Raw genomic sequence first — 116,226 nt, 5'->3', positions numbered from 1 at the left:
TGTATCTCACATTGTAGTAAAGCCCCTATGGTTTCGACAAACCAAAAGAGAGTAAGGCCATCTCAGGAGGTTGCAGGGGTTAGGGTATGGACATATCTTTATGATTGTACATGTTAATCAAATATATTGAAATATTTCTAATTCTGTTGGTAACTAGGGTTACTCCGGGGTGCTACTGCTACCCCAGCTCCTACCTGGGGACTCTCCTGACCTTCTCATGATCTCTTATCACAGCATGGCTCCAGAACCCCACTTATATGCCACAGTCAGCTTCTACTCTGATGGATCAGTGCTTGTGCACCCACTACCATGTTAAATAGTTTTACCGCCTCCCCTGTCTAAATCCATTCTATTATTCAAGACTCAGCTCAAAAGCCACTTCTTCCAGGAAGTCTTTCTTGACTAACTTTGTACCATAGGAAGAGATTTCTGGTGCCTCAGTACTTTGTCTGCCCTCACTGATAACCTTGCCCACCATCTAATGCATTTTAGGATGATTTATGACATTTTTATCTGTTCTAATAGCCTTGAGCTCCATAAGGGCAGGGTCCAGTATTTGATTGATTGAGTCATTATTTTATTCAACACCCATTATTAAGCATTGTCTCTCTGCAGATCTCCTTGCCTGAACCTGAGAAAAACCAAATTGACTAAGCTGACTTCCTTGCCCTGAAGGAGCTCATTGTCAATCACCTGTGCATGTTGAATCACAACTGTTCCAGGTGCATGATATCACATTTTTATGGCATCCCAGAATATCTGCCTTGTCAGAGTGACTGCCATACTGTATACCAAAAGCTTATGTGGCCAAACAACAGCTGTCCTCAAAATAGTCATTTTAGAAGGTAATTAGCCTAACCATCTAGGTTGCCATTTCTGGACCAAATTAAGAGCCATCCATTCATGGCAATCTGATCCAGTGTGCACTCTGGACGGTCAGCTCATGGTCTTGGTCAGCTATGTTGTCAGCACCTTAACACATGGAAGGTCCATGGTGATATCTAAATTGGATGGAGCTGGAAAAGATGGAATGTGGTAACAAGTGATCTAGTTGAGGTGGAAGAGGTTATGGGAAGCACAGGAGACAGAAACACCATACTAACTGGAGTCTGGCGTTCTTATATCTTGACATCTTTTCCAACACCAATCCCAGCTTTATTTCATTTTCCCTTTTTCCAAATATTCTGAATGTTACCATCGTTTTGCTTTTTAGGTCTCTGTCAGGATCTCTTTGTATACTTCTCGTTGCTACTCTGTATGTTCACACATCTCCCTGCCTTCTCTGCTGCTTTCTCTCAGTACTTCAGAGTCCAGATCTGTGTCTAGGTGCAGATCTGTCTTTGTTACAGCTCCATAATTTTCCAAATGCCATTCTGCATGGTGCTGCCTCTTTCTCGAATTCTCTGTTTCTTTGTGTGACTGTGTCTTTGGGCTGGGTGGGGAATGTGGACTCTGACCTGGTATCATACCTTGGCAGCTGGGAGTCTGCCAACCCCCAAAACAGGTTTGAACTTCCAGAGTCTTGTTCCCTGAGCCTCCTTCCCCAGGTTGGGACAGAGTGTACTCAGGACTAATTGACTGGGGCACCCCCCCCTCCACACACACACCTGGCACACAACCTTAAAGCCAAGTCTCTGGTCATTAGGATCTGTTTCTATCCCAGGATTGCAGAGGAGGGCACTATTCCCTGGTGGGTAGGAGGAGAAAAAGCCTCCTACTCCCCAGCCATGGACTGGAAGCAAAGACAGATGGAAGCCCTTCTGGGGCCTTGAAGCTGACCTGTAGTTCTGGCCTACCTCCTCATCTATGTTTGTTTCATAGGACTTCTGTGGCAAACTACCACAAACTGGGTGGCTTAAAACAACAGAATCTTTTTTTCTTTCACAGTTCTGGAAGCTAGAAATCTGCAATCCAGGTGTTGGCAGGGCCCTGCTCCTTCTAAAGGCTTTAGAGCCTCTTCTAGCTTCTGGCGGCTCCAAGCATTCCATGGCTTGTGGCTGCATAACTCTAATCTCTGCCTCCAGCTTCACATGGGCTTCTCCTCTTGCCCCTGTCTCTCCACTGGGTGTCTCTTTTAGGAACATGTCATTGGATAGGGCCCACCAGGATAACCCAGAATCTTATTTCAAGATTTTTAACTTAATTACATCTGCAAAGACCCTTTTTCCAAATAAGTTCATATTCACAGGTTGCAGGGGTTAGGGTATGGACGTATCTTTATGGGGACCACCAATTAGCCCACTATGACATTAGCCATCTTAGAACTGAAGTGGATGCACAGGGTGAGAAGAAATGGGTTTGTTTTGGCGACTCTCATACCTTCTGCCCTCATCCCTCTTCATATGTTTTGTAGGCAATTTCACCCACTTCCAGGTTTCTACAAATTCATGACAGCCAAGTATCCCTATGTTGGCCTCTCTTCTCCATGTCAGATCCATAACCACCTGCCTAATCAACATCCCCACACCCTTGGTGATATGATTGAGTTGCTGGATTGAGCTAACCCTATGGCCTACCTGCATCTGGACTTTTCAGTAACATAAGCCAATAAAATCTCTTACTGTTTAACCACTTTGAGTTTACTATTACCTATGACATAGTCTTACTGGTATAAATTCCTCCCATGGCTTGGCCTCTGTCTGTCTCTCCAGTCTCCTTTTTCATCACTCTTCCCTTTGCAATTTATGCTCTAGTCTTATTGAACTTCTAGCAGTTCCTCAAATGCACTGTGTGCGTGCATGTGTGTGTGTGTGTGTGTGTGTGTGTGTGTGTGTTATTTCCAAGTTCACTTTCTCACCTCTACTCCACTGTCAACCCTGCCCCACCAGGTTTTGCTCATCCTTCAGGTATCAATTGATATTGTTACTTCCTCCAAGAAGCCTTCCCTGACTCCTAGATGAGGTCACTCCTGCCTGCATAGAAGCCTATACATCCTTTGTAATGTTTATCTCACTTTATGGCGACTCCTTCCCATGTCAGCCTTGCTGGACTATAAGCATCCAAACAGCAGAGGCCATATTTCATTATCCACCATTTCATCTCCATGCCTAGCACAGGATGTGGCGTATAAGAGGCATTTAATTTTTGTAGAATAACTGATAATTGTTGCTGAAAACATCCCTAGGGCTCCTCTGGCATCCAGTGAGTTGAAAGCAGAGGTTGAAGGTAATTAAAGGATAGAGAAGCTGTTGACTGCCTTCTGACCCTCTCCCACTGGTCCCTCCTTCCTTTGGCTTTGGGAGTAGAGTTGGAAGTAGAGAGTCTGTTTCAGGTAGACTATGGGGTGTGTCTGACTTGCTCTGTGGGAGACTTGGTCCCCAGGAAATCAGTTGTCTCTAATTATCTTAAGTGTGTCTTCTTAGTGTTTCCCTCTTCTTCCTCCACATTTGGATGATTCCCCCATCTGAGCTCACAGTAAGCTCTATAAAGCACACTCACATACTGGCAGCACGCCTAAACACACCCATCACCACTACACCCGAGGTGCTCTGCTCTGTTCTCATCAACTGAGCCCAAGGTGATACCGATTACTATGAGATTATCTGTCCCCTTCCTCACTTGAGATCTTAGTGTAAACTGTCCCACATTCTCTTGAGAATGTAACCAGTCTTCCAACTATATGGTTTCACCAGTTTCCTTGTGACCTGAGTTCAAGGTATAATCTGACCCAAACTCTCTCTTTCCTCCACCAAGCCCTTCAAGTTTTTTCTCCCTGATCTAAGTCCAGCATTTCTCCTTTCTCAGAATTCTTAGAATGTCAGAGAGCTAGAGGGGACCTCAGATCCCCAAAAGTACCTTGGTTCTTGGCGACGGGCCTAGATTCCTAGGAGTCCAGAGTGGTAGGAATGGGGTCTAAAGTCTATCTAAAACTTTAGTTTTTAATATCATTTTTTAGTTACAAAGTAATGCACACATGCTCAAGCAGAAAACTTAGGAAAGGCAGAAAAGTATAAGGGAATTTAAAAAATCACCCTTTTTGTCCTATTCACTGCTTTAACCTCAACGATCTAGTGCCTGGCACTGATTAGGTGCTTAATAAATATTTGCTGAATAAAGTATTCTCAGTCTAACCTCCCAGAGACAAAAACTACTGTTTTATCCTTCTAGTCATATATATTATACATAAATTGGATCATATTGTACAAACAGCTATGTGGTCTGCTTTCTTTTTCTCAGCAATACACTATGTACCTTTTCCCACATTGATAGCTTTTTAACATCATTTCAATGCTTTCATATTATGCCTTCAAATGGCTGTACCACATTTTCCCAGCCAATTTACTACCTTTGGGCAATTAGGTGTTTTTCAGTTTTCTATTGTTACAAACAATGTTGTGGAGCACATCCTGGCACATATATTTTTGTCCACATATCTGTTTCTTTAGAATGCATTCCTAGAAGTGGAATTGCTAGGTCATAAGAGTAGGCACACTTTAAGATTTCTCATACCTACCAACAAAACGGCACTTCCAATTAATTGACCCTCCAGGGCTACTGCCAATTTTTCAAAAGAACTAAATTAGGAAAATCTGGTACATATTGTCTTTCACAGACTAATCAACTGCAAGATTTTGCCTTTGGTCATAATTAAGCAATTCTGAACCACTGTGTTAGTTATTGACACCTGCTGACCAGAAGCTAATTGGCTGTCAGATTTTGGAACAAGAAAACGAGTTAGTAACTTAAAACCTATAAGCTTTTGTCCAGGGGCCAAAATATTTCAAACTTTGTGACCCGTGGGAGCTCCTAAGTGTAAAGAAGCATTGGGGAAGACCGAACCCCAGCGTCTGGCATGGGCCCCGTACGGAATACGTACTGCAACTATTGCACCATTCCCAGCTCTACAGCTGGGACACTGAGGCCCTGCCAGTGTCTGCACTCCCAAGTCTAGGCCGCTGCCCCAACTTAGCGCCGCGCAGGAGGGCCTTTCACCTGCCCCACTCCGCCCTGTCCCGGCGGCCGCAAGCACCTGCAGCGCCGCCCTGGCGGTGGGGCGAGGCGGTAGCGGGGACCAGACAGGCCGGCAGCCGCTCCCGCTCCGTCCCGCGCAGCCTCCCGGCGCCAGGGGGCGCGCCCCTCTCGCTGCCCCGCCCCCGGAGCGGTTAGCATTTGAATCTCCGGCGGGCTGTGGCCGGAAGTGTCGACCGGTCAGCTAGGCATGGAGACCCCGGGCCCCAGGGCTCGGTGCCCGGTGCGAGAGCAGCGTGACCGCTGGGAGCGCAAACGCGCCTGCACCGCCCGGGAGCTGCTGGAGACCGAGCGGCGCTACCAGGAACAGCTGGGGCTGGTGGCCACGGTGGGGACCCTGCACGCTGTCTCGTACGGGGCAGGGACCCCAGGGTGTGGGAGGGTCTCCTTGAGGTCGGTGATCCCGAGTACGGGGGACTGCCCGGTGCTGCATGGGGGGCTGGGCAGACTTCTACAGGTTCTAGCTACGCCTTGGCGTCGGCCTCGGCCTGCAGACTGTACACAGGTGTTCTCTCCTCCCGCAGTACTTCGTGGGGATTCTGAGAGCCAAGGGCACCCTGCGACCAGCAGAGCGCCAGGCCCTCTTTGGGCCCTGGGAGCACATTTACGTTGCCAGCCAGTGAGTGGAAGGGGCGTGGGGAGAGGGAAGGAGGGAGAGCCCTGGCTTCGGGCAGTGCGCGGAACTCGGAGTCAGCCAATGACCTCACCTGTGGTCTTGGCCCAGTGCCCCAGTTCACCATCTGTAAAATGGGGTAACAGCACTACCTGTGGGGCAGAGTTGAAAGAATTAAATGTGGTGCTTGAGCATTTCTTTGGCAGCTCTTTGATTGTCCTCACTCACGCAGAGAGCTGCTTCCCTATCTGGAAGAAGGGCACTGGGGACAGGGGCTGGAGGGCTTCTGCCCCCACCTGCAGCTCTACACCCAATTTGCTGCCAATGCAGAGAGGTCCCGGACCACCCTGCAGGTAACTTGAAGATGACCTCAAGTCCTTCCTCTTGCCCCATACATTTCCTCTTCATCTGGAGACCCAAACCTCATTGATACCATTTTGCATTTATAGAGCACTTCAGGTGCCCAGTTCTTTGCTAAGTTCCCTGTAGGGAGACAGGGGTTCTCTCAGGAGCACACAGCTTACTGAGGGCTGGGGATGTGTACACAGGTGAATACAATGTAAGGAGTGCCTTCTCCCTCTGCTGCCCCCCCTTTCTCCTCACACCAGGAACAACTAAAGAAAAGCAAACGTTTCCGGAGGTTTGTGAGGCTTCAGGAAGGCCGCCCTGAGTTTGGGGGCCTTCAGCTGCAGGACCTGCTCCCTTTGCCTCTGCAGAGGCTTCAGCAGTGAGTGAACTCACCCTGACTCAGCCAACTTCTCTTTTCTGAGTCCCTCAGCTTTGTGGAGTCTGTCCCAATGCCTCTCTCTTGGGACAAATTGCTCCTAAAATCCGTTGGCAAGAGTAAATGTGAACCTACTGGAGTACCTGGAGTCTGCAGCCTCAGGCCCTTAGCTGGGACTGTGGAACTCTACATTGAAGTGAGGCTTGTAATAGGGCCAGTGACGTGGTATTTGGAAGAGTTTGCTGAGATGAGAGGCTGGTCCGGCTTAGAATTTCTGAAGCATCTACCCCTGACTCTTCAGTGTGGGATGGGAAGGGGCCATGTGGTGTCAGCTCAGGTTTTGAAAGAGGGATACAATAGCCAGAAGCTGATTTTTCCTGGCTTTGCAATGGAAGTATGTGTAGGGGGTTATGTGTGTGTCAGGCGGAGGGAATTTTCCCCAGCTCTACTTCCCCTCATAGACTTCCAACTGTCTAATTCTAGGTATGAGAATCTTGTTGTCGCTTTGGCTGAAAACACAAGTCCCAACAGCCCTGACCACCCACAGCTCACACGTATGTTCTTACTCTGCCAAAACTCAGGCAGAAGGCTGCCTTTCTTGTATCCCTTCCCGGTTGTGACCTCCAATAATGTCTGGTATGACCCTACCTTCAACATGTACATGATGTCTCTATTGTTCTGCCTACTCTTCAAGAAGTTAGACCCTAACCCTGGTCCCCTCAGGAATAGCCTTTCTTTCTCCACCGCCAGTACCCAAAGTCAAAGATGTGCTGGGAATGGGGTTGGGGATGTTATTCCAGGGTCTGCTCGGCTGATAAGTGAGACCGCCCAGAGAGTCCACACCATTGGTCAGCAACAGAAGAATGACCAGCACCTCCGGCGGGTCCAGGCTCTTCTCAGTGGACGCCAGGCAAAGGGGCTTACCTCAGGTAGTCTGCGTACTTCCCCCTCACCCCTCTTCTTCTGTATTGTCAGCACAGACCCTGTTTCCTCAGCCTCCCTTTCCTTCTATTTCCATGGATCTTGGTTCTGGAGCTGCATCAGAATAACAGCTCTCCCATCCCCCAGGTCGCTGGTTCCTACGCCAGGGCTGGCTGTTGGTGGTGCCTCCCCGTGGGGAACCTCGGCCCCGCATGTTCTTCCTGTTCTCTGATGTGCTTCTCATGGCCAAGCCTCGACCCCCATTGCACCTGCTGCAGAGTGGCACCTTTGTCTGCCGGGCCCTCTACCCCATGGACCAGTGTCAACTCCACAGGGTCTTTGGTCATTCGGGAGGCCCTTGTGGTGGACTGCTCAGTGTAAGTAATAAGATGCGAATCCTAGGTAAGGTAGGAGAGGCCCAACATGTAACTGTTTATCTCCTTGGCCTGGGCCCCTTTCAGAGGAAATGAGCCATGTACATTGAGAGAGGATAACTGAGTCTTTGGGGTTCATACTTAGTTCTCAACTCAGTCCTGAATGACACCCATGGGAGCAGCAAGGCCTTCAGCTTTAGCCTGGACTTTTCTGAGCCATGCACTAAGAGGTGGTCTCTCCCTAGCTGTCGTTTCCCCAGGAGAAGCTACTGCTTATGTCCACAGACCAAGAGGAACTGTTGCACTGGTATCACAGTCTAACTTTGGCCATCAGGTAAGTTGTGTGTTTCCTTGGTAAGAGTGTTTGATGAGGCCTAGGAGCTGGAGATGAACAGTTCTGATCCTATCTTATGTCCCACGTCTGTCTGGGACACCTCCCTAACCCCACCCCTACCCTGTAGGTGATTTTTGTCTGAATAGAGTGCCAATGCCTGAACGGACTATCTTCTCTCCACAGCAGCCAGAAGAACTAGAAGAATCTTACAAATTCCAGAACCCAGGATACTTCAGGGATAGGTCAGGGTCAAGAGTACTAAACTAAGCAAAACACAGTCCTTCATGGTTTGAGAAGGGTCATTTTGTGTTTGCTTGGGACTGGGTTATTTGACCAGCTCTTAATTAAGAATCAGGAAACTAAGTCTGACCCATTTGAACTTCTGCTGGACCAGCCCCTCTAGCACAGATGGAGGGGTTTGGGGCTGATAAGTCTGGTGCTGTGTCAATGGCCTGTTGTTCAAGGCTGTGGCTTTGCAAACTTGGCTATTTTTATAGTTTATTTTCCCACTGGATTTAAGTAAAGGTTTTTTTTTGTTTGCTTTTTTGGAAAGGTCTTTCTGTCTCAGCTATGTGATATGAGAAAAGGGATTTCTGTGCCCAGAAGGCATGATAGTCGCCTCAGGAATACAAGGAAAAGAACCAGAGCTCCCTCTATCTTCTCAGCTCTCACACTGGGAGGCAGCATCTTTTTGTCCTAATAAGGAAAGCTTTTCAAGAAGGGCCAGTTGTTCTTAGGCACCTAGTATGGGTGTGTGTGACCAGCTGGAATGAAAAAGCACGCAGGAGCATCCAGTCACAAGAACAGAATTTGTTTTACTAAACCTTCAGCTGTTGTCCCTCCTTCCCAGAGGGGGCTGTGACTGGGGTCCTTTGCTGCATCTTCTCCTTAGCCCCTGCTCCACTCCCCAAGGAGGAGCTGGGTTCCTTGTCTCTGTGCTCCAGTTTAGGGGCTCTTCCCCGGCCTGACAGCCACCAGCCTCCTCATCTTCCTCCTTTATACACAAGTCCTCAGGAAACGGTATGCTGGCCTCTGTGAGGGGAAGATCAGGCATGTTCCGGTTTCAGATACTTTGTTTCTACCTCCACCAGACTCTCATCCCCAGCCTGTTACCTGGTTCTGGAACCTCCAAGCCCTTGTTTGGCATATTCTTTTGTAGCAGCTGGTGGATGGTGTGTAACTTCATGTTCAGAAGCTCCTGCTGTGCTCCAGCCAGGGTAGTCACACTGTGGATATATCCACTCAGAGGCTGCCCAATCTATGTCCCCACTTCTCACCTGCCACACATTGCTCTCCTTACCGCTCAAAAAGGGGGTCCAGCTGGGCCATCAGATTGTTCAGGTGTTGTTCTGTCTGGGCCAGCTGTTGTGTCAACTGGGCAAGCTGGTGCTCTGGAGGCGAGGGAGAAAAGGAGAGCAAGGGTTACTTACCTTCTGCTGTCCCCTAATTCCCCACCAAGTACAGACTTCTGCAAAACCCACCTGACTGCAATGATTCCTTCTTGCCTGCCTCCTCTTGGAGAATGGCAGCCTCATCTTTCCCCTGCTACGGAAGAAGGAAAGGGTGATACTGCAGCAACAAGGTTCCCCATCACTTGTCTCCAAAGCCAGTAAGAGGAGGCGGAAGAGGAGGAGGAGAATTTGAGGTAGAGAAAACTACTGGATTTTTACCTCAGAGAATCACAATCACATCTAGCCCAGCTCCTCACTCAGGACATGAAGCAGCCTGTCAGTGCATCCTCACAAGCGGTCATTCAGTCTACAGTAACGCCTCCAGGGAAAGAGCAGCTCCCTCCAGTCTGATAAAGCTCTGGCTGGTAGTTTATATACAAAGCCCAAAATTGTCCATGTATCTTTTTTTCATTGTGCTGATTAGAGCCTTCCAAAATCATGTATTTTCAACATGACAGCCACTCAGGAATTTGAAAACAATGGTCATTCCCCCCTCCCCACCCCTTCCCCATGTCTTCTCTGGTTTAATACCATCAATCTTTTTCAGTCAGTGCTCATTTGACACGACTTTCAATGGTTGCTTTACTGAGCTTGTGCTCTTAAAGCAGTGCCATGAAGAGAATAAAATTCTCCAGGAGTGTTCTGATCAGAAGATAAAGCACAATACTTATTTGGGAGGTGGGTTGTCACATCACACAAATGAACTTTATTAGCCAACTAATAAACTGCTGCTGTTATGTCCAAGAATAGAATTTATCTATCCTTGTTAAACTTCATCATTAAATTCAGTCCTTTATCCTAGCCCGTCAAGTCTATTTGGGGTCATGATCAGCTATCCCTTCTAGTTTTACATCATCTCCAAATTGGTTCAGCCCTCTATTTCCCAATGCAACTGAGTGACAGGGCCAGGGCTGCAGATACAGCCCTGGGAGGTACTACTTTCCATTTCAACAGTTTCAGTCCACCAACATGTACTGTCAGTTCATATTTCAGGGCCTCCTTCCCAAGAACATGAGCCTGCTTGGTACCATGAACTCAAAAAACACTGACTACAGTAATCAACCTCTTGCGCCAAGGTAGGAATCTCACTGGAACTCCACACTTCCTGGGTTCAAATCCCAGCTCCACCAGTTACTAGCTCTGACCTTGAGTCAATCACTTCATTGGCTTGTTGGGAGGACTAAACGTGATGCTCATTATTTACAACTGACTACGCGCCCTTCACAGCCATTACCTCGCTGGAGGCAATGGATGCTCAAAATAACTCCATAATGTCGGGAAGCCAAGGAACTGCTGTTCGTTTCACAGACCGGAAGATGTCTCCGGTTCTTGGCACCATAACGCCCCCATGGGAAATTCAGGCCCGGGGCTTCCCCACCCCTGGCCTTCCCGCACCTGCAAGCACTTATATAGCACAAAAGCCACCACAGCCGCCGTGTACAGCGCCCCCAAAGGCAACGCCTGAGCCGGCTCGTGCTGGTCCTTGGGCGGCGCCCGCCGCCGGGGTTCCGTGGCCTTAGGGCCGACTTGGGTGGGGTCCCCTGCGGAGGAGGGCAGAGGAGGGTCAACAGAGCTGCGACCTGGGACCCCTGGGCAGTCCCAGCCTCCCCCCAGCAGCCCTCGCTGGTACCTGGGTGTGCCCGGAGGTCGAGGCTGGGGTGGTCTCCGAGGACCCCGGGCAGCGCAGACATAAGTAGCAACCCCAGTACACCAGCGGGCGAGGCCGCGCTCGCCATTGTGGGCCGACAGACTAAGGCCCGGCGCCGCCGGAGGCCGCAGGGCGCACCAGTGCTCATGCGTAGGTGTGCGGGTCTGGTTCTGCCCTCCCAGAAAACCACGCCCACCTCACTGTGTGGGCGGGGCATGTAGATTTGCATAGGACTATTGGCCCAGCTTTCCTATATTACTTCATTTCTTATCTACTTAGGTATTCTATATTAGCAAGAATGCCTCCAGAAGTCTTAGGAGATTATGCCAGAAAGTAATTTTTATTTCTTAAACCACCAATCTTCTCGCCCTAAACAAAAGATAAATTTGCTGATGGAGGTATAAAAGGTCGGAGTAAGAAAGTTGCTTAGTACAGCTCGTGCTGAAGGCCTGTTACCTAGGCTACAGACGGAGGACTCAGTTCCTTATTTGCGCCTAGGGGAAAGTCCCCGGACCCGCCGGCAGAGAGTGCCGCGCGCGCGTGCGCGTAGACTTCCCTGCCTCTTGCTCTTAAGCCCGCCAAGAAGCGAACCCGCCCCGGCGGGGGAGCCGAGCGGCGTGTTGGCCGGGCGTCGTCCGTCAGCTTGTCTAGTTACGCAGGCAGTGCGCCCCCGCGCACCAACCTCACGGGGCTCATTCTCAGCGCGGCTGCATTTTGGAAAGCAGCCAACCGGCTCAGTTTGTATCAAAATCCTTTCTCCGCTGATGTTTTTAACGTGAGCTGCTGTGAACCAGGCCATTCCCCTTTTGCAACAGCTAACGTCCACACAATACACAACGTTAAGATCCCAGTTCAAACCCTTCATTCAGAATAAACTTTAAGTTTATTAATGACTGCAGCTATTGTACCACATCAATTATATCACAATAAAGCTGGAAAAATCCATTTTGATTCATTAAAATCAATTCATTAAAAATCAATTAGTCAATTAACTACCGCTAGACTAAATGCCACGAAAGCGGAGGCCATATCTCTTTTTCGTTAAGATTTTATTCTTATAGCCTAGCTGGCTCTATCAAGCACTCAAGGAATCCTTGTTGAATTAAATTAATATTTTCAAAATGACCCAACAGTTAAATATAATTAAGGTAGTTCAGGAGGCAGCTCACATGATGTTTCTCTGTCTCTGTCTCTCTTCCTCCTTCCCTTCCTCTCTCCTTTCCTCCCTCTCTCCCTCTCTCTAAAAATCAATAAAAAGTGTCTTTCATATTAAGCAACAGACATACAAATAGGAAAAGTCTTAACCATAAGGATGTTTGGCAAAGACTTATAAAAATTTCATTTCACAATAAATTCCAGAAATTTTCAATATAAAAACTCTGAGGTCACCTAGAATGACATAAAGTAATTCAAGTTTAATTTCTTTGACTTTATAATCATTGTGCTATCCTCGTTTATTATAAATCCATGGGTTAAATATGGGAATATGTACTATCATAGGAGTTGAAGACAGAGATCGTATCCAAAGAGAACTTGAACAACTCCAAAATGTTAAGAACTAATTCTAGATATAAACACACTTAGATGAATCTGCTTATGTCACTGGCCAATTGTATAATTGGGAGTTCTCTAGATTAACTTCCATGTAGATTACAATGTTTTTTTAAAGGATAAGTAATACAAATGTGCTAATTTGAAGCTTGTATATTATGAAAGCTCATCAGTTACCACAACAATTTAGAACTTAGATCTACAACAGATTTTTCAGAGAGGAGTACTTTATCACTGACATTTTTTAAAATTGCTGGAACATGGTAATAAAAAGGAGACTGATTTTTAGTTGGTTTTATTTTAAAATTCTCTACAGATGATACCCTCTTATTGCCTGCAACCGGAGGATCAGGACTTCTCCTTCCATTCCCATCCTTGGCACACCACTGCAATCATTTAAAATTAAAACACACACACAAAACACAATATATTGTATGGACCAGACAAAACATATCTTTGACCTCTGGTCTATAGTTCAGATTTGGAACTTAAACTCCCTCTTCCCACATCAGTGGCCTCCCACTGATTGGGCTGTCTCTGGGCATGGCAGGTACTCCATTCCCTGTAGTGAACAAGTGCAAAGACAGGTTCAGTGTCCCAGGATTTCTTTACAGCGGCAGAGGTTTCTTTAATTCAGCTCACTTTTGAGATTGATAGTTCTTAGGGACAGTTTGAAGTGGGTCAGGAGGGAGTAATCTAGCTTTCTCTATCCCCAAACTGTTATACCAGTAATAACAACGGCAGCGGTCATCTTAACATTCACTGTGGATCAGCCTTAGGTGCAGTGAGACGGTACATACCGGGAGATCTCCCAGGCCCATCCCACTTTACAGCATGCTCATCGAGGACCGCATTCTCAGACTTGGAGAGCAAAATCAGGCACCCTGTGGCATAAGGGACTCTCATAAAGCCTGGCTTCCTTGTCTTGGGGGTCCTACCTCGTGCTATTTCTGCCCTCCTTGGAGTCTTCATGGGCTCACCTACACAGTGGCACAAGTTTGCCTCTCTCTTCTTGGCCAAAGTGGGTACAGGGCAAAGGGGAGGGGGTGTGGGGTGGGGTGGTGCGGAAGTTTAGGAGCTGCTGGGTGGCGCAGGTGCAGGCACTGGGCGGTGTCTGTTCTTTTGCTCATCCCTCCCCTCCCCCTTCCTCCCCGGAAACCAGCAACTTTGCCATCACCAGTATTGAGGATGATGAGCTGTGGGGGCCTGGCCCAGGGAGGGGTGGGAGTAAGGGGGGCTGCTGCAGCTGTCAGACCATAAACGAGGCCTAGACCTAGGCTCAGGGCAGGATGCCTGCACACTCATCAGCAGTCATGAACAGAGGTGGCAACTGCACGGATCCAGACACGCTAGTGCCCGGTAAGCGGGGCGGGGCAGGGACAGGGGGAGGGGTCACGTGGCCCCCGGTCCCATCTGCTGGGATCTGGAGGGTTGGGCTGGGCAGTAACACCCACCCCTCTATTCTCTCACATCCACAGGAATCCCCTCCTTTACCCAGGCCTGGGGATTGTGGGCCCTCTTAGGGGCTGTGATGCTGCTGCTTCTCATCTCACTGGCTGCACACTTGTCCCGATGGACTAGTGGCTGGAGCAGGAACCATCCAGGACAGGGACAGTGAGTGGGGGAAAACAGAAATGGGATCATTGAGAATTTCTCCTTACCAAGAAGTCCCCACTTATCCCCTAAACTTTGTATTGCAGTTCTGGAGGGTCTGTGGAAGAGGTCCCCCTGTATGGAAACCTGCATTATCTGAAGACAGGTAGGAAGCTGGTAGAGGGGAGAGGCGCAGAGGTCAGGTCCTGGGTGGATGGGATGAAGGGCTGTGAGAGGAGGAACAAGAAGTGATGGTCACTTCCTGTTACCTGTCCCAGGACGACTGTCTCAAGAACCAGGGCCAGACCAGCAGGATCCAACACCTGGAGGCCCCACCAGGGTGAGTCAGTTGTGGCTGAGGAAGAGGGGAGGAAGGAAGTGGGGGGCTCTTTTTCAAGGGTCCAGTGAACTTCTAACAGCCTTGCTGTCTCCAGGCTGCAGAGGAGGTGATGTGCTATACTAGCCTGCAGCTGCGGCCTCCTCAGGGCCGGATCCCGAGTCCTGGAACCCCCATCAAGTACTCGGAGGTGGTGCTGGACTCTGAGCCAAAGTCCCAAGCCTCAGGCCCTGAACCGGAGCTCTATGCCTCAGTGTGTGCCCAGACCCGCAGAGCCCGGGCTTCCTTCCCAGACCAGGCCTATGCCAACAGCCAGACTGCACCCAGCTGAGATGTAGGGCCTCCCACGGTGAGGCATGCATCGCCCCAGCCTCGTCTGTTGCAGGGGTTACTGCTACCCTGGTCCGGGGCATGACTATTTCCCAACAAATCCCCAAAGACAGTCAGCCAGTGCCCAGTCACAGGAGGTGATGTTCCTCAAACCTCCTATCTGACCTGTGGGGGAGGTATCTCAGGGGAAAAGCAGGTCCCCGGTTTCTTGAGGATGAAGGAAACAGAGGCAGTGGCCCCCTCTCCACTTCCTCCTCCTTCCGGAGTTTTACCAGATCCTCCCCACTATTGCTCTCTTACAGTGTACCCCTGACACCTTAGTGTCTCCTCAGACACAGGAAGTGGGCAGTGGGGGAGGGGGTAAGAGCCTAAGAGGACCTGGGTGGGTATACCCCTAGGGAGTCCACAGCTGGGGGTGGGGCGTGGTCCTGGAACCAAGCAACCTGAGGAACCCAAGCCTGGCTTCTGATCTGAGATCTGAGAACCCTGGCAGGAGAATACCAGTCTGCATCCTAATGCCTCTGTTGTGTTCCCAAGTTTTTAAATAAAATTTCTCAAAGTGTTTGGATTTTACCTACTGGGCTACAAACCTGCAATAGACCACACATGATGGGAATGTGAGTTTTGCTGTCTGCACAGAGCACTTCCCAGGGGAGTCTAGCTGGGGAAAAGGGCCCAAGAGGAGCTGCCTCATCAGCACTGCGGGGGTGGGTGCCAGGGGTGGAGGCCAGAGCCCAGCTCCTCAGATGCTGGTGTGCTGCTAGAACGTCCTCAGAATTTACACTCAGAGTCTCTCTAGTCCCATCACCTGGAGTCTGCAAACTCACCAGCCCCTGACCTACTCTCTCCATGAACTCTGTAACTGTGCTGCACCCCTCCCTCCCCCAAGCTGTGGTCTACGCCATCTCCCCTTAGTGCCTCTGTAGACGCAGGTGCGGCTTGACAGGCATGAGGTTAGAGGGATAGAAGAAAGAGGAAACTGAGGCTTTTACTTAGAAACTTCTCTCCTTCCCACTTAGACTCCCAGAGAAGCCAGTGCAGGGAAGCCTGCGCCTGAGACCGGCCAGGTGGTCCCAATAAGAAAGGGGACCTCCCCTGCTCTCTCTCTCTCTCTCTCTCTCTCTCTCTCTCTCTCTCTCTCTCTCTCTCACATCCAAATGCCCTGGGGTTCTTGGATCTGAGGACCCCAACCTGTGCCTCTCCACAAGAGGCCAGGGTCGAGGTTAAGAGCAGGCAGTGGGGCTGTGTGGGAGGACTGTGACTGCGGGGGCGGGCACCGGATGCGCGGAACCACTGGCAGCGGGATGTGGGGTTCTGAGGCTGCTGTGCTGAAGACGGCTCAACGTGCCCACGGCCTGAAGAACTGAGGGCTTGACTCCTGGGGCCCGCCAGGAACCGCAGCTGAGGCCGCAAACGTCCCCAACCCAGACCAGCTCTCCCCGCGGGGCTCTGCGGCACCCGCTGCCTGCCGCCGATTCAGGACCAAGCTCCGAGCGCCCCCTCGTGGCGTGGTGCGGCCTCGCCACCACCTCTGCGCAGGCGTGACGCTGCCTAGTCCGCGGCATGCTGGGAGATGAAGTCCAGAGGTTTCGGGCCCGCCCGGGAGTCTAGCCGGGGATGGCGCTGAGCAGGGCGCTGCGGCGGCCAGAGTTCGCAGAACGTAGAGGACTCTCTGTGGAGCTGGGTATGACTAGGACTTTTTCCTTCCAGTCTCCGAAGCCTGGATCCTCTGCCTTCTCTTTCGCCTGCAGCCCTTTGATTTTTCTTACCTTCTTATCCGGCCTGTCACTGAGGCTCAGCCCTAGCCTAGGAGCTCATGACTGCGCGCCGGGTCTGTGCAACTTCCTACCCGATCCCCGCGTCTGGGCAGCGGGATGCCCCCCAGACGCCCTCTGAGGGCCCCCTGCCACATCCCCCCAGCTGGTTTAGTTGTCTCTTTACCAAATACCTGGGAGTCCTCTCCCTTTCCATAGCTCCGGGCGCTTCCCCAGTGGCCTCCCTGGTCCCACCGGCGTTTGTTTACAGGCAGGAGGAATGCGCGTCCCAAGCAGACTCCCAGGAGCGCGTCCTTAGGGGGAGCCACGAGGGCCTTTTGGGGCCCCGCTTCCCCCCTGTTCCTGAGACCCCAGCTGGGAGGACAGGGATAAGCCCAAGACGCAAAGAAGAAGGGTCTTTGGGATGGTCAAAGGTTCAATGATAGGAAGTTCTTAACGAATTATTTATAGGTGGGGAGGGGCCCCCGAAGCCATCCGAGCCATCCAACCCAGGCTCCTCCGTCTTGGGTCTTTCGCTGCACTCTGTCAAGTGGAGTCTAAACTTTCAAAATGGTTTTGGCTACAAGGAGGGTAACATATCAGGGACATGGAGAGAGGCCAAGCCTTAATGACTTCATTTGAAACCTTGGATCCAGCCATGCCCAGAACTAGATCTGCCTCCTGAACTTTTTGGTTATGTAAGCTAATAAATTCCTTTTTTGCTTAGTCAGTCTAAGATTTTTTTATCTCTTGCAACTTTGAGTTCTGACCTTCTAATAATGGCTTGTTTTTAAGTCTTCTGGTGATTATCACTTTATCTTTCAATGATACTTAGACTCGTCAGAGAGAGGAGATTCTGTGCATCCAGCCACCCTAAGAAGACCTCCCTTACACCCCCCCTCTGATCACTCTCAGCTATAGGTGGGGAACTTTAAGTGGGCTCTACTGAGGTCTTGGCAGAGAATTTGAGGACAAATTTCTGGAAAAGAGCCTCAGAGCCAAGAGCAAGGCAACAAGTCCCAGAAACAGCCTGCTTCCCAGGAACAATCAATGGCTTTGCCGAGTCTCCCCTACTCTCCAAAAAAACTAATGAAGGATTGAATTTCTCAGCCCTCGAGTCTAGGAAATGCAGGCAAAACAGAGGGCAGAGGTCTGCTGGAGGAAACAGATGAATCTCTGACTGAAAAAATGTGTGAAGCTCAAACACAGATTTCCCTGAACTAGAAAATGTGGTATCAGAACTAAGAATTTCCATGGATAAATTAAAGGAGAGGATGTCACTGTTAAAACCCCAAAACAGGTCTAGAAAATTAAAGATGAAGCATCTCAAAATGTAACAAAAATATGGAGATGCAAATCATGTGGTTAAAGATGGGAGACTGGAACAGACCCAGGAGACTTAACTCAATTTCTATGAGTTCCTGGTGAATAAAGGAACAGGAGAGGAGAGGTCATCATTAAATAATATATTAAATTTCCCTGAGCTAAGATTTAAGTTCCAGACTGGACTAGATAGGAAAAGACACACACTTAGCCATATACAGGTTAAAATTCCTAAGTTCTAAGGATATGGGAAATCTTAGAGCACATTTTCAGGCAGAAAGTTCTTTCTTCTTACCTGCTACCCTAGAAGTTAAAAGGCCACAAAACTGAACGTGAAATAATGAAAGAAAAGGCCTGTAACCCAGACCCAGCCAAGGAGGAAAGAAAGATATTAAAGATTTGCAAAAGGCACCAAGTATCTCATCTGAGAAATACTTTTAAAACTCTAATGAGCCCTGGCCTGGGGCGGGGGGCTAAGTTGGTTGGAGCCTCACCCCATACACCAAAAGGTTTCAGGTCTGATTCCCAGTCAGAGCACATACCTGGATAGGCTCAATCCCTGGTTGGGGCTTGTAGAGGAGGCAACCAATTGATGTGTCTTTCCCACGTAGATCTTTCTGTCTCTCTCTTCCTTCCACTCTCTCTGAAAAGCAATGGAAAAACATCTTCAGGTGAGGATTAAAAAAAATATATATAAAATTAATGAAAACATCCTCAGGTGAGTATTAAAAAACGCACGAATGAAGCAACAAATGGATCAGAGCAGAGACTTCAAAATAGGGGAAGATGAAGAGGAAAGCAAGCAGTGAGGAGCAATGAACCATGGTCTATATTTTTCTATCTATAGCTCTATATATTTATAACATGTAATATAAATGCTAAATAAGGTCTCTTGGAACAGACAGAACACACTGTAAGGGAAACTCTAATAAGTATTAAGTTATCGCAATGAAACTCTGGAATCAGCTGGTGGGTATCAGGGGAAGGTAAGTGTTCCAGGACCTAAGGCAGGGAGAGTGAGAAGGGTGGGGGAAGGGTAGTGAAAGTAATTTAAGACCATATATATTAGGGTGGGGAGGAAGTAGAAGATAAGTGGAGTATGATGGAAATAGTTGTTCTGTAAAATAGTTGTTTCACATACTAGAACAGCCATGTGTCCAAGAGAGCAGGGCAAGGGACGGTAACTATTAATAAAATGACAAACTCCAAATTAACAAGGGGGAACTCTTCTTTCCCTTTCCTAGCAAAGGAAAAGAGTTCACAACAATGTTTAAACATTTAAAACCAAGTAAGATGGAACTAATAAATCATATACATCACTCATTACAGTAAATATGAGTGGACAGAATTCTTCTATTAAAAGACTGTCAGATTTTGTTATAAATTAAATTCTGGCCCATATTACGGAAAATAAAGACACTTAAAGCAAAGTGATAAAGATGCAAAATAAAGATGCAGGAAAGGTATACGAGGCAGTGAAACAGAAAGCGGAGATAATACTGATATTCAGCAAGGGCAGTGAGTTACAGGTTGAAAGCAGTGTGAGGGTTGCCTGCAAAGAAGTAGAAGGGAACTTTAGGGGTGATGGACATTTTCTGTATCTTGATTCTGGTGGTGGTACATGACTGAATATCTTTGTCAAAACTCATAAGATTGTACACTTAAAATTGATGAAATTTACTGCATGTAAATTATAATACAGTAAAGCTGGTTTTAAAAAAGAACAAAATTATCATGTTCACAAAATATAAATGCTGACTGAAAAAAACAGTGTAATACCAGAAACCCTCTCAATTACCCTGTATTATATATCCCTGAAATGCCATAAAGATAGCAAGCTTTAAAAAAAGGAAAAATAGTAGTACTTATTTCAATAAATTATAAAAAGAACAAAAAAAGAAACCAAAAGTAATAGGGATATAACAAAAACTGACATAAATGAAATGAAATGAAATGCAAATGAAAGTACACTTAAATTATGATCTTTATTAAAGAGCATAAATTAAAAAAAAGTTCTTAAATGGGCTAGTAAAATAAACTCGCAAGTCTAAGTAAGGAGGGGAAGAGAGTAAAAACAGGATTAATTATGAGAAAGAAAACATCATTACAAATATGGGAAAGAAAGAATTATAAAGAAGTGAAACTTAAAATTTCTTTTTTTTTTTTAAACATATCTTTATTGATTGCAAAGAGAGGAAAGGAGGGTGAGAGAGATAGAAACATCAATGATGAGAGAGTCATTGATCGGCTGCAGACCACAACCCGGGCATGTGCCCTGACCGGGAATCGAACCCCGATTGCCTGGATCCTAGGTCAACGCTCAACCGCTGAGCCACACCTGGCTGGGCAAAATTTCTTAACTAATATAAAAATTTAGAGGAAATGGATATATTTCAGGAAAAATATAAATTACCAAAATTGACCCAAGAGAAATAGGAAAGCTTGAAGAGTTCAACTTATCCTAGAAAAGACTAAAATAGAAAAATGATTAAAGATCTACTTTTTGAAAAGACTGCATTCAAATGGCACCACAACTGAGTTTTATCTAACCTTAAATAATAATACTTTTTATGCCATTTAAACTATTTAAGACTATTGTAAAAGAAGGAAAGCGCCCATACTTAATACGCAGAGCCAACATAATTTAATATCATTTCTAACAAAAACTCGAAGTAAAAAAAAAAAAAAGAGGGCCCTGGCTAGTTTGGCTCAGTGGTTAGAGTGTCAAGCCCAAGGATTGAAGGGTCCTGGGTTCGATTTCAGCCGAGGGCAGGTACGTCGGTTGCAGGCTCGATCCCCACTCTGGTCAGGGCGCATGTGGGAGGCAACCAATCCATGTGTCTCTCTCACATAGATGTTTCTCTCTCTCTCCCTTCCGCTCTCTCTGAAAAGCAACGGAAAAAATATCCTTGGGTGAGGATTAGAAAAAAAGAGGAAGCCGGGCCGGGCTGGCTCAGCAGTTGAGCGCCGACCCAGGATCCAGGCGATGGGGGTTCTATTCCCGGTCAGGGCACATGCCCGGGTTGCGGGCTCGATCCCCAGTCGGGGGCGTGCAGGAGGAAGCTGATCAATGACTCTCTCATCACTGATGTTTCTATCTCTCTCTCTCCCTCTCCCTTCCTCTCTCTGAAATCAATAAAGATATATTTAAAAAAACAAAAAGAGGAAAACTGCTTAAACATAATAAAGACTTTACTAAACCCTAACAGTAAATATTGTTTTTAGTGGTGAAACACTAAAACAACTTAAATTAAAATTAAAATTTAGACAGAGATGCCTATCACCCTTATTATTTAACATATCTTAGAAGTTTTACCAAATGCAGTAAGACAAGAAAATAAATTGTTATGATCATCTGAATAATTATAACACTATTTTTTTTTTTTTTTTTTTTGCTGATATGATTGTACTATCAGAAAATTCAAAAGAATATTGTAAAAAGTCTAGTATGAAAAACTAGTAAAAAGTATAACTTGGAAAGTTGACTGGATACAAGGTAAATATAACAAACATAAACTGCTCTTTCCCTACTCTAGTAGTAATCAGAAAAGTATTCAATTTACAGCTACAGAATTATAAAGTCTTAGGATAATAACAATTATAGTCACCATAATGCCATACACTATTGTAAGCACTTGGAATTAAATCAATCAATCCCCACAACACCCGCTTGAGATATATTACTATTATTATTGTTATTTTACAGACGAGAACACTGAAGAACAAAGAGATTAAGTGATTTACCCCAGATCACTAGCTGGTAATGTGTTAGAATTAGGGTTTGAATTCTTGCAGTTTGGCATTGAGATGATCCTTGTAATCACTGTGTTATAGTATGTAAAAATTTAAAAAATTGAGATATAATTGACATATAACATTAGTTTCAGGAGTACAACATGATTCAATATTTGTATATATTACAAAATGATCACAACGATAAGTCTAGTTAACATCCATCACCATAGTAGTTACACTTTTTTTTCTTGTGATGAGAACTTTTAAGATCTACACTCTTAGCAACTTTCAAATGTAAAATACAGTATTAGGAACTATAGTCATTATGTTGTACAATACATCCCTCTGACTTATTTTATAACTGTAAGTTTTATAGTATGTGAATTTAATCAAGAAACATGTAGTACTCATTGAAGAAAGTTATACAATATTAAAAGACATAAAGCAAGATTGGGACAAACAGAAAATCGACCATTTCCTTGGATAGGAAGATATCATCAAAAAATGCCAACTCTCCAAAAATTGAAGTACATATGCAGTTAAAATGATTACAATTAATACCTCAAAGAATATTCAAGAAAAATATTTTAAGAAGAAAGTGAGATAAATTTGCCTTACCAAATATCAGAACATACTATAAGGCCACTTGATCAAATCAATCGGTAAAAGGAAAAAAATTGATCCATGGACTAAAACAGGAATCCAAAACTAGGTGTTCGTATATATGAGAACATGGCAATTCAACTCATTGGGAAAAGGAAGGCTAACATCGTAAGTGGTCCTGGAACAATGGGCTGTCCTGACTGAGTGCCTACTCTGTGCTAAGGCTGTGTACTAGTAGGGCTTGCATTCCAGGGGAGCAATGGAGCCTGGTGGGTGAAAGCTCAGCCTCTCTTGCAGAACATTCATATCATTAAGGTTGGAGGTAGCGTGAGTCTGTCCTCATAGGTCCTGGCCTATCCCTGCTCCCCTACTTTTCATCTGCCTTCCCTTCCTGACTTCCTGCCCTGCAGACTCCAAGCTCCAGTATCAGAAGCAAAGACAATGGCCTTTCACAGATTGTTTAACCAGCTCTTACAATTGGATAATTATAGGAGGGCAATTCCCTGCAACAAATCTCCTAACTGAAAAAAATAATGTGTGTGTATGTGTTTGTGTATGTATGTGCATATCCTAATGGTCTGCTTCTCTGAGTGAGCCATTTATTATTGAGATATAATTGACATGTAACATTGTATAAGTTTAAGGTGTACAACATGTTGATTCGATACAGTTATAATGCAATATGATTACCACCATAGTTAGCTAACACCTCTATCATGTCACATAATTGTCATTTCTTTTATGTGGTGAGAACAGCTTGACTGAGCCTAGACTGACAAACTAGATGAAGGACATACAAATAATCATTGTTATTCTTTCAACTTTCCTTTAGGCTTGAAATGTTTCAAAATAAGATTGTGGGGGGAGAAAAATATGTATAAAGGATCTAATATTAATAGAAGAGTAAATCCAATGGGCTAACAAACGAAGATATGTTCGAATTCACTAGGAGCCAGGGACATGCAATTTAATGTAATAATGAGATACCACTTTACATTCATGGTGGAAACCGGGGGCTCAAAACCACTGGGGACTCTGAGAGCCAGTGTATCATGTGCCCTTAGAGTTATCCCCACCCTCCCACCAGGGTCAAGGTTACTGGTGTGTTTATGCCAGTTCCCACCAGTCACTGGTTGAGAGCTACTCTGGAGGGAGGCACTCTGGGCCGGCCATGTGTTGGGGCCGAGCCTCTGGCCAAAGGAAAGCTGCAGGCAAAGCTGCTGGGACTTGGAGGTCAGGCTGGTGCGTACCGATGGGTAAGGCCTGAGGGGACAGGGTGGCGGAGGCACTGAGTGCTCCTGCATTGCTCAGACCCACTCATGTCCCTCATCGAGTTCAGGCTGTCACTGATTCTTTAAGGTCACAGTTTCTTAAGAGAGGAGGAGGAGTGGGGAGAGGAATAAAACGCTACGAGGGCTAGCGGGACAAGCTACAATCCCCACTGCTGTGGTTGGTTCTAAGGCTGCAACCGAGATTCTTCGTTTTCCCTGTCTACCAAACACTCACTCTCAAGCAGCACTAGGTGCTGGTCTAGGTGGCTTGCCTGGTGGGTGACCGGACTTTCAGTTCCTGAACGCCGATCACTGTGCCCTTCTCAGGCTGCAGTGACCACAGTTGCCTATTTGTGGGTAAGCGGCCCCGGTGAATCCCCTGGCTTGTGGATACGTTCCACCTGCTCCCACTGTGTAGCAGCAACGCTATCTCCTCACGATAATCAGATGCGATCACCCCGCCAGGAAAGTCAGCTCCACGTGTGTGAGACAGGAGGCGCCAGGCACAAGCGCCAGGTATGGAGGACTCGCCTCTGTGCGCCCACTTAGACTATGCAACCTTTCACCTTTGGCTCCCACTGTGAACTGAGAGGTCATCTCCATAGGCTCCCACTTAAATTCCTGAGAAGGAAAATGTGATAATCCTGATTCCCAGGCCAGGCTACCCCATAGGCCACAGACTTGAGTCAGTTGCCCAATCAGCTGAGGTGAGAGGGGCCGGGGGTCACGTAATACAATTTTGGGGGTCTAGGGCTGCCTCATAAGCAGGGGTTGCCCCCCTTCAAAGGGGCTGGTAAGTGTGGCTGGCACAATGTGTGACATATTTAGTAAAAGTGCTATAGTACTAAGGGACAGCCTTTTGTCACAAGCCTTCCTAGTCATGAGGTTAGTTCATAATTAGCTTACGGCCTACTGAGCCCAGTTTCCTAATTTGTATGATAAGTGGGTTGGGCTCACTAAGACCGCTTTGAGCTTCAAAATGCCCCATAACTGCTCTCTCCTCAAACTTTGTACATACATTATTAAGCCAGGCTCCCTCCAACCCATGCTTCTGTAATTTATTTTTTGAACCCCGTTTCATTTTTCATAAATGCTGTCATTATTTACCTTTATTACAGTTCATTCTGTGGTTTGGAGCCATCATTTTGCCTTGCTTTAATATCTGAATCTTGAGTTTGAGTTTCCCTTTCAATGTACTTTTTCTTTTCTTTTTTTCAAATAGCTCTGTGCCATCAGCATCTATGAATGTGCTTTCCGTGTTACCTACCATTCAAGACAGGACCAAAGAGAGACCTGGGGCAAGTCACTGGAGACCTACAGGCACTCTTTGGCTTCAGTGATCAAAAGGCTGCAAATCTCCTTCATAGTGCTAGAAGATGGTTCAGTTGTGTCTCTTCACTTGAAGCTATGGACAGACTTTTTTTTTTTTTTTTTAATATATCTTTATTGATTTCAGAGAAAGGAAAGGAGAGGGAGAGAGAAAGACAGAAACATCAATGATGACAGAGTCACTGATCAAGCCCGCAACCCGGGCATGTGCCCTGACGGGGAATCGAACCCCGATCGCCTGGATCCCAGGTCAACGCTCAACCACTGAGCCACGCCCGGCCAGGCTGGACAGATTTTTAAAGATGCTTTGCTAAAATCTACACCTACTATATCTGCAGCGATCACATCCTCGATTTATGTCAGACACTGTCGAGACAATCCCATATTTTAGACAGAAATTTGTTACTTGCCCAAAGTCACATGCTGTGGCCAGGGCTGGCTTCTTTTTTTTTCAGGGCTGGCTTCTTTATCCACAATAGCATGTTCCTTCCTTTATATCATGCTTCTTCTACAGTCAGGGAAACTCATCCACTGCTGCTATAATAAATTACTACAAATTTAGTGGCTTAAAAAATGTAAGTTTTTCATTTCCGAGTTCTGTTGGTCTGAAGTCTGACACAGGTCTCACTGGAATAAAGTCAAGGTGTTCGCAGGGCTTTCTGGTGGCTCTAGGGGAAAATCTGTTTCCTTGCCTTTTCCAGTTTCTTTTTCCTTTTCTTTCTTCTTTAAATCCTCACCCGAGGATATTTTTTCTGTTGCTTTTCAGAGGGAGTGGAAGGGAAAAAAAGAGAAACATTGATGTGAGAGAGACACATGGATTGGTTGCCTCCCGCACGTGCCCTGACTGGGGCTGGGGATGGAGCCTGCAACTGAGGTACGTGCCCTTGGCTGGAATTGAACCCGAGACCCTTCAGTCCTCCGGCTTATGCTCTAACCACTGAGTCAACTGGCCAGGGCACCTTTTCCAGTTTCTAGAGGCCACTTGCATTCCTGGGCTCATGGTTCCTTCCTTCACCTTCAAAGCCCGCAACTTGGATGGAGTCCTCATGTTGAATCTCTGCCCCTTCTTCCATGGTCGACTCTCTTTCTCCCCATGGTCCTGAGAGCATCTCCCTTTCAAGGACTCATGTGATTAGATTTGGGCTTACCAGGATAAAACGGGATGATCTCCCCATTGGAAGTTTCTTCACTTAACCAAATTCACCTTTTGTCAGGTGAAGTAAGATATTCACAGGTTCTGGGGATTAGAGTATGAATATTTTGGGGGGGCCATTATTCTGCCTACCATGCCCTATCCATAGATTAGGGCCTCCTGGAGCCAGTGGGTTAAGGTAATAAAGTCAGAGATAACTTGACTTTCAGGGTATTGGGAAACTTCCTTGACTTCCTGATGTTGGCTGCACTTCACCAAAGTTTATCCAGATGAGGCCCTTTAATACAGAAAATTCTTTTCGGATGCCCTCATAGCTGGGCTCCCTCCTCTTATCGCCTTAACAACCCATTCCCTATGATAAGCAGCAGAGGTCAGGAGAAGGCAAGAAATGGGCTTTGGTATTTGTCCTCTAGGATTGCAGATAATATTATGGTCCTAGAAAAGCTGGCCACTGAGTTCTTGTGTGTGTGCATGTGTGTGTATGTGTGGTTAATCCTCACCATAGGATATACACACACACACACACACACATATATATATATATATATATATATATATATATATATATTTAAATATATCTTTATTGATTTCAGAGAGAGGAAGGGAGAGGAAGAGAGAGAGATAAAAACATCAACGAGAGAGTCGTCATTGATTGGCTGCCTCCTGCATGCCCCTGACTGGGGATTGAGCCCGCAACCCCGGCATGTGCCCTGACCAGGAATCGAACCGTGATCACCTGGGTCCTAGGTCGATGCTCAACCGCTGAGCCACGCCCGGCTGTAGAATATTTTTTCCATTGATTTTTGTTTGTTTGTTTTGTTTGTTTTAGAGAGAGTAGAAGGGAGGGAGGGGGGGAGGCAGGGGGAGAGAGAGAAACATCAATGTGAGAGAAACACATAGATTGGTTGCCTCCTGCATGAGCCCCAACCAGGGCGGGGATCAAACCTTCAAGCCAGATATGTGCCCTTGACCAGGAATCGAACCTGAGACTCTTCAGTGCGCAGGCTGATGCTCTAACCATTAAGCCACACTGGCCAGGGTGGCCCCCTCAGCTCTTAAAAGCCCCAAGTGTTCTTGACATTTGGGCAGGTGAGGTGCAGCTCAGAGTCACAGGTGTTCTTTCTGGTGTCCAGTTTTGAAAGGTAATGAGTGTCAGGACTGCAGAGACCACATATGACGCACAGGGGGAAGGAGGAGGATCCTAATCTCACCCTATTCACAAAGGGCCACGAGTCAGTCTAGGATGGACGGGAATGCAGACTGTCTAAAGGAGATGTAGAACCATCACCAAGAGAGCCAAAGAGGAGAGGGATGCAGGCCGCCCTCCCTAAGACTGGGTGTGCGGTTTGGCATATCTCAGTTCCACTGGGCACCCTCCCTTCTGAAGCCTCTCCAAGGGTCACAAGTTAGGCAGCATGCCCACTGATTCTTTTTTGAGCACATACTGGAAGCTTGGTTTTGGCATTTTACCTGGCATCCAAGCCATGCTCACTTTCGTTTGGTTCTGAAAACTGGGACATTATCTACTGTTTATAGCATTCCTGCAAGTGTTCCTGTAATTGATTTATACACATGCTGCCCCCGCTCCTGGTACACCACAGACACAAGTACTTTGACTGCACCCTGCCACCGCCTGCCACCAGCTGCGCTATACGCCCACTCACTCTCACAGGCCTCTGAAGCCCCCAGGGAGTCACCAACACACTACTGTCTGTTATCTGAGGGAGGTCCTGACACGGAGCCTGGGGGAGGGGACTGGGTTGTTGGAAACTTTAATCAAGCAGGGACAGTTAACAGCTGCAGGGACACCTTAGGAAACAGTAAGCCTCAAAAGGAAATATTTGTAGAATCTGTCCCCATGACCTTTTAGGGCTTTTCTGAAAATGAGCCGTCATTCCCTGCTGTGGAGAAAAGTAACAGCTCTCACAGGCACCCTTTAGCCCACGGAATCCTCAGCGCTTAATTCTCTGGGCGGGTTTTGATGCCCACCTCACACAGACATCCCTAAGAGACCACAAAAAGCTGGGGTTGTGGGTGGTGCCTCACACTCACACACACCCATACACATACACCTGCCTCTCCCTGAGACACAGTCCTCAGGTGACAAATGTGCACTTCTTTCTCAATGGGCACTTTGTCTGGGGCAGGCTGGGTGCCACTGTTAAGCAGAGCTCTCATCACAGCGCCCCTCCACACACCACTAACCATACACTTCTGGCTGTTAGCATGGGTGAGCAACTCTTTCCCCTTCCCTTTTCCTCCCTGCAGCTGCAGGGGGGTGTTTCTGGGGGAGTTTTCTGAGGGGGCGGATGTCACCCACTAGGGGCGGGTTTTCCCCACCCCATATCTTATCTTGTCCCAACTTCTTCCCACCCCCAGAAGTAGGTCCTTCTGGGGCCACATTCTCAGTCACATCCTGGTAAAAGAGAATCAGGGAGCAGCTTTGAAGCACTGCTCATCAGCCTCCCCTCCTTCCTCCCTTGGTTTCCCTTTCCCCCACCAGCCTGGCCCTCGTCACCAATGAGGGCCTCTCAGTTCCTGGTCTTCCCCCATAGGTGCCCCTTTTTCCTCGGGGCTGGGTGTAAAGGGACAATGTTGGGACTTTTTAGAGGAAGAACTTTACTAGTAAAGTAAGAAAGAAATAAAAATCAAAACAAGAAAATGTCAAAACTGCAGCCGGTCCAGAGTCTGCACACTGAGCACCCAACCCCTGCTTCGTTTCTTTGCCTCCTGTTGTCTAAGAAGCTGCAGCCCTTCTCCATACCTATGCAATTCCTTTGTTTGTCTGCTCCCTGACCTCCCCCCACGGGTGCATGTTTGGTCAGCAGGCTTTTCCACAGGTGCACAGAGTCGGGACTGCCCTCATCCTCACGCCTGGCCGCCTCCGGTCCTAGCCCAGAGCCTCTGCTTCTGGGACTCAGCTTGCTGGATCCAGCTCAGATGCTGGGACACAGGAGATGCCATGAGTCTAGCAGGGAGCAGGATGGGACCCAGAAGGGCCTGACTGGCCACAGGTGTGATCAGTAGGCAACAAGGGTGGAAGGGGCCAGGGAAAGGCTGTGGAGTCTAGGGGTGTTATAGAGGAGAAACTGTGGTCCCAGATTCTCTGCATCCTCCAAAGGATGCAGTTCCCAGGAAGGGCTTTGGAGCAAGACTCCCTGTGTGTGGGATCCTTGGCAGCTCCATGGACCTACAGCAGGAGTGGAGCTGGGTCCACCCACCCTGAAAATCCCTAAACTGATGGAGAGATGAGCCCACAAAATCAGGGAGCCCTTTCTGGGAACCGATATCTGCTGGGAACCCTAGGGTGACAAGGAGCTAGGACTCCACACTACAACCCCCAATCTGATGGGGAGGTGAAGCCCCACCCTGCAGCAATGATTGGGGAGATCCTGTGGGGTCAGCTGGTCACAGAAGAGCTCTGACTACACAGAGAAAGCCTGAGGCCAAGGTAGCCAGGAGAGGAGCCGTGGGGCAAATCAGGGGAGAAGATCAGAGGCTGGGCATTTGGAGCTCTGTGCTGCCAAAGTGGGTCTGGGATACCTGAAGGTGGGATAGAGGGAGGCCACAGGGGCAGGCCTGAGCAGCTGTCCTGTGAGCCCCGGCCTGATCCCCATGCTCTGGACCTCAGTTTTCCCTCCCCTGCCCCTCTGGCCAGTGCTCAGGATGCCACTTGCTTCACTGAACCCAGCTGCCTGAGACTTGTTCACATCTTCCTCTTTTGTGACTAGAAGTCACAGGGCAAAGCACTAAGCCGTACAGTCACAGAGCGAACACGGAGCCTAAGAGTGTGAAGGGACAGGGGGTGAGAGAGGCAAAAGCAGCGTGGTGCCAGAGGAAGAAGGGGAGACGAGTGGGGCACAGGTGCCCAGGACCATGGCTGAGTCTGTCACCTATGCAGACCTGCGGTTTGTGAAGGCTCCCCTGAAGAAGAGACTCTCCAGCCAGTTAGGACAGGGTAAGGGTAGCTGAGGGGTTTCCTGGGTTCTGCACCCCCACCCTCCCTCGTGACCCACCCCACCCCACCGACCCCATCCCAACTCCCAGCTTGGTCCCTTTTCTCTCCTCTACAGACCCAGAGGCTGACGATGATGGGGAACTCACCTATGAGAATGTACAAGTGCCCCCAATCTCAGGGGGGGCCTCAAATTTGGCTTCTTCTGGACTAGGGGACAGAGCCGGTATGGAGAACCCGGGCGATGTATGTTTGTGCGGGCGCTGTGTCTTGAGCTGGGGAGTCCAGGGAAGGGCAATATCCTTGGGGAAAGGAGGGGTTCTCAGGAAAGACAACAACGAGCACAGGACAAACGGCAGCCAGGGGAAGCACAGGCTCCCGGGGCCAGGGTGGATCCCAGTGCGGAGACGGGGCCGGGAGGGGTCAGGGCAGCCCTGCGGGAGACGGGCTCGAGCGGAAAATAGTAAGTCAGGGCGGGGGGCAGAGAGGGCAGGGGGCAGGGCCGGGGGCAGAGAGGGCAGGGGGCAGGGCCGGGGGCAGAGAGGGCAGGGGGCAGGGCCGGGGGCAGAGAGGGCAGGGGGCAGGGCCGGGGGCAGAGAGGGCAGGGGGCAGGGCAGGGGGCAGGGCCGGGGGCAGAGAGGGCAGGGGGCAGGGCCGGGGGCAGGGCCGGGGGCAGAGAGGGCAGGGGGCAGGGCCGGGGGCATTCCTGGGAGAGGGTGTGGGGCCGGCGCAGCGCGGCCCAGCGCCAACGATAAAGGGGGGCTTAGGAGGGCGTGGGGAGGGCCCCCGGGGAAAGCTAGGGGAGACTCGGGGCGGGCAGGAGAACGCCCAGGAGCTGAGAACCTCCGGGGAGCGCTAACGGGAGGCCCGGGGTCTCGCGCGGCGGAGGGAGCGGGCGGGCGCGGCGGCACAAGGGGCACCTCCGGACCTTCCGGTTTTCTGACTGGCCTCGCTCGCGGGGCGCAGGGGTTCCGCCCGAGCCGCCGAAGGCGTCCTGGAGCTCCGTGACGTCACCCGCAGCCCGGCGGCTGCTGGGCTGTAAGTACCTCGCCCTCCCCGCCGGGAGCGCCCGGGGCACGCGCGGGGGGCGGGGCACGCGCGGGGGGCGGGGCGGGGTCCGGGGAACGCGGCCACGCCCACGGCGCGGACCCGGGGCGGCCACCACGCGCCGGGTGCGGGGCAGCGTGCTGGCGCCCGCTGGGCGGGGGTGGTGCGGGGCCCCGCGGTGTGCCCCGCGACCCCCGCCTGTGCCCTTTTCACCTCATCTTCCTGAGGAGTCCACCCAGATCCTCTCCCGCTCCCCGGTTACCACCGTCCCCTCTCACACACGCCGGCCTCCGCCTGGCCTGAGATACAGTGCCTCTCCCTACCGGGTAGCGCCCTCAGTCTCCTTACCAGTAACAATTCCCAGCCCTTATTCTGGACGCCTTCCCTGCGCTACCTGCGGAAACTCATTCCAGACAAAACCCACCTCGCCTGCACCACGACCTCTGAGGGCGGCTCTTTCCCATGAATACCACCCCCGCCCCCGCCCCGCTTTATAAACTGGTTCCTGGGGCTCACTGCCCCTCGTGCCACTGTCTCCCTAAGGCCCTTCAGCCCACTCGAAATACCTCCTTCTGGGTCTGCTCCTCACCTGCCTGCTGTTAGGGATGGCTGCCATCTCCCTGGGAGTGCGCTGTGAGTATGGCTCCCCCGCATTTCCCACTTACCGCAAACTCCCCTCCGCTCCCCAGCAGCTGCCCTTCCTCAGCAGGGGCCGGAGTTACTACCAGCACATCCTAAGCTTTTGTTTGGTTCTGGACAGGTCTGTTTTAGAGCACTGTGCCTTCCTAAATTAACCTCACTTAACCTAGTATCTCCTTAAGCTTGAGAGCTTATATTTCAGCCTGGTATGCAAAAAGTTGCAAGAAGCAGAAAAAGGATTGACACTGAAGTCACAGGGCACCAGGGAACGGCTGAAGAAGATGCCATCTAAATCTCTATTTATGGCCAAACAGATCTGCAGGTGTCTCAGCAGCTCCAGCGCACGAACAGTGTTCTGGAAGCCACTAACAGCAGCCTGAGGCAGCAGCTCCACCTAAGGACCACCCAGTTGGGGCAGAAGGAACAGGATCTGCAGGGGTCCAGGAGGGAGCTGGCCCAGAGTCAGGAAGCACTACAAATGGAACAGAGGGATTGCCAGGCTGTCAAGGAGCAGTTACAGTCCTGCCTGAACAGCTGGGAGAGCACAAAAGAGACCTTGAGAAGTGAAGAAGAACAGAGGAAGACCTCAGAGGAGCAGAGAAGGACCTTGGAGGAGAGGCTGAACCGCATGCAGGACACACTGAAGCCCTTCTTCACATGCCATTCACCAGGTATCTGCTCTGGGACAGGAGAGATGGGTCTGCTGTGAGGGATGGATTAAAGTGAGGAGACATTCGTGGCAGGGGTTCAGGGGCCTGTCTATCAGGGGGCCGTTGGGTTGTTCAGGAAAGGGGTAGTGAACTAGAGGGGTGGCTAACAAGATGTGTAGCCTTAGCCAACAAGAAGGATCAAGCTGTACACTGGATGTAGGGGGACTCACGCAACTCTAAGGCAGAACTGTGAGGGAGAGGAGGGTTGCAGGCAGCAATGCAAATCACACTGTCCAAAGCAGCAAACTTAAGTCGCATCTGGCTTGACATTGGAGTCAAGGATCCAAGAACATCGTGAGTTTGGATGTGAAATTGGTTGTTTGTATCTTTCCTAAATAGAGAGTCTATAGCTTTAATTAGTTTTCAGTACATATGAGATCCCCCCAAAGATTAAGAATTAGTGATTGATGAGGTACAGTCTGGTGGTGGGCAAGGCAGCAGAAACTCTCAAGCACAGTGAGGTGGGTTGGGTAATGTGGGATCGGGAACTGGGGTGGAGTGTTCATCCAGTTGGTATATGGGGATGAAGGAGGGGACACATCAAAGGGGAGGGTCTGTGCTAAAGCAGGCTGAGGTTCCAGGCAGGGTGCCAGGCCCAAGGGGACTACAGTGTTCATGGACTGGTTATCTGTGGTCAAGGTTAGGCTCAATCTAGCTTAGGGGACATCTGGATACTCCCCCAGGGCCTAAGACAGTGAGATTATATGCATTTACCCTGAGCCCTCATTTTATTTTTACCTTCTTATTCTCTATGACCCTCACTTCCATGCCAGTGCTGCCACCCACTGCCACAGCTGTGCCCTAGAGCTCAGTATCCCAAACTGCTCTTCCGCTGAGAGGACAGTTTCAGACCTCCACTCTGACTACTATGGCCCCTGCTCCAGGCCTTCCCCACACTTCTTCAACTTCATTGAGTTCTCTACCCTGCTGACTCCCCTGTCTCCTCCTTTTAGGCAGCTGTCACCTGTCCTCACTTCTTTCCACCCATCTTGCATTCCAGGGTCCATCACCTCCCTCCCTCCCTCCCTCCCTCCCTCCCTCCCTCCCTCCCTCCCTCCCTCCCTCCTTTGGTCAGCTGTCCTACTGGTGCACCTGACTGGCAATATTTCAACTCTGGATGAACTCCAATGTCCACCTTGACCATGCCTGCACCCAGGTGTGACAAATTGTGCAACCATTCTGCTTGGTGCCACTGAAACTCTAGTTTCAACCTCAGCTAGGGACTCAGTGCTGCCTGGCAACTTTGCAGTGGCTGCCTTGCTCTCCGAAATAATTCCTTACCCTACTACCCTCTGTCTCGCTTTCAGCAGATGCCCTATTCTGGCAGAGAGGAATTCCTTCCATTTTCCACCACCAAGTCTACATACCCACTTACGGTTTTGCCCACCCCCATCTCTTGCAAAGATAGCAGCAACAGCTTGTTGGACATTTTTCTTTTTCTTTTCTTTTTTAATATGTCTTTATTGATTTCAGAAGGAGGAGAGGAGAGGGAGAGAGAGAGAGAGAGAAATATCAATGACCATAGAGTCATTGATCAGCTGCCTCCTGCACGCCTCCTGCTGGGGATTGAGCTGCAACCCCAGGCATGTGCCCTGACCAGGAATTGAACCACGATCTCCTGGATCCTAGGTTGATGCTGAACTGCTGAGCCAAGCCCAGCTGGGCTGGACATTTTTCTTAAACATCCCTCCCCGAAAACCCCATTCCACTCTTTATATTGCAGCCAGGGTAATCCTTTAAAAACAAAAATCTGGTCCCTGGCCAGGTAGCTCAGCTGGTTAGAGCATCGTCGTCTGAATATGCCAAGGTTGCTGGTTCAGTCTCTGGTCAGGGCACATACAAGAAGCAACCAATGAATGCATAAATAAGTGGAGCAACAAATCAATGTTTCTATTTCTCTCCCTCTCTCAAATAAATAAATAAATAAATAAATAAATAAATAAATAAAAACAAAAATCTGGTCATATCCCAGTGAAGAACATTCTAGTTAGTTAATCAAAAGTTGTTGAATATATACTGTATGTCCAGCACTGTGCCCAGGCACTTTTGCCACTGAACAAAATTCCTATATGTAAAACCCTACATTGACTTTTTCTTCCATGTAATATAAAAATAAAAAACCTTTAACGTGCCCTTCAAGACCCCTGCCTACCTTTCAGCATGCCACTTCTCCCCTCACCCTCTTCTATTTGGCCACACGAACTTTTAAAAAATCCTCACCCGAGGATATGTTTCTAGTGATTTTTGGGGAGAGAGGAAGGGAGAGAGTCAGGAGACATCAGTGTGAGAGAAACATTGGTCAGTTGCCTCCCGTATGTGCCCTGACTAGGGATCAAACCCATAACCTAAGTATGTGCCCTGACCCAGAATTGAACCTGCAACCTTTTGGTGCACGGGACGATGCTCCAATCAACTGAGCCACCAGGCCAGGGCCACACTAACTTCTTTTTATTCCTTTAAATTACTGATTTAAGAGGTGCAGTCTGGTGTTGGGGCAAGGATAGTAACTCAAACAACGGAGAGAGGTGGATTGGGATCAGGAGCACAGATTGAGGTGTGGGATGTTAAAGAAAGAGGGATGTTTATTTCTCATGGATGGTCAGGAAAAGAGGAACAGAGAAGAGACAAATTTTGAGGTGGAGGGAAGGGAAATGGAGAGAATTCACATCAAGGGTCTGACAATTTCAGTGAAATAGGAACCAAGGTTGTCTGCTTGTGGAAGAGTGGAGAGAGGGAAGGAGGTGGGTAGCAGGTTGAGGAGTGTGGGGTAGGGAGCTAATGAGATGAATGAGAGTCCTATTAAACACTTATGGGGGCCCAGGTGAGGTTAGTAAAAATGGGGGTGGGGGTGGACTTTAATTGTTCAGAAATTGGGAATAGTGCCACCAGCCCTATTAAAATAAACCTCCCAGATTGTTAAGGAGTGAAGTTATTGACTATTAAAGGCTCTTACTAAGTATACTCAGGCTTGGCATTTCCAGAAAGATTGCAAAGATCAAGAGCTAGAAGTCAATGAAGGAGCTGAGATTAGACCCAGGGGAACATTGTTAGCAACTAGATTGTTGAGCAGTCACTTTCATTCCAAGTGTTGAGATCTCCCTTCTGAGTCTGGGCCGTGCTCTTCACACTGTTTTTTAGACACCTGCTGTCCCGTGGGATGGATACTGAAGGAGAGGAATTGCTTTTACATCTCACTTACTAAGAGAAGTTGGGAGGACAGCGTAAGCTATTGTAATACTCTGTCCTCCAGCCTGGCCACAACCAATAGCCGTTATTTTTATTCAGTAAGTATACCTTTATTCAGACTGTCATGGGTACTGTTAGGTAAAGGGACATATGTCATCAAGTCAGGAATGATGGTGCACACATGCCATGCATGCAGTGGTGTCCATTCCTTTTCTTTTTTTTAAAAAAAAAAATCTTTATTTTTAATTTAATTTAATTTGATTTTTTTTTTTTTTTTTTTTTACAGAGAGAGAGGAAGGGAGAGGGGAAAAGGGGGAGAGGGAGAGAGAAATATCAATGTGAGGAACATCGATCAGTAACCGTGATCAAACCCACAACCTGGGTATGTGCCCTGACTGGGAATCAAACAGAGACTGGTGCACAGGACGAAGCTCCAACCAACTGAGCCACACTGGTCAGGGCTGCATTCCTTTTCTATGCAGCTCCTCAGCACAATGCTCCAGGCAGCTCCAAGGATTAGAGTTGGCATGAGAGTTGACTTCTGAACCATCTTTACTTTTACCTGTTTCTCATTTCAGCTTTCTGGTCAGCATTCTGGGCTGCTTAACAGATTGACTGTTGTGACCCCTCAGGCAGAGAGGCCAGACCTGGTGAGCTAGATCATAGGGATTGTTTCCTTGTGACCATAGCAGCCCACAAGGACTCCCCTTCAAAGGCTGACAAGTTCTTACCCAGCTGGGAAACGAACTGAAGGATGAGCCTGGAGCACTCAGAGGATGCAGGGATAGGTCAACAATGAGCTGTGCCATGCACCAAAGATGGGCGCAGTCCTCTTGTCAAAGCTCCTGCGTCTCCCTACTATTTACTTTCTTCCACCAGCCCAGGTCCCCTTTTTTACACCCTCCCCCCATTCCACTATTTCTCATCACTCTCCACACACCTCTGGTATCTCTGAATCTCCCCTCAGAGTTACGATGGCATCTTACATAAGGTGTTGGAACAGGTAGATCCATCTGGTCCATATTGGGTTGAATGGAGGATGAGGAACCTGCAGGGGACTGGTGGTGGAAGAGGCTCTGGGTAAGTTTGCTAGGATTTTGGGGAATCTTCAACTCCATAATCCCTTCATAAAGACATAGTAATGAGATTTCCCTTCAGGTCCTGCTCCCAAACCTTTCACAGATCAATACTGTAATTGCCTACTTCTCCATTTCCTCTATTAATCTCTTTAGGGTATTCTTATTCTCTATTCTATCTCCAGTACCTAGCAATGCCTGGTACGTGCTTTTATTTTTACCAATTACTAGGTTGGGCCTATGTCATCTTCCCCTCAGAAGCTTGGGCTTTACAGCTGGTGAAGAACCCTGGCATTCTAATTCCTGTCCCTTGAAAAGGCCACCCAAACCGAGGTTGTACTTTCTCAGTCAGGGCCACCTAGGGCACTAGAGTTGCCCCAGGGAAGTATGGGAGCAGGAGGGTAACTTTGAGGATCAACTCCAGGGACCCTGAAACAGAATGGTCACCTTCTATGTTCCCTAAATGGAGTTTCCATCTTTAAAATCTTGGCTGACTTTTCCTTCCCCTGGTCCTAAAGCCTCTTTGGGTTGGAGTCCAGATATCTGTTCCTGAACCATACCCAAACGTGGCCTTAGGTAGGTAGGGTGAGCTAGGACTTGGGCTAGGTTTTATGCAGGGCAAAGGGAGAGGAAGGAGGGGAAGGGAGAGGGCCAGAGCCTATCCCAGCTCTATTTCATCACTCTTTAGGTATTCTTCACAAAAGCAGAAATGTACCAGCCTACAAAGAAGTTGGATATCCCAGATAGAGTGTACTACTTCTCTTCCCTGCATCTGTGAGATAGAAGCTTTTAGGTACCCAGATAAGCACTGAGCTGAGTAAGTGTGAGGGATGGGACTGAGGCATGGGAGCCTGGAGGGACAGGGACTCAGAGCAGGGGTCCAGCTGCTGTGGGGGAAGGGACTTGTTCCTGGGAGTGAGTCACATCCACAGCCTCCAGGAGCTTGGTATACTTATGTAAGGGAATGTTGCACAGGCAGAGGGGCAGGGAAGGCCTGGAACTGAAGGGAGGCTGGTGATGTGACTGTCCAGGGAGCTGGGGAGGAGATGGGATAAGCTGGATGAGGGTTCTTAGTGACAGTGAACTGTGGAGCTCATTGATATTTTACTCTTCCAGATCCTCATGCCAACAAGAGCCTGTGCCCCTCATCCCTAACCCGCAGCCACAGTTCCTATGATTATCTCCTTCCAGCATTCCCTCCGTCTGCCTGGAAGGTGCCTGGCCAAGGGCTGATCTATGCCCAACACTTCCAGGCAGCCTGCTGCCTGCTTGAAGTCCTGTCCCAGACACTGGACTATTCCTGGGAAAAGGGTGCAGAAATCTCTAGAAGAGACTTTGGCCTCCCCAAGAACCTCCCATAGTGGAATGGGAGAGCTGAGGGGAGGAGGGCGCATGGGCTGAGCGGATGGGGCAGCCCGGAGCCAGCCAGGCAGTTTTATTGAAATATTTTTAAATAATTTGCACGTGTTAGTCTCATGTGTCAGCAATGCTGTGTGGTCCCCACGGGAGAGCAAGCCCAGGGGTTGGATAGGAAATGTTCTTTCCCTCGAGTCCATGCTGAGGTTCCCCTATTCAGATAGAGGAGCTGGTCGGCCCATCTGGGGATGGCACTGTCCAGCATGTGCGCTGTCCTCACAGGGCATCCTGAAGGCCAAAGTTGGAGGCTCCACTGCTAAGAACGTGCCCCGGGCAGCTGAAGGCTGGGTGTGGGTGGCTTGGCATGGTGCCCTCGGTGGCAGAGGAGACTGCCTGCCTCACAGTTCAGGTTGCGGTAGCGGGCAACAGCTGGTGTGGGGCGGGGGCACATAGACAAGAAGCCAAAGCTGAATGGGCCCAGGCAGCAACCGGGGCAAGGCAGCCCCTCATCAGACTCCCGAGGAGCTGAAGGGGGCGGCGAGGGTTCTGTCCGTTCCAGGGCTGCCGCCCGGGGAAGGCTATGCTGGGCCCGGTTCCAGGGCTCCCTGGCCCAGCCCTGTGGAGAGTTCACCACCACAGATGGGGGGTTGTTGTTAAGGGAAGGTCCTGATCCAGGGGACCAGGGTTGGGAGGCTGATGAACAAGTGCTGATGAAGTTGTCCGTGGCCACAGCCAGGGGCAGCTGGGGAGCTGGTCCTGGGGGTTCTGGCTCAGGGCTACTGCCCTCACACTCCATTCTCTCATCAGCCGAGGGGCCCACAGAGGGGGGGCCAGGACCTGGCAGTACTGTCTCCATGCGTCGGGGGAGCTCAGGGGATGATGGTAATGAGCGGCAGCGACGGGCAGGTGTCCCAGGCTGGAGTAGGGTCTCTGGAGTGGTCACCAAGGGCAGCCAGATAGAGGGCAGTGGTGATGGTGGTACAAGGGGCAGGGGGGTGACTGGCTTGCTGGGTGTGTCCAGGAGCTTGATCTTGCCACCCCTGAGGTCTTCCCGTAGTGAGAAGGGGTTGACTCGAGTCAGATTGTCCCCCCAGTTGGGGGGTGATTCTGGTGATGGGGGCAGGAAGAGGTCTGACCGGCTTCGGGAGAGCCGGGGGTCTGGCCTGGGAAGCGTGGCAGAGGGACTCCCTCTTGGAACGGACCCTGTTGACAGAGGAGTCTGTGATCACTGTTTTCAGCACTGAAAGCTTCTTGAGGGTCTCATTATTCACCAGGAGACTGGTGGCACTAGAGCTAAGAAAAGGGAGTCTGACGGTGCTTTGCAAAGGGGAAGATGTCACCTCCAGCCACTTTTTACCTTTTTCCTTCTTTCCTTCTTTAAGGCTCTAGAATTAGAAAACTATCTTCTTTGAGGTATCCTTTCACCCCTGCCCCCATCCCCAGCCTTCTCAACTGATAAATACACTTAGTCTCCCCTAGATAATTCCCTGAGTTCTAAGGTGGAGAGAGGCAAAGGCCTCCAGTTGGGTCAAGGTCATGCTCACTTACCCTGACTATGAGTCAGGGGAGCCCTGGTGAGGGGGGCTGGCTCAGGCAGTTGCTCCAGGATCCATTCCAGGTGCTGGGTGATTTCGGTGAAGGGAGCACGAGCGCTAGGTTCCATCTGATGGGTAGAGACAGGAGACAGAGTCAGCTTCACTCAGTGCTCCAAAAACAGGTCCCTGAGTTCTCCTCCCATCACCTGGGATAGGACAGCCTTATCAGGGGTGGAGGGCAGGGAGGGTGAGGCACTTACACTGCAGCAATGGATGGCCAGGAGCAGGAAAGGCAGTGGGCAGTCATCTCCTACCAGGGTCCGGAAAGCAGGCACATCCAGGCCAAAGTCCTGCGGGGACAGAAAGGAAGAGCCTCCAAGTCAGCTTTCCTTGTGTTCTCCTTCTGCCCCAAATCAGGGCCTCAAGCTCTCAGGTTCCAGGGAACTCTTCTTGGTTATAAGTTGCCCAACCTGGAGTTCCTCCTTTTTTTTTTTAAATCCTCACGTCACCCAAGGATATTTTTTCCATTGCTTTGCAGAGAGAGTGGAAGGGAGAGAGAAAGAGAGAGAGATAGACATTGATGTGAAAGAGACACATCAATTGGTTGGCTCCTGCACGCGCCCCTACTGGGGATTGAACCTATAACAGAGGTACATGCCCTTGGCTGGAATCAAACCTGGGACCCTTCAGTCCACAGGCCGAGGCTCTAACCACTGAGCCAAACTGGCTAGGGCTGGAGTTCCTCCTTTTCAAACCTGGAGATATCATTCACCTCAGTACGGGGTAGGTAGTCAGGGTCCGCAGGTACTCGTGCGATAAGCTCACAGAGGACAATCCCAAAGGCAAAGACATCGGCCTGGGGGTAGGAGATAATGTCAGGGGGAGGAATTGACAGTTTCCATGTCAGAATTTTGTTAGAATGTGCCAGAATTCACGGGGGAGTTTTGACAGTTTCCATGTGTTGGAGGGGAGCCTGTGAGGGGCAAGGGGGAGGGCTGTCTTGGGGGCCTCCTAAATATCTGGTGGGGTTGTTGAGAAATTTGGGATAGGGACTCATAAGAGTATCTCAAGGGTCTCTGGAAGACCTTGGGGATCTGAAGGGTTGATGTCTTACCTTCTCATCATATAGCTCACCCCGCAACACTTCTGGAGCCATCCAGTATGGGGAACCCACCACAGCCAATGGCTCCTTCCTTTCCCCTTCCCTGCAGGGCAGGGGCAGGGGCAGGGGCAGGGGCAGGGGCAGGGGCAGGGGCAGGGGAAGGGGCAGAGTGGTCAGAAACATCCCATTTAGATACCCTCCCCAAATAAACGGGGATGAGGTCAACCCCCTCCCCACTGCAGGGGAAACATCCCTGGGGGGCTTCATTTAGATAAGGGTCTTCTGGGAGGTTTGGGGGAACAGGGGCATTCAGCTCACCTATACACAGGAATCTTTTCAGCCAGCCCGAAGTCACCCACAACAGCTGTAAAGCTTCGGTCTTCCCGACGGATCAGACAGTTCTGATATATACATATAGCATCCCCACACACTTATCACCTTCTGCTCTTTGATCTCCCAATTTATAACTCAAAGCTCTGTCACTTCAGAATAACCCCAGTCTTCTCCCGGTTCTCCAGTATACCCCAATCTTGCAACACCATCCATCACTCTAAACACAGTATGGTACTCAGCCCCTCAGAACACACCCCCTGACCCCAGTCCCCCTATGCTTTGCTACTCTAACATACTAACATATTACCCACATTCTAACATTCACAACCCAATAGTCTAATACCCCTTCATGCCTCTACCTATCTGGCCAGCCTACCTTGGATGTGAGGTCTCGGTGGAATACACCTTTGGCATGCAGGTATCGCAGGCCATGGGCGATGTCCAGAGCCAGGCGGAGCCTGACAGGCCAGGAGAGGGGTTCAGGAGAGCTGAGCAGCTGTTCCAAGGTTCCCCCATTCATATACTGGGGCATAGTGGGAGGAGAAGGGGAATGGATGTCAAGGTTTCAGTTTGTACTCTGGTCCCCCACTTATAAGCCAGGGGAAACTCAGGATGATCACAAAGGTGAGAAGGGTGGGCCTATGCTCTAGGGTTCCAAATTCATATTCTAGGGCTGTCCTATCCAATACACGTGCAACTATTTAAAATTAAATTAGTAAGTTTAAATAAAATTAAAGATTCAGTTTCTCAGTCAGACTAGCCACATTTCCGTGCTCCCTAGCCACATGTGGCTAGTGGCTACAGTTTTACACAGAACAGATAATAGAACATTTTCATCACTGCAGAAAGTTCTTTTGGACAGCACTGTTCCAGAGGATATAGAGGATGAGAACAGCTGAGGCCTTTTGTGGTTTGCCCAAAGGGAAGTTTAGGGAAGACGGCCTCTCACTATTCCTCTGTAGAAGCACCAGGCTGTTGACTCTTTCTCCCTTTGGTGGTGGTGGGGGTCCCCCTTTCCTGGCCCATTCTCACCTCTGTAAGAGCGTGCAGCTGCCCCTGGTGCACACAGACCCCCATGAACCTGGAAGAGGGGAAGGAAGGTAGGAGAGTAGGCTGTAAGGGACTTGGCCCCTCCGCAGTTTCTACTTTTCCAGCGGGATCTTTCCCCTTATCCCAGCAAGCTTTCCAGCAAGCGGCTGGGGCCGCTCACCTTAGGATGTTGGGGTGCTGGAGCCGGTTCATCAGCTGCACCTCCCGTAGCGTGTTTCCCCGGTTACTGGGGAGCCTGTTCATTTTCAGCACCATGACTTGCCCTGACTGTCGGTGCCGAACCTGGGGGTGTCAGGGGCCGGCGAGTCCCGGGCAGGTCGGAAGGGTCGCCCGCGTCCGGCCCCCTAGCTCCAGCCTCGCGTCTAAGGCTTGGTCCCGCCCCTCTGCCCTCTCTGCCAGACCTACCTTGTAGACCTCGGAGAAGAAGCCGGCCCCGATCTTCTCGGCGCAGTGGAAATCGTCCACGCGCGCCAGGCTGGACACGGCGCTGCGGAGAGCCCGGTAGGAGGAGGGGCGGCCCCGGCCCGGGCCTCCGCCCGCGCCCCCCGGCCCCGGGGGCCCCTCCCCCGGCGCCTCTCCGGGCCCGGGCCCAGGGCCCCGCAGTGGGGGCCGTTCCCCGGCCATGGCCGGGCCCCCAGCCCAGGCCCGCCTCACATGGCAGGGTCCCCCGGGCCCGGGCAAGCCGCACTTGCCATGGGAGCGGGCCCAGCCGTATCCGGGGCGCCGGGACTCCTGCTCCCGCCTTGGAGAATGGAAGATCCGCCGAAGATCCTGGACCCGCCCCCGCCGCGCCGGCTTGCTGGGCCCGGGTGGACGCCGCTCCGCTCGGCTCTGCGCTAGGCCTGGGCCTCGGCCGGGCGGTGGCAGTGGCGCTCCCGGGCGCCGGCGGGCAGGCGGGCTCCCCGCGGGCTGAGGCGGGCGGGCGGCGGCGGCTGCTCGGCTTCACCGCTGGGGCTCAGGCTCCGCGGCCTGCCGGGGGCGGGGCTGAGCCTTGCCTCTGCTTAACTCCTTGGAGCCCGGCCCCCAGGCGGCGGCCACGCCCCCTCAGGTGGGCACCCCCAGCTGTTGGCAGTGACGCCCTAGGAGAGTGGGTCTGGGGCATCAGGGTCAAGTAAATAAATTCAGGCCCGAGCTGAAGAACTGAAGGGAGTTAAGGGCTGATTGTGCTGACTGTGCAGGTCAAATGCCTTTTAGCTGCCCAGGGAGCCCTTTCTCCCCTCCCACCCTCAGGTCACTGTCAGTTGAGGGCCGAGCTCGGGAAGCCGCCTGATTCCTGGGCTCCATGGACGAGCAGGGCAGAATATGAGCCCCCACATGGCCGACCAAAATCTAAGACAGCCCAGCAACCTGCCCATCTTCCTGGCCTCCTCCCTGGCGCACCCTGCCCATTCCCTGCGTCTCCACCCTACACCTTAAGCCTCTGGACTCCCTGAAACTTTCTCCCTTCTCGGGCGGCAGTGAAGGCCCAGGACTGTAGTGAGGCCTTGTCCAGCCCATCCCTAGTGTGGCCCTAACTCCTCCTCACTCCATCCCACTTCCCTCGAATAAAGTTCAAATTCCAGAGCCTCCGCCTAGTGACACACAGCCTGGACCTTCTTACTATTTCGTCCAAATGACCCCTTTTCTCAAAAGAGATGTCTCCACCAGTAGGGAAGCCCCTCCTTCCGCGAGATCCTACCCCTTGGCCAAACTCCGCCCCTCAAGGGGCCCTTCCCCTCGAAGGCCCCTCTCTTCCTCAGCGACTCCTCCCCTTCAGAGGGACCTTAGTATCACTCTGCTAACGCCAGAGTGTACCAGAAGCTCTCAGTGCGACATCCCTCCCAAGCAGTGAGGCCCCACCTGTCAGAGTGACTCCACGGGTCATTGTGACCCCTCCTCTCAACGTGACTCCTCCCCTCAAGTGTGGCCCAGCCCTAATCCGTGTGACCCCTCTCAGCAGGTTCCGTCTCCCTCACGCAGGAATCCCCTCTGCTCCCTCAGGTCGGAGGAGGAGCTGCTGCTGGCGTCTAACCCGGCGCGAAGCCCTTGATGCGCACGCACCATTTCTGGACCCTGTGCCCTCGCCGCTTCCGGTTCTTCTCTGGCTCCTTCGGCGAAGTAGCCAATCACGGCCAGGGACGGGAGACGCGGCTCGATACCGGCGGCGGCTCCCCGGCCAGCAGCGGCGGGCGTCGGGAACGCCGCCTAGCGGTGGGTCGGAGGCCGGCGGGACTGGAGGCTTCGGGCCTCGGGAGTGAGAGAGATTGTGACAGGGCTTGCAAGAGCGCGGCTGAGTTCTCTTGAAAAATTCTAAAGTCCTCTTTCTATTTTTGTGGTAAGCTGAAAAGAAGATTAGAGATCTGTCCCATGCTTAGGAGAGTTAGGGCCAAGTACTCTTTTTGCCAAGGGCTAATGAGAAAAGAATAACTAAAGGAAGTTTTAAATTATAAAAGCGTCGGGAGAAGGCCAAATGCTGCCTGGGAGAGGGAAGGTTTTACGCAAGTTTGGAGGGAAGAACAGGAGACATTCACAGTCCTTCCAGAGCCAGTGGAGACAGGCCAGTCTGGAGAAACCTGTGCCTGGACCCTGTGCATCATATCCTTCCAGAGACAATTTGGTTTCAGCAAAACAAGCTCATTTATCTACAACTATTTAATTTGCAAATTTGCTTTCTATAGTAGTATGAGGTCTATAAATACTAGGAATTTATGCCTCATTTTGTTTACATAATATCATAATAGATACTTTGACACATATATGACCCTTTATTCAAGTTTGATAATTACTACAGTTGATAGTAATTCCAAGCAGAGGAGCCAGGTTCCTGTTTAAGAAAGACTACTGTAAAAAAAAAAAAAAGAAAAAGAAAGAAAGACTAGTGTGGTGGCTGTGTGGAGGCAGGGAGTCTGGTTGGGAAGGAGGCCCTGACTGATTCAGTCGGGGGAGGATGAGGGATACTAGGGAAGGAGAGGGGGAAACACTCAAGCAGTATGGGAAAGTTTACTGATTGAGTAATATTCAAAGTCAGTGTTGTGGGGAGAAAGAGCATCAGCCAGGATAATTTTTGAGTTTCTAGCTTAGATGATGGGAAGATGTAAGCTGAGATAAAGAATCCAGGGCGAGGACAGTTTGAGGGGAGGAAGGTAAATGATTGCCATAGACAAAGCGGTGATGGCAAAACTGTGAAGGTGGATGCCATCATCCAGGTGGGGTATATAGAGGGAGAAACAGGCTGGCAATGGAATCCTGGGGAGAACCAACATTAAAGGGCGATGGAGGAAGGAGACTGAGAAGAAACAAGCTGAAAGACAGGAAGAGAATTTAGAGTGTCTGGTGCCATGGAATCCCAGGAACGGAGAGTTAGGAAAAATGGAATATGAACAGCATTAAATAGTGAAGAGGGATCTGCTAAGATAAATTTTAAATGTGTCTCGAGTTAGGCTATTAGAAGATCCTTTTGTTGTTTTTCAAACTTTTTATGATAGAAAATGTCAAACATTTGAAAACAACAACAGAGAGAATAGAACTGTGGACCCTTATTTATCTTGGGCGAGTAGGATCGTTTTGTTGGAAACGCGTGCCTCAGTTGTACTGTTGCCATCAGTGACCAGCTTCATGTACCTTCTGTGCTGGTGATTCTCTAATGACCGACTCACGGCCAATTTTGTTTTATTTATACCCCTGCTCACCCCCCCCCACAGTTATTTGGTGCATATTTCTGACATATCATTTCATCAATAAATATTTCAGTGTGCCATCTCTAAAAGATAAGGATTCTTCTTTAAAACAAAATCACGGTACCATTGTCACACCTAAAAAAGCTAATAGTTTCTTAATGTCATCAAGCATCTAGTTATTCACATTTCCCCCATTGTTTCATATTTAGTTTTAAAAAATTGTTTATATGAATCAAAATATTAGTAAGGACCATACTTTGCCGCTAATAGTATGACTTTAAAAAACCTTTAAGTCTGTTCTCCATCTTTCCCCCCTTATTTATTTTTTAAGAAACCAGGTCATTTATTCTGGAGAGTTTCTCAAAGTCTGAGTTTTGCTGAGCTGCTTCTGGTGTAATTTAGTGTGTTCCTCACCTCTGTATTTCTGGTAATTTGTTAGTTAGAGACAATCAGATTTAGATTGAATTATTTTGGTAAAACTAATTCATAGTTTTTTTTTGTGATGTTAGTAACTAATAATGATCATTGTCTAGACCAGTGTTGCTCAAACTTGGCACGATTGACCTTTTGGGCTGGGTAATTCTTTATTGTAGAGAGCTGTCCTATGCATTGTAGGATGTTTAGCAGCATCTCTGGCCTCCACCCACTGTATGCCAGTAGCAACTCCCCCAATTGTGACAACCAAAAATGTCTCTAGACAATTGCCAATTGTCCCCCCTGGGGATGAGGGTGGGGGGACAAAATGGCCCTGATTGAGAACCACTGATCTAGGTTCATTAATATAGTAGTTAGAACATAATATTCTCATTCCGTCCTTCCTTGTTAGATAGAATAAATACCCCTACAAAGGGAAACCTTTTCACATTAACTATTTATTCTCTAGAGCTATATTTTGTGTAAAAAAAGCAAGAAAAATGCTTGTTTCCTTTTTATTTTATCAGCTTTTAAAGTAATGAGTTGGTTACCTAAGCATCCTCTGAAAGAAATCAGTGAAGTTTTTTTTTATTACTATTATGAACCCATAATTTAACACATACAGTATATGATGTGTCTCAATCATTGGCAGTTTTTAAACATTTTGATGCTTAAATTATCCTATTTTGGCCAGTGGCAACTTATTTAGTTGGCATCTGAGAGTTCTTTTGATATGACCATTAAGATTCCTTGCTCTTTGATATGATAAAATCTTCCAGGCTCATTTTGTGCATTCCTAGACTAGAGCTGGTATCAGCTATTTTTTCCAATTATTCATGGTTCCTTTTCATTGGAAATGGTATTTAGAGACCACAATCTGGGTACTAGAGATATAGTTTATTTAACCTTAGGAAGAGCAGTTAACTGAATATATAGTCAATTACCTGTTCTTCACAAAACAGTCCCATCCACCATCTCTTTATTATAAAAAATTTCAAACATGCAAAAAGTTGAAGGAATGCACAACAAACACCTATATACTCTCATCTAGGTTCAACAGTTGTTTATATTTTGTGGTGTTTGTTCTCTCCCTCTCTCCTGTGGTATGGTATGATAGGATATCATATCATACAATTTTTTAAATCCTCACCCAAGGATACATTTTTATTGGCCAGGGCTCATATAATTTTTATTGCACCATTTGAAAATAAGTTTCAGGCATTGTGACACTTCATTAGCATTATCTGCTAAGGTCATTTTCTATGTAACCGTTAGTACCGTTTTCACATCTTGGTTTACTTTCTTCATTTAGTTTTATTGGCTCTGTCTTCTTAGGCCTCTTGCTGATTCTTCATCTTCCTGGTCTCTAAACAGTGGTGTGTCGGGAGCTCCATCATTGCACTTCTCTGTCTCTCTACACATGTGCACGGTGGGTCATTCCATTACCCCAAGGCTTTAAATACTATTTATATTCCAATGACTACCATTTTTTCTCTCTTGACCCAATCTATCCTCTGAACTCTAGACTCCTATATTCAATTGCTTACTCATCACCTTCAGTTGGGTATCCAATTGGCTTTTCAAAGCTGATGAACACAAAACAGAACTCTTGAATCTTGCCCCTCTGCCCAGCTTTTCTATAAGGCTTCCCCATCTCAATAAATCCAATCTATTAGATGCTCAGGCAAGATGATTCCTTATCCTGCTCCTCTCTCTCTTTTTATCCCATATCCAGCCCATCAGCAAATTGTGTATGCTCTACGTTTGAAATCTATCCATAACCTAACCACTTTAGACATTTCCACTCCTTCTAACCCAGTCTAAGCCACCACTGTCTCTTGCCTGGATTGTTGCAAAAGCCTCCTTTCTGGTCTCCCTGCTTACACCTTTGTCTCCCTAAAGCCTATTCTCTACACAGCTGCCAAATATTCCTTGTAATGTACAAGTCAGATAATTTTATCTCTCTGATTTAAACCTGTCATCTCAGAATCAAATCCAAAATTTTTCCTATAGTTTCATTTCTTTCTTTCTAATATTTATGCCTTTAATTTCTATTCCCTTGCTTAAGACCTTCAATGTAATGTTGAGTGAAATAGTGAAGTAGACCCTCATATCTTGTTCCTGATCTTTAAAATGATGCTTTTAATGTTTCACTACTAAGTTGCATGTTTACTGTAGTATTTTTGTAGCTACCTATACCAATTAGCTGTTATCAGAAAAGTGCCATGTAAGTAACCATATCAAAACTCAGTGGCATAAAACAACAATTATTTATTCTCATAAATCTGTGGGTTGACTGGGGTCAGCGTTCTAAACTGGGATTGGCTAGAGGGTTTTGCTTGCTCCATTTGTTTCTCACTTCCCTGGGGACCAGCAGGACAGCTTGGGCATATTCTTTAATGGTGACGGAAGCAGGGCAAGAAGATAAGCACAGTTTTGCAACTGCTTTTCATGTGTTTAGATCACACCATGTCTGTCAACATTCCGGTGGCCAAAGAAAGTCACAGGGCCAAGCCCAAAGCACCCTCTGTCTTTAGAGGTGGTGGTAGAAAGGGAGAAAAGATTTCTAAGCAATGGCCCTTTACATTAATTTTCTAATGTTAAACTGACTTTGCAGTTTTAGAATAAACCCAATTTGCTTTGTTCTTTCCCCCTCTCCCTTTCCTTATTTTTCCTTACTCAGGTTATTTTTTCCATTGCTTTTCAGAGAGTGGAAGGGGGGGAGAGAGACATCTCTCGCATCATCTCTTTCATGTAGTTTCTCTCACATCGATTGGTTGCCTCCCACACATGCCCTGACGGGGGCTGGGACTGAGCCTGCATCTGAGGCAGGTGCCCTCGGCTGGCATCGAATTCAAGACCCTTCAGTCCTCCGGGCCGGCGCTCTAACTACTGAGCCAAACCGGCCAGGGCTCCTTTTTCTTTTAACATTAGATTTTGGTTGCTTTTTTTGGGGGGTATTTTACAATTTTATTTTTTATCAGCTTTATACTGAGATATAATTCACATCCCATATAATTCACCCATTTAAAGCATACAATTCAATGGTTTTTATTATGTGCAACTACCACCACAATCAGCTCTAGAAATCTTTAGTCACCCCAAGGAGAAACCTCATGTGCTTAGCAGTTACTCCCTATGTCCACCCCTCACCCCAAACGCCCTTACCCCAGCCCTAGGCAACCATTAATTCACCTGACTATATAGATTTGCCTCTTTTGGACATTTTATATGTGGACTCATTCAATATATGATCTCTTGGATCTTGCTTCTTTTACTTAACATAATGTTTTCAAGGTTCATTCATGTTATAGTATGAATCACTGTGTGGACCGTGAGAAAGAAAGATGCCTACGAAGAAGGGCTGGTGGCTAACTGGGCTCAAATTTTAAAGCAGAGCCTAGCAGCCATTTCTAAATGGGGGCCCCTCTCACAAAGTGCACTTCAGGGAGAAGCCTGCACTGAACTGCCTGCCTCCCACGCTGAAGTGCCTGCCTACACGGTGTTCCTGCCATCTGAGCCAGCCCTTAGAAAGGAGATACTGGAACTGTATTTCAACCAATAGGACTGAGGCCTTCCCCATCCAATTGGCGCTGTGCAGCTATATCCCCATCAACGTCTTTACTGAGCAATCAGAGTGGCTCCTTTATGACTAATCAGAACAGTGCCTTTGGCCCAATCAAACTTGGAACAAGGATGTCAGGCCAGCATAGCTCAGCGGTTGAGCATAGACCTATGAACTAGGAGGTCACAGTTGGATTCCCGGTCAGGGCACGTGCCCAGGTTGCGGGCTCCATCTCCAGTAGGGGGCGTGCAGGAGGCAGCCAGTCAATGGCTCTCATCATTGATGTTTCTCTCTTTCTCCCTCCCCCTTCCTCTCTCTGAAGTCAATAAAATATATATTAAAAACAAATTTCGAGCAAGGATTTGGAGCCCTCATTTGCATGAGGATGAACCAACTGGGGATCAGGAGTGGGGACTTCTCTCTCTATGTCAGCTCCTCTGTGGCTCACTTCCTTTTTCAGTCTTCAAGACAGAAGACGGCATTTCCCCAGCTGGAGCTGAAGCACCTAAGACATCTTGGCAGATCAGAGAGGCGCGGGGCAGGGCAGGGCAGGGCAGGGCAGGGCAGGGCAGAGTGGAACGGAGGAGGCAGAGCAGGCGGGCCGGCAGGGCAGCAGGGCAGCGCTGCTCCACAGCCCTGCGGCTTCGTCACTGAGCTGTCACACTACTGAGCTGTTCTTACAGCTGTGCTGTAACCACAGTGTTCAGAGCTGTTTGCACTGAATAAAGTTTCCTTTTTCACCAGACCCCAAACTGGGCATTCCTGTTGGCATTGAATTGGCACCAACAAGCTTTGGTTGAAAAGTACTTTATTCTTTTTATGGCTGAATCATGTTTCATTGTATGAAATACCGCGGTTATTTATCTATGCGTCAGTTGAAGGTCAATTGGGTTGTTCCCACTTTCTGGCTGTTATGAGCGATGCTCCTCTGAACAATCATATACAAGTTTTTGTGTGGACACATGTTTTGTCTCAAGACCTCTTTGCTTTGTTTTGTTTTATTTCTCTGTGCCTCCTTTACTACCTTCTTTTGGTTTAAATAAATATTTTTAGCATACTGTTCTAACTTTCCTGTTTTTGGTTTTTTTTTTAATTACGTTTTAGTTAATTCCTTAGTGGTTCTCTAGGGGTTAGAATCTGGTAAAATTGTTGAAAAGCAAACACAGCGACCTATATCATACAACTATGTATGTATATCATACATAGTTGATTTGCTTCAGTAGATCCTCTGGAGAACACCTATCTTGTCATAATGCTGAAGCAGAAGTCCTCCTATGTGTCATCGAACTGGCAATGCTGGTTAGAAAGAAAGCTCTTGACATTTGAATATATTTTTCACGAAGTGAGCAGTCTTACAGTATTCTGATTAGTTCTCATTGTTTTTCAGTGGTTTCTCGGTTTTATAGTTAAGCAGGTAAAAGTTTTCTTAACATTTATGATTATTATTTTTGTTTCATGAACTGTCTAGACCATCTAGAATAATGTTGAATGTAAAGGTGATAGTCTTTTATAAGACTGTCTAACATGAAGGACTATCAACTCTACATGGTGGCATCCATCTTAGCCAAAGAAATCCACAGTGCTTTTTTCTGCTAAGCCAGGACCCTATTCCAGAAACCTCACAGAAACACTCCTATAAGTGACTACGGTTAATTGGATTTGGTTCAGTGAGTGAGATCTGTTTGCCAACCCTGGCTCTGGCTTTTCTCTTTGATGTAGCTTGATAGTGGCTATTCATTTTATTTTTTAAAATATGCTTTTATTGATTTGAGAGAGAGAGTAAGGGAGGAGAGAGAGAGAAATATCGTCATGAGAGGGAAACATGGATCATTTGCTTCCTGCATGCACCCCAACTGGGATTGACCGGGAACCATGAGCATGTGCCCTGACCTGGAATTGAACCGGCGACCTTTCGGTGCACGGGCACTCAACCACTTAGCCACACTGGCCAGGGTGTGGCTGTTCATTTTAAATATTCTTTGTCATGTTTCTATTCCTGGTTTACTAAAAATCCTTAGTTTAGCTTTCCATAAGGTTTCACGATGCCTGCTAAAGTTTCATCATCACATCCACAGAACTTCTAGAGGCAAGAAGGACATCAATCCTTCTTGTCCATCTCTTTCTTTTTAATTTGTTGTGCATCTTTTTTAAGAGCAAAGAAACTCTTCCTAGGACCTTCCCTCATCCCAGACTTCCTCTCATATTGCCAGAATGCCACAGGCTCATGTTAGCCTATCATTGGCAAGAGGTATGGGGCCACTATGATGGGCTTAGACTAATCAAGACTCACTCCTAGGGCTGACTCCAAGCTTCCCTGAAGTTGCTGGCTGCTTGGTAGAACAAAATTAAGGTTCCATCAAGAAAAATGAACATGGGAGTAGGGAATAGGTAGGGGGTGTACAACCAACAGTGTCTGTTACAGAATCCAAACGTCCAGGTTGTTAACCTTGACACACTACTGCTATTCTGGGCTCTCCCCTCAGCTCCTATCCTCACTTTAAGACTGATTTTCAACCAGTATGCAGTGGCACACTAGTGTGCTGCAAGAATTTTTGAAACATGCAATACTTCACTATTTATTCAGGGGCACTGACCTCTTTTCCCTGAGATTGTCAAAAAAATGACAAAAGCCAACACAATAGCTGTCCAGTGTGAATGAATCAAAATTATACTTTTTTTTGGTCAGACCAGCAAAAATATATTTTTTGATGTGTCACAGAATTTTAGTAATTAATTTATGTGTGTTATGAGATGAAAAAGGTTGAAAATCGCTGCTATATTTCCTTAACTGTGAGTCAAGTCCCCTACAACTCTAGCTCTAGGCTGTCCTTGGCAGAGCAGTGGGGAACATAAAATGTATTCCTTGGGACCCAGCACTCTTGTGCAAGTCCTGAGAAGTAAGGGATGTGTGCTAGGTCAGGCCAGGCACTGTCACAGTCTGGGGTGGGGGAGAAGAATAGAGCCTCCTGGAAACGTGGACTGGCCCGGCCCTGACTCAGCCCCAGAGCTGAGTTCCAATCACGCTCTCCACTCTCTCTCTGAGATCTCTTCTTCCTGGTCTGTACTTCTCTTAGAATCTGAATTCTTTTCCTAACATGTTCTAATTTGCCCCCTAGTCCTCAATCTCAACATTATCCTCATATCTCTTTCCCTTGAACTCCCACAGTAAAACAAAACAAAAGCAAAACAAACCTGTATCCACTGAATTTACTAACCATTCATTGATTTCCCATATGTATTAAAAGCTTAGAGATAATAGCACAGAACAGGGGAGAAAATGAAATTTTAGTAGCTGTGTGCCAAGTTCTTTTGCACACACTATTTGACTTTATCCTTAACAGCACCTTGGTAGGTTAGGTTACGTTAACCTTCATGTTAGAGTTTAGAGAATCCAGGTTCAGAAGAAGTCGCCTGTTCAGAGAAGGTAAGGTCAGCTCAGGGGCACACACTATTAGGAGCCCATGACTGCCTGACTTTAAACCCATGCTCTTTCCCTCGCCCCATCACCTGGCTTCATGGTCTTTATTGTTACAAAAAACATTTGCATACATTAATTAGATCCTCACAACAGTGGCAAGGTGAGTAGTAGTATCTGCATTTTATAAATGGTAGTAGGGTTTAGAGATAGTAAATGACTTGCCCAAAGTCACATGAAGCTTATATTCTGCCACCACAAAGTGTGCCTAGCAGAGAGTGGCATATTTGTTGAATGGATGATGACCTAGACTATAGTAGGTATTCAGTAAATAATTGTCAAGTTATACTACTGAAAATTAATGATGTCACTGCCTAGAGGTCTCTAGCTTCCTTTTTCCCCCTGTCACCTCCCCTCTGGGCTCCACTCAGAGACCCGCTTTTCCCAAGGAATTTAATCAAGACTCACAAAAAGCAGAATCCACATCTCAGGCAGGTGCTCAGATGAGGGCTTAAGAAGGAAAGGTCTTCTTTTGAGATGAAGCTGAATAGACCTAACAGTTTTTGCTCTCCCACCTCCGGCCTCAGGACTTCCTTGGGTCCTGCAGTGGGGGGGTGGTACTGCGACTCTTCCCTGCTCCCAGGCCTCGGGACTGCACTTGTTCTGCAGTAGACCTGTGAGCCTCTGCTCTCCGGTTTCACTGGCTTTGGCCCTGGCAATCTTCACATCAGTGCCCCCTCCCCTCTCTCCTCCCCCAGCCCCGCCCCTGCCTCTGGCTCTGCCCCACAGCCTTGGACACAGTGTACACAGCACAGAGCCTCTGCTCAAAGGGAAACAAGAGACTGCCTGTGTTCCCATGGCTACGGCCAGCACCTTCATACCGGGGCTCAACCCTCAGAATCCTCATTACATCCCGGGGTAAGACTTCTACAGCCCTGCTCGCTTCTGGGAACAGGGGTTTAGGGATACAGGAGTTGTATCCCCTAGACCTTGGGGGTCAAGTGGACATACCTGTACAGGAGGCCCAGGGCTGTGATATCTGTGGTGTTGGATAGAAAATGAAAAGCAAGGAATAGTGGTCGCGGGGCCTGCCCCAAAGCTTTGTGTTGTCTTTACCATGGTAACAGGGTAACAGCAGAGGGGAAGGGTTGAAAACCCACACGGAGAACTGAGAAATGCCTGCTCCAAATATATAACCAGCCCAGTGCAGAAAAGATCAGGGCTTCAGAGGTCTCTGCTTCTATCTCTGGGGAGGGGAGGGCAGAGGGACTCTAGAGATGAGTGGGTGAGTCCTGTACTAGGTACACCGGACACTGCCCACTACTTCGGTTCAGCATGGGCCAGACCTATGGGCAGATGACTGGTCAGCTACTTCAAGGAGCTCCTGGCCTAGCCTGGCCCCCTGCCTGTCGCATACTTCTGCCTCCCATTCGGCCCCCAAGATCAACCGAGGTTCCTAGGGGAAGCCTGCCTGTCAGGCGTGGGCACAAAAGGCTCAGTTCCAGCATGATCCCTGGGTACACAGGTATGTACACAAATATGAACAGTTGCCCCATCCCTGAATGTGTGTCTCAAACTCTAACAGAATCTTCCTTGCTCCCTGCGCACCCAGGCTTTGTCCCCCAGGCCCAGTTCATCTTTGCCAAGAATTGCAGCCAGGTCTGGGCTGAGGCTCTGAATGATTTTACTGAGTGGCATGAGGACCAAGGGAGTCAGGAGCTGCCAAAGGAGGTCAAGGGAGAAGGTGTGGAGAAAGACCAAGAGCCAGAGCCAAAGCCAAAGCCAGAGCCAGAGGTGGAGGAGCCAGAGCTGGGGCAGGAGGCAGGACAAGTGAGACTGAGAAGGCTGGGGGTCGGAGGTGGGGTGGGGAGTGAGTGTGGTGGGAGTGGGGAGCCTTACCTCTGTGTAGGCTGGGGACATGGGCTTGACTGCCAGCTCCACCTCCCTGGGAGCTGTGTGAGAGCACAGGGGCTAAATATGATAGCCCCATTTTCCTTCTGTCAACTTCCCTCACAAGGCTTCCCCCTATTCGATGGATGACAGAGATCCTCACAAGTTCTTCATGTCAGGTGAGGGGAGGTGGGTAATGACCAAAGGTGTGGGGAGGCCCCCAGGAGGTCCTGATCCAGTATCCCCATCCCCCCAGGTTTCACTGGTTATGTGCCCCGTGCCCGCTTCCTCTTCGGCTCCAGCTTTCCTGTGCTCACCAACCAGGCACTGCAGGAATTTGGACAGATGTACTCACGGGGCAAAGCCCAGAAGGGTCTCAAACATCTCCCCCCACTTTCAAAGACCTACCCTCAGAACCTGGGCCTTTTACCTAACTATGGGGGCTATGTGCCAGGTTAGGATGGCCCCAAAGGGAGGCTTTGGGGACTGAAATATTTGTGCGTGTGTGTGTGTGTGTGTGTGCGTGTGTGTGCGTGTGTGTGTGTGGAGGTGGTTTGGGGGATTGGAACTAATAGATATGGGGGACCTCAGATCATGTAGTTCAGCTTTATAATTGGGCAGAAAAGGAAACTGAGGTAGCTCACAGTGGAAAATTGGCCCAGATTTTGGAGGGCAGCTTGGAGGGTCTAGGCAACAGGCAGAGAAATAAATGGCTTTTCCATGGCACTGACTACATGTGACAGACTCTCTTGGCCACACAGGGTATAAGTTCCAGTTTGGCCGCACATATGGGCATCTCACCCATGATGCTCTGGGCCTCAGCACCTTCCAGAAGCAGCTCGTGGCGTAGGTACCTGGACTTCAAGTTCTCTCCTCCCTTTTCATGTATTCCAGCCATCCTTTTGGAAGAGAGAGAGATGGGCTGGAGGGTAGGGGGAGGCACAAAAAGAAAATGTTTTGGAGGCCAAGCACCTTTTTTATTAATAGGTGTAATAAATAAATAAATAAATACATAAACAGAAGCCTGGGCTCCTCCTCCCTCTTTTGACCACCAGGCATTGGCCACAGCCTATTTACATCTGGGAGCTTAGGGATCTGGCCCCTATATTGTCACCCATCATCCTCACTACCTGGCCTAGGGAGCCCTGCAAATGGGCCTTCTGGTCACCTCCATCCATGAGGACATGCTTGTCTGTACCCACGGAAAGGCTGGCCGAAATGGGCCAGGGAAATCCTGGCAGCCCAGTGCTGTGTCCCTTCCCTCCTTTCCTGGGTGGAGGTCTGGGCAAAGTCATGGGACAGTTAAGGGGGAGTAATTAATACTGAGCACAGGAATATGTGGCCCCAGCTCTCAGTCTGACCTCTGCAGCCAAGCCAGAGGGCTTGGGAAGGACTCTCAGGCTCTGAGTCTGGGGGTTATGAGGGTCCCTGAGGTCACCAGCATGCACAGGGCCTCAGTTTTGGCTGCTTCCAGGAGTTGAACTTGGAGTTGGGGTCAAGGTCACATAGGCCAGAGGTACCAGGCCGGTGTCAGGGCCACGGCTGCAGCGCAGCCAGTCTCCTCCGGCAGGCCCCAGCACTCGAAGGATGTCTCCCTTGTGGAAGCTCAGCTGTCCAGGGCCTGTGGCCAGATGGTGGCACAGTGCCTTTACCTCGCTGGGGAAACAACAAATGGAGGTTAGAGAAATGCCACCCAAAACCAAACTCAGCCCCCAGCCCTTCAGTCTCCCAGGGCTCACCACGGAGGCTTGGAGGGCAGGGCTGGAGAATGTGGCTCCTGCATGCTCTCCTTGGGCTCTGGTTCCCTGCGGACACCTACTGTCTGCGCCACTAGTTGGAACACGGACTTGTCCAGACTCAGCCAGTCGGAGGGTAGCCTAGGGGATAGCAGTCGGGGCTCTGTCTGTCTGTGCCCTGGCTTGGATCAGGCTTCCCCACTCCCTCTGTCTACACCATGGGCTGCCTCTCACCTGTTTGTGGGCCGGACCTCGCGCTGAGCCTTTCGGGACCCAAAGAGGTGTCCCCACTTGATGCCCCCAGGTGAAGGCCCGGAGGCTCCGTCCTCACTTTCTGCTGGGGGGGCAGTAGACCCCTCTCTCTCCCGGCTGTGTCTCAGCTCAGCCAGCACAGAATCAGGGGGGCTCCCCATCCAGAAGGGCCAGCCCCTGTCCTGGCCAAAGGTCTCTTCAGAGGCAGGACAGGCCTCAGCTCCCTCCACTACTCCCTCTCGGGGGGGTGGCCCCCCACCTCCTGCCCCCCTTTTTTTCTCACTGCTGCTGCCACTGCAGCTATTGTTGCCACCACGGGGGAACCTAGAACCCTCAGTGGAGCCATCGATGTAGACCTGGGAGCTCTGCATGAGCTGGTACCACCAGCCAGCCTGCCCACTTCGGGCTCTGCCACGCCCTGAGCCCGAAGAGGCTGCCTCTGCCACCTCTTCTTCCTCCTCTTCTTCCTCCTCATCTTCTCCACCTTCTGGTGCGCCCACACCTTTCACCCGTTCCCCATGGGCTGTGTTGTCCATGTCTCCAGGGCCCTCCTGGCCCCGGGCCCGAGCCAACTGCAGCGTTGAGTGGGCGGACAGCAGTAGGTCCTGGGACACACGCAGCAGTTCCTTGTGCTGCCGCTGCTGCTGCCCACTTTGCAGCAGCCGGTGCTGGAAGAGCAAGTCAAGGCTGAAGGGCAGCAGGGCCAGGGGCTGTAGCAGCAGCAGCAGCTCCTCAAAGAGGCCAGGGCACACGGTATGCGCTGCACTCAAGAAGCCCCACGGCTGGTAGTGGGTCTGGATGATATCTAGGGGAGAAAGAGAGAGGGACTGAGCCACACAGGAAAACAGAGCCTGGCCTGGGGTGGGCCTTTGACAGGCATCCTGGGCAGAGCCACTGCACCATGCTGCACAGGCTGTGGACTGTGCCTTTTAGAGGTACTACAGTGTAGACGATTCCTGACGCAGTACAGTGCTTTAACTCCACAGCCTTAAGTGACAGCCCCGAGTCCAAAGGAGAGAGGTGCTGGGCTTCCTGGCCACCCTGACTTCCAGACTGCCTGAGTATCCTGCTGACTGCAAGGCTCTAACACAGCAGAAGCTGGGGAAGGACTTGGGTAGAAGCCCAAGCTTTGAGGATGAAGGCTTGTGTGGTTCTCTTCTCCAACGGTAGCATCTGAAAAGACAGCTGTGCCTCCCTCTTTTGAGCCTGTGAGGTCTGGCCTATATTGAGCTTGCAAGATAGGGCAGGGTTCTGGGCATTACCTTCGTGGTTATAGAGGTGATTAAACCAGAACTCCAGGGACCGGATGCTGTAGGGAGATAGGTGAAGAGAGTTGAGTCTTATGTGGACATAGCCAGATAATAAGGTACAAAGGAGACAGACACAGGGATCAGACACAGTACAGAATATAGGTGAACATCTCCCTTCTATGGAAGGGATGCTACCTCATTCATTTGATGTCATATAGTTCTGAAAAGTCAGTAAAGATGTAGGGAGGGGGTGAACATGTGATTCACAAACCAATCACTTCTTCCTAGAATAGAGTCATCTTGCACAAAACCCAGGAAGTCAGGGCAGCTACTGAGTGACAGTACAGAGCCAAAGGGGGTGACCTGGGCCCATACATGAGAAAGAAGAATACAATGACCTGGGTCCCAAGGTGGACTTAGGGTCAAGCAGGATTTGCAAGCAGTGCTGGCATTGAGAGGATCACGGTTTACAATAGCCAGAGAAACTGAGAATCGGATTAATTTCCAAAAAAACCAGATTGTGGATTTGTAAAAGCAGAAGACCATGTTGGTGTCAGTTCCAGAAGGTCGTGGGTGTGGTGGGAAACCACTGATCTACTGAGAGGCTGTATACAGCTAGGTAGAGAGAAAGTGAGCCTGGGCCTGGGCCACAGACCCAATAGATCCCCCTTTCTGTCTCAGTCTAGGGAGGTGCTTCCTCAGAGGCAGCAGAGCCCAGGGGAGAGGGATATGGCTTTGCAGATCTTGCTGCACCACCACACACTTACTTGAGCAGGCCGAGGATGAAGGCGTTGAAGCGCATGGTATGACTGGTGAGCTCTGGGAATTGGCTGACTTTGTTGTAGAGGCCGTGCAGGACTTTGGTGGATGGGCCTGGGAAGAAGTCAGAGTTGGAGGTCACATGCTCAATCTCTGGAACCCTAAATTCACCCTGGGGTCCCTACCTTGCACCCAGCACTTACCTAGCTGTGTAGAAGCCTCAACCACACTCCACGGCATGTTCTTACGTTGACCGATAATGACATCTAGCACAAAGGCCTTGAGCCCATCCTCCAGCACAGCCCGGACAGCAGGGCACAAGTACTTCAGAACCAGGTGGCCTACATTCGGGCTAACAGAACTGTTCCCCAGCTTTGCCTGTGGATGCAGTAGGGAAGTACAGGAATCATTTGAAGCCCAACCCTAGTCCTCTTTGACCCTCTTAGCCCTCATGGTGCTTCTGTTGTGATCCCCATCCCTAAGTATCAGCTCTGGGTTCTAGATATCTGCAAGAGAGCACGGGAAGGTGGCAGCACAGGGAAGGTGAAGGTCAGCAGGATAGAGCTCGGCTCTCCACAGTTTCTTGCCTACCTTCACCCCAGGATCCCTGCTTGTGCCAAAATGGGCCACGATGAGGTCCACTGCAGTGTTAACAGCTTTCACCAGCCCTGCAAGGGAGAATTTGATGTAACAGGTCCCTGAGCAACTCAGCTAGGACTGAGTCCTCAGGGGGAGAAGGAAGGGCTTCCATACACACATTCTCTCTGTCCCTGCACACGGGTCTCATCTAGGTACCAGGTGCTGGCCACTTTCTATTTTTGCCAGTTCTCAATCCCCTCCTGTTTTCACCTCCCAGCTGGGACCCATTTCAATGATTCCATTGTCAAGACCCTCAAAGTCCTAACTTCCTTTTCCTCTTACTCCAATCCTGGATCAATGTTTCTGTCTTCTCCACTCTGAGACACCAGGCTACTGACTGCTGGATAAAGTCCAGGGCCACTCACACTGGTGACTGACAAGGGTACTTCTCTGAAGTGTGCCTTGTGGAACCTTCAGCTATGCCCTCAAGCTGCCATGCCAAATCTTTACCCCTCTTCTCAAGCCCTTGGTTCTACTTCACCCAGACAGCAGAGGCCACTTGTCATGAATTCCTTCAACTTTCCTCTCCATCCTAAAGACATAACTCTATTACATCTCTCCTCCCTGCCTGCCCCCTCTCACTCCCTTTCCATCTTAGAGGAAGGTGGCTGTTCTCCTTCTTGCCCAAGGTTCTTCCCTCTCCCTAAGCTCTGAATCTCCCACTCTGCCTCTGAAAGGGACTTTAGCTTCCTCTTTCTTCCTCTTAATAGGCTCCTTCCCCTTCAGCCCCTCAATTTTTTCTCCCCATCATCTCACTGAAACTGCTCTCTCTCTTATGGCCCCTTATTTGCTAAACAAAGTGATTCCTTGTCAGTCCGTATCTTATTAGATGTCACCATCACCTTTACTCAAGCTGCTAGGCCCTGTAATAGTTGAATTTCCTCCATTAGAGCATGTGGGCAATTACCTATGACGTGCAGTCTCCCTCACTCAGCTCCTGGAGAGAAGAGACTGAAGCCTGACTCCAAAGCAGCTGACAGCCCTAGCCGGCTTGGCTTAGTGGTTAGAGTGTCGGCCCACAGACTGAAGGGTCCCGGGTTCAATTCCGGTCAAGGGAGCATACCTAGGTTGCAGGCTCAATCCCCAGTCCCGGATGGGAGGCAACCAGTCGATGTGTCTCTCTCACATCGATGTTTCTCTTTCTCTCCCTTCCACTCTCTCTAAAAAGCAAAAGCAATGGAAAAAATATCCTTGGGTGAGGATAATAAAAAAAAGCATCTGATAAATGGCCCTTGCTCACTTGCACTCACTCATGGTACACAGTACACAGACTTCTTGCCCCAATGCCTGTGCTCTCTAATTCCTTCCTGGCACTTGGAATTCTCGGAGGGGGAAATATTCTGGAGGGCCAGACAGCAGGGCAATGGACACAAATAGGTAGCGACAACAGAATTTCTGGCCTGAGCTGAGGGTAATACCCACCTTTTTTCTGAAGCAGGTCAATGGAAATGGCTTCTGAGTTGCCATCTGGAGACAGACAAAACTCAGCTGGAGGTTTCTCAGTCAAGGAAAAGGGATCTTGGAAGTCAGGGCAGGTCAGTTGTAATGGCTTCACTATTTGACCTGGAAAAAAAAGTCAATCTCAAGAACTTTCTTTCTAAGAGTTGCAGCTCAGTTACGTGACTTTTACCCTCTGAGACATGTTCCTTTGGGACTGACGCCTTCTCTAGCCCTTCCCAGCTATGGCAGAGCTGCTCTGGGTGTACTGGGGACCTGGCCCACACACCATTCAGCCGGCAGTTCAGGTGGCCGGCAGCACCAAGGGAGCCAGGGAATTCAAAGATGGGGTTCCTTCGGGCCAGCCGAGCTTCCTGTGGCCTTCGGTCTAGGCTGCCTGACAAACCAGGTGGCCCTAGTGGGTTCTTCCTCCTGTATTCCCGCCACTTGAGCGCTTGAGGGGATAGGTGGTTGGCTGAAAGCAGAACAGATTAGCAGAAGAGACAGGCAAGAATTAGCAGGAGACAGCATTTCATATCCTCCCAGTGGGCCCATATAAAACATGAGGGTTAGGAGTGAGTGCATATTACCCACAGATGCTGGGCAAGGAGATGCAAATATTTTAACCTCTGACCCCAGGCTGGAGTATAAGAAACCATTCAAAGGGTGTGTGTGTGTGTCAAAAGTGTTTGGGGGCAGGCTGTGAAGCTCATACCGTTATTGGGCCTGGAGGCCATGCAGCCTTCACCACCTCCCCGGGCCAGGCTCTCTGCTCGACTGAGGCTAGATCTCCAGGAGCCCAGAGGAGGCAAGCTTCCTGTTCCATGGAGTCGGTACTCAGCCAAGGTCAGTATCTTCTGATCCTCCTTCTGGGGCTGCTGGGAGGTGGCAGGCTGGACAGCAGGACAGGAGAGGCTCCATGGGGGTGAGCTTTCTGTAGCTGTGGCCTGCTCTGGGGGAGGGGAGCACGAAGTAGAGTCAGAAGAGTCGGTGCTGAGCCCAAAGGGGCCAGCACTCCGGATAGGGGAGTAGCTGCCCAGGGGTGATGGTCGTGAGGTCTCTGGCTCAGGCCCAGCTTTCCTGGCACCTCTGTTGGTGGATGCCTGAGACTCCCCTAAAGGATCTGAGGCGGGGACTTGAGCAGTGGGGACAGCCAGTGGGGCAGGCTGCTGTGCACGGCTGCAGCCCGAGAGGCTATAGAGCTGGGAAAGGCTGTGGAGGGCCCGGGCCTTGGCCAACTGCTTGGGGAAGTGGTGCTGGAACACGAAGGGCTGGATGGGCAGCGTGGTTGGCCTCTGCTCCTTGCTGTAGCGAAGGACTGGTCGGCTTTCAGCACCTCCCCCTGTAGCAACATGGATGGAGAAGAAATCAGATGGACAGACACTGAAACCGCATGAGAAGAAGCACAGAAGCAGAAAGGTGATGCTTGCGGGGAAGGGGAAAGAGATGGGCAGGACCTGGGCTGTAGGAATTGAAGAGGGTGTGAGTAATCCAAGTTTGTGGAATATGAATTTCTGCCCCTTCTTTTGCAAAACTTTCCCTATTGTTTATATGATACTGAACATCTCATTCACCCACTCTTCATTTTCTTGGCTTCAAAGGTGGATATACCTTAAGGCTCTATGCTTATATCTCACTTCACACAGTCTCCCTGTGTTATTCAAGTACAATGACTCCTGAATCCACAGTTTTAGCTCCAACCTCATATGATCTCTTGATCATTTTGCTTTAGGGCTTTGCTTTCATTTAAAATTGGCTATTTTAAAAAAGCTCATTCATCACCTTTCTCTTGATGACTTCCATTTCTGTCAGTGGGTGGCAGAACCACTGTTTTCTTGTTTCTAAGGCCCAAAGACCTGGAGTCAGAGTCACAGATCTCCAGGGTCAAGATGTTATTTACTTCAAGCTTTCACTCAGCATCCCCTATCCCATCCAAGTCGGCACATTTCGTTCTTGAGCAAATCTAACCATAATAAAATATTTCTTTACTTGCAGCCAGAATCAGCCTTCTGTCACCTGCTGGCCCCACTCCTACTCTTTCATGATCCAGGCATTGGAGCCTGAGAGTCCACATCTGCTCCCCCTACACACATATGTATTTCCCAAGAGTGGTCCTCTTCTGTTCTTTCAGCCAATCTTCAGGTCAATGTCCCTCAAAACATGGGGTTCAGAACTAAACGCAAAACTCCTGTCACTCTGTCTTTGTGCATGGGTTGTGCTTCTAATGAAACACTGTGCGTACTGTAAATATCTGAATGAACACAAGGTGATGCTATAAGCAGCCACACAGCCTACAACCCTAGGTGTGGCTCACTAGCACAACCATGTGAGGCAGAAATTCCATCCTTACTTGACAGAGCAAGATACTGGAAATTCAGAGATTAAGTCATTTGCCCAAGGTCACACACCTAGGAAGTGGCAGAACTAGAATTCTGCCTAAGCCAGAGTCTGACTTTGAGGTGGATGTTCTCTTTACCACACTGCACTACACATGAAATGGTATCAGGCTAGGTTTTCCTGTCTCTCATCTTTTCCCATTCATTTACTTCAGTGAGTCTCAAGGGGATGGTGATCACAACCCCATTAGGGAGGTGTTTCAGAATCACTTCCAGGGGACATTTTCAAACAAGACCCTCCTGCCATCCCGTCAGTGCTTAGAGAATAACCTTTGTCATTTTCCCTTGCTCACTAGACTCTAGCCATACTTCCTTCGGTCCTTAACATGCCAAGTTCATTAACATTTCGGAGCCTTTTGCACCTGTTCTTCTTTCGGCCCAAAATTTTCTCATCATTCAGGCATCAGCTCAAACATCATCTTAGTAAGACCTTCTCTGACCACCCCAGCCCCTCTGGCAAGTCACGCTTCTCATTACCTTGTTGTATTTTCTTTTTAGCATTTTTTTCACTATCAGAAATGATCTTATTTGTTTATTATCTATGACTTCTTGTAAGGGCTCCAGGGTTTTTAAAACTGTTCATTGCTGTATCCCCAGTGCCTAGAACACAGCCTTGTATATAGTAAGTACCGAACAGAGATTTGTTAAATGAATGAATCTCCACTGAACCTTTGGTTAAGGCTAGCCTCACCACATCCAAAATCTTCTTATCAGTTGCTTCCTAAAATACCAATTTTATTTTATCCCCTGTGGCCACTATTGCCCACAGAAAAAGGTCGAATCTTCTCAGTCAGCTAGGTGTCCACACTGACCGCAGATTAGGCTTCTCTGCCCTCAAAGTTGCACGCCTGCCGCTCTCGTTCGCACGCCTCCTCCCACCAGTCCCATCTTCAAGATGCTGCCTTTCCTGCCGGCAATGTCTTCCTCCTTTCCATTTATTTCAATGTCAAATTGCAAGGCTGAGCTGACCCCTGGCTGTCAGATTAGGTCCTCCCAACCCTCCCTTTATTATACACTTCCTATATAAAGAATGTTTGAATTAGAGTTTTTACAAATCCTCCCTGCTAAGGTCCCGGGACAGGGTTTGAGGCCCAGGAGTAAGATGAGGGAAGGGTGTGGGGTGGGCTATTGTGGGGAGTGGGTCTCGGTTCTACTCTCAGGGAATAGAGAGCAGATTTTTGCACTTTTCTATGTGACAGCCCTAAAGAAAACTGGAGACAGAGACCACATTCATCCACGCCTGCTCTTCTGTAGGTGACATAACCCCAGTCTCTCAATATCTTCTTAAAATGGAGGGCTCAGAACTTCCAGGTGAACACTAACTGGTTCAGAGGGGTGGAGGGGACTATCAACTCCTCCCTTCTCAAGTCTATGTATAAATCCAGTCATTTTAACTTTGGATAGCCCTTCAAAACTGCTGATTCATTCTGAGTTTGCAATCAATTAAATATCCCAAATAACTCAAGCACAGGTCACACATCAAACTTCACATTGGTCCCTGCTTTGTTGGTTCTTTCCAGATTAGGTAAGATCCTTCTGAATCTTGATTCTGCTGCTCAGGATCTCAAAGAGGTCTCAGCTTCTTTTGTAATTTATGACTTCATTGAATTGTCACACACTTTTTGATTAAAACAAACTTTTTTTTTTTTTTTTAATAGAATCAAGAGAAGAGCTCTGTGGTAGGTCACTGGAGACTTATGGAACAGCTCACCATCTCGATATGAAAAGTTTTACCTGATAGAAAAAACTTTTTATGTCTCTCCTTTCATCTCCGACCAGGATTGTTCTTGCCCTCAGAATGCCAGCCGCAGGATCCCCTGTGTCTAGATACACACACCAGACACTGCAGTCTAAGGGAGTAGGCTCCAAAGAACTGGCTAATCCCTGCTGTTTCTGACCCCCATCTTCCCTAGAGCTCCCCCTTCTATCCCCTCCCTCAAGGGCAGCTCCTCTGTGTGTGTTAAGGAGTGTGAAATCTGCTGGACTACGTCTCCTGAATGGCAGCAATAATACTATTTATGGTTTTTAACCCCTTTCCTTTGATAAGCCAAGAGACCCAATCTAAGGCTACATACAGCACAGCAAATTCCCCTTTGTCTCCTTTCCCCTTCCTTCCACACCCTCTGAGATCTGGCTTTCACCCTCACTGCTCCCGAATGTTGCTTTTAGGATTATTAGCCTTACTCTTTGTGATTTCCCTTCAGAACTAGTTTGGCTGAACCTCTTTTTGAAACTTTCTCCTCCTTTGGTTCTGCGACTTCACTCTCTCCTGGTTTTCCTTCTATTTTCCTGCCTAATTCTTCTTAGGCTCCTTTGAGGGTTGATCTCCTCACCCTTAAATCATGGTATCCCCAGGGCTCTGTCCTTGTTCCCTTTATAGCTCCATACATTCTCCCTGGATGCTCTCATCCATTCACAGTTTGAACTACCACTTTTATTCTGATGGCTCTCCCATCGTGGTAGTCTCCTGACCTCCAGGGGTCCTTTCTAATCTACCTTTCACCCAAACAATCAGTGATCTTTCTAATATGCAAATAAAAGCAGGCTAAGCTGTTATAAACAAACAAACAAACAAACAAACAAGCAAACAAACAGGCCTCTTCCCTGATTAAAATCCTTCAGTGGTTCCATCCATATCCCAGTATGGCTATACCCAATTATTTGCAGTTTCTAGGAAGTATCGTTATTCTGCACTTCTGTGATTTTGTGTAGACTATTTTATGAGCCTAGAATGTTCTTACATTCTCCACGAAGCTAATTCCTAATTGTCTTCTAGATCATGCTCGAGTGTAAACTGTGTTAGCAGTCCTCCTCTGGCACTTCAGTCTGATGTAGATCTCTCACACAGGCCAGTCCTGTACGCCACCATCGCTGCATTTTACTTTCCTCTTTCCATCTTTGGTCACAATTCCTTGAGGACAGAGATTGTCCCTCTCATCTCTCTATCATCAGCACCCACTTATCAGAGACTTTTTAAAATCACTACTTAAATTGTATAAAATAAATAAGGAAAGAGTTGGCCTAGGAGGCCTAAAAGTCAAGTGTCAGCTCTCAGGCTCTTTGAAGAGTGGCTACAATCACTGATCAAAGAATGAACTTCACTGACACTCAGTGTGGTTTGCTTGTTGGACATCTCCCTCGGTTTTTAGACATAACTGTTAAGCACTGCAAATTCCTAAATGTCCCAAATTGAACTCTTGTCTCATCCCTTTTCCAGTAAATCTAATTCTGTGTTTATAGTTCCTAATCATGTATCATCATCTTTCCAGTTATCCGGGCTTAGAATCACAATCTTCTGAGTGTTTCCTCTCCCCACAGATCAAAGTCCTGTTGTTTTATTTCCTCCGCATTTTAAATCCTCTAACCTCCTTCTCCCCTTTACAACTGTCAGACATGCCCTGGACTGGAAAGATGATTGGTCTAGGCTGAGGAACCTCTAGTGGTATGGATGGGGTGGTTGGCAGGCCCTATCACTGAGGAGGCCATGAAAATATCCTGGCATTCTCCAGCCTCTAGGTTTCTTACCGTCAGCTCTAGCTCTTGCATCCCTCTGGGTATGGCTGTTGGCTGGGCTCCCTGGGAGAGCAGGGCCTGGATCCATCAGCTGCGCCAGAGGGCCTTGCCCAGCAGCTCTGAGGACAGCAGGTGACATCTCACTGGACTGGGGGCCCTGATAGACCTGGGTGGACCAGGGTTCTGGGCCAACTAAGTCCATGCCTGGCCCCAAGGGCATGGGTGGTAAGCTATGGCTACAGTGAGTACCTTCATCTAGTGGGCCCACCCTATCTTGTTGGGCTTCTTGAATGGGTGAGAACTCTTGGGAGGAGTCCCCAACGCTCACTCGAAGTGGGGGGGAGCCCGAGCCTGCAGCTTTCTTCCGGACCTTTGCAAGCTCAGCAAAGGAGGTGACCCGCTTAGGTGGGGAGCTAGGCCCAGCCAGAGCTGTAGGGCCCTCACTCAGGCGCACCGGGCAGCTCAACATGCGTTCCAGCGAGCCCAGGCGGACAGGGGGGCTATGCTCCAGGCTGCGATCATAGCTTCGAGAGCGCTGACGTCCAGTGCCAAAGTTGGGGGGTGAAGTATTAGTGTATACTTGCCCCTCAATCACAGTGGGGTCTATGGGAGCTGCAGCTTCCACAGGCCCCACTTGTTCCTCTTGTTGGGCTTCTGGCTTCTGGAATAGATAATACTCAGAGGGCTGGCTAGGGCCAAGGTCTGGGCCAGAGCTGGGTACAGGACTTATCTTGGTGTGTTCCTCAGAGCAGCTGGTGATGGAAGAGCCAGCAGGGCTTGGGGATGATTGGGAGGACAGATCACAGGTGACAAGTTTATAGTAATTCTGTGTGGCCACAACAAGACGGGCCTGGCTCTGGAAGCAGGCTGTGAGGTCAGCCACAGCTGGGCAGGGCTCACAGTGTGGGCGGTAGGAGTTGCAGTTGGCATCGAGCTCAGGAGATGAGGCATGAGGACAACCATAGCCTCCTTCCCTTCCTCCACTATCAGGGTGGTGGGACTCACAAGACATCTTAGACTCAGCTGGGGAGGGTTGCAGGTCCAGGTAAAAGGCGCCAGGGTCTGAGTGGCTGCAGAAGGAAGAGTCGCTGCAAGATTGTGGGGCAGAGTTGAGGTTCGCATGGGAGTTGCCATGCATCTTGTTGTAGAGAGTGCTGAAGGTGACCAGTACACCATCTGAGCTGTTGCAGGAGGAGTCACTCACATAGCCCATGGACTGGTCAGCCGCCTCAGACTGACTGGATGTGCTACTGCACTGGCAGTGCTGGGGTCCTGAGCCTGAGCAGCCAGGGTTCCTTGGGGATTCATCTGAACTGAGCTTCCATTCCTGGTCAAAGGAAAAGCCAGAGGTATCACTGGCTCCACCTCCACTGCCACTCCCACCAGGTCCCCCACACTCATCCAGCTCCATGGTCTCTGTTTCCAGCTCTGGCCGGCAGCAGTGGTTAGTGCTGCACTGCTGGATATCCAAGGTGGTCACCGGCTCCTGTTCCTGCCCCTCCACCACTCCAGCCCGATTCTGTGTTGTCTCCCATGGCTTGCCCACTCTGGGGCCAGGTGGTGGCAGCTGGAAAGAGGGTAGATGGAAGGTGGGCTGGCCAGCTCCATGCAGGTGGAAGGACTGCTGGGTGGCACTATCACCAGTGCTGTCATCATATAAGTCACCAAGTCCTGGCTCAGCCACACCCTCTTGCAGCAAGAAGGGATTATGTCGTTTAGGGGCCCCAGGGCCTCTTCCATCCCGACCCCTGTTCTTGGTGTTGCTGTCTGCAGACCGTGCAGATCCCCCTGGAGCAGAGTGCAGACTGTTGTATAGCAGGGAGTCAGCTTGTCCTAGGTCTTGATCAGGCTGGGTTATGCCTAGCTCGGGTGGGCAGAAGGGGTTGGGTCTTGTGCTCCCACTACCCCCACTTGCCCCCCCACAGCACTGCCTGTCTGGGACTTGACAGTGTACCAGGGGGATGTGGTGGACGATGAGGGTCTCTCCAGTCAGCTTTGGGGGACTATCCATTCTGGAAAGTTCGAACAAGGGCATCAACAGCACCAGACACTGCCCCCGGAGCCCGATGGGGCAGAACACATTTCATTAGGAGAGCTTGGCACCTGGAGAGAGAGGGAAAGAAAGGGAAGCTAATGTCACTTCCCTGGAAGTCCGGGACATGCCCTTCCTCATAAAACTTTCAGATGGGGAAGAGCCCAAGAGGAGGAAACACTCAAAGAGTCAAGATGGAGCTTGATAACACAGCCGGATAGGAAAAGGGGTATCCCAACACACTTTCTGCATCATACAGGTCCAGCTCTTGAGTTCCCCCTTCATTTTAAGTTTGCCATGCATCCACTGTGACAAAAAGCCAGGCCCCTTTTAATGCCACATATGAAGATCTGGGGATCTCAGGGACAGCATTTTCTTCTCTTTCTTTTTTTATTTTTTTTAATCCTCACCTGAGGATATTTTTTCCATTGCTTTTTCAGAGAGAGTGGAAGGGAGAGAGAGAAAGAGAGAAACATCGATGTGAGAGAGACACATCTATTGGTTGCCTCCTGCACACACCCTGACCGGAGCTGGGGACTGAGCCTGCAACCGAGGTATGAGGTAAGTGCCCTTGACTGGAATCGAACCCAAGACCCTTCAGTCCGTGGGCCAACACTCTAACCACTGAGCCAAACTGGCAAGGGCCTTTTCTTCTCTTTCAAGGACCCTGTTCTTAGCAGTAAACAATGACTAATCCCGAGTACAAAAAAAGTATGAATAGTGACATAACTGAGAAAACACCACTAGGATGTTTGATGGGGTACTAGGCACTGAGAGGATAGAGACGACTTGGACACAGCTAGAGCACGGAAGTTTACAGATGAGGAGAAAAATCACAAATTCTATATCAGGTCCTCATAGCAATAAGCTATAATTTTGCAAGAAAAGTATTTTTAGGTAAACTCTATCGTTTGACCCCTATGTCATCTCAGACCCCCTTCCTCCTCCTCTGAGCCCTAGAATACTTGTCCGTCTCTGATGGCTGTGGGCTAAGAACCCCCTCTCTCCCTACTACTGCACTGAAGCTTCTTGAATGCAGAGACCAAGGGGGCCATTAGAGTGACTGCAGGTATGGCTGATGCTAACCTCTTCCTTCTCAGTGGAGGTGGGGTCTATTTTTATCTCCTTTCTATCACTCTAGCACAACATCACATAAGGCCTGGCAAACATAAGAGACATAATATAGTCTTAATATTTATCTAGCTCAGGGTACAGATCTTCTGAAGCATCCAAATTCTGCTCAGTTTTAGCCTAGAACTTTCACTATGGGGGTCCTCTAGAAAGTCTTCTCTTCCCAGTTTTACCTCTGATAGGCTAAGGTAAAGTTCTCTCTTGTTCAAGGTCTCCTGGCTCCAAGTACACAGAGGCCATTGTGAGCTTCTCTGGTCTTCTGGCCAGACTAGGCAGAATGGCCTCCTCAAGTTCTAGTCTCCTGTGCTACCAAGTTCAGATCCTGCCAGTCTTGACTTGCTCTAACTCCTCATATCCAATTTCCCCTAATTTACCCATTTCTCTTCCTTCCTTTTTTATTCCTGTCGTTTTCCTTTCATCCACCATGAGTCTAAATCCCCTATTGCCTAAGTTCTTCCTCATTCAGTTGAACTCTTAATGTCATCCATTTTTAAAAACTTAATTAATTTAGATCATAGGATCACAGCTCTTCATGTAAAGTCCAATAAAGAGCTAGGCAAGTTCATACTCAAGGGAATGAACAGGTAATACACAAGATAAAAAATTCAAATGGCTAATAAATACATGTATGAGGGGCACAGTATTAAAATATAACTATATGTGTTAGGTTAAATTACATTAAAATTCAAAAGCAAGTATTTGGCATCTTTCTTCTTCCTTTCTGAGAGGAACGCTCTTTGCCTTTGTGTGTGGATAGGGGTAGTGAGTAGATATGGAGGAAGGCAGAAACTAAAGAGGCTAAACCGAGCTATAAGATTAAGAGATATAGAAGTGGGAATAAATCTTCGTTATCTTGGATTAGGTGATGGTTTCTTAGATATGACACCAAAAATACAAGTGACAAATGAGAAAACAGGTAAAGTTACAATATGAGCCAGCAATTCTACTCCTAGGTATATACCCAAGAGAAATGAAAACATGGAACAAAAGCTTGTATACAAATACTCATAGCAGCATTATGCATAGTAGCCAAAAAAGCAGGAACCATACAAATGTCCATCAACTGATGAATGGATAAACATAATGTGGTATATCCATGTAACAGCATATTATTTAGCAATAAAAAGAATGAAATACTAATACATGCCACAACATGAACGAACCTCAAAATGGTAAGTGAAAGAAGACAGTCATAAAAAGCTTCTTTGTATGATGTCATATGAGTCCACTTACATGAAACGTCCAGAAAAGGCAAATCGACAGAAACAGAATGTAAATTAGTGATTGCCAGGGACTGAGATACTGGGATGGGGAGTGACTGCAGACGAGTATGGAGGTTCTTTTGGGGGTGATGCAAATGTTCTGAAATTAGACAGGGGTGATGGTTACGCAAGTCTGTGAATAAAATCAAAACTACAGAATTTTATGGTATGTCTTATCTCAATTTTATAAAAGGGTGAATTTTATGGCATATAAATGATAACTTAATAAATCTGTTATTTAAAACATTTTTTTAAATGGGAAAAAAGGATTAGTGCTTATGGGAAGAGGGAAGGAGAGGTGAGGAAGGGAACCAGAGTTGAGCGGTGGAGGATACTGAGCATTTGCAGAGACAAAGTGAGAACAAGGAAAAGGAAGAGCAGCCTCCTTAAAGTGTGGGCTTTTGTAGAGAGAGATAAAGTGGATTTTTGGAAAGTTTTGCTTTGAGGTACATGAGATAATTTTCTCTTCATTCCTCCTATCTCTTGTATTCCTTTGTGGAGAAAACTTGGGGCTCAAATACATATGGCACAAAGATAACAGAAAGTTGGAAACACCCTAAAATTCCAATAATAGTCAATTTAAAAATGTACAAAACAGAGTATCATTAAAATACTGTGTTAATATGATTAATGACTTGAGAAAATGTTCACAAAATATTAAGTGAAAATAGCAGATTACAAACAGTACATACAGTCTGACACCATTTTTGTAAATAAATGTCTATATCTGTCTTAGTCAGTTCAGGCTGCTATAGCAAAGTACCTCCGACTGGGTGGCTTATAAAAGGCAACATTTATTTCTCACAGTTCTGGATCAAGATCAAGTCCAAGATCAAGAGCATGGTTGCGTTCTCATGAAAGTCCTCTTTCTGGTACATGGCTGGCATTTTCTTGCTGTGTCCTCACAGGGTGTAAGGGACAAGGGATCTCTCTGGAGCCTGCTTTATAAGGGCACTAATCCCATTCATGAAGGCTGTGCCCCCATGACCTCCCAAAGGCCCCCCTCTTACTCTCAATTACCTTTGGGGGTTAGGATTCAACATATGAATTTTGGGGGACACAAACATTCAGACCATAGTTGCATGCATGAAGAAAACTCAAAAGCACATGCAACAAATGTTAACAATGCTTATCTCTGTTGAGTGATTTTGGATTATTTTAAATTTTATTCTTTTGTTTCATCTGTATTTTCTAATTTGTATATAATAAATATCCATTATGTACATATTTTAAACAGTTTTTTCCTTTAAACACCACAGATACCACGGTTCAGGGGTTAGGGAGGGGGTTTCCCCTTATATACGGTACTAGGTTTCCCTAGAATCCAGGCCATAATCCAAGGTCTGAACTAAAAGTAGCATAGAGAACTTTCTTATACATATAGCAGTAATTTTGAGAGTACCTATGGGCTACAGCCATCACTTGATCTGCAATGAATACTCCCCCCCCTTTAACCACCGTTTTCAAGACGCATTCACAAGTATACACACATAAGAATTTATGATTCTGACACATTAAACTATTACTGGGTCATACATGCATTCAAATGAAAAAACATAGTGACATACAGAGTCTAGAGAGAAAGCTGATCCTCTCAACCAAGGTAAGGAACAAATGGATATGGAAGGTGATGAACAACCTTTGGCTGGAGGGAGCTGACACCCTAAAATTCCAATAATAGTCAATTTAAAAATGTACAAAACAGAGTATCATTAAAATGCTGCGTCAATATGATTAATGACTTGAGAAAATGTTCACAAAATATTAAGTGAAAATAGCAGTTGTATTATAATGTCATGTGACAGTTGTATTATAATGTCATGTTTACATATCTGTCCCCCACACTAGAGTATAGTTCCTTGAGGTCAAAAACTATGCTATAGTCAACTCTCTGTCCCTAGAACCTACACGTGGTGCTTGGAACGCAGTAGGTGCTTGGTTATTTGTTGACTCCTATTTTTACCCAGTTAAAAATTGACTTGTCTTTTTTTAAAATTGAGTTTAGGAATTTTTAAAAATTAATTTTGGATTTAAGTCTTCTGTCAGATACATGTCTTTTTTTTTGTATCTTCACCCGAGGATATTTTTTCCATTGCTTTTTCAGAGAGAGTGGAAGGCAGAGAGAGAGAGAACATCGATTTGAGAGAGACACATTGACTGGTTGCCTCCTGCACGTGCCTAGACTGGGGCCGGGGCTTGAACCTGCAACCCAGGTACATGCCCTTGGCCGGAATCGAACCTGGGACCCTTCAGCCTGCAGACCGTTGCTCTAACCACTGAACCAAGCTGGCTAGGGCAGATGTATGTCTTAAGAGTATTTTCTCTCACCCTGTGGATTTGCCTATTTATTTTTCTTAATGGTTGTTTTTTTTAAAACTAATAGAAGTTTTTAATTTTATGAAGTTCCATTTATCTTTTTTTTCTTTTAAGGTTAAAGCTTTCTATGTCCTATCTAAGAAATCTTCGCCAATCCCAAGACCATAACAAAATTTCCTGATTTCCCCCCTAAAAGCTGTCCAGTTTTAACTTTTCATTTAGGTTGTATTAAATCCTATTCTAAGTATAAAGGTCTTTCACTAGTTGATTTCATTGTATTTTATATTTTTGTATCTCCAGGGGTCTTATTCCTTCCTGATCTCCAAACAACCAAGGGAAATACCTGCCAATCATTCCTCCACGGACAACTCTAGTTCAGCTAACTAAGGTGAAGTCCTGTAGGCATCTCATGAGATGTTGTACTCATGCCCTGCCCCCTGCTCAAACTTTCACAGGCACATTTTTATGTATGTCATCTCACTGATCCTCACAAGTCACCAAAGTGGACAGAACCACTTTCATTTTAAAAAAGAAGGAAATCTACACTCAGAAAAAAAGATGACTTGCCTAGGATCACTCAGTGAATAAATGACAGAATTAAGATGGAACTCAGGAATCCTAACTTTTGACCTTTTTTCTTGATCAGTTAAGAATGTAATGAGAATATATTGTGCAGGTGACTTGATTTCAAACACCACAGAGCACATTTATCGAGAGCACATCTCTTTGACTTCTTTCCTGGGAGTGACTTGTTTGTTCCATAACAAGACAAGTTTAATACTGTGGCCCATGAGCTCTAATAAAGGCGAAGAGAAAACAAGAAGGTGGAAGAGCTCTTTTCAGACTCTTACATAATTTGCATTTACCCACTACTCTGATCCTACTGAACCTTTCCTGTTACTGCCCCATGCTCTAATAACACTCTCCAAGCCCACCTCTTGCCCTTGTTCCCATGTCCTCTTGCCCTCACGTCCCTGCCCCAGTCACAGTCCCCCAAACCCTTCCCCCTGCTCTGTAGTTCACATTCTTCAGTGCTTCCTGGGAACTAACACCTTCCTACAACTTCCCAGTATATTCCTTAGCCATATATTTGCATGACGAAGTGGAACTACTGATTCCTATTAGCATATATGTCTTTGACTCCTCCACCAAGGTGGTCAAAGGAAATGGGAATTTAAGGACTTCTTTCTATCTGCTCAGCAATAGGGTAACTCTGGGCAGGAAAATGTTCCTAAACTTCAAAGACAGGTTTCCCCTGTCTTTGGTCACTAGCGTTTTTCTCCTTCCAGGCAATAGAGCCCCTTGCCTCTTTTCTCGGCCCCCTGAAGGAGGGTGGGGAGACAGTGGCACTCAACTGCTCTCCAGCAACCTGACCTTGACCTGGGGTCCCAGAAGGAGCCTCAGTATGACCCATAACCTTTTTCCTGCCAGAGTCCTCTCCTGGGTGGCACTAGAGGGAAGAGAGCAGGAGGGTGAATTCAGGAATACCAGCTTATGCTTAGGGCTCTTCCTGTTAGAAATTTAAGTCTGTATAAGAAGACTGATTATAACAGGTCAGGCGCCCTAGGCATTACAGTGACTGCCACCCCTCGTGCCCCCTACACTGTGGAGCCTCTTGGTCAACATTGTTTCTTACTCCACCCTTACCTGCAGTGTGGTGGCTCCCACAATGCCAGAAGACACGGTATGTGCGTGTATGTGCATGTATGTATATGTGGAGGGGAAGGACGGGCAGCATGCTCCCAGCCCTTCCTCTTGAAAGCCCCCAGATCCCTGCTTGTTCTCCATCATAAATTTACAGTGGCTTTGATGGTGTCTCCTCCCATTAAGCCTTTGTTTCTAGATCAGACCCCCGCCACCCTGACCCACACTACAGCAGCTTCATTAGAAATGCCCAGAAAGGAAGGAGGGGCTCTTCCACTTCTTGGTGTGGGGGGGAAAGCATTAGCCCAAGCTTCTGCTTTTATCCATCCCTGCACCAGAGCCAAAATATATGCATGGATGAGCTTGTCTAACGTTTGCTCTCACGCTCGCGCTCTCTTTTTAGGAAAGGCAAAGCTAACCCTCAGAAGCTAGGGCCCAAATGGTGCTGAGCGGTTACCCTAGCGTCCGTGCCGGCCCCTCCCCCAGCTCGGCCGAGCCATACCTCTGGAAGGAGCCTGGCGCTGAACCCCGGAGCTCTGTTCCTTTCGCTCTCCGACCAAGCTCCACCGTGACAGCTCCAGCTGAGGCACTGTTCCACGGGGCCACACACGGGGGACTAGGCCGATTTCCTAAGATCTGATTTCTGCTAATACAATGGCATCGTTGCTAATGCACGGAGGCTGCGCAATCCCAGCCCCAATATCCCTGCTGCCGCCGCTGCAGCCGCCGCTGCTGCGGTGACGTTGCTGCTGGGGGGGGGGGGGGGGGGAGCGGGCTCGGCCGCCGCACCGCGCTCAGCCTCCCCCCGGCGGTCCCCAGGGCCTTCAGCCTAGGGGAGCGGGAGGGTAGAGAAAGGAGACGGCCTCCGAGGGCAGTCAGTGCTGGAAGATGAGAACTTTCAAGCAAAGGAAATTAGGGAGAGCACTGGACCCAGCACCTCTCTTGTCCTTAAGAGTCTCAGGAAATAGTCTGGGCAGAGGCTTAGAGTTTCCTTCCTTCCTTAGGCCCCTCCTTTTAGATCATAGCCAGAAACCTCTCCCTCCTCTTTTGCCCACTCTGAATGACTTCTTGTTTTCCAGCTTTTTCCTTTCACTGGGATTCCAGACTAGCCTCGGGGTGGAGCCGCCGGCCTGGGACGGGGTTCCTGCAGCCCTGAGGGGAGGCTGCAAGGACCAGCAGTGACACCAAGTTGGGTCTTTATGGGTGCCTGGCTAGACTTAGCACTAGGCTTTCAGGGCGTGCCTCTTCAGAGAGATGGGGTCTGTCTCAGCAAAGAGACTGGGCCATAGGCAGGCTTCTATACACAGGGTGGTAGTGAGCCTTAGGACCAAGTTGGCTGCAGGCCCCTTTCCTAACACAAGGTCCAATTCAGTTCCCTGGATCTTCAGAGGGTTTGCTACTGTTAATGGAGTAGAACCTTCCCCTGTCACTTATATCAGTTTTTGGTCAGAGCTGAGTAGAGTCCAGCTGGGTCTGTGGGAAGGCAGAATCCATTTGGGCAGGCAGAGGGAGTGGGAGGCCTATTTTCTAGAGAAAGGAAGGCTAAGGAAAGGAAGTGGTCTCCTCTAGGTCAGAAAAAAAATATTTTCTGCCTATAGACCTACGGAACCCTCTACCCCTTCCCTCCTTCACCCTCCTCAAGTTCTGGGCCAGTTTTGTGGGAATCAGTAAACAGCAGAGAAGCCACAGCCAGATCCATTTGTACAGTAAGTAGCAGCATGTCTCTGTCTACTTCATGCCACTGCCCCCTGCTGCCACCCTTAAACATAGAGATGGCCTCAAGCTGGGCTTGGCCCCTAAGTACTAGCCCTGCATAGGGCTCCTTCCAGTGTTGACTATCTGGACTCCATGGCCAAGCTGTTGGATTTCAGGTGCCTAGAAAGAAGGCTTGGGTCCTCTGGCCAGGAACAGAGCAGCTACCACACAGGATACAGAAGAGAGAGAGCGTCTTTCCCCTTCTTCTTCTTCTATTCCCTATGAGACTCATGTGCCCACTGATGATATGCTGAGCTGAGCTGAATTGTACAGAGAACAGAAGTGGCTAAAATGCCCAAACCCATCTCCAACCTAGATTTGTTTGAAGAGCCATGGACCCTTGATCCTACAACGCAGGAAACGAGGAAGGGGAGAAGAGAGGGAGGCTGCTGTTCATAAAACCATTTGTGATCCTTGCAGGGAAAGTAAAGGAGTAGAAATGGTGTCACGGTGCTTCCCTCTCCCCAACTGATACAGACCTCAAAGGGTTTTGAAGAAGCAGCTGTAGATTAGGGCAAAGTCAATTTCCATGACCAAGTTCATGGAGTTCTAGCTTCTTATTAGAAGAGCTCTGGGCCCAGGGTCTTTGTCCCTGAAATGTGTGTGAGGCTAAGCCATGCACCACACTGGAGAGCCACTGCTTATGAATGTTTCCAGTGGCCTATAGAGGAGGCGGTAGCTCTCGTACTTGCAGCTCTTGGCTTACTTCACCATGTCACAGACCACAGTCACCTACTGTCCACCTGCTATTGATCTATAGGGCTTCTGATGAAAGATCAAATTATTTTCTGGCTAGAAACAAAATACAAATACTGTCATGTTATAAACCTCAACTGCCTCTTAACTAGTCTTCTCACCTGCAATTTACCTTCTAGTACTGCCAGAGTCATCTCTCTAAAGCACTTTCTTTCTTCAATATGTCGTTCCTCCTGCCCTTTTAATGGTTTCTCATTACTCAGAGAATCAAGTTCAAACTCCTCACTTTGGCTTTCAAAGTCCTCAGTCTTGGTTCTCTACTTTTCTACCCAACCTTATTTCCCATACCCCATCATGTAGTCCTTCAAACCTGTTTCCTAAGCTCATTTCCACTTTGTTCAGACTCTCCTGCCTATTATACTTAGCTGTAGTCAGAATTACCCAATATCTACAAGACCCAGATCAACTCCTCCATCAAATCTTCACTGATCACCCCAGAGCCAGAAATGATCTCTCTGTCTTCTGAACCCATGGCTGCAGATTGTTATTTTACAGACAAGAAAAAAATCCCACAAAAACCAGGGGATCATTATAGGATTCTAACATCAGTCTGTGATAGGTTTAAGGACTAAGTAAGTCATTTCTCACTTGACACGGTCATTTTCTTTTATTTTTGCATTCTTCCTTAATGCCTCTTCTAGACTGCACACTCTAAGTTATATTCACCTTTGTATCTCCAATATTCAGTGCATAGGACAGCATAATTTTTATTTTGCGTTTCCCATAAAACCTAGCACAGTGCTTGCCATACAGGAGGTGGTTAGTCTTATTCAGTGAGAGTAGTCCAAAAAGAGACATTCCTTGAGTGTAAATGAGTGTGTGGTGGGTAGATCTGACTCAAAAGGCTTGGAAGCAAAGACCCCTGCTGTTCTTGTAAAAAGACAAAAAAGGTCTATTAAAAAAAAAGTATCATTAAATATTGGAGGATCACTTCATAAATTATATAAATGTTGAAGCACTATGCTGTACACTTGAAACGAAAATAAAATCATATTGAGAGTCAAAACAATCAAAAAGAAAGCTTAGGGAAAAAAAGAGTAACTCTTCATGACCTTGAGTTAGGCAACACATTCTTAGGCAATAAACCATAGTAAGGTGAACTTCAAAATAATTTAAAACTGCCCGGCCCGGCGTGGCTCAGCCGTTGAGCCTTGATCTAGGATCCAGGCGATTCAGAGTTCAGTTCCTGGTCAGGGCACATGCCTGGTTGTGGGCTTGATCAATGATTCTCTCATCATTGATGTTTCTATCTCTCTCTCTCCCTCTCCTTTCCTCTCTCTGAAATCAATAAAGATATATTTTAAAAAGAAAATAAAAAATAAATAAATAAAAAGCTTTCAGTCTTAAGCAAGAATAAAACAGTGCCTCGTTCATTAAAAAAAACACACAACAATTGAAAACTTTTGTGTGTCAAAGGACATAATCAAGATAGTGAAAACACGACCCACAAAATGGGAGAAAATATTTGCAAATCACATATCTGATAAAGGACTTCTATCCATAATATATTATAAATTCTTATAATTCAACAATAAAAAGACATATAACCCAATTAAAATATGGGCAAAGGATCTGAATACGCATTTCTCCAAAGAAAACATACAAATGGTCAATAGCACATTAAAAGGATTTCAACATCATTAGTTATTAAGGAAGTGCAAACCAAAACTAAAATGAGATACCACTTTACCCTACTAGACTGACTAAAATAAAAAAGACCGACAATAACAAGTGTTGATGATGAGGCAGAAAAATTGGACCCCTCATACACTGCTGGGAGAATTTTAAAATGGCGCAATCACTTTGTCTTTTATCTTAGCCATCACTGGCATGTCAACCCAGGAACCTCAGACAACTCCCCCTTCTTTTGTTTTCAACACCAAAATTCTTTTAAAAATGGACTATGTTAACTTCTTTTTCCTTAACCACTCCTTAAGCACCAGAAGTCTGTCTTCCTGTAATACTTAAACTGTCTAAAGCAGCTATAATTTTTGAACTTATACTATTTGAATTGTCTGACACTTAGCCATCCTCTCCTATTGAAACCTTTCCCTCCCTTTGGCTTCTACACTACCAGTCCTCCTCATTCTACTTCTTAGATCATTCTTTCTTCATTGTTTAATAAAACAATACCTGGCCCATATTTAAATGTAGATTTTCAAGAAGGCTCAGAACTGAGTCTTCAACCTGAGAAAGGTTTAGCCCTTTCCATTATGCTGTTGATTTACAAATCTTACATTCTTCCTGAACTTTCAGAATCAAATCTCCAATAGTCTATTAGATACTTCTTACTATTAACTCAAAATCAACACACCTTAAAGCCAAATTGATTTTTCTACTTGAAATTAGCTTTCTTTGAACTACTAGTAACACAAGCTTAAAAATGTTGAGTCATCTGGACTCTCTCTTCACATTCAAACAATCACCAAGTCATGCTGAGTCTTCCTTCCAAACGTTTTAGGCATTGATCTAATAATTTATTGTGCTTTTACTATATTCTAGCTATTAGGCTAAGCACTTTTTTACATTATCTCATTTAATCCATACAGCCACTCTCTAAGCTAAGTACTATTATCTCTATTTTATGGGTGAGAACTTTGAGGCTCAAGGATATTAAATAATCTTCCTAAGGTAACTCAGTCAGTAAATGTTTCATCTAGGATTCAGATACAGATCTATCTGATTCCAAAGTCAGTGTTCTTAGACCTTATTATATTACCTTTCAAGTTCCTACCCCTAATTCCTATCATCCTAATCCTCACCTGTATTACTTCTCCTCTGAATTGTTATATAGTCTTCTAACTAATTTTCTTGCTTTCATTCTGGCCCTTTCAGCTATCCTATATACTGATATAAGGTTACTCTCTCCAAAGGACTGCCTTCAATATGTCACCCGACTACTAAAAGCTTCCAGTGGCTCCCAACTGCCTACAGGATAATCCAAATTCCTTAATGTGGTGTTCAAAGTTCCTTCCTACTTATTCGACCATGTTCCATCGCATGCCAAGTTTATTCCGAATTCTGTTATCGTGGAAGTCTTTCTTCCGAACTTCTTCAATACCAATTGTCTGTATAACTCATTTGGTTCCAAGCCTTGGGCATTTTGTGGTGTGTTTTTTTTTTTGGTCTCTTGATGACAGCTATTTTTGGAGTGTGGGGCTGTGTCTTATATTTTGATAAGTAATTCTGAGCACAGAGCCTTGACACTTAGTAGGGCATCAGCCATGTTTGTTTGATGAAGCTACTGGATGGCAAGCCCAAGTCAGCTTTCAAAAGGTTAGCTTAGCCTGAGAATAGCATATTTGATGAGAACAAGAGGAAGGAAGACACAAACCAAAAAGCTGAGTCTTAGTAAATAAATCTTCAATGCTGAGATCCTAACCCTCGTTTTTCTCCATTTTCATACTGAGGATGGAAAGATGACTCAGTGGCTGCATTTTCAGTCAGTACTTCCCTACCATTTACTCCCACAGTCATGACCATAGAGCAAAAGTTGCAAAGTGACAGCCTGACAGTCATGTTTTTTGTGTCAGCAGGTTTTATGTAGTTTGCATAATAAAATGTCACCATAAAACTTTTGAATATTAAAAAAAAATCTGAATTTCCAGGTTATCTTACTTGAAAAATCAGAAGAAGTGAACATACCAGGCCCCCATTCCTAGATGGCAACAACCAGCTGGACTTGAAAAGTGGCTGCCCTCATAAGATGGGCATGTGCCCTTCGGTCTGACATGTTCCCACCATTTTTTTAAAATTGATTTGAGAGAGAGAGAAATACTGTTTTTTTTATCCCACTGAGTGATGCAGTCATTGACTCATTCTTGTATGTGTTCTGACTGGGGATTGAACCCACAACCTTGGTGTATCAGGACACTGCTCTAACCAAATGCCCTGCCTGCTAGGGCACCTGCCACTTTTTACAGTCTTTTTTTACCTGGCCAGCTTCACTGGTTCACTTTACTCATTTGCGTTATTTGCCCCAACTCTGTAAAGCATTTGAGTTTACAATCCTTGCCCAGAATAACAGCTATGCTTTTCTATACCACCCTCATCCCAATTTACCTTACATTACCATAATAATGTTCAGTGTACTGTTACTTGGAACAGCAAAAAACTGAAAATATTCTAAATATCCAATAGAAAAATGGATAAACAGTGGTCTAGCAACACAATGGAATATAATGGAACAAAAGAAATCATGTTCATAATGTTTACTGGTATAGAAAAAGGCTTGAAAGAGAATTTAAAAGTAGATATCAAATTATATAGACCTTTGCTACTTGCATTACAGTGAACAAGATGTTAAGGGACTCCCTTGTGCAAAAAACTAAACCTGTATAACATATATTTTAAAAGCATTTCAGGTCTCAGAGAAAATAGGAGAAATTTCCAAGTCTGCTCCCCCACCCCCCAAAAGGGGAAAAAGTCATGAGCAGGGGGTAAGTAAGCAACGGGGAGGACCAGAGTTGCCTATGGGCCAATTTCCCAAGCATTCTAATATGTGTGGTCAGAATGACATGCCTTAGACCACTAAAAGGGCGTGGTAGCTAAACCTGAGTTTCCCACATTAAGCTGAGACCCTTAAAATAAGCTCAAGTGAGCCAAGGTTGGTGTTTCCCTACAACTTCTGGTAGAAGCAGAAACAAATCTTCTCTGGAGGAAAATATCCCCAACTTAAGCTGACAGAATTCTCAAAATTAAACAGCAAGCAAAAATTAGTTTATACCAAAGATCACAAATATAGGTGTAAACAGGATACTATGAGCAAGTGACAGAGCAAACAACAAATAATACATTTAAAATTGCAAGAATTTCAGATATTAAGAATGTCCGATACAGAATACATATCAGCTATGTACGAAATGTTTTGAATAAAGGATAAAAATCTCAAAGATAAGCAAGTAACATGAGACTATTAGAGAGACCCAGGGGTGGTGAAAATAAAACATATATGAATATAATCATTGGTTACTGAGCATTGCCATGCCTGGACCAGCCTATTTTATCGGGAGTCACTAGGTGAAAAAAAGGATGTGGAGACTAAGGGGAGATACATTATACCTCTTGCTATGGACCTAACAGTAGCCTACTCAAGACAGTGAGTGAAAGTGCTCTACAAACTATAAATGCTTTACAGAAATGCTAGCATCCATTGATAATGCTTCACTGAATCAGTTATTTGCTCTGATGGTTGAAAGACAATTATTTTCTATTATTCCTTCTACATTTATTAGTTGGCATTCTAATATAAGAAAGATTTCCCTTTTCCTTCTTTCCTTCCAGTATTTATTTGGTATCAGTATAGACTCTTGGATTCCTCTTTTTTTTTTTTTTAATTCAATGGATCATAATCCATTGCTGGTATTCTTGATTTTGATGCTCAGATTGTTCCAGATTTGGCACTATTTGCCTTTTTTTAATTATTATTGTGAAGACCTCTTCAAAATTAACTATTTTTATTTTGTTTATTATTTATTTATTTATTATTTGTTTGTTTATTTTAATCCTCACCCGATAATATTTTCCCATTGCTTGTCAGAGAGAGTGGAAAGGAGGGAGGGGGAGAGAGAGAGGAGAGAGAGAGAGAGAAACATCAATATGAGAGAGACACAGCGATTGGTTGCCTCCCCCGACACGCCCCTGTGATTAAACCTGCAACCCAGGAGCGTGCCCTTGACCGGGAATCGAACCTGCGACCCTTCAGTGTGCCGTCCGACACTGTGACCACTTAGGCACACTGGCCAGGGTGTATTTTGGAATAATTTTTAGAAAAGTTGCAGAGATAGTTCAGCATTCTTGTATGTCCTTCAACCAGTTTCCCTAATGTTACCCTCTTACATAGTCATCATACATTTGCGAAAACAAAGAAATTAACATCAAGTACATTACTATTAAATAAACTTGCAGACTATTTGGATTTTGCGTTTTCCCACTAATGTCCTTTTTCTATCAATTTGGCTTTTTAAAAAACCTAAATGTATATATAGCCTTTATAAAACACAAGTTAATTAAAAAACAAAATAAAGCCAAAGTGAGAAGAAGAAAAAAAGATACGTAGATGTATACTGTAGGCACAGATAAACAGCTTGGATGGTATTATAAGTGTAGCTTAGCAAAGAAACAGATCTGCATTTCCCACAGTCAAGACACTGAGTAGTTCTGAAAACCACCCAGGCTAATTTTTAGTGAAAGCAAGCAGTACTAAAAAATACATAATACTACGTGATTTTAGTAGACCTCTGTCCCTAGTCTTTCCCAATAATCGCTCTGCTTACCTTTCACGTCAGGACATTCTTCTTTGGCAATCAACAGGAAGTGCTTTTGCGTGTGCTGACCTAGCAGGTATTCTCTACACCAGCAACAGCCTACGTTAGGTAACTCCTTTTAATCATGTTTTCACCTCAGACTGCATGATTGAGTCCAACAGGAAAAGTCAGAAGTGCTCAAATCATAACAAACCAAAAGAAACTCTGATACACTACATACTCTTCTCTGATCTAGAAGCTTCCCAAGGCCATTCATTAACATCTTCTCAGGAGTCATCCAAGCAAGCAAGCAAGCAAGCACCCACAGCACCCACCGTACTCCTGCTGTGTATAAAGCACCACGCTGGATGTTCAGGGGCAAAAGCCCAACTTGAGGGGCTCAAAATTTTGTTAAAACCTTTGCTAAAATCCCTCTGAAGAGGACTAGGGTAATACGGAAGACGTTTCAGGATGTGAGGTAAGGGGTAGTGCAGTGGTTTTAAACTTTTTCACCCCAGTACAAAAAATAGAACTACTCTGGTTGAAGTAGAGGCCTAAAGGCCCATACACTTCAACTCTCTCTCCACTGTGGGGGCCCCAAAGGCACCTCCAGGGGGCCCTAGGGCTTAGAGGAAGAAATTCCGAAAACCTCTGGACAAAGGCAAGACTGAACATGGTTTGTTGGGGTTGGAGAAATGGGGCTGAAACAAAATGATTAACTGATAGAAAGCCCCTTCCCTCCCCTTCCCTCCCCTCCCCTCCCCTCCCCTCCCCTCCCCTCCCCTCCCCTCCCCTCCCCTCCCCTCCCCTCCCCTCCATAACTCTCAAATCAAGTATGTTTAGGAAATGATGTCAATTAATTGCACTAATAACAAACTTACTTTTGAGTACAGAAATGATATTTCTGCATGAATTTGGGAAATCAATTGGTATAACTACCTACCAAAGTTCTATGTGTTTATAGGCTATAAGATTTGATGGAGACTGAATTTCCTCCAAGACAAGTACTTTTCTTTGAAATGTGTTGAAAGATGCTGAAAGAATTTGGAGATTTAAGAATTCCTGGTAATAGTGACTCCTGGGGTTGTCTGGGCTGAGCTGCAAGGAGTGAATAAACAGGCTGTTAGATGCCTAAGAGCACCTGGCTATGGCATCGGGAGTCTGGTTCCACAAATGGAATAGCAGCCAGCCTCGGGGCTCATCTGTCTTTCCTCTGGGTTGTGTATAGCTGTTCCTAGCTGAGGAGGCCACTGTTTTGAACTGGTGTTATGTTATTTTGGGCTGCAAGTGAGGCCAGCCAGCACCCTGGGAGTGTGTTGAAAGAGACCTAGCCTGAAGGGCTGTCCCAGACACACCCAGCTGCTTCCTTCTCTGTCCTCTCTGATACAGAGTTCTCTTTCGAAGCACAGAGCTTGCCCTGCTGTTGGCTTCTCAACAATGTTACAGAAAGGTTCAGCTAAAAGTCAGCTTCTAAAAGTCAATACAAACATTCTAGAAGAATCCTGGCTTTAAAGTAGAATTCTTTCCTAAAGCCACCTGGTGTGGGCATATCTTCTTTTCGCCAAGTTAGCTGCTCCTGTATGAACTGGAAACACGGCAGGCACCTTTACTGTAATCAAAATCATTGACAGAGAATATTCAGGGGAGGAGCCCCCAACAGGTTTCCAAGCCTTTACCTCTCAGGCTCAGCTGTACCTGAAGCTCCAAGGGCCCCAATTCAATGGTGGAGGCTGCAGCACTGGGAATTATACCCAGGAAAAGAATAAACTAGAAGCCACTGACCCTCACTGAGTTGTAAAGAGGTTTGCTTTCCTTTCCTTTATTCCATAAGAATCTGATAATAAACTCAACTTTGTCCCAGGGTCTCTCTCTGCTCAAAAGGGGATTGCACCTAGAAAAAAAATTCTCTTCCACTGACCCAGCCAGCAACTGTATGCCTTTCTCCATCAGGTCAACCGTTGGACTGCCTCCTTAGCTCAACTCATAGTACGCGTTTGAAGGCAGAATCAGATGACGTCCTAGGGTCCCTTTAAACTCTAATTATAAACCAAGTCAGGTTAAAACCTGTGGCCCAAGGGAAGGTTCTTATGCAGGGTGCTAATAAATGTCGTCCCTCTCACTCTCCTGCTTTTCAACATAAATATATACACACACGCACAAGCATGCACACACGCACACCTGTATCCCCAGGTGCGTGACTTGTTACAGTCATAAGTCTCTAGAGATTGAGAATTTGCTGTAAATCCTATCTCTTTGGAGGATGTAGGTTAGGGAGAGAGGAAGACTACAGAGAATTAGGAAAGATTTAGTTCCTACCTGGACAGACTGAGTTCTTCGGATGAGGGGATGGAGGAAGCAGCGGTGAATGAGGCCCACAGGATAAGAGACGGAGGGATAAAGCCTCCTACTGCTAGGTGTCCTGAGCAGCAAGGGAGCCGGAAAGCCAAGGCGAGACAATTACCAGGAGTGGGTGCTGAAAGGCCTACCACGAGCTGCTGTGCATGGATGTAGCTCTCAAGTGTGTATTTGCAGGAGTTAATTAGCTGGGACAAAAGTGGCCCTTAGGCTTCTCCTTGATGTTCAGTGTGGCCAACCCCCTGCTTTTCCTTTGGTTGCTCCTTTTGGCTCCAGGGCTCTAGGAAGCCTGATCAGTGTTGTTTGCTTCCCCTCCCCCCAGGCTCTGGACTGAGTCGTGCTAGTTGGTAAGCTGCTATCCAATCAGTCCATCAAAAGCTGTAAATAAAAGGCCACATATGCACGGTGAAGTAGGGTATGAGAAAAATCTAGATTGAATTACATAAGCCAGTTGTGGAGACAGGATGGGGGAGGTACAGAAAGAAAAGAGAGAAACCTAGCTGCCCTTCAAGGAAATATTTTCATTCAAACACACTCCTCCCTCAGCGTGACTACTAGAAATCATCAAAGCCTTCCTCCTCTAGGTTCCAGTCCGGGCTTTTTCTTAGCAGAGGAGTCATTGTCCCTGAGACTCCTCAGAGTCAAAGCCTTTCCCAGAGGTGACTTATCTTCCAATAGACTTTAGATGGCAGCCTCCAGCTCACCAAGCTTGGTAAGAGCACTGGGACTACCTCACTAACAGGTGGCAGCAAAGACCATTTCTGTGCACCAGTTATTTGGTGTTTGCTTTAGTTATAGGACTAAAATGAGAGTAAATTGATGTTTACTTAAGCAAAACAATTTTATAACAGGTGGCTGGAGTCTGGCCTGGGTCCTGAGGATTCAGGAACCTAGGTCCTGTATGATTCAGAACATGGATTTTGGTGTGGACAGGTCTGGGTTCCAATTTGACACACTGCTTGGCGGCAGTGGACTTTGGGAAGTTACTCAACTTCACTAAACTTCAGCTTCCTCATTTGTAAAACTGTCATGATATTTTCCCTCAAAAGCTTGAGGTAGAATTAAATAAGATATTGTATGTAAAGTGCCTGGCATAAGGTAAGTGCTCAGTTGTGGTCACTGTTATTATTATATCTTTGGCAGAGGACCAATGGGGTCCTTTCCTCTCTTCTTTCCCAATTTCCCAGAAAACCTAAAGTCTCTAGGTCCAGGGAACCACAAGGCAAGATCTCTTTAAAAGAGCCAAAGGAAATGGAAAGAGTCATGTTCCTTTTTTCCCTTCCAAGCACTAGGACTGAATTAGTCATCTGCTGTCGATTATACTCTGGACTGGTAGGCTGGCCCTGGGAACCTAAGGCTTTCCCAAACCAAAGATATACATTCATCTCTAGTATTACCTGTTGTGGGGCATGCTCCTAGACCGATGGCGCTTCTCTATGGGCCCCAGATCAGATCATAGTAGGCGTAGGAAAGAAACAGTCTGATCCCAAGCTGGCAGGATAGGTCTGTCCAGGCTGTTGTCTGCCCATCACAGCTGCCTGTGAGGCCTATGGGTTAATAATAGCAACTCTGATGCCAATGGATTAAGACAGCACTGTAGGAGGTGTTTATTTTTACACTCTGGCGTCAGTATCAAGTTCTACTGGTTACTGCCCAAATCTAGGGCAGCTTCCTGCTATAGGAGTGGCCCCAGGCTTCTTCTGGATGCTAAGTTGGATTGTGGAGGAAGTGAGCCTTGTTGAGAACAGTTCACTATTAACAGAGACAGGAAAGGGCCAAAAGAACAGAGCTGTCACAAGTCCACTTGTCTGGTCCCATGGGACCAGGGGGACCTCAAGTGTGAGTTGTTGAGTCAGGTGGGCCCTGGAAAAGAAACCTAATACATTTTTTTGGAAGCCCCCCCCCCCCCCCCCCACACACACATGCAGGTTGTAGTGAAATGATCTAAATGAAATCAAGGAAAAACTATTACTCAATTTTCCAGAAGCTCAGTCTTGTCAGTCCCAGTCCCAGAGTTTTAGCAGGTATCCCTTGAAAACTGACTTGGCCAGAGCTCCTTCCCTAGACATTACACCATAGGGCAGAAACACCAAGAAACCAGCCCTCATCTGGTCTGGAGCCAGTGCCCAGAAAATTTTCCCCAGAAGCCTCTTTATCCCCAAGTCCTAGAGAGCAGGGTCCCAGGGACCTTATACTTAGACCACAGTACCTGGAACTCTGTGGATATCCCACTCATCGCCCTGAAAGGCAGCTCCTACACAGATTTCATCTCGTCCCATTAGGCAGATGGGTGTGAGGAGGCTGACAGCTGGACAGCTGATGTAAATAGATGTAGACTGGCCAGCTGAGGGGCATGTGCACAGCAGACTGCTATGGAATGAAAAAAATGTACCACACACCAGGTAGGAATGCTGAAGTACAACGAAAGCAGCCAAGCAGCCAAAGAGCACAGTACCAATGACTCCATCATCTTCCTGCCTGTGGCTGACTCATAACCATTGGCAGTGACACAACATATCAATTTCTTGAGGAGCCAGGGTGCTGGAAGGAAGGTAGGTTAGTGAGCCACTCATTCAATACATTTTCCCCTGTCATTCAGGGCTTATCCACCCAGTCATCAGAACAATACAGCCTCAGAAACAACCAGATTTGATCACTAGAGATAAGGGGTTTGATCTCAGCTCCATCTGGAAGCCACCCATGCCTAGGATAATGGCAGGATGCCCAAGGACAGGAACACTGCTTTCATTCTTGGTTTCTTCTCTGACTTGCTGGGTCATCTGGGGGCAAGGTATCTGTCCTCTCAAAGCTCTAGGTTTACCATCAGAAAAGGGGCTAAGTGTATCCACCTTCTGGTATTGAAGCAAGGGAAAAAATTTGAACGAAAATAATGTGTAGTAAGAAATGTAAATAAATGCTGTAAATTCTTTGGACCAAAGTATTTCAGAAATATAATGGTCATTCATGCATATAGGTAGAGAGCCCTGGCCTTCTGAGTTTTTTCTTCTTCTGGGTCATGGTTGCCATGTTGGGAAGTGAACCTGGTCTGCGCCTGGAGGTGCAGATCCTGTCTTTCAGGACTATAATTCCCACCTGTAGTTTGAGAAACAGTTAGGAATCTGCTTCCCTGGACATAAGGTATTAATTTCCACTAAAGTGTAATAGAGAAAGTAGAAATATGCAAGCAAAAAGAAACACCTCCACTCACCTACTTACTCCATTTACAAACCCAATTCTCCCCTATGCCTGGGCCTAGGACACGGATCTGAGGCTTGTATGCCATTGATACAGCATTCAGCAGCAGTACTTACAAACTAGACTTAGCCCGAAGGCCAGAGAAAGCAATGTTAATGAAAGGATGCATTCCACTGCTCAGTTGAACAAAGGCAATACTGTATTCTAAACCCAACAAAGGCCTTCACTCTTTCTAGCCCAGCAATCCCTCAGTATGAGGTTAGTTTGCCAGGTCTCCAGAGCTCTTGGAGAGGAGAAATAGAAATCTATTCTTTGTTGATGCTGACGCCTCTTTTTCTGCAAGCGCCTACCTGGGATTCAAAACAAATGTTCTGACATCCTGCAGCCTCTGGTGAGACCCACCTCTGTTCAGCAAACTCTATCTGTCATGGGCTAGATAGTAAATATGCAAAGGAACGGAGAATGAATATTTAGGCTTTGTGGGCCACATAGTTCTGCCATATATATATGACAACTCTTTAAAAGTGTAAAAACTATTCTCAGTTTGTGGGTTGACCTCTACACTAGATCTTAAAGGCCTGTCTATTCAAAGTCTGTAACTCAAAATTCTGACTCCGCTGGGCCTGCCTAGAGACACTCTTTCCGCTTTCTGAAGGGCTGATGCTTGTATTTCAGAGGCAGCTCCCCTCTAAGGAGCCACTGAGGAATGTGAAGGAGGAATTCTGAGGTTATTTGTATTGGAGCTGACAGACTGGCTAATTCTCCTCATATAAAGCGCTTCAAAAACATCTGTGGAATTTAGTTTATTGCGCTATCATTCTGGAGTGCAGACTGAGCCATAAACAGTCTTTATCTTTCTATTTCTGCTTAATAATACTACCCCATGTCTCAAACAGGCTTCCCCCCTCCGAACCCACACTTGAATTGGCTCAGGTCCCAAATCCTTCTCTCCTCCCCACCCCTCCTGCTTCTATATGTGGTATGGTTGTGGATAGCAAGGAAAATCATTTTGAGCAAAGGCTTAGGGCTGACTGTGAATCCAGAATTTATTACAAATAGTTACAGGCTTTGTAAACAGGGATCAAACTGCTACAGAAGCAATCTAAGAACACTGTCAAAGGGTCAGGAATCACTGGAGTTATATCTCCCCATACACCACAGACTAGAAGGAAATGAATGACTTATGGGTAGCCTAATACTTATTATAATAATAGCTATTATTTATTATCTACTATGCTACCCACTATGTTAGATGTTTGTTATGAATGCATTTCTAATCTTCAAAATAGCCCTGCAAAATAGATACTGTTACCTCTATTTTGCAGTTGAGAAAACTGAGGCTCTTGCAGAGATAACTTGACCCAAGATCACAGGGCTAGAAAGTAGGGGAGTTGGGCTTGGAACTCTTTTCTGACTCACTCCAAAGTTCTTACCCTTTCCACTAGAATATACTGCTGATACCCTTGGTAGAGGAGAACACTAAGCACATGCCTGAACTGAGGTCCTATTTAAACTTTATTCTAAAGAGCAGCAGTCTGTTGGCCTGCTCTTTTCTATAGTCTGACTGTGAACGAATGGCAAGGTGCTTCAAATCGCAAGCACGGCAATTTTGCATGGCGGTGACTCAGATCAAATCAATAGAGCCACATTCACATTTAAGCTGGGGCCTTGTTAGAGCTAACGCTTGTTTATTCTTTATGACAACAATAAACAGGATTTTAATACATTAAATCTTTGCCTAGTAGCCAAAGAAGTCTCTTTTCAATAGTGGTATATGTAATTTTTGTGTAATCAATGTTATCTTGTAAACAATTTGGCTGAATTGTAGTTTCTCATTTTCCTAGGCTCCAGATTGTTAGTTGCCAAATATCAATTCTCTTTCAAATTGATAGAACTCTGATGCTCAGCTGGGTACAATGCTGCCCAACTAAAATTCTAAATTTCGACATTCCTTGGAAGTAGGTGTGGCCATTTCACTAAGGTATGGTAGAAGTGTCTGTGAGACTTCTGGATAATTTTTTAAAGATAAACAGGCTGCATCCTTCTTCCTCCCTTCCTCCATCCTGATGGTAGGGAAGCAGGCAGGATGGCAGCGCTGCAGGAGCCGTCTTGGACTATAAAGATGAACTAGGTAGATAACAGGGCAAAAAGCTGGAAGGGGACTGGGTTTCTAATGACTGTGGAGCTGCCATTCCAGCCCAGGACTGTCTACCTCTGGATTTTTAAGAAATAAATAAATTTTCATCTTATTTAAGTTATCATTTTTGGGTTTCTGTTACTCATTTTGATTCCCATGCTATATACCCTACCACATCCCAATAACCAGAGTCTTACTAATTATGTCCACCATTCTCCATCCCCAATGCTACTACCCAAGACCAAGCTATACTTACCACTTGTCTGAACTCCTATATCACCTCTATCCTGGTCTCCCTTCCCAGAGCCATTCTTTCAAAATGAAATCTATATCATGCTCTTGTTTAAAAACCCTTCAAAGGCTTTCCATAAAATCCTAACTCCCTAAAGGTGTACTCTGCCCTTCATAACTTACCTCTGCCCTCCCATCACTTGCCACTCCTACCTTGCCCTATAGTCATACCATCACTTCCATACTCACTGGAACGTGGCCCTTCCATTTGTCTGACTAATTCTTAATCATCCTTCAGGTTTTAAACTGAAACTCACAAGTTCAGTGGCTCTTCCTAGGCCACATTATATGCCCTGGTTATATGCTCCCAGAGCACCTTGCACTTCCCTGTATTGTGTTTTATAACTGTTTATTTAGTTTCTAATGCTAGAAGGCAAGCTGCCCCGGGCAGAAACCATGCCTATCATTATTTACTATTATATCCCCAGAACCTAGCACAATGTCTGGTATACATAGTAAATTAATATTTTTGAATGAATGAAATTTTCAAAAGGGCAGCAAAGTAATATGTATCAATATTTGAAATAAATATACTCTTTAGTCTACTTCTAGGAAATATATTTAAAAGAAATAACATGATAAAAGTACACAAAGATATATACATAAGAATGTTCATTGAAGTACCATTTATAAAAGAAAAATTAAAAAATTCTAAATGCTCCCTCATTAGTGAATTGATTAAATAAATTGAGGTAATCCATGTAATGGAATACTCTACAAAACATAAAAATACTGTTAGAATAGTTGCTGAGATGAAACTATGTCCATGATAAAGGTTTTCCTAAATAAAGCAACTTATAATGTACAATTCATTTTTATTTTTTAAAAATACACACACTTTTTCTTCATTTTGAATATCTGTATTTTCTGAGTTTTCTGGCAGTAAATGGGCTAATGGAATCTTTTGGGCCATTTGGGATCCTCATAGGCCTGAAACCTTAGGCCTCATGGACCGTTTTCATCACAGGAGACAGTGAGAACCCTCCCTCCCCTCACCACTTACAGCCCAAAAGAAAAGATATACAAGTACCAAGGAAGAAGTATATTAAGTGCCTAACACCCTATTTCAGGGGAGGAGCGAAAGCTACAGGGGTGCCCTAGGGCAAATTATAATTCATTGAGAAAGTTATTTGTTATTTTAAAATATTCAAGTTACAGTCAAAATTCTAAAATGCCTTATGTTAGCTTGAGAAAATTATGGAAATGAAAGAAATGAAGAGAATATTCTTAAAATCATGCCTTCCCCTTTCATGAATAACTTTGTAAAATAACTGGTCACACCTGAAGAGGGGAGATTTTCTGTATTTTTGTTTATCTTGAATTATCTAGCACAGAAGTTCACAGGTGGACATCAAGCTGGTGGTTACCTTTACAAGAGATTTAAGGATACAAGAATTACATAAAGTGCAAAGGACTACGAAACAAGGAAGTGTATTATAACTATTTATATGCGTTTTCTCTTTCCTCCTTGGTTGCATGTTAAGGATAGAGACTGTCTTGCTCACCTTTGTAGTCATTTAACTTAGCCTAGAGCCTGGCATGCAGCTTAAAATGTTCAGTGAATTGAACTAAGGAGTAAATGAATCCTCACCAAACTAAACTGGAAAATTTTCTTTTTCCAGAGCAGAATTTGATTCATTACAGCTATGGGCATTTTACACACACTCGGTTGCAGTCCTTGTTGGAGTGCTGAGACGATAGACGGTTGGCTTGTGGAATGTGCAGGGCAAGCGTGCCCAGGTACAACTGCTCTCCCGGAGTTCCCTTCCCCTCCACACTGGGCTCCCTCTACTGCTACTGGGAGCCACAGCATGAGAACCAGAACAGCAAGTTCCAGCCAGAATGACAGACGTTCCTCTCTCCCTCTTTCTTCATCTCTCCCCCCTTAACCTCACCCTTAATTCTGCCCTGTTAGCTGCTTCCAGTGGGGCTGCTGAGCATCTAGGAAAGAATGTGGGATGTGTTTCCAAAAAGTCCGGCACTAGCTGAGAAACAGTTTGTTTTTTCCTAAAAAAGGGCAGTCTATCAAGTTACATAAGACTCAGCTCTCCTCACTGGGAGCTTTTCCAACTCCAGCTGGAGAGATTCCTCAGGCTGCTTAGAGTTTCAGGAAAAGGGTTTGGAATTTCCTGATTAGCCAACCCCTATTGGAGCATCTCTGGGTAGAGGTGGGGAGGTTCCAGCAGAGACAGGAGTAACTCTGTGTTCCCACTGCCTCTCAGCTGTGGCCCCAGTGAGCTCCCCTGGGGATGGGAAATAGCATGATCCACTTATTATTAAAATATCAGAACAAGGACAAGCACCACTGCCCAAACCAGAGCCACATGTCATGAAACCTTTGGGCCCCACCTAAAGTAGGCAGGATTTGGGGAATCTAAAAGCCCAGCCTAGAAGCACACCCATAGGGGTCTGGAAGGGCTTCCTTCCCTGCTTCAGGTGGGATGTATGGAGAAATTTGTTAGTGGTCCTGAGAACCTCAGACAGATACTAATGTCTTGCCCAAGGACTAGATGAACCATTAATAAACATTAACCGAGCACCTACAAAGTGCTAGACACTGTACTATGCGAACAAAACAGAACTGGTGCCTACCTTCATGGAGCTTATAGTTCACCTGGGAAGACTAAACAAATAATTAACTGATTACACAACCTATAAAGTAGGCCTTTGGAACGTGCTGCATTAAAAGGAAAAACAGCTAATCCATAAACGCCAGCTCTGTCTGGCAGGCCAGTTAACATATTTATTAATCAGGGACCAGCTTACACTGAATTGGCAACTGAAATGATCTGTATTTGAACTGAAAACTCTGGCCCTTGGCGGCACTAAAATCTATCAATAACCTTCTCTCATTTGAGCTCCCATTCATTTTGCTGGAGTTCAGTCCCTATTTACATCAAACACTTTTATTTAAGGTCATGAACTCACTTCAGCTAACAAATTACTGTCCATTAGGATGAAGAAATAGGTCCCTGATTTGCTCTTTCAGGTTCAGGCCATTCACTTTTGTTTCTTTCTGGTCAACATAGAGGGCTAAGAAATGTTGGTATGTGGCTGCTCTTAAGGAGTAATTCTGTAGCAGTGGGCAAGTCATTTGATCCCTGTCAGCCTGGGTTTCTTCACTTGTAAAATAAGGATAACGATTCCTCTCTTACAGGGGGTGGTGGGAGTTAGAGAGAAGATAGAGAAACACCTAGTACATTGACGGGTATTCAGTGAGGGCTCAGTAAATGGCAACCGTAATACAGATGAAACAGGAATCCCTTCTTTTCTTAAACCTAAGTCCCTCCTATTGCCTTTTAGAGACTGCGCTATTGTTCAGTTTACCAGTTTACAACAGGGAATCTCGCCACTGTCACACCCGGCCTTTTTTCCGTAGGCATGCCACTTCCACTTCTTTCACCTTCACTGCTCTGTTCTGTGTCCTCCTGTAAATTGTAAAGTGGCTTTGTTCCAGGAAACACCCCAAGGGAATACACAGAAAGAAGGTTAGAGGAAATTTGCAAGTTATCTGCGAATCAAGAGTTTCCCACCCAGTGAACACAGCGAATTAAGGTACATGTCTGCCTGAATTGCTCTCTGTCAGCAGAACCCACTGAAAGCGAGTCCTCCTCATAAACATTCTCTTTAAAAGGTCTGATAAGATTCTCCTTAAAAGGTCTAATTACTCCAGATATATACACCACGTGCCCCTCCCCAAGTCCCATAGTCTCTGTTTTAGAAAAGTCTCTTTAATCTATCTTCTCTTCTAATTCCTACAATTAGTGCTCTAATTCTAGGCCCTCCTTCAACACCTCTTTCAAAAGCTATTAATTCAATCTTTGGGCAAAGATTTCCATGGGCCAGGAACTGAGACTATTGCTAGTATTACAGTGGTGAACAAAATAGATATTATCCCTGCCCTCATGGAGTTTACAATCTAGCGGAGGAAGGAGACAATCACACAAAGAAAAATATAATTACAAAGTGTGATAAACACCATGGAAAAATAGTAGGGGTATTAAGAGGACTTAATTAAGGCTGATTAAAGACTTGTAAAATGATGTTTGAGTCTTGAAAGGTGAGCTGAAAGGAAGTTAAACAGGAGGAGAGTGGGAAACAACAGTCTAGGCAGAAGGAATGACATATTTGAAAGCCCTGAGGCACGAAAGTGGTTGGTATCTTAGAAAAACTGAAGGAAAGCTAGTGTGGTTGAAACTGACCATCATATATGACAACTGGGAGTTCACTAGTGATCTTGACATAAACAATTTCAGGGGAGTGATAGAAAATGAAGTTAGACAGGAGAGTGTACAAAAGTGAATGTAGAATTAGAATAGACAGCCTGGCGGCCAATGAAGTTGGCTGTTAGAATAGAGAAATGTGACAGTACCTAGAGGGTGATATGGTGTAAGGGGATTTATTTTTAAATTAACATTTATTTTATCAAATTAATATATGCACATGATCGATTACAAAGTTAAATAGTATTACAAAGTTTATGATGAAAAATAATCCCAGCTCTACTCTTTTTCACCTCTGTGCTGTTCTCCAGAGACCATGACTTTCAAATATTTTAACTGTTTCATCTGGCGTTTATCTCCATGTTTACAAATAATATGCTTATTTAATTTCTTGATTTTAAACATTCTTTTGACTTCCTAGTATGGAAAACTAGGAATGTTAGCATTTTACACCCACTTTTCCCACAATTTCTGACAGAATTAAATCCAGTTTTTAATATCCAGTCTATATAAACTTATTATTATAATATAATTTATAATGTAACTTTTAATACTTGACTCTCTTTTGGTTTGTTTAGTTTTCTATGTATTTGTCCCTAATTTTTCCAAAATTCTCCAGCAGCTTTTTTATCCACTCATCTACTGATGCACATTTGGGCTGCTTCCAAATATTGGCTATCGTAAATAATACTGCCATAAACATAGGGGTGCATATATTCTTTCCAATTAGTGTTTCAGGTTTCTTCAGATAAATTCCCAGAAGTGGAATCACTAGGTCATAAGGCAGCTCGTTTTAATTTTTTGAGGAAACTCTATACTGCTTTCCACAGTGGCTGCACCAGTCTGCATTCCCACCAACAGTGCCTGAGGGTTCCCTTTTCTCCACACCCTCGCCAACACTTGCTGTTTGCTGATTTGTTGATGGAGCCATTCGACAAGTGTGAGGTGATGTATCATTTTGGTTTTAATTTGCATTTCTCTGATGATTAGTGACATTGAGCATCTTTTCATATGTCTATTGGCCACCTGCATATCCTCTTTGGACAAGTGTCTATTCATGTTCTCTGCCCATTTTTAAATTGGATTATGTTTTTGGTGTTGAGTTGTATAAATTCCTTATAAATTTTGGATATTAACCCCTTATCAGATGTATCATTGGTGAATATGTTCTTCAGTTCAGTGGGTTGCCTTTTCATTTTGCTGATGGTTTCCTTTGCTGTGCAAAACGTTTTTAGTTTGATGTAGTCCTATTTTTTAATTTTTTATTTTGTTTCCCTTGCCCAAAGAGATATATCAGAAAAAATATTGCTACGAGAAATGTCCAAGATTTTATTGCCTATGTTTTTTTAAGGACTTTTATGGTTTCAAGTCATACATTTAAGTCTTCAATCCATTTTGAGTTTACTTTTGTGTATGGTGTCTTAAGAAGGTGGTCTATTTTCTTTTTTTTGGCATATATCTGCCCAATTTCCCCAATACCACTTATTGAATAGACAGTATTTACCCCATTATATTTTCTTGTCTCCCTTGTCAAATATTAATTGACCATAAATGCGTGGGTTTATTTTTGGGCTCTCTATTCTGTTCCATTGATCTATACGTCTGTTTTCATGATAATACCATGCTATTTTGATTACTAAGGCCTTGTAGTATAGTTAGATATCAGGTGGTGTGATTCCTCTAATTTTGTTCTTCTTTCTTAAGATTTCTGTGGTTATTCAAGGTCTTTTATGGTTCCATATAAATTTTTGGAATATTTGTTCTAGTTCTATGAAGTATGTCATTGGTATCTTGATAGGAATTGCATTGAATCTATAGATTGCTTTGGGTAGTGTGGACATTTTAATGATGTTAATTCTTCCTATCCACAAACATGGTATATGCTTCCACTTATTTATATTTTCTTCAATACTTTCTTCAGTGTCTTATAATTTTCCAAGTATAGGTCTTTTATATCCTTTGTTAAATTTATTTCTAGGTATTTAATTTTTATGCAATTATAAATCGGATTGTTTTCTTAGTTTCCCTTTCTGAGTGTTCATTATTGGTATATAAAACTGCAACCGATTTCTGGATATTTATGTTGTATCCTGCTACTTTACTGAATTCATTGATCAGTTCTGGTAGTTTTTTGGTGGAATCTTTAGGGTTCTCTATATACAGTATCATATCATCTGCAAATAATGAGTTTTACTTTCCAATTTGGATGCTTTTTATTTCTTCTTCTTGTCTGATTGCTGTGGCTAGGACTTCCAGTACTATGTTGAATAAGAGGCCAAGATTTCTCTAGATCTGTGAGAGACCCTGGATTCAAAGACTATTCCTGCCCTCACAGAATTTACAGTTGTGTATATAATTGAGCCTAGGCAAGGCTAGTGAAAGCACAGTGCAAATCTTACACAAGTTTGTAAGGGGTGATCAGGAAAGGTTTCAGAAAGGAGGTCTAATGAGTAGATTCTTTTATAATTTTTTAATTTATTGACTTGAGAGAAAGAGAGAGAGGAAAAGAGGGAAGGGGGAGGGAGGGAGGGAGGGAGGGAGGGAGGGAGGGAGGGAGGGAGGGAGGGAGGGAGGGAGGGGGAGAGGGAGAGAGGGAGGGGGAGAGGGAGAGAGAGATTGATTTGTTGTTCCACTTATCCAACCATTCAGTGGTTGCTCATATATGTACCCTGCCTGGGAATCAGACCTGCAACTTTGGTGTATTGAGATGATGCTCTACCCAACTGAGCTACCTGGTCAGGGCATTATGAGTAAATTCTTAAAGAAGAAGTGGAAATATGAATGCAGGTCTGAGAATTTGTTAGAGAGAACCACATGAATAAAGAGAGTTCCTCACATTATTCAGCCATGAGAAAAAAGGAAATCTTCCCATTTGTGACAACATGGATGGAACTTGAGGGCATTATGCTAACTGAAATAAGTCAGAAAGAGAAAGACAAATACTATATGATATTGCTTATATGTGTACTCTAAAAAAACCTAACTCATAGAAACAGAGAGTAGAATGGTGGTTCCCAGGGGCTGAAGGGTTGAAGAAATGGGGTTATGTTGGTCAAAGGATATACATTTCCACTTATAAAATGCATAAGTTCTAGGGATTAATGACAGCATGACTATTATGGTTAATGATACTTGAAAGTTGCTAAGAGTGTAGATCTTCAATGTTCCTACCATTTGAAAAATGGTAATTATGTGAAGTATGGAGGTTTAACTAGCCTTAATGTGGTAATCATTTTCCAATATATAAGTATATCAAATCAATACACTGTATACCTTAAACTTACACAATTTTATATGTCAATCATATGTCAATAAAGCTGGAAATAGCAGGGGTTGGGGGGATGTTCCTTAGAGAAATCTGCAATCAAAAGCCACACTCACAACAAAGACTTCTAGAGTATTTACTGAAATCACAAAAGAAAACCAAAGATTTGATGATATAGGAATTGTAAAATTTCTGTTTAAAAAGTTCTCTAAAAAAGTTTGAAATCCTCTATTCTCTATTACAGATCCTCACAATTCAATAAAAAGCCATAGTTGTCTTTCATTCTCATGAGATCAATGATCCTTGTTAACTACCTATTACCACCACTGGGTTGTCAGAAAGAACTCACAAGTGCATAATGGGGCAGGTAGTCCTGCTTCCAGGCCTCCCTTGTCCAACCACTCTCACTGAAGATGAATAAACTAATAATGTTGTAGGCTGCTGTGTTGGATGTCAGACAAAACACGTTGTATAAATCAGCCTATAAACTGAAATAGACACTATCTAAGATGTTATCTGTAGCTCTAAGTATGAAGAGAATAATATTTTAAAGAAGCAGAATAGCTCTTGTACAACCAAATAAGAGGCAACCTTCAAAGTAGTGACCTTGGGAGACTTAATTCATTCCAATAGTGCTCCTATTCCAAATATTTCTAGAACTCCTCTTTTGGAACTGCAAGAAACCAACCTAGTCAATTCACAGAATTGTGAAACACAATTAATCATTGTTTTAAGCCACTAAGTTTTAGGCTGGCTTATTATACAGTAATATATGTGAGACAGAAATGTTTAAATCACTATGCTTTGGGGGATATTTAAAAGCAAATAATTAGCCATACAGAACAATTCTAGGTATGCAGAACCCTCAGAGAATATGCTGGTCTGGATAACAAAGCTGGGCTATATCCTTAAATAAATAGGGTATGACACTTCAAAACACAAGAAAATAATATTTTGGAAGACAAATGACTGTAAGATGAATGGGACCAGCAGTAGGTCCCCAACTTTCTCCTCTTGAGTTTTTGCTTTTTGCTGTGGGGTCATCCAAACCCTATCTATATGGACTTTAGGAATACTCTGCTCTCCTTTTTTCCTTTACCTGACTATGAATAAAAATAACTTTCCATTTTTCTCTAAGTACACTAAATAAAAGGCTGTATTTTCTTTTTAAAAAGAATTGTACAAGAACAAAAAGGACAAAAGTATAAAAACAGATAAGTTAAATATAGAGTTTAGGATACTAAGATAAACAAGTTAAGTATAGCCTTTGAATCCTAAGATAACTATATCCTGGTCAGAAGTTGGCTGGTCCTGTTTTTCTCTCCGCCCAGTTATCAATTCATTGTCCTTGACTGCAGGACCTCATATAAGAAGTCAAACACAGCGGACATGTCAGAGCTCACTGTCTCATCTTCCTGGAGAAGAAAGAAGACTATTTTATTAAACCAAGAATTACAGAGAACAGAACTTTTCTTCCTGAATTGTCTAAATTAATTTTAAAAGCTTTATGTATTTTGGTAAAACTCCTGTAAAATGTACACTTTTATTTACAACTTTCATTTTATATACAGTATATAGGCAATATATAACTTAACTTTTTCTTGATGACTCACTACATATTAACACTAATTAATATACTAGGCTAAAATACAGTTTTGTTCCCAGTGTCTATTAAGGACTTACATACCAAATCCTCAAACCCATAAGGCTATGTGTTAAGAGGAAATATGGTTCACTTTTGCCATGTCTATTCAACAGAGTACTGGAAGTCCTAGCTAGATAATGAGGCAAGAAAAAGAAATATAAGGCATCTGCATTCTGTTTGCAGATGATGTGATCTTATATGTAGAAAACTCTAAAAATTCTCCCCCAAACTGTTAGAACTAATAAATGAATTCAGCAAAGTTACAGGACACAAAAATCGACACATAAAAATCAGTTGTATTTCTATACACTGGCAAGAAGCAATCTAAAAAGATTCCAATCTGCAAACAATTCCATTTACAATAACATCAAAAAGAATAAAATACTTAGGAATAAATTCAACCAAGGAAGTGAAAGACATACACTAAAAACTATAAAATCTTGCTGGAAGAAATTAAAGAAGACACAAATGAATAGAAAGGTATCTTGTGTTCGTGGATTGTAAGACTTAATATTGTTAAGATGTCAATACCCGCAATATGCGACAACATAGACGGGCATTATGCTAGGTGAAATAAGCTAATTACAGAAAGATATATCTGATTCCATTTATATGCGGTATCTAAAAATAGTCAAACTCATGAATCAAAGAGTGGAATGGTGGTTGCCAGGGGCTGGGGAGAGGAAAGTAAGGAGTTGCTGTTTAATGGGTATAAAGTTTCTGCCAAGCAAGATGATTAAGTTTTAGAGATCCGCTGTTTAACAGTGTACTTAGAGTCAACGATATATTGTACACTTAAAAGTTTGTTAAGAGGGTAGGTCTCATTACATATTCTTGCCACAATAATGATAAAAGAAGATGTCAATGCTACCCAAAGCAATCTATGGATTTTTGCAACCCATTTAAAAATCCTAATGACATTTTTTTTTTTTTTTTTTTTTGCAGAAATAGGAAAGTCCAACCCTATTCATATGGAATCTCAAGGAATCCTGAATAGCTAAAACAATCCTGAAAAAGAAAAACGAAGTTGGAGGACTCACATTTCCTTATTTCTAATCTTATTACAAAGCTACAGTAATCAAAAGAATGTGGTACTGGCATAAAGTACATATAGGCTAATGAAATACAATAGAGAGCCCAGAAATAAACCCTGGCATATATGGTGAAATGACTTTCAACAAGAATGCCAAGTTTATTTAATGGGAAAGGACAGTCTTTTCAACAAATGGTGTTGGGAAAACTGGTATACACATGCAAAAGGATGAAATTGGGTCTTTATCTTACAGTACATATACAAATTAACTAAAAATGGATCAAAGATCTAACCATAAGAGATAAAACTATAAATAAATAAAAAACTTAGAAGAAAACATAGGAGGAAAGCTTCATGACACTGAATTTGGCAATGATTTCTTGGACACCAAAAGCACAGGTAACAAAAGAAAAAATAGGTAAATTTTACTTCATCAAGACTTAAAACTTTTGTGCATCAAAGGACTATCAAAAGAGTGAAAAGGCAACCCACGGAATGGAAGAACGTATTTGCAAATCAAATATCTGAAAAGAGACTTCTATCCAGAATATATAAAGAACTCTTACAATTCAACAATAATCCAGCTTAAAAATGGCCAACAGATTTCAAAAGACGTTTCTCAAAGAAGAAATGGTTAATAAGCACATGAAGAGATGCTCAACATCACTAATCATTAGAGAAATGCAAGTCAAAATTATGAGATACCACTCCATAGCCATTAGGATGACTATTATTAAAAAAGAAAAGAAAAGTAAAGAAGTGTTAGCAAGGATGAGGCAAACTGGAAAATTTTGTATTGCTGTGGAAATGTAAAATGTATAGCCACTGTAAAAAACGGTACGGCAGTTTCTCAAAAAAGCAAATATAGACTTACCATACAATCCAGCAATTCTATTTCTAGGTATGCTACTCTGAGCATTATTCACAATAGCTAAAAGGTAGAAGCAACCCAAGTGTCCATGGAATGGAATATACATATAGTGAATATTATTCAACCTTAAAAAGGAAGGAAATTTGGGTACAAGCTACAACTTGGATGAACCTTGAAGACATTACGTTAAGTGAAATAAGCCAGTCACAAAAAGACAAATATTGTATGCTTGGACTTATATAAAGGACCTAGAATATTAGAATTCATGGAGAAAAAAGTAGAATGGTGGTTGCCAGGTGCTGGGGGGGGGGGAGTGAGGAGTTAGTGTTTAATGGATATGGTTTCAGCTTGAGAAGATGAAAAAGTTCTGGAGATGGGTGGTGATGGCTGGACAACGTGAATGTACTTAATGCCACTGAACTGTACACTTGAGAATGGTTAAAATGGTAAACTTTATGTTATGTATATTTTACCACACACACAAAAGAGTAAATGTGCTAAACAAGAGGTTCTGCTATAAGTTATACTTTTTCTTTAGAATCCACCTTCACCCCACTCTCACATATCTCTCTTTCTCAGAGCAATGTCAATATCTGGCTACTCAAAATAATATGCTCATTTTGCATGACGAACTCATTTGACAAGAACTATAATATCATATACTAATGTCTGTGTGGGTGTTTTCTGGGTAACCTCAACACAGACCAATCAAACTATCTCCACAGAGCCTGCCCTTACCCTATCATACAGTGAGCCATCTCAGTCAAGTGACTTTTCATAGGGTGCTCAGTCATTGTGTATGAGTAATGGAAGGGTGAGTTATTGTCCTAAATTTGTAGAGAGAAAATTAGAATGCATAAGCCTCCCAATGAACTAGGGTTGCTAGGTTTAGCAAATAAAAATACAGGACACCCTGTTGTTTATCTGAAATTCAATTTTAACTTGGTATCCTGTATTTTATCTGGCAATGCTCTAAAGTACTGGAAGTTGAAAAGAAATCAAATAGCCCAGAGTATTTTGGGGATACTGAGGTCTTATCAGGGAGCCTAGACAAGAAAAAGTAGAAAAGCTAATTAAAAATGTGCTGATTACCCCTGGCCCATGTGGCTCAGATGGTTTGGGGTAGTCCTGTGTGTCAAAAGGTTGCGGGTTTGATTCCCTCTCAGGGTTTCGGGCTTGATCACCGATAGGGGGCATGCAGGAGGCAGACGACAGATGTCTATGTCTCGCTCTCACATTGGTGTTTCTCTCTCTCCCTCTCTCTCTCAAAATAAATAATAAATAAAAAATGTTTGTTAACCCTCACCTGAGGATATTTTTTCCATTGCTTTTCAGAGAGAGTGGAAGGGAGGGAGCGGGGGGAAGGGGGTGGTGGTGGTGGTGGTGGGAGAAACATAGATACGAGAGGGACACACTGACTTGTTGCCTCCCGCAGGTGTCCCAGTAGGGGCTGGGAGCAAACCTGCAACCCAGGTAGGTGCCCTTGAACTGGACTCAAACCTGTGACCCTTTGGTGTGTAGGCCGACACTCTAACCACTGAGCAACACTGGATAGGGCTCATGAAAAAAAAGTATTGGTTTCTAGCTATCATGGCCATAGTTAATCCAGCTCTGGAGCCCCTCCCTGCTTTAGGTTTCTGTGATCCAAGACTTACTTATAAAGATAGGTTAGAGGGTGAGAGAAAGAGAAAGTGCAGACGGAGAGATCAAAGCCACAAATGGGTGGGAACATACCCAGACTCCTGTTAGGCAGGCCTGGCCTCAAAAAGGGACCTTAAACACTTAACATAAAAATCAGAGAAAATCAGATTTTAACTTTGGCTCAAAGCAGAAGAGAAACAATGGTAGTAAGTGCCCTATTGCCATAGAGGAGGAGGGGCACAGGTAACAGAAAAGCAGGTTGTGGGATCTCTCTTCCTTCCCGTAATCCAAACCACTGCCTCCTAAGAACTTTATTTTACCCACTAAAACTCTGAACCCTAGTTACAATAATGCCACTACTAGTCAGGCAACTACTTCTCAGTTTATAAACTCTTACAACTTTCCAGCCATTGTTTTATCACTCAGCAATGTTATCTACTTCCCCCATGGAACCTGGGCCCAAACTGAGGTCTGAACACTGTCCTTCCTTTAGGAAACTGAATGTGTTTAGGTCATCCCCCTAGAAATCAATAAAAACAGGTCCCAGGCTCTCTGTTCTTTGAGAATTCCATCTTTAAAAGGCTCATGTTCTTGTTTATTACTGACACTGTCCATGTGGTGGTAATCCCTGTCTGACTCTGGTCTACTGAGATATAAATGGCCTGATTATACTGCAATAGTATTTAGGAATCTTTGATATCTCTTACACTAGGCCTGCCTGGGATGTCTATCCCTCCAGTCTCTGAGATGGTAGGTGGGGTGGTGGTGCCATTTGGGTATCCAGAAGCTAAAGGGTAAAATAACTAAGGTGGTTCATTCCTCTAACCTGCCCTGATGCACGGGCTGACCAGCTACACTGAGCCAGCTTTAAAGGCTGTGGCTAGCCTCTGGAATTCTTCCCCAGAGGGAGCAGTTAGTCTCCTGGGAAAGAGGAGCGGTTCACCTGGGCAAAGCTCTTTCAAGATGATCTGGGCAGCCTCTAAGGCACTAACCAATAAAAATTTCTGCAGCCCTAGCCCGGACTTTTTGTTGTTGTTGTTTTTGTTGTTGTTGTTAACAGAACATAAGTGGAAAACATCTGATACATAGAAGAAGCTGGTATGTAAATGAAATTAGATGCATGAATTGAAAGACTGAATATATTCCATTTTATGCTCCCAATATGAGCACTACAAGTAAGCCCCCCCCCCCCCCCCCCCCCCCCCCCGCAATGATCTTCCTTTTTTACCCTTTCAGGTACCTAGTGACACCTTTCCCACTAAAGCACTCTGCCTCACAGCCTCTGCATTGGGCTCTTTCATTCATTCATCCATCCATCCATCCATCCATCTACCCATCAAATATTCACTGAATGCTACCATGTGCCAGACAGACACTGTCCTGGGCACTGGGGATACAAATGAATTGTGTATGGTCCTTGCCTCCAGGGCAGTCCCTGGGGTCTACAGGGCCAGCCTGGCCGTCCCAAGCCAGCCCCGGGCAATAGTATCACCGTGCCCTTCGCAGCAGGTAAGTGCAGTGGCAGGGGACTGGCAAACTGCCAGGCCAAAGCTTTTCGCAAGGTAAAATGGGGTGCACGAGAGAGATCCCATCCCTGCTGGAGCAGATACCAACTTTAACCAGGGAGCAAGGGGCGGGGGCGCAGAGGACCCCGCGGAGGTCCCCGCCGCAGTCTCGGGGCTGGATGCTGGGCCTCCGCGCTCCCCCAGGGCGGTCCCAAAAGATGTGGGGACAACGATGACTACTGGGGGCGACTCGGACGAGCGGGCGTCTCCGAAGGGACAGTTTGAAGAAACGGTTGGGCTGGATCTGGGGTGACGCCCAAAGGGACAGGTGGTCCTGGGTGTCTGCGGGTTCAGTGGGAGGTAGAGTCGAAGGGTCAGGAAGAGCACTGAGGATGAGCTGGGTCCAGAGGGAAAGAGCGGCCGGGGAGGATGCGGCTGAAGGAACGGGGGGAGAAGCTGAGGGGAAGGGCGGTGCCGAGGGCTGGGTAGGTGGGCAGACGCGGGGCCCTCTCCAAGGGATCACAAGAACGTGAGGGCAGAGGGTCTCCCGACCCCGCTGGGCGGCGAAGAGGCGTCCCTACCTAGTCTGTCGCCTCAGCGTGGCCGGTCCTACAGCGGCGGCGGCGGCTGCGGCGGCTCCCACCCTCCAGGGATAGCGGTACCGCCCGGACAGGCCGGTGCCCCCCTCCTCTCCGGCGGGTTGGTAACGCCCGGCCCCCCCTGCAGCTGCGAGGCCGATGGTCCAGTCTGGATCGCCCTCCAGCCGCCCCTCGGAACCGCGCGTTGGTTCGGTCCACAGGGCTCGCGGGCTCGCCCGCCTCTCCTCCCGCCCGGCTGCGAAGGGCGCCGCGAGTCACGCGCAGAGCTTTCCCGGGAGGGGAGCGGCCAGGCTGCCGCCGGGGCCCCGCCTTCTGAGGCCCGCGCCCCTCCCCTTCGGGGTGGTGTCCGCCGAGGGGCGGCTGTGGAGGCTCGAACCCAGAACCCCAAGGAGCAGGCCTACTGGTTTCGAAGTTAGGTGTATTTGCTCAGCCACCTCCGCCTAAAGCGGTGATAATAAACCCTGACACCAAAGTAGAACCTCGGGGAAAGTAGAAAAGCAACAAAACTAAGGCCTGACCCCAGCCAAGATCAGGAATCACTAGGGTGGTGGGCGCCCAGGTTTTGGTATTTTACAAAGCACTCCACGCATAGCCAGGGTTAAGAAGCCTTGGTAAAAATCTAGAACTGACAAAGACTCTTTCCTTTGACCAAAACTTTAAGTCAGGCTCTTCTGAGACCTCTGCTGGACTTAGGCTCGACCCTGGGCTTCCCTCTCTGGCCTTGCAGAATACAGTTTGAACAAGGATCCTGGTAAGTCAGTTTAGTGAAAATTCCCCACCCTTGGCATTTGACCACCCTGGATATCTTATCACCCTGGGCTGGCATCAACAGGAATTTTGTTGAATCTGTCTAATAAGAATCCACTTTACCCCTGATGTTTCTTCTCTTAGTAACTGCTATGGTCTGGATGCCATGGTCCACATGAATGCTGTAGACCAAGTGCTATGGTCCAAAATTTGTATGTTAAAATTCTAACACCCAAGGTGATACTATTAGTAGATGGGGGCCTTTGGGAGGTGATGAGGTTATGAGGGTGGAGCCAGCATGAATAAGATTAGTGCTTATGAAGATCTCACAGAACTCCCTAGTTCAATCCTACAAGAAGTCTGTAACCTGGAAAAAAACCTTGCTCGGCACCTGGATTTTGAGCTTCCAGCTTCCAGAACTGAGAAATTTTTGTTGCTTATAAACTACAGCCTGTAGTATTATACCAGCCCGAACAGACTAAGACAAATTTTCTTTTATTTTAAATTCTCACCTGAGGATATTTTTTCCAATGCTTTTCAGAGAGTGTGGAAGGGAGGTAGGTAAGGAGGTAGGTAAGGAGGAATGGAGGGGGAGGGGGAGGGAGAGGGAGAGAAACATTGATTGGAGAGAGACACATTGATTGGTTGTCTCCTTTACGAACCCTGACCCAGGCTGGGGATCGAGCCAGCAACTGAGGTACAGGACCTTGACTGGGGATTGAACCTGAGAACCTGAGGGCCAACGCTGTAACCACTGAGCAAAATGGGCTAAGGCCTAAGACTAATTTTCCATCCACTGACCCTCTAACCCCTGTTCCTTGGCTATAAATCCCCACTTGTCCTTATTGAGATCTGAGTTGAGCTCAATCTCTCCCCCTGCTGCAAGACTATTGCTGTGGTCCCCAAACTTATCACAATGGTCCCCCTTAAGTAGAGTCTGCCTTACCATCTTTAACATGTGTCATGAATAATTTTTTCTTTAACAGAACTCATGTGCTTCCCACTCCTGATGGTGGATAGGGTGTGAAACATTGAGGATCCTATGGGGTATGGGGGCAGGTGGTCATTCAGCAAATAGTTATTAGAAGCCCACTAGATTCCATGCTCCGGGAAAGAGTTAGAGACTGACACTTGTGCTTTAGGAACTCACAGGCTTGTTGGGTTACAGTCAAAGAAGCAGATAAATGTTACTTTGTGTAATGCATCTTCAGGTCTCACAGAAGTGTTTCACCTGAGGTTTGAAGAATGAGTGGGAGATAAAGGGTGTGGGGAATCAGCATGTGCAAAGAACAGAGGGGCAAAATAACTGATATGATGGAGGTGTGGGGTGCAATGGAGAGAGCACAGCAGAAATGGTCAGGGGTGTGATGATTAAGAGCCTCCTGTGACATACTAAGGAGTTGGGACTCGCCTGTAAGCAGTGGAGTGAGGAACTGAAGGACTTTATGCAGAGGCAGGAATGGCAGATCAAATACAAATTTTAAAAATAAAATTCTGGACCTAGATTCCAAGATGGCAGTGGATTAAGTGGAAGCTACACTGACACTCTCCCAGGACCAAACTGGAATTACAACTAAAATATAGAAAACCCATCCTGAATAATCAACTGCAATTGAAGACTGGCTGGAGAGCCCTCTCATAACCAAGGATGAAAAGTGGAGACCTCACAGAGACTGGTAGGGAGTGCGGAGGTGCAAGAGGGCTGGCTGGGCTCCCACAGACAGCAGCTGAAGGTCCAGAGGGATGTCTCAGCTGTGGGGGGTTCCCACTGAGAACTCTGGGGTCCAAACCCCAAGCTGGGCTTCCCAGCCCAGAGCACCAGAACTGAGACAGGTGCCCACATAACATCTGGCTGTGAAAAGCAGCAGGGTTTCTGCATGCCAGGGAGTGATGGCTGGAAATGCAGGCACCCTCTTAAAAGGCCAATGCACAAAGTTTTGTGTGCAGCCACTCACCTTAGGCTCTGGCAGAGGGAGGGCAGAGTGGACTAGAGCTGTGTGAGGAGAATCCAGGGGCACTGGCTGGGGAAACAGCTCAGAGGGCAGCCATGTGGATTCCTGTGCTGAGTCATTCCCTTATACACAAAGGATACCTTTCTCAAGCAGATATTTACCTTCCAGGCAGCCTTTGCTTGGGGGGGGGGGGGAGGCGGGGAGTAATTGCTCCCCCTTGCTGGAAAACCTCTCAACCCACCCTGTGGAGATTCTACAGCCTGAGTCTCATTAAGAGACTGAATAGCAGCCTCTGGGTGCTTTGATTCTTTGTCTGATTTGTTTCTGGACCCAGGGCTTGGAAAAGCAGAACTTGGTGTTTATCTTGGTCCAGTTCAAACACACCCAGCCCCAGCAGAGGGAACCACAAGCTGTGGAGTGTGAAAAACTTCAAACAGGGTACTCAAGGCCAGTCACAAACAGTGTCGGACATTGGCCTGCACCAGAGATTATCCCAAAGACTAGGAGTCCTAGCAGATCTACCTAATACATAGAAACAAATCCAAACAGGCAGCCAAAATGGGAAGACGAAAAACAAGTCCCAAATGAAAGAACAAAAGAATTCTCCAGAAGAAGAGCTAAATGAAATGAAGGTAAGCAATCTATCAGATACAGAGTTCAGAATACTGATCATAAAGATGCTCAACAGCATGAGAAAAGAAATGGAAACTATGATGGAAATTAAGAATGACATAGTAGAAATAATACTTTTAAAAAAACATTGGAAGGAATAAACAGCAGATAAGGGAAAGCTGAGGATTGGATCAGGGAATTAGAAAATAGAGCAGAAAAAAATCACTCAATTAGAGAACTAAAAAGAAAAAACAATTAAAAAACAGGACAGTTTAAGGGAACTGTGGAACAACATGAAACGTAACAATATTTGCATCGTAGAAACACCAGAAGATGTAGAAAGTATGAAGAAATAATGGCAGAAAACTTCCCTAACCTGGTGAAGGAAAAAGTCACAAAAGTTCAAGAGGCACAGACAGTACTAAGCAAGAAGAACCCAAAGGGGCCCACGCCCAGGCACATCATAATTAAAATGCCAAAAATCCAAGACAAAGAGAGAATCTTAGAGGCAGCAAGAGAAAAGCAAGCTGTTACCTACAAAGAAGCTCCCATAAGGCTGTCAGCTGATTTCTCACCAGACACTCTACAGGCCAGAAGGGAATGGCATGTAGTATTCAAGGTAATGCAAAACAAGGATCTGAAACCAAAACTACTCTATCCAGCAAGGCTATCATTCAAAATAGGTGGTAAAATAAAGACCTTCCCAGACAAAAAAAAGGCTAAAGGAGTTTATCACCACCAAACCAGCATTGCAAGAAATGTTAAAGGGACTCTGTAATAAGAATTTGAAATAGAAACAGAAACTTAAGTATAAAGAAATAAAATGGCAATAGATAAGTACCTACCAATAATAACCTTAAACATAAATGGATTAAATGCTCCAGTCAAAGCACATAGGGTAGCTGAATGAATAAGAAAAGAAGACCCAAATATATGCTGGCTACAAGAGACCTACCTCAGAAGACTCACAGTCCAGGAAAAAACCCCCAAAACTTCTGGAGGACTTTAAAGGAGAGATCGAGAGCAATACAGTCACAGTAGGGGACTTTAACACCCCACTGACTTTACTGGATAGGTCTTCCAGACAAAAAAATCAACAAGGAAACAGTGACTCTAAGTGACACACTAGATCAGATGTATTTAATTGATATTTACAGAACATTTCACCCCAAAGCTGCAGAATAGGCATTCTCAAGTGCACATGGGACATTCTCAAAGACAGACCACATGTTAGGACACAAAACAAATCTCTACAAGTTAAAGAAAGTTGAAATAGTATCAAGCATCTTCTTGGACATTTACACCATGGAACACTATGTAGCTATAAAAAAGGAGGATTCCTTACCCTTTGAGACAGCATGATGGGACCTGGAGAGTATTATGCTAAGAGAAATAAGCCAGTTAGAGAAAGACAAGTATCACATGATCTTACTCATATATGGAATCTAATGAACAAAATAAACTGTTGAACAAAATAGATCCAGAGACATAGAAGCATGGAACAGACTGATGAATCTCAGAGGGAAAGTGGGGGTGGGTGGCTGGGCAGAGATTAACCTAAGAACTTATATGCATATATGTAGAATACATGGACACAGACAATAATGTGGTGAAGGCCTGGGGGGAGGGGTGCAGGGGATCAATGGGGGATAAAGGGGGACATTTGTAATACTTTGAACAATAAAGATAAATTTTTTAAAAATCTAAAAAAAAAAAAGAAAAATAAAGTTCTGAGGGTGGAGAGGGCTTGGACTGCCAGCAGGGGGACCAATGAAAAGCCATATGTTTGTATAAATAGTCCAGGGTGGGGACTTATCCCAAAGTAGGCCAGTTAGAATCCCTTCCTTGAGAATTTGGAATTGGGGGAGAGAGAACTACACCCTTACTCATGGTTAGACTTAAAATGGAAATTTGAAAATTGTGCATGACTATCTTTTACTTACCAAATGGCCAGCAAAGAAAACCAATTTGCTGAAAAGAATCAATCTATTGCATAGAGAGGAGCAAGTCAAGACACAAAAAGACAGGTCCCCCAGTTCTTGGGGCCTTCCAGCAGCTGGTTCCTCTTCTTACTGATGCCCAGCTTGATTTCTGCCCTGGGTTGATGACACAGCCTTCTATCCAGTCATACAGTCTTATTCAGCGAGTGTGGGTTACTTCCTGTTACTTGTGTCAAGGGATAATTTCCAAAAAGGTAAAAATGGTGAGTCTTATACAAATATAAAATAAACATATATTAAACTAACTAATTAATGAGGGGACCAGTAAGATACTAAAGTCAGTTCAAATGAGGATTTTACTTCTAAAAATGTATATTCTCTACCAGGCAAAATTAATTTGCATCACTGAGAACAGGAATCATTTGCATTGTCATGGGCAGAAACATTTTGCATTATTACCAGTATTTGAACAGATTTGCACTTTGGAAATCTCACTCTGGTTGGAGTGTGAATATTAAATTAGAAGGTAAAGAGACCAGTTAGGAGACTCTGTGGTAATTATGATAAGTGAGAGGGTCTGAATTAGGGCAGTGGCTGAGGGGTTAGATAAGAGGAGATAGATTCAAGAGAGATTTAGGGTGTAGAATCTATGAGACTTTAATAATGCATCATTGGGGGTGGGGTTGGGTGGGTAGAGGAGAGCAAATTGTCTAGGATGACTCCCAGGAGCCTCCAAATGGCGAGTCTTCTCCAAAACTCTTTGCACATACCTTAGAAGATTTGGGGCTAGAAGTGCAGGGAAATGTTGGGGCTAGGACATTGCTCCCTTGTTTTCCTGTTTCTGGCAGTGATAAATAAGGTTATTTCCTCCCACAGGTTCTTAAAGAAAATGGTGCAGGTGAACCAAAGAATTTATATACATATATGCATAACCCATGGACACAGACAGTAGTGTGGTGAAGACCTTGGGAGGGGAGTGGGTATGGGCTGGAAGGGGTAAATGAGGGAAAAAGGGGACATCTGTAATATTTTGAACAACAACAAAAAAATTAAGGCTTTTCACCCTGGCCAGTGTGGCTCGATGGTTAGACCGTCAGCCCACGCACCAAAGGGTCTCAGGTTCAATTCCCAGTCAAGGGCACGTGCCTGGGTTGCAGGTTCCATACCCTGCCCCGGTCTGGGCGAGTGCAGGAGGCAACCAATTGATCTCTTTCTCTCCTCTCTCCCTCCCTTCCACTCTAAAAATTAATGGAGCCTAGCCTGGTGTGGCTCAGCAGTTGAGCATCGACCTAGGATCCAGGAGATCGGGGTTCAATTCCTGATCAGGGCACATGCCCAGGTTGTGGGCTGCAGACGATCAATGACTCTCTCATCATTGGTGTTTCTATCTCTCTCTCTCCCTCTCCCTTTTTCTCTGAAATCAATAAAGATATATATTTTTAAAAATCAATGGAAAAAATATCCTCCGGTGAGGATTAACAAAAATAAATAAATACATACATACATACATACATACATACATACAGTCTTCTGTGGAACCATTATTAGATTTAAAAATATAAAATAAAAATTAAGGTTTTTCCTATTTCTCAGCTTGGCCCTATTGTAAATGGCCATGTTGAGTGGGAAATGGGGGTGGCTCTTAGATGTCTATCTTTTCTCACTTATCTCTTCTCCTGTCCCCAGCTTGCTAACCCTCTTTCTCCAGGGTTTGAGCATGGTGGAGAGAGAAGAGATGAGGAAGGTTCTTATTCAACTAATAGTATCATAAACTAATATTAGTGCTTGGCAGGTATCTAGAGCTGATTCTTTCTCAAGGAGCCCTTTTGGAGGTTTTTCAGAGATTCACTCCCTGTTAGTGGAGATTTCTCCTGTAACTAGTTACTTTAATGTGGGTGAATTTATTTCCTTTAGTTGGTCACTTACAACTCCTTTAGAAATCTCTAGGCATTTAAAAAATCAATTTTATTGAAATATAATTAACATACAATAAAATGCACAGATTTTAAGTGTACAGTTTGATAAGTTTTGACAAATGTATACACCCATGCAACCACCTCAAAATCAAAATATAGAAAATTTACCCCATGCCCCTACAGGCAATAAATCCCCCCCTCAGGCAACCTTCTATCTAATTAGAAATTTGTAGGCATTTAACAGCATATCTCAAGTTTTTTCTGCTGAGGCCTCCTCAACCCTTCAGATGCTATCTTTGACAAGATAAAGAAACCCTACTAGATCTCTTATGTGGCCCATATCTGGTCTATGGGGAGGGAGCACCCATGCATCCCTTGTCTTGAAAAACAATGGGAGGATAGGCCAATATCACCACAGCCACCTTGTCTTGCTCTGCCAGAGAACAGATAATTATCATCTTGCTTTTTAGATTTTCCAGTTGTAAGTCAGGTATGAGTTCTCTGAGTCCCCCAAACACATTAATCATATCAATCTCTCCAAGTAATTACCTTAAAACCCTCTCAACTTCAATTGAACTGGGACAGGGGTGAGTCACTCAAACCACGCTAGCAATTCTGTCTAAAGATCTTTCTAATGTCTGAATGTCTGGCCCTTTTCTCAAGGTGGGTGAGATGATTAAGAGTTGCAAACTTGTTTTTCATACCCCTCCTTCCTCCTTCCTCTCTCTGAAATCAATAAAGACATATATTTTTTAAATTAAAAAAAATCTAGGGGAAATTCACATAACATAAAGTTAACCCTTTTAAAGCAAACAATTCAGTGGCATTTAGTACAAGTGTTGTTCAATCACCACCTCCATCTAGTTCCAACTATTCTGAGTTTTGAAGGGTGATGAGGAGTTTGCTAGATGAAGAAGGGAGGGAAAGCATTTTGGGATATGAGAAAAGCATGTTTGATGACATGAAGGCCAGAAATAGCATGCTTGGACTGAATGCAGAAGGGGGAGTAGTGAAAGACAAGGTTAGAGAGGGCCCCATAATAAACTGTCCAAATTTTAACTTGATCCAGAAGATATGGGAAGCCCTTAAAGGATGCAACGCAGAGGCTTAACAAAGATCAAGTCTGCCTTTCAGACAGATTATTCTGGTGATGCTTTGGATATGAGAAAGCCAGGAAGATGAGTTGGGAGATTTTTATGCAGTAATCCAGGTGAGAGATCATCAAAGTCTGAACAAGGGCAATGGTAATAATAATGGAGGGAACTGAAAACAAGACATAATAAAGATGCAGAATTTACATTACTTGATGACTTATTAGACATCAGACTAGAGGAAGACTATAGGATGATTCCCATTATTCTGCCTTGGGTGGCTGGAATGATGGCAGTGGCATCCTGGGATGAAATTTTTGGGGAAAATGATAATTACAGGTTGGTAGGTTGAGTGTGAGTTTCCTGAGACTCAACTAAGTGAAGGGTCTCGGAGTCAGTTTAATAAATGGATCTGGATTTCAGAAGAGAGATCTTGAACAGAGAGAGAATTGAGAATCTTTTTGTTGGTAAATGAATCTATGAGTTTGGATGAAGTCACTCAGGAAAAGTGTACAGAGAAGCATGAGCAGAGAACCTAGTACTGAGCTTTGGGAATCAATATTTAAGGTGTGCTAAAAGGATAGGGCTATATGGTTAAACAATGGGGTGATACTGAGGTCAAGATAGAGTCTAGCAGCGAGGGCAGAAAAGTGGCATGGAGTTTAAAAAAGGAAAGAAAAGGGGGTAAGGGAATTTGAAGAGGAAGGGTGGTTCAACGATATTGCTTGTACTATATTATTGTCCCTGGGGCCCCAACAGACCATACAAATATCTCCACTCCAAAATAAGCAATTTATTACTCTATTACTTTTTACAAACAGTTTCCAAAGTACATACAATTTCTTCTTAAAATAATTTTATGGAATGAAAACAAATGCTCACCAATTATGGTTATGTCCCCTCAAGAAAAGATTTAATCCCCTGCAGCCTCCTCCTCCCAGTCTTGAGGCCCGAAAAGGTATCAGTTTTTGGGTCAAAGGCATCAAAAAGAAGGAAAGAAGGCAAAATTCTGAGCTGTCTTTAAGGCAAGAACCACCTCCATTTAAAAAATTTTTTTTATTTTTTGGTCCAGATACTCTTCTTCAGCTTCTTATGACCAGCTTTTCACAGATGTCTCCTCCTTTTGCTACCCAAGGCCAGCAAA

The 116,226-nt window shown here is 46.1% G+C and overlaps 7 protein-coding genes, 1 long non-coding RNA gene and 1 other non-coding gene across 16 annotated transcripts; 5 read left to right on the top strand and 4 right to left on the bottom strand.

Annotated features, from left to right (window-relative positions):
- The first annotated feature begins 5,143 nt into the window (after window positions 1-5,143).
- ARHGEF39 (Rho guanine nucleotide exchange factor 39) lies at window positions 5,144-8,486 on the top strand. Of its 2 annotated transcripts, XM_016223058.2 has the most exons (9): window positions 5,144-5,296; window positions 5,493-5,587; window positions 5,814-5,934; window positions 6,190-6,308; window positions 6,789-6,859; window positions 7,106-7,234; window positions 7,374-7,603; window positions 7,846-7,934; window positions 8,118-8,486. In XM_016223058.2, exons 1-9 carry the CDS (start codon window positions 5,159-5,161, stop codon window positions 8,131-8,133), a joined length of 1,008 nt encoding a protein of 335 aa, XP_016078544.1. In that variant the 5' UTR covers window positions 5,144-5,158; the 3' UTR covers window positions 8,134-8,486. The 2 variants fall into 2 exon arrangements, with proteins under 2 accessions (XP_016078544.1, XP_087678886.1); XM_087822760.1 differs by lacking the exons at window positions 5,144-5,296; window positions 5,493-5,587; window positions 5,814-5,934 and having other exon boundaries at window positions 6,125-6,859; window positions 8,121-8,486.
- A 243-nt stretch (window positions 8,487-8,729) lies between these two features.
- On the bottom strand, window positions 8,730-11,174 carry CCDC107 (coiled-coil domain containing 107). The gene is given in 7 exon segments (XM_016223059.2): window positions 8,730-8,802; window positions 8,804-8,966; window positions 9,048-9,160; window positions 9,235-9,325; window positions 9,416-9,479; window positions 10,781-10,926; window positions 11,016-11,174. Coding segments are annotated over 7 exon segments (756 nt in total). The 5' UTR covers window positions 11,122-11,174.
- Window positions 11,175-11,467: 293 nt separating this feature from the next.
- LOC148091850 (RNase MRP) lies at window positions 11,468-11,741 on the top strand. The gene has a single exon (XR_015715489.1).
- A 2,156-nt stretch (window positions 11,742-13,897) lies between these two features.
- On the top strand, window positions 13,898-14,845 carry SIT1 (signaling threshold regulating transmembrane adaptor 1). The gene is made up of 5 exons (XM_016222778.2): window positions 13,898-13,943; window positions 14,063-14,198; window positions 14,285-14,343; window positions 14,456-14,517; window positions 14,612-14,845. The coding sequence occupies exons 1-5, from the start codon at window positions 13,898-13,900 to the stop codon at window positions 14,843-14,845; spliced, it is 537 nt and encodes a 178-aa protein (XP_016078264.1).
- Window positions 14,846-25,299: 10,454 nt separating this feature from the next.
- On the bottom strand, window positions 25,300-30,914 carry LOC148091849 (uncharacterized). Of its 2 annotated transcripts, XR_015715411.1 has the most exons (3): window positions 30,896-30,914; window positions 30,117-30,269; window positions 25,300-25,617 (listed from the first exon to the last, which is right to left on the bottom strand). It is a non-coding gene; the product is annotated as an uncharacterized LOC148091849 (long non-coding RNA). The 2 variants fall into 2 exon arrangements; XR_015715410.1 differs by lacking the exon at window positions 30,896-30,914 and having other exon boundaries at window positions 30,117-30,374.
- On the top strand, window positions 29,889-37,215 carry CD72 (CD72 molecule). The gene is made up of 7 exons (XM_087822759.1): window positions 29,889-29,970; window positions 30,086-30,193; window positions 30,934-31,005; window positions 31,567-31,647; window positions 31,968-32,324; window positions 35,502-35,647; window positions 36,517-37,215. Exons 1-7 carry the CDS (start codon window positions 29,889-29,891, stop codon window positions 36,631-36,633), a joined length of 963 nt encoding a protein of 320 aa, XP_087678885.1. The 3' UTR covers window positions 36,634-37,215.
- An 808-nt stretch (window positions 37,216-38,023) lies between these two features.
- On the bottom strand, window positions 38,024-42,796 carry TESK1 (testis associated actin remodelling kinase 1). 2 transcript variants are annotated; one of them, XM_016223044.2, is made up of 10 exons: window positions 42,407-42,796; window positions 42,162-42,283; window positions 41,984-42,032; window positions 41,328-41,474; window positions 40,937-41,019; window positions 40,631-40,721; window positions 40,289-40,372; window positions 39,777-39,866; window positions 39,530-39,644; window positions 38,024-39,184 (listed from the first exon to the last, which is right to left on the bottom strand). In XM_016223044.2, the coding sequence occupies exons 1-10, from the start codon at window positions 42,623-42,625 to the stop codon at window positions 38,298-38,300; spliced, it is 1,887 nt and encodes a 628-aa protein (XP_016078530.2). In that variant the 5' UTR covers window positions 42,626-42,796; the 3' UTR covers window positions 38,024-38,297. The 2 variants fall into 2 exon arrangements, with proteins under 2 accessions (XP_016078530.2, XP_016078531.2); XM_016223045.2 differs by lacking the exons at window positions 40,937-41,019; window positions 41,984-42,032; window positions 42,162-42,283; window positions 42,407-42,796 and having other exon boundaries at window positions 41,328-41,971.
- An 11,111-nt stretch (window positions 42,797-53,907) lies between these two features.
- CIMIP2B (ciliary microtubule inner protein 2B) lies at window positions 53,908-55,851 on the top strand. 2 transcript variants are annotated; one of them, XM_016222959.2, is made up of 6 exons: window positions 53,908-53,969; window positions 54,353-54,576; window positions 54,664-54,881; window positions 55,069-55,120; window positions 55,198-55,395; window positions 55,703-55,851. In XM_016222959.2, exons 1-6 carry the CDS (start codon window positions 53,908-53,910, stop codon window positions 55,789-55,791), a joined length of 843 nt encoding a protein of 280 aa, XP_016078445.1. In that variant the 3' UTR covers window positions 55,792-55,851. The 2 variants fall into 2 exon arrangements, with proteins under 2 accessions (XP_016078445.1, XP_016078446.1); XM_016222960.2 differs by lacking the exon at window positions 55,703-55,851 and having other exon boundaries at window positions 55,266-55,375.
- Window positions 55,498-106,871, bottom strand: RUSC2 (RUN and SH3 domain containing 2). 4 transcript variants are annotated; one of them, XM_016222954.2, is made up of 12 exons: window positions 106,807-106,871; window positions 66,936-69,026; window positions 61,730-62,356; window positions 61,304-61,489; window positions 61,000-61,140; window positions 59,530-59,606; window positions 59,142-59,316; window positions 58,947-59,052; window positions 58,192-58,238; window positions 56,912-57,734; window positions 56,681-56,818; window positions 55,498-56,597 (listed from the first exon to the last, which is right to left on the bottom strand). In XM_016222954.2, the coding sequence occupies exons 2-12, from the start codon at window positions 68,956-68,958 to the stop codon at window positions 56,396-56,398; spliced, it is 4,545 nt and encodes a 1,514-aa protein (XP_016078440.2). In that variant the 5' UTR covers window positions 68,959-69,026; window positions 106,807-106,871; the 3' UTR covers window positions 55,498-56,395. The 4 variants fall into 4 exon arrangements, with proteins under 4 accessions (XP_016078440.2, XP_016078441.2, XP_016078442.2 ...); XM_016222955.2 differs by lacking the exon at window positions 106,807-106,871 and adding an exon at window positions 86,381-86,535; XM_016222956.2 differs by lacking the exon at window positions 106,807-106,871 and adding an exon at window positions 75,811-76,014.
- Window positions 106,872-116,226: the final 9,355 nt, after the last annotated feature.

This window comes from Miniopterus natalensis, chromosome 12, assembly GCF_054644295.1.
Source record: "Miniopterus natalensis isolate mMinNat1 chromosome 12, mMinNat1.hap1, whole genome shotgun sequence".
Classification (NCBI taxonomy): Eukaryota; Metazoa; Chordata; class Mammalia; order Chiroptera; family Miniopteridae; genus Miniopterus; species Miniopterus natalensis.
This window is presented reverse-complemented; position numbering and strand designations above follow the sequence as displayed.

Excerpts from the sequence above, each read along its gene's own strand:
- ARHGEF39 (XM_016223058.2), top strand. The coding sequence starts at position 5,159 with ATGGAGACCCCGGGCCCCAGGGCTCGGTGCCCGGTGCGAGAGCAGCGT. Across the intron at positions 6,860-7,105 it reads TGACCACCCACAGCTCACAC|GGTCTGCTCGGCTGATAAGT; the intron begins GTATGTTCTTAC and ends ATGTTATTCCAG. Across the intron at positions 7,604-7,845 it reads CTTGTGGTGGACTGCTCAGT|CTGTCGTTTCCCCAGGAGAA; the intron begins GTAAGTAATAAG and ends GTCTCTCCCTAG.
- CIMIP2B (XM_016222959.2), top strand. The coding sequence starts at position 53,908 with ATGGCTACGGCCAGCACCTTCATACCGGGGCTCAACCCTCAGAATCCT. Across the intron at positions 54,882-55,068 it reads TGGGGCAGGAGGCAGGACAA|GCTTCCCCCTATTCGATGGA; the intron begins GTGAGACTGAGA and ends TTCCCTCACAAG. Across the intron at positions 55,396-55,702 it reads CTATGGGGGCTATGTGCCAG|GGTATAAGTTCCAGTTTGGC; the intron begins GTTAGGATGGCC and ends TTGGCCACACAG.
- RUSC2 (XM_016222954.2), bottom strand. The coding sequence starts at position 68,958 with ATGCCCTTGTTCGAACTTTCCAGAATGGATAGTCCCCCAAAGCTGACT. Across the intron at positions 61,141-61,303 it reads CCTGAACTGCCGGCTGAATG|GTCAAATAGTGAAGCCATTA; the intron begins GTGTGTGGGCCA and ends TTTTTTTTCCAG. Across the intron at positions 59,607-60,999 it reads TGACCTGCTTCAGAAAAAAG|GGCTGGTGAAAGCTGTTAAC; the intron begins GTGGGTATTACC and ends TCTCCCTTGCAG.
- TESK1 (XM_016223044.2), bottom strand. The coding sequence starts at position 42,625 with ATGGCCGGGGAACGGCCCCCACTGCGGGGCCCTGGGCCCGGGCCCGGA. Across the intron at positions 42,284-42,406 it reads TCTTCTCCGAGGTCTACAAG|GTTCGGCACCGACAGTCAGG; the intron begins GTAGGTCTGGCA and ends TGACACCCCCAG. Across the intron at positions 39,645-39,776 it reads TGGCCATCCATTGCTGCAGT|ATGGAACCTAGCGCTCGTGC; the intron begins GTAAGTGCCTCA and ends TCTACCCATCAG.
- SIT1 (XM_016222778.2), top strand. The coding sequence starts at position 13,898 with ATGAACAGAGGTGGCAACTGCACGGATCCAGACACGCTAGTGCCCG. Across the intron at positions 13,944-14,062 it reads TCCAGACACGCTAGTGCCCG|GAATCCCCTCCTTTACCCAG; the intron begins GTAAGCGGGGCG and ends TCACATCCACAG. Across the intron at positions 14,344-14,455 it reads CCTGCATTATCTGAAGACAG|GACGACTGTCTCAAGAACCA; the intron begins GTAGGAAGCTGG and ends TACCTGTCCCAG.
- CD72 (XM_087822759.1), top strand. The coding sequence starts at position 29,889 with ATGGCTGAGTCTGTCACCTATGCAGACCTGCGGTTTGTGAAGGCTCCC. Across the intron at positions 30,194-30,933 it reads TGGACTAGGGGACAGAGCCG|GGGTTCCGCCCGAGCCGCCG; the intron begins GTATGGAGAACC and ends CGCGGGGCGCAG. Across the intron at positions 31,006-31,566 it reads AGCCCGGCGGCTGCTGGGCT|CCCACTCGAAATACCTCCTT; the intron begins GTAAGTACCTCG and ends AAGGCCCTTCAG.